Here is a 101,268-nt window from a genome sequence, read left to right on the forward strand (position 1 = left end):
AGGTATCTTTACTTTTACAAAGGTATAGCAATCGTGTACTTTTTCCACAACTGGTTATTGACATGCACAAGTTAGCATCTCCAAGACGTACACATATCTGTGATGCCTCTTCACTTAACAACAAGATAGACAAGTGTCTTATTAATAGCCTTCCTCTCAGGGGAAGACAAATATAGAGACACAAATACAGTGCTGAGTTGTTACACTGATGTTGGAAAGTTGTTAACGATTGTGAGGTAGTCAACCAGAGACCACTTCAAACTCAATCAAATATGATTTTATGCAATTGAAGGGCTACAAAAAGGCATTTACCCTGACTTGAGCTTTTTTTTTTACTCTTTGTTCACACCCTAAGCGTTACACACAGTTGACTGTGTCTATAGGGAGACATCCCATGCTTACTGTATATAGTACAGTATATTGATTGGTCAATATACACTGTTCAGTACACTGACTGGCCGGCAGAACAGATGTTTGCTAGAAGATTCCTTGATTTCCCAATTTTCCAATAGAATACCACTCAGAGGCCTTTTGGTGCTAATAGATTACTGGACTTGCCCTCTCCATTCATTTTCTGCGACAGTGCATTTGTGGCCAAGGTAAAGATAGAGCCTGTAGGTATAAAGAGCCTGTAGGTATGTAGATATAAAATAAGAGACCGTAGGTTACGTTGAAATACTCAAACAGGTAGTTAAAGACTTTCTCCTCATATGTCTTGGTGTGTGGTGTAATACTACTAAATATCCTCCCACTGGGGCTCAACAATGGCATACTTTTGTGTGAGTTGCCCTCAAGCCTATAAAAACAATACCATATATGACCATCAATGGTATTTCTGCAGAAAGGCTTTGAGCAATTTGTTTCTTTTGAATCAAAAATGTGAATACTTTGTTCATGAATTATGCATTAGTACTATTAGCAGTGGCTTATATACAGTACCTCATCCCAATGACCAGGCTTCTGGGCTCTTCCATGGCAACGATTGAAATGTCTCTGAATTGCTCTCATTTTTCTTATTATACAATTCAGAGACATTTCAACCAATAAAGAGCCCTGTGTGTTGTGACAGTTACCTGATTTCCTGCCTTGATCATGGGGAGATTCTCAATCGGTTTTGCTAACTCCTCCGTCCTGATCATGGGGAGATTCTCAATCGGTTTTGCTAACTCCTCCGTCCTGATCATGGGGAGATTCTCAATCAGTTTTGCTAACTCCTCCGTCCTGATCATGGGGAGATTCTCAATCGTTTTTTTGCTAACTCCTCCGTCCTGATCATAGTGATTTACTTTATCTTTCTCCTCAGAGGGAGGCTCCCTGTCTTCCTGGTAATGACCTGGTGCTGACTGGCTCCGTAGCCTTTATTGACTAGTTGACAGGTAACTATCACGACACACAGGGTTTTATTGATCACTCAAGTATGGAAAGTCTTTATATCAATTCCCCACCAGCCACCACCCTGGCCAAACGGCTACTAGTGTTATGTTGATGGTCAAATATACAGAATAATAGTTACTTGAGGCACTAAAACTAAATACATTTTTCACAAACACTGTGGTTTATGAATGGAGCAAAGGTTGGAATGAGTGACATCATGTTGGTGCCTGGCAGCTTTCATTGAATAGGAACCACAAATAATTGTGTTTTCTTTCCACCATTCCTGTTTGACCGCATGGTCAAACATTACAATACGATCTGTCCATTCCTTTTATTCATACAAATTGAACAGATTCTCAATCTAATGGAGGGAGCTGGTAACACGACTCTTGCCTTGGGAGATACTGCCATCTTCTGGGTAGAATAGAGAACATCATATGAGAAAATGGTATCTCTCGTGGACAGACTACACATTTGACTGATTACGTGAGATTTTAGTTCTGGATTACCCGAGAAGACTGACAATGAAACATTAAATTTTTACTGATCGGACAGTTGGATTACCATTTTTGGCCAGGTCGCAGTTGTAAATGAGAACTTGTTCTCAACTAGCCTACCTGGTTAAATAAAGGTGAAATAAAAAATAAAATAAAAATTTAAACATAAAACAGCAGTTTGTTATGTTGTATGTCATTCTAAATAATACAAATATATCACTAATTACTAAATAATGAATGGTCACTTGAAAGTAATATCCACATTAATATTTGATACATTTTTGTCACTGTGAATGATCACTGAAATACATCTTGGGTGATGAGATCATCTTGATATATCTTAATCTATGTACTCCATGCATTTTGCTAGTAATGCATTCATACAAACAGAGGTGTCACCAGAGACGGAAGAGGAAGCGAGACATCCTACTCCCAAATGATTTCTGCTTCATATACAGCCACCCCACCCCGTTAGGCAGACGAGAACTGACCTTTTTTAATGGTAAAAGGCCTGAGTGGGACATCTTAATTCTTCCACCATCTTTGGGGTCACTCACTTAAACCACTTCCTGAATGTCTTTGCATTCCATTTACTACAGGAGGCCAGGGATTGGCCGGCCTTTGTAGGCTTGTTCCTCCCCATCAGCAGAACCATTCCTGCCCCTCCTCAAACAGGAGACTCCTCCTCCGCCCTCATCGACCCCTCTCATCTGCTGCCCGTATGTGTACTATGTGCTCCGAGTTGTTCCACTGGGCGACATTCCCTCTTCTCTGCCTGTGACTGACTGCAGAGGGATGAGGCTCCCTCAGTACCAAGGCCCAATGCAGCACACCCAACATACCCCAACCCAGCCAGGCAAGATCTGGAGTTACTGAGTCAGTCTGAGCCCATCTGAAACAAGCCAAGCAGTGTGCTGCTGCTATTGTTGCTCTGCCTGAGGTAAGTCAGCACTATTTTCATCAGAGTCCAGACAGACAGTCCAGCGGTTCATTTAGTACTAGTGTATAATGTTAATTAGTTTATGTTCAGGGAACATTCTACAAGAGAACACAGAAGGGAGGATGTTATAGTATAGAATATATATATATCTCTCAGGGAGGATGTTATAGTGTAGAATATATATATATATATATCAGGGAAAATGTTACAGTATAGAATATATATCTCAGGGAGGATGTTACAGTATAGAATATATATATATCAGGGAAAATGTTACAGTATAGAATATATATCTCAGGGAGGATGTTACAGTATAGAATATATATCTCTGGGAGGATGTTACAGTATAGAATATACATCTCAGGGAGGATGTTACAGAGTGTAGAGGACATATCTCAGTCCACGTGTAACTGGTAGAACGGGAGGGTGCCGCAGGAAATCAGAGTCATATGATAGTGCAGCACTGACTGGCAAATCAGCAGGAAAACAGCAGAAACGTTACTGACACTGTCAGTGGAGACAATGGACTCCACAGTCCTGGTTCCTGCTTGCTTCTGAAAATATAAGAAGGTTGTTCCGACTGTAGAATCAGGAAATGGAATAGGCAAGTTAATAGAATCTGTATGGTTCCACGGAACAATGTTCAGCTTATTTAGTTAATGGATCCAAGACCAACATATTTATAATCATATTGCTCAGATTTATTACATTGTTTATCATTTTGTTTATCTCTCTCCATGAGTTCATGACATGCTGTGTTATGGTCCAGATTCAAAACTAAGGACAATAAAGTGCACATTATACTGCGTCAGAATATTCCTGTTTTATGTTGGTTTGTGACCAACTGACACTCTGTGGGCACTCAGTTGGCATCCCTGTATTTGTGTAACACTTCGACTTCTCTCCTCTCTTACTGCAGACTAAATAGTTGTTTGTCCAGGTCCCCGGACCATCTTGGGTTGAAGTGATCTTCACCATGTATTCCCCTCAGAGTTTACATCGCTGGGGCATCACTCATACTGAGAGCATGGAGCGACTTGCATACAGTCAAGGTAAACAAGAGCAGATAGCTTACAATTTCTTCTCAATCATGTTGTGGTACAATTGGCCACAACACTATTTTTTCAAACTGAGAATTACAGACACAGACATGGAAAAACTGGAATCCTACTAAAATGCTCCATTGAATTATGAAAACTATCAATTTCAGATAATTTATTAACTTTGGAGGGACATGCATCAAGTTTATCTAGTGACCATTTTTCATTCATTACTAAGTAAGATTATTCATATCTGTGAACTTTTAATGACAAGAAATATTCATGTCTGATCAACACTTCTATTTTCTCTTAACACTGTATAGAGCTAGGCAAGTATACTAATTGTTTTATTAATATTTAATTACTTAAATCATATTTTATTTTACTCCATTTAAATAATTGATACCATATCATTATATTATACAGTACTTCAAATTGTATGCAGAAATAACTTGATTTCTTCCAGCCCGCGGTAGAGGGTAGCAGAATCCCAAGTATCTCACGCCATTACGTAGTGCATTGTGTGCGTTTTTGACGCCTCCCATACGGACCTGAGGGATTCGGCTTCATAGGATCTTTACACTCTGCGGCGAATAAGGGATAGTCATTTGTCATTGATAACTGTGAAAGCGGCGTTCACACTTAGAATGTAGACGAAATGTGATAGGCATTATAGTGTTGGGATTGGATGGTTTAGCAATGCTATCCCAGACATTTCTGCAACAATGGTCGCCAGGTGAATTGTCCGTATGATATTTCGACGATGGCGACACCTGCAGAGCACGACCTTACATTAGCTGAAGCAGAGAGCAACAAAGAGAAGTCTCAAGTATTCGGAATCCTTAGGTTTCAGGAAGAAAAATCGACCGGTGAAAAAGCTAGCACCACCACGTCCACGACCATGAGAGCCGGGGACGGGAGATGGCAGGCCCCCATATTTGCACTAGCCAGGAAAGCATCAGAGACCTTTTCAGGAAGCAGCAGTCATGTTTTGGCGAAGGTAGCGGAACCCACATCTTTTGTAAACGAATGGAGTGCCCAAGGTAAATTGGATTTATGTGCTCGTTTTGTTGTTTGATTTTGCATAGATCAACACAGCTGTCATCCCGTTCCTGCTCCATACATGTTGCTACAGTATCAAATGCATATGTGTCGGTCATTGTTGATTGTGCGACATGCATCTATTTTTCTGCGTGAGTTTACGCATCGGCGGAAGAATCTGTTTGGAATTATTCTCTTATCAATTCAACTCATTCACTGTCAAATGGTGATTAACCAATAGCTAGTTAGAACCACACCCCGAGCTCATATCGTGATCCAGATGCGATGCTTGCTGCAGTTACTTTGGGTGATTCAGACCAGTTGCTTCCCTTGTGGCGTGGGAATAGGCCTGTAACGCACATTAATAGATCTCTCAACTACTGACGACTCTGATCTGAAGCAGAATAGCAACGTGATAGATGGCATCATTTGCCCCATGTGTCAGTTGCATATTTACAGCTAAAGGCCAGTGCAAATCTGTTTCTGAACAATGTTTTCTTCTGGTTCCATCAGAAATCGTAATGAAACACTCATCACAAATTTTGTTGATCAGAAAAGGTTATTTATTTGCCAGGATGAAACCCAATAACGTGCCTACATACAACACATATTGCAGAGAACTATGAAATGGACTATGAAATGTGAGATGATGAATTGATGACTGTTTATTGACGTAATGTAGATGGGCATTACAGATGTCAACATGTGCTGTATGTTTGTGTGCACCACTATGCAAAACATAATGGCATGGCTCTTTGTTGACATACTATAGGTAGTGTTTGAATTGACCAGTCCCAAATGTGGGTCTGTTTCCTTCCCTCTCCAGCTCTGCGGGACCCTATGGCGATGGAGAGAGCCAACCTGCTGAACATGGCCAAGCTCAGCATCAAAGGCCTGATCGAGTCGGCCCTCAGTTTTGGACGCACCCTGGACTCCGACTACCCTCCACTCCAGCAGTTCTTCGTTGTCATGGAGCACTGCCTCAAACATGGTCTCAGAGGTATTCACTTATCATCGTTACCATGGTGCAGAACTAGTTGAATCCCATTCATAATGTTGACACTATCAGCTCATGGACACATTTTTATTACATAATGATTTGTTATGTTCATTAATCAACACATACTGTATCATCCTGTTGGCAGGACGTGCCGGAATATATAAATATGCTATAATCTCCCCTTTCCCATTATTTTCTTGATTGTTAAAGATGCAACAACATACTTTCTCGACTGTGTTGTGTAACATTACCCATGAGATAAGGCTCAATGTTTATTCTTGCACCCACAGTGAAGAAGTCATTTCTTGGATACAACAAGTCTCTGTGGGGTCCTCTGGAGATGGTGGAGAAGTTGTGTCCCGAGGCAGGAGAGATCGCAGCCAGCGTCAGGGACCTACCAGGACTAAAGTATGGTACCAGAAGAGAGAGAGAGAGATGACTGTAGCTGACATTTCTATGTAGAAAAATGGAGAGATTAACTTCTTGATTAGGGCTTGATTCAATCCGTATCGCCGAAGTTCAACGATGTAGCACGCTTGAAGTTTTAAGGTAATTACGGATTAAGTCGACATGCAGCATTTACCTTGAATTCAGTCTCCACTAATGAGGGAGCCTTGGCTTTAAATGTCAATCACGCTGTAAAGCTGATCTTCAGCGATAAGGATTGAATCGAGCCTTTATTTTCGTGACATTTAGTTAGAAATAGCTAAGAACAAGACAAACAGGCCAATGCAATTGGGCATGCCCAAACATGTTGGCTTTCGTTTGTCATGTTTTTCAGTTAACTAAGGGGTTGACACATTTGAGCTCACCAGAAGAACAGTGTATTTTCTTTTCAGAAATGTATATTTTATGAACTTTGTGTTCACGTTGGTTTTGTTTACATTTGTAGGCCCTAATGACCACTACGCTTCACTGCAAGCAGAAAGTATACTACTAGTTTAAAAGCACTAGGCCTAATTGGATCCCTGTGTTCACTGATATGCTAAAGAGAAACTTGAGCCAGAAAAAGGAAGTGCCTCAATGTATTTTTGTACTTTCGCTTCATGTTTTTCATTAAGACTGAAACTCTGGTGAAGCACAATTTCAGCCCAGATTATAAAGGGAACCCCATATGGAAAGGTTAAGACATACAGTGCATTCGGAAAGTATTCAGACCCTTTGACTTTTTCCACATTGTGTTACGTTGCAGCCATTTTCTAAAATGGATTAAATATAATCCCCCCCCATCAGTCTACACACAGCAATGACAAAGCAAAAACAGGTTTTTCATTTTTTTTGCTAATTAAAAAGCAACAATAATAATGAAATATGACATTTACACAGGTATTCAGACCCTTTACTCAGTACTTCGTTGAAGCACCTTTGGCTGCGATTATGGCTGCGATTATTCTTGGGTATGACGCTACAAGCTTGGCACACCTGTATTTGAGGAGTTTCTTCCATTCTTCTCTGCAGATTCTCTCAAGCTCTGTCAGGTTGGATGTGCGGGTCACCGCACAGCTATTTTCAGGTCTCTCCAGGGATGTTCGATCGGGTTCAATTCCAGGCTCTGGTTGGGCCACTCCAGATCTCTGGCCACTTTACCATAAAGGCCTGATTGGTAGAGTGCTGCAGAGATGGTTGCCTACCATTTCCACAGAGGAACTCTGGAGCTCTGACAGTGACCATCCGCTTCTTGGTCACCTCCCTGACCACGACCCTTCGCCCCGATTGCTCAGTTTGGCCGTGTGGCCAGCTCTAGCAAGAGCTGGAATGATGGAGGCCACTGTGTTCAATGCTGCAGACATTTTTTGGTACCCTTCCCTGTATCAATCCTGTCTCGGAGCTCTGCGGACAATTCCTTCGACCTCATGACTTGGTTTTTGCTCTGACATGCACTGTCAACTGTGGGACCTTTTATATAGACAGGTGTGTGTCTTTCCAAATCATGTGGAATTAGGCTGCGGTGACCGTAATACCACCACACCAGCGGTCACGAGTTCTGAAGTTAGTCAAATTCTATGTGATCGTTTAGTCACGGTAATTAGACTTCTCCAAGCTCTGATGCTGCTGATTGTCATTAGTAGCCTACCAAACTTACTGGTACTCAGCACTCTATTGTCCCTCTAATCACTCTGACATCAATGCAAATGTCATCTAAAATCTAATCAAACACTTCATGAGAGCCCATAAGCTCGTGTTGCGCAACAATTCTATAGGCTATGCAATTGTGTGAGAACCGAGTGATGGCCTCTATTAAAAAGAGGAGGATCCCATCAGTTTTCTATAGGCTAGGCCTACTATATTTATTTCTCAACTTTCCTAATATTAAGCAAATATTAATCACATTGCTTCTCTTTACAACAGGAGTATAGACTACCTAGCTGGCATGAAAATGAACCACAGGAAAAGCATCCTCCATTTGCTATTTAAGTGCAGAGATTACATGTATTTTTCCCCCCTGCCCCTGCTTCGAGACAGGTGCATGATAGTGGTTCATTCTAAATCAAAACAAATTTCACACATATATTATTTAGTATATGCAAAGACAAGATTAAATCAAGAAATAGTGTGATCGGTGACAATATTAGCCTATCACTTGTGAATGATGCCCAGCTTAAGGCAAAAGTGCATTTTTTCCCCCTTCTACTTTTTCAAATAATAGTTGCACACCTCATGTAGCATAGCCCATAGGCCTGTATGTTTTGATAAGGGTTGTAATCACAACTAAAGTGGCCAAATAACTTCTTTAAAATGAAGCACATGAATCTGCTTTACAACAGGTGTAGAGTCTAACTGGCATACATACTGTATGCAGCGCGTGAGTTTCAAGGTCTGGGAAGATAACTTTCACCATAAAAATGCACATTAATAATAAAAGCATTACATGCATATTCACATTTGTGTTCATTTTGATAATGGTGTTTTCCCGTTAATAGAACAACATCTGCTTTTATAGCCTACTGCCGTGTGCGCATTGCTGCGCTTATTATGTGAAGAAATAGACTGATAGTTTATCAACATTTTAAGCTAAATGTTCTGATCTGTTGCATCAGCCTCATTGCATAAAACAAGTTTTTTTTTTGATTGCTAGTGGTTGTGTTCATTTGGGATCTATCGCATCCCGCAACTGTCCCAGACTATGTTTGGAATATTTATTTCTCGTACAGAATAGAATAGGTCAACTGTTGTACTATGGGGGATAGTAGATTGACATAGGCTAGTGCTTTTGCTGTTCGTTAGGCCTAAAACTAAATGTGGACAGTTCTTGCAATATATTCAATATGCACCTCAGATTTGGATAAGGACTCACGCAGTTGCGTCCTGGATGTGTCTGTCTTCACTTGAAAGACATTATCAAGTGCTTCTCAAATTGTGAATGAGAGACTGACGAAGTGTGTACAGCCTGCGCAAAAAAACAAAGCAGAGCTCATGCCTTTTCAAGTGACTTTTTTCAAATCATCATTAGTCACATCATGCAGCCTTACAATGTATTACAAATCAAAACATATAGCCCCACGTTTGTAGAACAACTAAAGTTATATTAATAACTCTAAATTTAAGCATATAGGAGTACCTATTTCTTTGTTAACGGCTCAACAAAAATTGCGCACTCCCTCAAATCGGTTGGAGAAAACATATTTGTTCAATTTTGTTCTTCATACTATAAAATAATGCCACAGATTTCTAAGCAAATCTTGTTTGCTAAATGAACATGTGTAGCCCAACGCCATTTGACAGATCAGGAACTAACATAAGGACAACTCAGAGTATGCTATTATGTTCTTCTGAAATAGACTACATTTTTTTCATTTCATGCTTCTTTAGACCTGTCTAAAATACATAATGGATTTCTTGTGAAGGTGAAGGCTATATTGCATGGATTTATTAGACTTTTTAAAATGTAGATGTTCCAAAGGTCAGTGGCTTGTAGGCTATGTGTGGAAGCCAGGAGATGCTAAATGTGTTTATGCTAATTAACAGTCAATTACCGTGAGACCGACAGTTATTTGCTTGACAATCTCCGGCTGACAAAATGTTTTAATCGCCACAGCCCTATGTCCTATCAATTGAATATATAACACAGGTGGGCTCCAATCAAGTTGTAGAAACAGCTTAAGGATGATCAATGGAAACAGAATGCACCTGAGCTCAATTTCGAATCTCATAGCAAAGGGTCAGAAGACTTAATTTTTTTGCTTAAAATTTCAACATTTTTTTTTTAAATTAAAAAAAGAAAATCTTTGTCATTTTTAAATGTTTTAAATTTCACCTTTATTTAACCAGGTGGGCAAGTTGAGAGCAAGTTCTCATTTACAACTGCGACCTGGCCAAGATAAAGCATAGCAGTGTGAACAGACAACAACACAGAGTTACACATGGAGTAAACAACATTATTCGATGAGGGGGGAAAATTATTCAATCCATTTTAGAATAAGGCTGTAACTTAACAAAATGAGAAAAGGGGAAGGGGTCTGAATAATTTGCACTGTATGTTCTATAACCTAGGAAAACAAGCATACACAATTTCCTCCATGTGCTATAAAGATGATGACTCAGCCAGGCTGTTAAACATGAAAACAACTTGCATGTCGATCATAAATCATGCACGCCACATCTAATGTCAACACATACAGTACACAGTGTTTGGCTGTAGTTTTTGTTCCGTTATTGTAGGACTCCGCTGGGCAGAGCTCGGGCCTGGCTGCGTCTAGCCCTGATGCAGAAGAGGCTGGCTGATTACCTCCGCCTTCTGATCACCAGAAAGGACCTGCTAAGGTACTGGAAGGACACCCAGTCTCAACTCACTCACACACTGGTTTTCTCACACACATTTTCATCTCCATTCAAGTCCTTGGGCCGGCAGACAGAGAGCCTCCTCAGTAGTGGTTCACCATCAGCTTCTCAGCAGACGAGACGCTAATACCTTCAGATGGGTAGAAGTGGTGTCAGTTATTTTCTATAAGAAAACTGTTAGAATAAGCAGTGATGGTATATACAGTGCCTATCTTAAGTATTCACCCCCCCTTGAAGCTTCACATTTTCTTGTTACAAAAGTGAAACTTCATTTTTAAAATATGGTCAATGATCTACACAAAACACTGTCAAAGTGGAAAAAATATCCACAGCAACATTATTAACTTGACCGCGCTTGCTTAAACAAAGGGAGTGAACTTATGCAACAACTATATTTTAGTTATTAATTTGTAAACATTGTATGTGATGATGATTTGATGTGAAATATGGCGTTTTGCACCCACAGTGATTTCTATGAGAATTCTGCTGTGATGGTAGAGGAGGAGGGTGCTGTCATCGTTGGCCTGCTGGTGGGACTCAATGTGATCGATGCCAACCTTTGTGTCAAGGGAGAAGACTTGGATACACAGGTGAGTCACCCCCCCCACCACACTTCAGTCATTGTTCTAAAATTCCCCATGACAGCCTTTAAAATAGGCAAGTGAGAGGACACCTCAATGTTATTCAGGGTCCTACCCGCGGACGCAGGATCTGCGTTCCTTTCACCTCGTGGAGAGCACTCGCCGCATCCCAACAAACTAATCAAACTAGTATCTACAACTGTCAAAGCCCAAACAAATTAGTATAATCTAAACTGTTCAGCTGTGCTTCAAGTCTATTCAGATTGTAGCAGCATAGTTTATACTCCAGTTGTCTCAGACCAATTTGAGAAGGAATATAGTGGTCAAAGTCTATGCAGAAATGTTCAACATACTGGCTGTGTGACATTTTACATTTCATAGGTTGGGGTCATTGACTTCTCCATGTACTTGAAAAATGACATTGATGACTACAGAAGTGAAGAAAGGTAAAGTAGATACTCTTGTTACTTTAATGAGATGGAATATATCCATTAAAATATATCTACTACTACACATTGTCTTGGATACGCTGAGAAAGATAAAAGTACAGTTGAAGTTGGAAGTTTACATACACTTAGGTTGGAGTCATTAACTTGTTTTTCAACCATTTCACAAATTTCTGTTAACAAACTATAGTTTTGGCAAATCGGTTAGGACATCTACTTTGTGCATGACACAAGTAATTTTTCCAACAATTGTTTACAGACAGATTATTTCACTTATAATTCACTGTATCACAATTCCAGTGGGTTAGAAGTTTACATACACTAAGTTGACTGTGCCTTTAAACAGCTTGAACAATTATGTCATGGCTTTAGAAGCTTCTGATCGGCTAATTGACATAATTTGAGTCAATTGGAGGTGTATCTGTGGATGTATTTCAAGGCCTACCTTCAAACCCAGTGCCACTGCTTGACATCATGGGAAAATCAAAAGAAATCAGCCAAGACCTCAGAAAACAAATTGTGGACCTCAACAAGTCTGGTTCATCCTTGGGAGCAATTTCCAAACGCCTGAAGGTACCACGTTCATCTGAACAAACAATGGTACGCAAGTATAAACGCCATGGGACCACGCAGCTGTCATACCACTCAGGTAGGAGATGTGTTCTGTCTCCTATAGATTAACGTACTTTTGTGCGAAAAGTGAAAATCAATCCCAGAACAACAGCAAAGGACCTTGTGAAGATGCTGGAGGAAACAGGTAAAAAAGTTTCTATATCCACAGTAAAACAAATCCTATATCGACAACCTGAAGGCCGCTCAGCAAGGAAGAAGCCACTGTTCCAAAACCGCCATAAAATAGCCAGACTACGGTTTGCAACTGCACATGGGGACAAAGATTGTACTTTTTGGAGAAATGTCCTCTGGTCTGATGAAACAAAAATGGAACAGTTTGGCCATAATGACCATCGTTACGTTTGGAGGAAAAAGAGGAGGCTTGCAAGCCGAAGAACGCCATCCCAACCGTGAAGTACGGGGGTGGCAGCATCATGTTGTGGGGGTGCTTTGCTGCAGGAGGGGCTGATGCACTTCACAAAATAGATGGTGTCATGAGGGAGGAAAATGATGTGGATATATTGAAGCAACATCAAGACATCAGGAAGTTAAAGCTTGGTCACAAATGGGTCTTCCAAATGGACAATGACCCCAAGCATTCTTCCAAAGTTGTTGCAAAATGGCTTAAGGACAACAAAGACAAGGTATAGGAGTGGCCATCACAAAGCCCTGACCTCAATCCCATAGAAAATTTGTGGGCAGAACTGAAAAAGCGTTTGCGAGCAAGGAGGCCTTACAAACCTGACTTAGTTATACCAGCTCAGTCAGGAGGAATGGGCCAAAATTCACCCAACTTATTGTGGGAAGCTTGTGGAAGGCTACCTGAAATGTTTGACCCAAGTTAAACAATTTTAAAGGCAATGCTACCAAATGATGAAAGAAATAAAAGCTGAAATAAATCGTTCTCTCTACTATTATTCTGACATTTCACATTCTTAAAATAAAGTGGTGATCCTAACTGACCTAAGATAGGGAATTTTTACTACGATTAAGTGTCAGGAATTGTGAAAAACTGAGTTTAAATGTATTTGGCTAAGGTGTATTTAAACTTCCGACTTCAACTGTATATCAAAATACTTAACACTTTCGAACATAAATGTTCTCTCTTCTGATTTATCTTCCATGATTTGTTTTCCCAATAGAAATGGTCAAATAGCAGCCATCCTGGACCAGAAGAACTACGTTGAAGAATTAAACAGGCAGCTTAAGTAAGTACTTTAATATTTTTTCTTTACCATACTGTATCATTGTGATTGTTTTTTGTTTGTTTGTGTGTGTTTGATAATCGCTCAACTGTGTTTTTTTGCTGAGGAAGCTCTTATTTAGACCAAGTTGTTGGCACTGGTTACGCAAATAAAGGTGTCTCTTCTCTTCTATAGTCTTACACTCATTGCTCAACCTCTAAAGAACTCAAGCTCACTAGTTCAACTGCAGGAAATGTAATTCTAAAAGACAATGAAAGTACTTGTGTTTTGTGAGGACCTTTTTTGAAGTCTGTTTTAAACCTGCGATACTTTGAGCAGTGTGCTTCTTCAAACACCTGTTGGGAGAGACTATGAAATGGCACTAAATTAGCACCTGTTGGGAGAGACTATGAAATGGACACTAAATTAGCACCTGTTGGGAGAGACTATGAAATGGCACTAAATTAGCACCTGTTGGGAGAGACTATGAAATGGCACTAAATTAGCACCTGTTGGGAGAGACTATGAAATGGCACTAAATTAGCACCTGTTGGGAGAGACTATGAAATGGCACTAAATTAGCACCTGTTGGGAGAGACTATGAAATGGCACTAAATTAGCACCTGTTGGGAGAGACTATGAAATGGCACTAAATTAGCACCTGTTGGGAGAGACTATGAAATGGCACTAAATTAGCACTTGTATCTTTGGCACAGCTCTTCAGTACACGGCTTACAAGGGAGGGTCGAAAACTTGGAGAAATCAAACTCTAAACTCATTGAGGAGGTATGGCAAAGTCTCTCATTAGTACAGTACTAACATTACGAATCTTTTACCATTTTATACATCTGATTTGGTATTCATTTGAACTTCTTTTCATTGTAGCTGGCGATTGCAAAAAACAACATAATCAAACTACAAGAGGAGAATCATCAGCTTAGAAATGAGAACACTATTATTCTCATGAAAGCTCAGCAGCAACTTGAGGTATGCTTTTTACAATGTCCTGTTCTCTCGCCGTGTCAGTCAACTGTAGAACCTTGTTCCTCATTTGTAGTGTTTGTGGTATTGTGGGTTTGGTCTAATCCACTAATGTCACCTCTGTGTCACTGTCTGTCAGGTGACCCAGGTGGACGTGGACGTGGAGCTGGACACCTACAAGAAGTCGAGGCAGGGCCTGGACGAGATGTACAACGAGGCCAGGAAGCAGCTCAGGGAGGAGTGTCAACTACGCCAGGTCTGTCGTCATCCAGCATTTCCTCTTGATCATTTTTCTATATGGGGCACATTTTCAGTTGAAACCCATTGAAGCCAATGTTTTTTTTCTAGGCAGAGGAAGCAGCTAATGTAGAAAGGGGAGACTCTCACCTTTACAATAGAGGAAACATTGCCAACATAAGCCAATGCAGAATTCTGAAATGGTCTTCTTTGGTTGTAATGAGCATTTAGTAGTATGGTCTGTGTGAGAAAGGTCAGTGCTTTACAGTTGAGCAGGATTTGGGGTGACGGACAGCTGTTCTCCTTGTCCCCCCGCTGTAGGATGTGGAGAATGAGTTGGTGGTGCAGGTGAGCATGAAGCAGGAAATGGATCTGGCCATGAAACTGTTGGAGAAGGACATCCACGAAAAGCAGGACACACTGATCGGCCTCCGCCACCAGCTGGACGAAGTCAAGGCCATCAACGTGGAAATGTACTCAAAAATGCAGGTGCCGTGGAACTTTTTGTGTGGCGGATTTTGCTGGTGCTTTTGTGCATATAGAGTTGCTATGTTGTTTATGTTATCAGGTTATGTTCCAGTGACTATACTGATCTGATGGCTTTGCTGTGTTGTCCACCAGACTTCCGATGACGGCATGAAACAGAAGAACGACATGATCACTCGTTTGGAGGAGAAGACCAATCAAATCACAGCAACCATGAAACAGCTGGAACAAAGGTAAGGGAGTTGACTTAAAATATCCTCTTAAATTATTTGAAGGTAATATTTAAGGCCCGGTTTCCTGGACACAGAGTAAACCTTTCCCTGGACTAAAAAGTACTTTCAATGGAGATGTATAGTCTGGGACTAGGCTTAATCTGTGTGCAGGAAACTGGCCCAGTGGCATGCAGAGTATTTTCTCTTTTTGCATGTAGGTGTATTGTTATGTATGTTTTACCATTATTACAAATCCATTTTGGAGCATTGACTTGGCTGTAGTCTTGTTGTGTTGTGTTGTGTGACCGTAGCTTTGTCGTGTCTCAGTCAACATGGACCATCTCTCCCTTTCTCTTCCATTTGTTTAACGCCATCTTCTTTGTGATATTTTTATGAGAATATTTTGCTTAACAATTTCTTATTTATTTTGGTCAAATGGAAGTTCCCTGATATTGACTTCCTATTTCTCTTTTCTTTTCCTTGTCTTTTATTGCTTCCATTTTTTTACCCTCATGTTTCATTTCATACATATTTCTACATTGATCTTTTACCCTCATACGTATAATTTCATACATATTTCTACATCGATACACTTCCTGTTTTGTCTACTTGGTCTCAATAGTGATAAAGATTTGCTAAGCCAGACGCGAACGCTCGCCATGTCATTCGTAAAATGTGCCAGCGCAGACACTGAGCACCAATACAAGCTTGTTAAAGACATCTCTTTCTGAGCATTCAAACACAACCACTAACTCTCAACAAACACTAGGCAGGGGATTTGTTCATATGCAGTATCGTAAAGTAATGGGTTGACTATTCTTAAAAAGTTTGTTGGTTTTTTAATCAGTCTAATGTTAAGACGAGCTTCTTTCACTAAATGAAGTTTTGTAGTGCATCCTGTTATTGTGGTACTGTAATAACTAATACACTCAAACATATCTGTAAGAGCAAATACTCTACTCATTATAGCCAATAAAAAGTATAATAATTGTCTTTTATCACATGAAATAATAAAGTTAGATGTTTTGAAATTGTGGTCGTGGAATGAATCTTTAAAAATAATTGCCAGCGTTAAATCAGCTCCCTGATTGTGTCCATAGAAATGTTACAAACTGTCTTCAAACTGTCTTCAGATTGGTCTGCCTGTAGATGTCTGGCCATCTTCTCTTTTAGAATGGTCTGCCTGTAGATGTCTGGACATCTTCTCTTTTAGAATGGTCTGCCTGTAGATGTCTGGCCATCTTCTCTTTTAGAATGGTCTGCCTGTAGATGTCTGGCCATCTTCTCTTTTAGAATGGTCTGCCTGTAGATGTCTGGCCATCTTCTCTTTTAGAATGGTCTGCCTGTAGATGTTTGGCCATCTTCTCTTCAGAATGGTCTGCCTGTAGATGTCTGGCCATCTTCTCTTCAGAATGGTCTGCCTGTAGATGTTTGGCCATCTTCTCTTCAGAATGGTCTGCCTGTAGATGTTTGGCCATCTTCTCTTTTAGAATGGTCTGCCTGTAGATGTTTGGCCATATTCTCTTCAGAATGGTCTGCCTGTAGATGTCTGGCCATATTCTCTTCAGAATGGCCTGCCTGTAGATGTTTGGCCATCTTCTCTTCAGAATGGTCTGCCTGTAGATGTTTGGCCTCCCCCTTTTCTTTTGCCAGTTTGTCCCATTGCATCCCAATCCCCTGCACCCCTTTTTCCTTGTGATTGGAGCCTCAGTTTTACCCAGTTGGTTTGAATTACACCAGATTACAGGAGGTTGATCGGGACCGCTGGACCGCAGAAGATGGAACGCGCAAATTCAAGCAGGACTTTGTCAACAAAGCCGACAGCCTCCAAATGCAGATAGCCCAGAGAGAGAAGCAGAGGTAAGAACGCATCCATACGGTATATTTACAGCAGCTCTTAGCACTTGATCCTTCTATATAATAAATATATTGTTTGTCTCTGTACCAAAATGAAGATTTGGGGCTCTATTCATTCTGTATCGCAGAAATTCAGCATTACAGTGTGATTTGAAATTTAAAGGCAGTGTTCCCATGCTAGCGGAGAGTGCCTTCATGGTAAACGCTACAAATGTCGACTCAGTTGGAAATGACTTTTAAATGTTTAGCGCCAATCTTTAGCGATACAGACTGAATAGAGTTATCCGGGATGTTGTTCCTGTTGTAGGTTGCAGCTGGAGACAGACCTAAAGATTGAGAAGGAGTGGCAGCAGACCTTACAAAACAACCTGGAGAGGGAACGAGACATCGTCGCCCAGCTCAGTGCTGAAGCCCAGCAAATAAATGGACTTAAAAAGGTTTGTGAGGGTTCCTCGTAGGGCTTTTTGTGACATTGTGGCATTTAAAAAATATCATGTTCAAGTTCAACATATTTTCCATTTGACGTTGTGTCACAGAGTATATTTACACACAGTGGACTGATGTATTTGACATGTTTTTCTCCAGGAGTTCCACAGGCTGCAGGATGAAAACAGCCAGCTGACTGGAATATGTGACGAACAGGAACAGGCCCTGGAGGAGCTGGGATGCAAACTTAGCGAGTACTTGTCTATTTTAAACTCCTCATTTTATGTGTTTTTATTTAACACGGTCTGTCTTTCAAAAAGGAATGCACCCTCTTACCCACATCCGTTAGAGCAATCTCAATGTACCTTTTCAGAAAGGAGTGGAAAGGAGCAACATGCTTTTATGTTGTGGAGGAGGGACTATAATCACATCCATGATCCTTTTATATGCCTCTTGGCCTTAGTTAGTGCACATACTGTTGCAAAGTTCCTTTTAGGATAAATTGAGAGACGTGAACTCTGTAAACTGATGCCTGGCTTTTCTTATTCTTAACACAGATCAAAACTTAAAATCGAGGACATAAAAGAGGCCAATAAAGCTCTTCAGGTAAGTTTCTCTTGAGGTCTACGTTGTTATTCAAGTGAAAGTTCAGTCCAATCAGACCATTTTTTTGTTCTTATGAAAACAACTGATCTACTAACATGCATGTTAACCTTGGACCATGCTGTTCCACGAGTCGCCTATCTTACAATCAAATATTCCAGGGGGGCCAGATCTGGCTGAAGGACAAAGACGCCAACATCTGTAAACTGTGTGAGAAGGAGTTCTCCATCTCTCGGAGAAAGGTTAGGTTAAACTCATTACATTTTTTGTGTGAAATTAATTGGGACAGTGCTTAACCAGCATGCAACACAAAAAGATGTGACATAGTTGCCATTCTAATTGTAAAACTATGCAAACCATAACGCATATCTTTTCCTTGTGGTGTACTTCTTGCCTAGGTTAGCTGATTTGTGTTTTCCATGCGTCTCATTTCTCTAGCACCACTGTAGAAACTGTGGGGAGATCTTCTGCAATGCCTGCTCTGACAACGAGCTGCCCCTCCCTGCCTCGCCAAAACCAGTGAGGGTCTGTGATACGTGCCACGCCCTTCTTCTCCAACGCTGTTCCTCAAATGCCACATGAGATGCCTCCTTTCAGCCCCATCCACAGCTTTTACTTAGCCCCCCCTCTGAGTTTGTGTGACTGTTATCAGGTATCAAGCATTCATGTTCTCCTAGGTGTTGTCCTTTGTGTAACATGAGATTTGAGATGTTATATCTGTGACACTTATATGACACTAAGGCTGCGTTTTAGATAGACAGCACAATTCTGATGTTTTTTCTCTCACTTTTGACCAATCATATCAGATATTTTGCCAATAATTGGGCAGAAGATCAGAATTGGGCTGCCTGTCTCCACAATAGACTAAAACCATGTGGGCAACTGAGCATATCGTTCTAAATCTGCAGTAAGAATATCAAGAGACGATGCAAAGTATGTTTCTCTACGGACAGAGGAATACAGTGGTTAAGCCTGTTGTCATAAGCCGTGGAGTCATTGGACATAATCATATTTTGGTTTTGTTGAGTCGTGTTATTTCACTTGAATGTGGATGGTCTTACCTGTTGTAATTCACACGTGCCTCTAATAAGCCAAAATACTGAATGAGTACCTTTCACAGATTTGTTTCTGCATGATAGAATGCAGGCACATTTCAGAAGTATGTTTACCAAAAGCACTAATGTTCCCAATGCTGCCTTGGTTATGAAGAAGAAGAAGAAACTACATGAAACAGCACAGCAAATGTATATGTTGTACTTTTGATTACTGACTGAAAAACACAATATTAACTTAAGTAGGTCTAATTATTTATTAACTTAACAATAACTATTATTATCATAAAAATATACTATAGCTACCTAAAGTAGCAAATGATTACGTTTGCAAACATACCCATCTTGTATTTATTTTTATAAAGTGGAAAAAATATTTCATTTCAGAGTATTTGTTATTTTTCTGCACATTTTATTTGAATATTTGTCATACAAGTTTAAAATCTTGTATCAAAGTGACAAATAATTTCAGATGTACTGTACATTAATTTGTGTTTACCAAATTATACACTTGCTGTATATTTTGTTTTGTATTCAATCAGCAAAACAGTGTGTTTCAATGTATAATTTTCCAAAACTGGAATGAATACTTTTCATTAAAAATAAATGGATATGGTACATCTCACATAATCAAAATATATCCTGTGTGCCTTATCAGTTTTCAATATATTCTCTTGTTCACTAGATGCCAGTTACTTTGCAGTGCATCAAAGTTGTCCAGGTCCTGAGGCAGCAATGCATCCCCAAACCATCACACTACCACCACCATGCTTGACCGTTGGTATGAGGTTCTTACTGTGTTCGTTTTTCGCCAGACATAATGGGACCCATTTCATCCAAAAAGTTGACTTAAGTTTGCCAAGAAGCACCTGGATGATCATCATTTTGGAGCGGCAGCCTAGTTGTTAGAGCGTTGGACTAGTAACTGGAAGGTTGCAAGTTCAAACCCCTGAGCTGACAAGGTACAAATCTGTCGTTCTGCCCCTGAACAGGCAGTTAACCCACTGTTCCTAGGCCGTTATTTAAAATAAGAATTTGTTCTTAACTGACTTGCCTAGTTAAATAAAGGTAAGATTTTAAAAAATCAAGACTCTTGGAAGAATGTTCTATGGACAGATGATTCAAAAGTTTAACTTTTGGGATGACATGGGGTCCCATTATGCAAGCATGGTGGTGGTAGTGTGATGGTTTGGGGATGCTTTGCTGCCTCGGGGCCTGGATGACTTGCCTTAATAGAAGGAACCATGAATTAAGCTCCGTATCAGATAATTCTACAGGAGAATGTCAGGCCATCTATCTGTGAGCAGAAGCGCAGTTGGGTCATGCAGCAAGACAATGATCCAAAACACAAGCAAGTTTACATGAAAATGTCTAAAAAGCCACACATTTGATGTTTTGGAATGGCCTAGTCAAAGTCCAGACCTAATCAGTTGAGATATGGCAGGACTTGAAACGAGCAGTTAATGCTTGAAAACCCACAAATGTCGCTGAGTTAAAGCAGTTCAAATCAAATTTGACTTGTCACATGCGCCAAATACAACCTTACAGTAAAGTGCTTACTAGCCCTTAACCAACAATGCAGTTTAAGAAAAATAAGTGTTAAAGTATTTACTAAAATACCATTTTCGAAAAAGAAAAATGCATGCAAGAGTTGGCCAACATTCCTCCACAACGATGTGAAAGACTGATCAATAACTGCAGGAAGCGTTTGGTTGGAGTCATTGCTGCTAAAGGTGGCACAACCAGTTATTGAGTGTAAGGGGCCATTCACACAGGGGCATTGGGTGATGCATAACTTTGTTATTTGTAAACTCGGGTTCCCTTTATCTAATATTAGGTTTTGGTTGGAGATCTGATAACATTCAATATAAAGAAATATGCAAAAATAGAGAATCTGAGAGGGGGAAATGACTTTTTCACGGCACTGTATGATATGGTCATTAGAGTGGACTCTGCTTGTAAATTCAAGGTAGATTTTCCATGAAAATATTACACAATACCCACTGCACCATTCTACGACAACGATCACCTGAATAGGGCCTGCCACACACGCATCTTGTCTGATTTGTGAAAACAGCTCTTGCAAATGTGTGGGGAATATACTTTAAGGCAGGGAGAGGTGGGGAGGGCTACGTGATCTCTAAACATGTACAGTTTTACACTTTGGACTCTTCTCTGACACGACACCCCCCCTCACTCGAACATTGACCCCCTGTGCTAGCAATGACTCAAGTATTTTCTTTTAAGCTTACTGTTTTCATTAAGCCCCACTTTAAGCTGTTTGACCACAGTTGTGAATTCTGTGAATGTAATGTTTTTAAAATTGCATAACTGCCTCCATTTTGCCGGAGCCCAGGAAGAGTAGGGGATCCATAATAAATACAAAAGACCAGCAACACTTCCTTTGACCTGGCTTTTTATTAACTCCTCTGTTTTTGTATTCTAGGGACTCTAGTGAGTAGACTGGACCCTGGTTTTACGGACACAATTTATAGTTTTTTTCTGTACAATGCTATACTTTTATGTGATGTATACAGTAGGCTACTTAAGTATAATTGCTATATAAAGTATAAGTACTTAAGTGTAATTGCTAAAATATACTTAAGTATCAAAAGTAAAAGTATACATAATTTCAAATGCCTTATATAAAGCAAAGCAGACGGCACCATTTTCTTGTATTAATTTATTTACAGAGAGCCAGGGACACACTCCAACACTCAGGCATCCTTTACAAATGAAGCATGTGTGTTTAGTGAGTCTGCCAGATCAGTGACAGTGGTGATGACCAGGGATGTTATCTTGATAAGTGTGTGAATTGGACAATTTCCCTGTCCTGCTAAGCATTCAAAATGTAAGGAATAATTTTGGATGTCAGGGAAAATGTAAAAAGTAGTGTAGTGATGTAAAAGTTGTCCAAAATATACATAGTAAAGTACAGATATCCCCCCCCCCCCCAAAAAAAGTAGTACTTTAAAGTATTTTTACTTAAGTATTTCTGGAAATATGCCCACCTTGAAAATGTAAATATTTCCTCAATTTGGTACTTGAAAAGTTCTCCTGCTGCCTTATAATGATGCATGATTTCAATTTTGATCTGTTTTTGTGAGAGATGTGGCCACTTTCCTTTGTTTCCTGCTGCTTCAATTGAAGGGTGTTGTGCTACTTACTCTGTTGCGGTAAAACCATGTGCGGTTATTATGAGGACAACAACATGTTGGCTTCAACAACAAGTTTTTGGTCGCTTTCTCGTTATAAAAACAGCAACGGTGAGAGTGAAATGGTGAGATTAATGCTATGGCTATTCATGGATGTATTATCTGTGCCTGCTTCAGCCACAATAGGCTTCAGAAAATCGACATGCATGCATCCAATTTATTTAGTCAGGCACGTCTGTTATGTTTATTCCTTATATAATGACAAACTGGGGCGTAGGTTTAACTACTTTTAATGAACATATACTTCAGCTAGAAAACTCCATGTTTAGCCATGCAAGGCATTATTTAACCATCCGCCTAGCCTGCTGGGTAATGTAGTCTAAATGTTATTAACGCATAACAACACAACGTCCACATTATTCTATGTTAGGCCCTATTTCTAAAAATATCCCTAGTGAATTGATGTTGATCATCTGTTGTTTTCTGCTTGATTGAAATTTATATTATTATTTTTGACCCTGCTGGTCATCTATGAACATTTGAACATCTTGGCCATGTTCTTTTATAATCTCCACCAGCACAGCCAGAAGAGGACTGGCCACACCTCATAGCCTGGTTCCTCTCTAGGTTTATTCCTAGGTTCTGGCCTTTCTAGGGAGAATTCCTAGCCACCGTGCTTCTACACCTGCATTGCTTGCTGTTTGGGGTTTTAGGCTGGGTTTCTGTACAGCACATTGTGACATCAGCTGATGTAAGAAGGGATTTATAAATACATTTGATTGATTGAATGGTTGACAGCACGGCCTCCTTAGATTTAAGAAAGAAGGCGTCAAGGTAATGAGTTCATGTTTTCTATTTATTTAGTCAGGTATGTCCACATTATTCAATAAATTATACAATTGTATAAAACAGGTCCTTGAAAATTGTAATTTTAAATTCTTAAAGAATGTATAATCCTAGGCCTATTTTGTTGTATAGGTAGAGTTATGGGCCAATTTGCATATATTCTTCTAAGTACATGTGGAACTGCATAAAAATAAGTTTTATTTTGGTTTCAAACCATTTTGAAATGTTGATCCCAATGTCACACATGGGCCCCATTGTTTATAGAAAGACCCATACATTGCACTGTACACAATTATCTGCACAAAACAGATGAGTTTGAACAAAAAGCTAGGTCATATGAAGTGCTGCTGGACATCTACGGTGGTCAAACAGTTTAATGTGGGGTGCTTGGACACTGTACAGGCAAAACAATCAATTGTGTGTCCATAAAACCAGGGTCTAGTCTACTCACTAGAATCCCTAGACTACAAAACAGATGAGTTTGAAGAAAAAGCTAGGTCATAGGAAGTGTTGCTAGACTTTTACTGTGGTCAAATAGGTTTTGCGTGTGGCCCCTGGACACTAAATGGTACACACATAGCACTGTACAGGAAAAACTATTGATTGTTTGTGTCCATAAAACATGGGTCCAGTCTGCACTTTTGTGCTGTCGCTTACTCTTTGTTTGCTTCCAGTGTGAAATAAAATGCCATTCTATGCCAGACTTGCACTGTTGGCTTTGCCCTATAACTGAGGTGACACATTCTGACTATTAGCAGGTGATTAGGCCAAAAGCTAACTGCTTCAGCAAAAACAATGGAAACAATGTGATCAGTAAATGGAGTGTTAACTGTCTGGTATACCTGTAAATTACCTACATTATCCTGATGATGAGAAGGCTCCAGACTTCACACATTTAAATCAGCCAGCCTTACTTGCCAAAATATGCACCAGGTCAAGTGTTTGGCGAGACAAATCAAGTATATATTTTTGAGGCAGTATCCTAGTGAGATCATGTTGCTACAGGTTAATATCCCTCCAATTATCACATGTATATTTTTCTTAAAATGACGTGGAAACAATGTTGATTCAACCAGTTTGTGCCCAGTGGGCTGACTCTATGAAGAGGATCTTGCATATAATTAGAAACTTCTGTTATACTGATTGATACATTTCATGAAAAGTATTTGATTAATTAACTTCATTGTGATATTTGTTATGAATAAAGTATGCTTTTTAACCCAATTGCATCTTTTGACTTTTGAATAAATACAGTTGAGGACGGAAGTTTCAATACTCAGTTTATCACAATTTCTGACATTTAATCCTAGTAAAAATGCCCTGTTTTAGGTCAGTTAGGATCACCACTTTATTTTATGAATGTGAAATGTCAGAATAATATGAGAGAGAATGATTTATTTCAACTTTCATTTCTTTCATCACATTCCCAGTGGGTCAGAAGTTGACATACACTCAATTAGTATTTGGTAGCATTGCCTTTAAATGGTTTAACTTGGGTCAAACGTTTCGGGTAGCCTTCTACAAGCTTCCCACAATAAGTTGGGTGAATTCTGGCCCATTCCTCCTGACAGAGCTGGTGTAACTGAGTCAGATTTATAGGCCTTCTTGCTCGCACAAGCTTTTTCTATGGGATTGAGGTCAGGGCTTTGTGATGGCCACTCAAATACCTTGACTTTGTTGTCCTTAAGCCATTTTGAAACAACTTTGGAAGTATGCTTGGGGTCATTGTCCATTTGGAAGACCCATTTGCTACCAAGCTTTAACTGATGTCTTGAGATGTTGTTTCAATATATCCACAAATTGTCCCTCCTCGTGATGCCATCTATTTTGTGAAGTGCTCCAGTCCCTCCTGCAGCAAAGCACCCCCACAACATGATGCTGCCACCCCCGTGCGTCATGGTTGGGAGGGCGTTCTTCGGCTTGCAAGCCCCCCCCTTTTTCCTCCAAACATAACGATGGTCATTATGGCCAAACAGTTCTATTTTTGTTTCATCAGACCAGAGGACATTTTTCCAAAAGATACTATCTTTGTCCCTGTGTGCAGTTGCAAACCGTAGTCTGGCTGTTTTTATGGCGGTTTTGGAGCAGTGGCTTCTTCCTTGCTGAGACGCCTTTCAGGTTATGTTGATATAGGAGTCATTTTACTGTGGATATAGATACTTTTGTACCTATTTCCTCCAGAATCTTCACAAGGTCCTTTGCTGTTGTTCTGGGATTGATTTGCACTTTTCGCACCAAAGTACATTAATCTATAGGAGACAGAACACGTCTCCTTCCTGAGCGGTATGACAGCTGCGTGGTCCCATGGTGTTTATACTTGCGTACTATTGTTTGTACAGATGAACGTGGTACCTTCAGGCATTCGGAAATTGCTCCCAAGGATGAACCAGACTTATGGAGGTCTACAATTTGTTTTCTGAGGTCTTGGCTGATATCTTTTGATTTTCCCATGATGTCAAGCAAAGAGGCACTGAATTCGAAGGTCGGCCTTGAAATACATCCACAGGTACACCTCCAATTGACTCAAATGATGTCAATTAGCCAATCAGAAGCTTCTAAAGCCATGACATAATTTTCTGGAATTTTCCAAACTGTTTAAAACAGTCAACACAGTCAACTGTATGTAAACTTCTGACCCACTGGAATTGTGATACAGTGAATTATAAGTGAAATAATCTGTCTGTAAACAATTGTTGGAAAAATGACTTGTGTCATGCACAAAGTAGTTGTCCTGACCGACTTGCCAAAACTAGAGTTTGTTAACAAGAAATGTGTGGAGTGGTTGAAAAACGAGTTTTAATGACTCCAACCTAAGTGTATGTAAACTTCCGACTTCAACTGTATATTGTTTGTTTGTAGAATAAGTGATGTTCCTCAGAGTGTAAACTGTGAATTTGGAAACTAGAAGTGCTCCTGAGTAGAATCGATGTACAGATAATTTTGTATGGTGGAATATGTATGTCCAATATGAAAATATTGGATTTAACTTGATGGTCCGACTCTAACCCTACTGTTGGGAATGGTGCTTCCGATGGTCCTGGCATGGTTTCGAGGCCTGTTCAGAAATCTTGTGTTCATGAATGTGCGGTGTCAAAGCACACTTTGATAATGAATAATGTTGACTTCATAGCTTTTATTGGTAAGGTTATCAATACGACTTGGGTTGTGGAAAGCAGAAATGCCAGGTTGAAGGTTATTGTGGAGATGGCAAAAGAGATATTGGAGTAAAATATTATTTTATTTTTTATTTAACTAGGCAAGTCAGTTAAGAACAAATTATTATTTACAATGATGGCCTACAGATGTTACTGTTAAAATGATTGTTGACATGCTGAACAATCTGAAGGGTGGAGTGTTTCAGCATGATATATATCAAGATTAATGGGGTTGGGAAAGGGGGGTTGGGGGGAGGGTGTGTTAGAAGTTAGGGATTTATTTGGTTTTGAATGTTATTTTCATGGTAGTACAGAATTGGGGAGATCATGATTGATAGTACACTCCAGCACAGTAGGTGGCAGCATGCACTTCAAATATTTTTTTGCGGACCGCCATGATACCATAGAAGCAGCAGCGTTGTGTCCGGCCGTAACTAGCGAATCTTGCTGCAAAAAAACAAACATTTCTCAATCTCATCCCTTTCTTCCCTAACATGTATAAACTACAGCTGCTTAATCTGTTTCTCAACGAAAAATTAATATCAGTTCCTTTGGAGATATCCGTGGCAGTTAAAAAAACGATAGCAGAGCACCAGGAAGAAATCTGCCGTTTGAGACGGGCGAATGAACGTTTACGAAGAATCCTGGATTTGGTTTTCAAACCAGAGATAAAGTTGCATAAATTAGCAGGTTTGTGACTATATCTCTCTATTTGACATTTAGCACAATTTTAGAGGCTTTGCGTACCACAAATTAGCCATATACTGACAGTGGTAGAATCTAAAATGTTTTGCTCAATTTCTCGCGTCTCTCCTCCGCAGGGTTGCCAGGTGTAGCTACATTTTCGAGACAAATGACGACTCAAAACCTGCCCAAAAGGCCTGAACCTAGGCAAATTTGATTTCACACCCTAAACTCGCCAAATAATGTTCCATCAATGTATGTCGTTCTAACTCGTATGACTGCTATGAGTATGGTATATGGCCAGTTACACCATGGCTAAGAGCTGTTATTTCATGACGCAACAAGGAGTCCTCGGATACAGCCATTGGCCATATACCAACAATTCCAAAGGTGCCTTATTGCTATTATATAAACTGGTTACCAAAGTACTTAGAATCGTAAAAAGTTTTTTTTTTGTCATACCTGTGGTATATGGTCTGATTTACTTTGGCTTTCAGCCAAGCAGCATTCTGGCTGAACCAGGTTTATAATTGTAAATAAATCCCCTTTGCGCATGTGCGTAACTATAGATAAATCTGACAGGAGAGTTTGAGTGATGAAAGTTGGACAGAGGATCTCAGTCTCTGAGCAAGAACCACTTGGATGAACATAAACTAATGTTAGGCTATTTTCCTGCAATTGTGCTCTTATTATGTGCCAGGTGTTGATTAAAAACCATTCTAAATGGTATCCTATAGCCCTACATCTAATTTTAGATGATCTACAGTAGCCTAGACAAGATGTAGGCCTGATGTAAATTGAATGATCTAGCAGCTTGCTTAGTTCAAATTAAGACTAATTTATTCCACGTGAATAGCGAGGGGATTTCGAGGTAAGAAGTACTTGTGTTTCCCAATAGCCTGCTGGAATAGGCTACTGAGGATGGGGTCATAATTTCAATCTCTGAATTAAATATTAATAATATGTTGCTACCATGTTGTTATTGTGTTGCTACCATGCTGGGTTGTCATGTGTTGCCGCCTTGCAATGTTGTCTTAAGTCTCTCTTTATGGAGTGTTGTCTCTCTTGTGTGCAGGAGACCATTTGCCTTTTGGTAGGCCGTCATTGTAAATAAGAATTTGTTCTTATCTTTATTTATTTATTTTATTTCACCTTTATTTAACCAGGTAGGCAAGTTGAGAACAAGTTCTCATTTACAATTGCGACCTGGCCAAGATAAAGCAAAGCAGTTCGACAGATACAACGACACAGAGTTATACATGGAGTAAAACAAACATACAGTCAATAATACAGTATAAACAAGTCTATATACAATGTGAGCAAATGAGGTGAGAAGGGAGGTAAAGGCAAAAAAAGGCCATGGTGGCAAAGTAAATACAATATAGCAAGTAAAACACTGGAATGGTAGTTTTGCAATGGAAGAATGTGCAAAGTAGAAATAAAAATAATGGGGTGCAAAGGAGCTAAATAAATAAATAAATTAAATACAGTTGGGAAAGAGGTAGTTGTTTGGGCTAAATTATAGGTGGGCTATGTACAGGTGCAGTAATCTGTAAGATGCTCTGACAGTTGGTGCTTAAAGCTAGTGAGGGAGATAAGTGTTTCCAGTTTCAGAGATTTTTGTAGTTAGTTCCAGTCATTGGCAGCAGAGAACTGGAAGGAGAGGCGGCCAAAGAAAGAATTGGTTTTGGGGGTGGCTAGAGAGATATACCTGCTGGAGCGTGTGCTACAGGTGGGAGATGCTATGGTGACCAGCGAGCTGAGATAAGGGGGGACTTTACCTAGCAGGGTCTTGTAGATGACATGGAGCCAGTGGGTTTGGCGACGAGTATGAAGCGAGGGCCAGCCAACGAGAGCGTACAGGTCGCAATGGTGGGTAGCATATGGGGCTTTGGTGACAAAACGGATTGCACTGTGATAGACTGCATCCAATTTGTTGAGTAGGGTATTGGAGGCTATTTTGTAAATGACATCGCCAAAGTCGAGGATTGGTAGGATGGTCAGTTTTACAAGGGTATGTTTGGCAGCATGATTGAAGGATGCTTTGTTGCGAAATAGGAAGCCAATTCTAGATTTAACTTTGGATTGGAGATGTTTGATATGGGTCTGGAAGGAGAGTTTACAGTCTAACCAGACACCTAAGTATTTGTAGTTGTCCACGTATTCTAAGTCAGAGCCGTCCAGAGTAGTGATGTTGGACAGGCGGGTAGGTGCAGGTAGCGATCGGTTGAAGAGCATGCATTTAGTTTTACTTGTATTTAAGAGCAATTGGAGGCCACGGAAGGAGAGTTGTATGGCATTGAAGCTTGCCTGGAGGGTTGTTAACACAGTATCCAAAGAAGGGCCGGAAGTATACAGAATGGTGTCGTCTGCGTAGAGGTGGATCAGAGACTCACCAGCAGCAAGAGCGACCTCATTGATGTATATAGAGAAGAGAGTCGGTCCAAGAATTGAACCCTGTGGCACCCCCATAGAGACTGCCAGAGGTCCGGACAGCAGACCCTCCGATTTGACACACTGAAATCTATCAGAGAAGTAGTTGGTGAACCAGGCGAGGCAATCATTTGAGAAACCAAGGCTGTCGAGTCTGCCGATGAGGATGTGGTGATTGACAGAGTCGAAAGCCTTGGCCAGATCAATGAATACGGCTGCACAGTAATGTTTCTTATCGATGGCGGTTAAGATATCGTTTAGGACCTTGAGCGTGGCTGAGGTGCACCCATGACCAGCTCTGAAACCAGATTGCATAGCAGAGAAGGTATGGTGAGATTCAAAATGGTCGGTAATCTGTTTGTTAACTTGGCTTTCGAAGACCTTAGAAAGGCATGGTAGGATAGATATAGGTCTGTAGCAGTTTGGGTCAAGAGTGTCCCCCCCTTTGAAGAGGGGGATGACCGCAGCTGCTTTCCAATCTTTGGGAATCTCAGATGACACGAAAGAGAGGTTGAACAGGCTAGTAATAGGGGTGGCAACAATTTCGGCAGATAATTTTTAGAAAGAAAGGGTCCAGATTGTCTAGCCCGGCTGATTTGTAGGGGTCCAGATTTTTCAGCTCTTTCAGAACATCAGCTGAATGGATTTGGGAGAAGGAGAAATGGGGAAGGCTTGGGCGAGTTGCTGTTGGGGGTGCAGTGCTGTTGACCGGGGTAGGAGTAGCCAGGTGGAAAGCATGGCCAGCCGTAGAAAAATGCTTATTGAAATGTTCAATTATGGTGGATTTATCAGTGGTGACAGTGTTTCCTATCTTCAGTGCAGTGGGCAGCTGGGAGGAGGTGTTCTTATTCTCCATGGACTTTACAGTGTCCCAGAACTTTTTTGAGTTAGTGTTGCAGGAAGCAAATTTCTGCTTGAAAAAGCTAGCCTTGGCTTTTCTAACTGCCTGTGTATAACGGTTTCTAGCTTCCCTGAACAGCTGCATATCACGGGGGCTGTTCGATGCTAATGCAGAACGCCATAGGATGTTTTTGTGTTGGTTAAGGGCAGTCAGGTCTGGGGAGAACCATGGGCTATATCTGTTCCTGACTTGCCTGGTTAAGTAAATATGAAGTGAATATACTTTTATTTATTTTTCTCCCTGTAGCCTAATCTGACTACTGTTACCATCAATCTAATGCGTTCTAGCAACTGATCGACAGTTGCAATAGAACTTTGATAACTTCCAATTTAATTAATTAAACGTCCATTCAAATTTGCATAGTAACATATGGCTACAACAACAATAAACTGAAGTTATAGGCTACTTATTAAATTGGTTTGTCAGCTCCACGTATGCTACACAAGTGGCACAAATTTATTTGCAATGAAGCCATTGATATCAACATATTTATTGTATCAAATGGTAGCCTACGATGGCATATAAATTAGTTTACTTGATGGCCAACAAAGGCAAATGTATCATTTCCACATTTTTAATGTCAGTTTCATTGAGGACTTAACAAATAAAAAGAACCACACAAGGGAGTCTCAACTTCCATTTCAGATTTCCACTCGTGCAGCCCCCACTCGTGCAGCTCCCACCAGCCCCCACTCGTGCAGCCCCAAGAACTAAGCATGCATAAAACATTTAGCTCTTTCATTGTTCCTTTTTATTTCTTATTATTTGTATTTTTAAACGGCATTGTTGGTTAGGGCCTTGTAAGCAAGCATTTCATTCGGCGCATGTGACTAATAAAATTTTATTTATACCCTTTTCTAGTAATGTCAACATTCAACTGCAGTTTAAACCACCTCCAAGCGAATGTACATACTGTGCTCTAGTGCGCCCAAAGTCGTTTTCCAGTGCTTTGTCTGCACTATTTCTTGATGTGCATCAGTTCTAGCGTATTAATATGTTTTACGGAAAAATGGTTGAAAATAGATGTGCATTCTAGACACGCATTCTCCTCATGCTCAAGTGACTCAGCCAATAGCTGTAGTTATCTCTCAACAGACACACACCCCTCCGGCCCTCCCCATCACTCACTCACACCTGACAGTAAACTGCAGGTCACAGTGAAATATACATTTAAAAATTGCCATGGCAGCTGCGGTGCAACTTAGCCCAAAAACCAGCAACCAGCGACCAATACATTTTCACCCATGACATCCTTTTTAAAGTACCAATTAGCGGGAAAACCAAGAATATGGCAACACTTCTCTGCTGTGGTTCTCTCTCCTCTTTTTGAAGAAGGTCAACGGTAGTAACTACATCAACTAAAATTGTGGCTCTTGTTTTAGCTCTTTAAAAGTATTTTTGTGGTAATGGAAAAAGTGTTGTGATTTTAGATTTGAAAATCAAGATTCCATGCGCTCTTAGTTGGTCTAAATTCAGAAAGTGGCCTACTTTGTCTGTCCATATAATTATTCCATTGCTGACGAAGTCTGTCATAATCTCGTGATCCAAACCCATGCTTGCTATTATTATTTATTCTCAACCAGGCGTGTTTACTAAACAACAGATCATTAGAACATAAAATTACCAATGTAAATACCTTCATCTAAATATGTGACCCTTTGCCATGAGACTTTGAAATTGAGCTCCGGTGCATCCTGTTTCCATTGATCATCCTTGAGATATTTCTACAACTTGATTGGAGACCACCTGTAGTAAATTCAATTGATTGGACATGATTTGGAAAGGCACACCTCCCTTTATAAGGTCCCACAGTTGACCGTGCATTTCAGAGGAAAAACCAAGCCATGAGGTCGAAGGACTTGCTCGTCGATCTCAGAGACCGGATTGTGTCGAGGCACAAATCTGGAGAAGGGTACAAAAAATGTCTGCAGCATTGAAAGTCCCGAAGAACACGGTGGCCTCCATTATTCTTAAATGGAATAAGTTTGGAACCACCAAGACTCTCCCTAGAGCTGGTCGCCTGGCTAAACTGAGCAATCGGGGGAGAAGGGCCATGTATGTATGTGTGTGTGTGTGTGTAATTTTGTTCCGATAACAGATTTGAATAGCAGATAAGTAGTAAAAAGTGGTTAAAAAAAACTGATTTGTGTCAAAAGTTACATAGAATAGAATGTTGGGAGTCATGATGTCACAATGGGCCCTTTAGAATGCTGAGGAAATCCCATGAAAGTGGATGGAGGACAAAAAGCTTAATAGTTCGAAAAGTATTAAAGATATCAAAAAGTTGTATACAAGCAACTCAATCCAGACCAGTCTGCATGACCATTCTGCAAGTTTGAACAGCGTTTCTATCTTAAACGGTGTAAGAGGAGTAGCGTCCTAACGAATAATACGTCTGAAGTATGTCTAAGATTTAAAGTGGGGACTCTTGCTTCACAAGCCCCATTTAATAAATCAAGGTGACAAGAAGAAAAGTGGAAACAAATGGGCTTGTATGAAATAAGACTCTTTGTCCACTAGCAGACTAGCAAAAGCGTTGTCTATCAGGCAAATTACGTTTACAGAAGAGGAATCCCAAAATATAAGGGAGATTCTCAATTGGTTGCTTGACTCCTCGCGTCTCCTCCATCCTCTCCTTGCCTCTTTTTCAAAAAGGTAAAAGGAAGTCAAGAAGAGGTGGAAACAAATGTTCTTGTATGAAATTACTCTCCTTCTCCACTCGCAGGTCATCGGGCACATTTACAGAGGATTCCCAAACTGTACAGTACCAGTCAAAAGTTTGCCACACCTACTCATTCCAGGGTTTATTTTCTACATTGTAGAATATTAGTTTAGACATCAAAACTATGAATGAACTATGGAATCCTGTAGTAACCAAAAAAAGTGTTAAACAAATCAAAATATATTTTATATTTGAGGTTCTTCAAAGTAGCCACCCTTTTCCTAGATGACAGCTTTGCATACTCTTGGCATTCTCTCAACCAGCTTCACCTGGAATGACACACTCACGTTCTGTCTTACACAGATCTTATTACTGTTAACATCTGTTCTTGTTGTCATGTTTCTTAACTTTGTATTATATGACATTTCAGATGTAGATATGACAATTTGTTTATGAGATAGGTTTGATGTAGTGAACTACTTTTTAAAAGTAACTCAAACGGTAACAAAGTAACAAAATACACTATATTCCTCTTAAGGACAGCTTTACTGTAGTTTTAATGTCTTCCAGTGTGATGTAATTGGTAGCTTGTTAAACTATATTTCAGAGTACCCCCCCCAACACTGTATACAAAGCATTCGGAAAGTATTCAGACCCCTTGACTTTTTCCAAATTTGGTCACATTACAGCCTTATTCTAAAATGGAGTAAAAAATGTTTACCTCAATCTACACACAATACTCCATAATGACAAAGCAAGAATATGTTTTTAGACATTTTTGCAAATGTATTACAAACCAAAAATATTTTACATAAGTATTCAGACCATTTACTCACTACTTTGCTGAAGCACCTTAGGCAGCCTTAACAGCCTCTAGTCTTCTTGGGTATGACGCCACGGCCATGCTTCACCGTAGGGATGTTGCCAGGTTTCCTTCAGACGTAACACTTGGCATTCAGGCCAAAGAGTTCAATCTTGGTTTCATCAGACCAGAGAATCTTGTTACTTATGGTCTGAGAGTCAAGGTGTCTTTTGGAAAACTCAAAAGTGGGCTGTCATGTGCTGAGGAGCTGCTTCCGTCTGGCCACTCTACCATAAAGGCCTGATTTGGTGGAGTGGTGCAGAGATGGTTGTCCTTCTGGATAATCAATGGAAACAGGATGCACTTGAACTCACATTGCTATGAGACTTCGAAATTATCTGAATACTTATGTAAATAAGGTGTTTAAGTTTGTTAACATTTCTAAAAACTTGTTTTTTCTTTGACATTATGGGGTATTGTTTGTAGATTTATGAGGAAAAAAATATTTAACTTAACAAAATGTGGAAAAAGTCAAGGGGTCTGAATACTTTGCCTATACTTACAGTGCATTCAGAACCTATATCGGACATCCAACGGCATAGCTAAGCTGGTAAACTTATTTTCAAACAACCTCTACTTGGCAATACTTTCTTCATTTTGGATTCGGAAGGCACTGGGTGTCTTATACACACCTGTTTTGAGTTGCAGGTGGAACTCTGATAACCAGAGAATATTCATAACAATATTTAAACCACTTTTTGTGTGAGGAGTTCCCTCGCCAATTTAGTCTCCGGACGTCTCACGTTTCCCAACGTCTTTGCAGGAAGTATTAATTTCTAAGTGACACGGCCACTTGTAGAAGATGACGACTCCGGCTATCTACTCCGATTTCAGAGCACCCTCGTCTGAGTGTGCTAGAGACTACAAATTTCACAGCAAAAACTGTTCTTCATAATCTATATTTTAGGCCATTTTGTATTCAATTTAATCTAATACGTTTCCGAAAGAGTAAGCCTATTATATTTCACTGGGATGCATCGTGTGTTCAGTCCAATAATCAGTCAAAGGTAGGTAGTAGCCCCATTTCTTGTCACTTTTCAGCGTTTTAATGTTGCTCTTTCATCCTTTCTTCCCTCCAGACCTCCAGCAATTCATTCTTCCTGAAGAGGTTAACTGTGGCCAGCAGCACTGTGAGCAGGAATGGAGTGCCAATCTGGGGCCGGTGGAATCTGATGCCGTAGAGTCTATATGGGACTCTATCAACATCATAACGGTAGAGAACCAAACAGAATCGGAAGACGAGAGCAACAGAGAGTCCCAATCAACCAGTGACTATCAGCCCCACTCTGATGTAAACCCAGACAGTGACAATGAAAAAGTGGATGGAGTGGTGAGCAGAATACCACCGTCAAGGTCAAAGAGGGGAAGAGGACGGCCAAGGAAGCACACCGGTGAGTCACCTGATCTGAAATGTGACGTGTGTGGGAAATTATTGGCGACAGCAGCTAATCTGAAAAGGCATCAGCAAAATCATCACCGTGAAGAGAGACCAAGAAAAGAAACCAGTGGATTGCCTGATCTAAAATGTGACGTGTGTGGAAAATGCTTTACGGCAGCACGTAGTCTGATGAGGCATCGGCGGAATCGGCACAGTGATGAGAGACCATACATGTGCGACACATGTGGACAATGTTTCACCCTGAACTGCTACCTGACCCGGCACATGAAGCGGCACACGGAGGAGAGACAACATTGTTGCACCGAATGTGGCAAATGTTTCTTTCACCAAGAGAACCTGGAAAATCATATGGGTGTTCATAGAGGGGGGGATTTTAAATGTGATGTGTGTGGAAGATGCTTGACGACAAAAGGTGGTCTGAAATTTCATCAGAAAAAGCACACGGAACAGAAAACGCATCGGTGTAAAGAATGTAGCAAAGCCTTTTTCTGCAGGTCAAACCTGAAAAAGCATATGAGGATTCACACGGGGGAGAAACCATTTTGGTGCAAAGAATGTGGCAAATGCTTTGGTGAGAATGGAAGCCTGTCAAAGCACATGATGACTCACACCGAGGAGAAACCTCATCGCTGTAATGAATGTGGCCGATGCTTCGGTCTGAAGGGAAACCTGACAGTTCATATGAGGACTCATAGAGGTGAGGGAGTGCAATGTCATTTGTGTGGAACTCGCTTGAAGTTAGCTTCAAGTCTGAAAAGACATCTGCGAACTCACAGAAAGAATATTCATAATGACTGAGAACGTGTAAAAATCCTTTGTGTAAAATGTGTTAGTTGAAAGATAGAATATTAAGGGGACATACCCCTCAGGTCACTGCTTGTGGTTAAAAGTACTGTCTGAAGAATCTGTTCAATGGTAAATTCCATTTATATAGTCGCCTATTAAGGCATCAATCATGAGCTAAGCACAAATGTTTTACTTTATATTGGTTACTTTTTAAAAATAAATTGGGTAGAGCCCAGAGAAAGGATGTTTATCCATTGGTCTTTGTCAGGTAGCGATGTAGCCCACATAATAGACACATTGTTTTAACTTCTATGGCACTTTTCATGACCGAAAAAAATCTGGGTAGCCTAATTGCAGTTGAGGCAGTGGTGTGGTCAATTCTAGGGATGGGCATTTGAAAGTTATGAAAATGATTGAGTACTCACATGTCTGTGTGAAACGGGGCTGAAGGCAACAACAAAAAGTCTGCAGTATGCTATCGGTTGTTCCAAATACTGGATGTTCTGACAATTGAAAATTACATTTGAACATATTTTCATTGCACTTGACATAATTTCAGGAAATTGAAATTGCTTATGGAATGCCTCGAAGTGACTGAATTTAAGTGGAATTGATCCCAACCCGAGTCATAGTAAGGTGTGTAGCACCCATGGCGATACTATATACTTATTACATTTCTGTTCAATTGTTATCATTTAATTATATGGTAGCACCACTTGAGGCAGGAGTCTAAAGACACAATGGAAACGTCATTATCCCATAACACCAGGATTGTCCTCTCCACAGGAGAGACTATGGGGACTTCCTGTTCCTCACTTATCCCATAACACCAGGATTGTCCTCTCCACAGGAGAGACTATGGGGACTTCCTGTTCCTCACTTATCCCATAACACCAGGATTGTCCTCTCCACAGGAGAGACTATGGGGACTTCCTGTTCCTCACTTATCCCATAACACCAGGATTGTCCTCTCCACAGGAGAGACTATGGGGACTTCCTGTTCCTCACTTATCCCATAACACCAGGATTGTCCTCTCCACAGGAGAGACTATGGGGACTTCCTGTTCCTCACTTATCCCATAACACCAGGATTGTCCTCTCCACAGGAGAGATAATGGGGACTTCCTGTTCCTCACTTATCCCATAACACCAGGATTGTCCTCTCCACAGGAGAGACTATGGGGACTTCCTGTTCCTCACTTATCCCATAACACCAGGATTGTCCTCTCCACAGGAGAGACTATGGGGACTTCCTGTTCCTCACTTATCCCATAACACCAGGATTGTCCTCTCCACAGGAGAGACTATGGGGACTTCCTGTTCCTCACTTATCCCATAACACCAGGATTGTCCTCTCCACAGGAGAGACTATGGGGACTTCCTGTTCCTCACTTATCCCATAACACCAGGATTGTCCTCTCCACAGGAGAGACTATGGGGACTTTCCTGACCAGCATCCAGACAGACAGATTACCTTATTGAATACTTGCCCATACTTTAACAAAAGCCTTTACCAAACCCTTAACCCTATTCATTTACAAAGTTCTCTTCCAGAAATGACATTTTTTGTTTAAACTGACTGACTGGTTTTGTATTATAGGGACTGGACCCTGGTTTTATGGACACACAAACTGATGCATTCTAACTGCAGGTGATATTGGGAGAGAATGTACATTATCCTGTGCTTGCTACATGGCCGCATGTACTATTACATCTCTACCTGGCCACCAATCGGAGCCTGGTTCCTCTCTAGGTTTCTTTCTAGTTTCCTGCCTTTTAGGGAGTTTTTCCTCACTACTTTGCTTCTGCCTCTGCATTTCTTGCTCAGTGGGGTATAAGCTAGGTAACTACTGTAACTGTAAAGCACTTTGACAACTGCTGATGTACAGTACATTTGAGTAGAATTTGAGTAGGATGGCTTACCCACCACTACCTATGCGTTTTTAGTCTTAGATTTGTTTTAAATGAGTTTTTATTTTTAGATATCTGATCTGTGCTCTTTAAAATCCTATTCTGGATGTTTTATTTTCTTTTGATATTGAACAGTGCATTGTTGAGAAAGAGCTTTTAAGTTAGCATTTCCCTGGATTGTTTTAGAATATACACCTCTTATATCCTGTGCACCAGACAAAATAAACTTTTGATTTGATATTTCCAGGAGGAAGCCAAAGAGCTTCGTCACCCAAGAGAACCATGACTAGCGTATTATGGAATCCCCGGACAACCCTAAGAACTATAAGTTTGCCATCGACACAGATGGCCATGTGGTGAAGAGGACTGTGCTGCAGCGAGGGAGACTGCAGTGAGGTAGACACTGCAGCACAGTCATCTTCACCACATGGCCATTTTTGTAGAGGGATGGCTTCTTCTTCTATGAGGTTAAATGGCGGTTGGCATCCAATTTGTTGCATTACTGCCACCTACTAGACTGGAGTACAACTCCCTTATACTTTACTTGAAAAATAACAATGTACTAAATAAATACCCTACAATCTAACACTATACTCACTAATTTCCAATGTATATCAAATTAAATTAACACCCCCCCCTACTCCACTAATTAAATGTATTTATTCCTACCTTATGCCATCACCCTGAAAGGATGGGACATCACCACTTGACACATCCTGTAACTCTTCTGCTGTCAAGTCTCGCACACCCAAATACCTCTGCAGCTGCTACCACAACCTTCATTTTCTGAGACTTCCGATCCATCCCTGATTGATAACCATTGATATAAATGCAAAAAATCTGATCTTACTGAAACTTATTTCACTTTTTGGCCTCTCCTCTATACTGGTATATCTCTACTACTCTCCCCACTCCTCCCTCTGTACTGGTATATCTCTACTACTCTCCCCACTCCTCCCTCTGTACTGGTATATCTCTACTACTCTCCCCACTCCTCCCTCTGTACTGGTATATCTCTACTACTCTCCCCACTCCTCCCTCTGTACTGGTATATCTCTACTACTCTCCCCACACTGGTATATCTCTACTACTCTCCCCACTCCTCCCTCTGTACTGGTATATCTCTACTACTCTCCCCACTCCTCCCTCTGTACTGGTATATCTCTACTACTCTCCCCACTCCTCCCTCTGTACTGGTATATCTCTACTACTCTCCCTCTCCCCCTCTGTACTGGTATATCTCTCCCCCACTCCTCCCTCTGTACTGGTATATCTCTACTACTCTCCCCACTCCTCCCTCTGTACTGGTATATCTCTACTACTCTCCCCACTCCTCCCTCTGTACTGGTATATCTCTACTACTCTCCCCACTCCTCCCTCTGTACTGGTATATCTCTACTACTCTCCCCACTCCTCCCTCTGTACTGGTATATCTCTCTGTACTATCTCTCCCTCTCCTCCTCCCTCTGTACTGGTATATCTCTACTACTCTCCCCACTCCTCCCTCTGTACTGGTATATCTCTACTACTCTCCCCACTCCTCCCTCTGTACTGGTATATCTCTACTACTCTCCCCACTCCTCCCTCTGTACTGGTATATCTCTACTACTCCCCACTCCTCCTCTGTACTCTCCCCACTCCTCCCTCTGTACTGGTATATCTCTACTACTCTCCCCACTCCTCCCTCTGTACTGGTATATCTCTACTACTCTCCCCCTCTGTACTCCTCCCTCTGTACTGGTATATCTCTACTACTCTCCCACTCCTCCCTCTGTACTGGTATATCTCTACTACTCTCCCCACTCCTCCCTCTGTACTGGTATATCTCCCCACTCCTCCCTCTGTACTACTCTCCCCTCCCCACTCCTCCCTCTGTACTGGTATATCTCTACTACTCTCCCCACTCCTCCCTCTGTACTGGTATATCTCTACTACTCTCCCCCTCTGTACTGGTATATCTCCTCCCTCTCTGTACTGGTATATCTCTACTACTCTCCCCACTCCTCCCTCTGTACTGGTATATCTCTACTACTCTCCCCACTCCTCCCTCTGTACTGGTATATCTCTACTACTCTCCCCACTCCTCCCCATTCCTCTGTACTGGTATATCTCTACTACTCTCCCCACTCCTCCTCTGTACTGGTATATCTCTACTACTCTCCCCACTCCTCCCTCTGTACTGGTATATCTCTACTACTCTCCCACTCCTCCTCTATACTGGTATATCTCTACTACTCTCCCCACTCCTCCTCTGTACTGGTATATCTCTACTACTCTCCCCACTCCTCCCTCTGTACACTGGTATATCTCTACTCTCCCCACTCCTCCCTCTGTACTGGTATATCTCCTCCTCCCCACCCTACTGGTATATCTCTACTACTCTCCCCACTCCTCCCTCTGTACTGGTATATCTCTACTACTCTCCCCACTCCTCCCTCTGTACTGGTATATCTCTACTACTCTCCCCACTCCTCCCTCTGTACTGGTATATCTCTACTACTCTCCCCACTCCTCCCTCTGTACTGGTATATCTCTACTACTCTCCCCACTCCTCCCTCTACACTGGTATATCTCTACTACTCTCCCCACTCCTCCCTCTGTACTGGTATATCTCCCTCTACTACTCCTCCCTCTCTACTCTCCCCACTCCTCCCTCTGTACTGGTATATCTCTACTACTCTCACCACTCCTCCCTCTGTACTGGTATATCTCTACTACTCTCCCCACTCCTCCCTCTGTACTGGTATATCTCTACTACTCTCCCCACTCCTCCCTCTGTACTGGTATATCTCTACTACTCTCCCCACTCCTCCCTCTGTACTGGTATATCTCTACTACTCCTCCCTCTGTACTGGTATATCTCTACTACTCTCCCCACTCCTCCCTCTGTACTGGTATATCTCTACTACTCTCCCCACTCCTCCCTCTGTACTGGTATATCTCTACTACTCTCCCCATTCCTCCCCCTTAACCCATCTAACTCTACTTTCTTCACTGCCTCAGCATATGACAACTTCTGCAGGACTCTAACCCTGGAAACCTCAACCTGTCTCTCTCACATGGGACATTTCTGATCCCCAGCACCATGGGCACCCCTACAATTAACACATACCACTACTTTCCCCAATACTACACATTCCTTTGTCTGATGCCCTTCTGCACATTTCTCACACGTTGGACCCTCCCTCCTACACACTGCTGCCACATGCCCATAAACTTGACACCTATAACATCTTAATATATTCGGCACATACGCTCATACAGGATAACTTATATATCCTAACTACACTTTGTCAGGCAAAGACTCAACTTCAAAACTTAAAATAACAGACAATGACTTTTCTGTTTCCCCACTCTCGCCACCCTGTTTGCGTCGCTCGTCGTTTGATGCGACGCATCACATATGTAACCGTTGTGAAATGGCTAGCTAAAATGCAAAAAAATAAACTGGGCAAAGATTCCCGGTGTAACAGCATTGGTTCCGTCCCTCTCCTCGCCCCTACCTGGGCTCGAACCAGGGACCCTCTGCACACATCGACAACAGGCACTGTTATCCATCGCTCCAAAAAACTCTGCAAGGGGAACAACTACTTCAAGTCTTTCAGGGCCGTCAAGGTATCTGCAATGTAGTCGGGCAGGAACGCAACCCGTATAAGTTTTACAGCCCACCGCACAGGGTATTGTCTAGACGGGATACAGCTTTGGTCAAATTGACATCAAAAGTTTATTTTTTTTTGCATTTTAGCTAACCCTAACCCTTTCCCCAACCTTAGGAAACCCTCTCCCAATTGACTACATTAAAATGCTGCCCATACTAAAATAGCATTTTTTCCACTAGAGGTTTCTATCATTCTCTATGGTCGTGATCTAGGTTGGGGACGGGTCCCCTAATTCTCCTAACCCGATAAGAATAAGTCACCTATAGGCCTGAAGTGACTAATCACATATAGGCCTGCATTGCCGTGAATAGAGTGGGTGGAGTAGAAAGTATTGCTGGTCATTTAGACCTCACTCCCCCATGAAATAACACTTCGGCACCTAGAATAGTTCTCTCTATAAGCCTATATGTATTTTTTAAACACTGTATTGCATTGGGGGCATTTATTTGACTTTGGAACATGTTTTAAAACCCAAATGTAATTCCAATGTCACTTAAATATGAACAATTATGAATCATTCATGTTTAAATAATCATTTTTTATATTTTATTAATAAATACAGGTTGACACTTCTATTACGCGCGGGGCTTTTATTTAGAACGTTTCTGAAATTCTGTGACCCGGAAGTACTTTTATTTGTGTGTTACTCTACGAGACGCTGGTTATTTTTTCGACCTAGTTAGGTCGTGGTCTGATAGCTGGTACGTGGATCTAGCCAGTAGCCACAGTTTTATGATTACGTTTTTATAAATCCGTAGGTTACTAAGGTCAGAAATAGTTGAAGATCCATATGGTCAAGAAAGGAGTGTGAATTGTTGAATTTGTTGTATAAGTAATTTTACTGCATTCTGACTGATGCAACAACATGTCAACACATGTCAATCGTCCGCTCTTCTGGATAATCAGGAGGTACACTGGGGAATATCTCCGAAAATGTAACATTTTGAACGAGCGAACACTAGGACGAGTTTCCGGTGTTTCTGTCGGTTACAAACAGCACTCAACGGGAGACGCAAACACCTGTCATGTCAACAATGTTCCGACCATTTGGAGCGCAGGAGGCGGCAGGGGCAGTGGCTCAGAGCGGACTACTCTCCTCAAGTCAGTTGCTGTTGGGTTGGGACTCGGTAGTGCGGCAGTTCTGCATTTCAGAGGGGACGAGGAGGACAACGTTTGTGAGAGGAGAGGTTTACTTTGTGATTCTATCCTAGACCGTGTCTTGCCAACAGCCCATTGTGCCTCTCCTTTTAAACCCGACAGTCCACGATTCAAGTTCAACTTCATTGCGGATGTGGTGGAAAAATCTACGCCCGCTGTCGTGTATATTGAAATCGTCGGCAGGTAAGATCACATGACCGCTTTGATGGGCTAGTTTGTTTTGATAACAAAATACAATAGTGCCAGTCCCGTTTGTGCTATCGTACCAACTCCTCCATGTCACTGATTATCATGTCATGTTTGGATTGGCAATGTTGGCAAGAGCACATACAGATCTGAGACCAAGTTGAGGATAGATAACCCCTGACCAACAATTGCTCTCCATCCAGGGACTCCGCACTGCATCTGAACCTATGACTTTCAATGTGTGTGTGTATCTAGGGGTTTTGTGAAAGGGCGTTCTAAATGTCCATAATAACCAATGAACAATAACAACCTGTAATGTTCAACTATGATACTGACAGGCACCCGTTCTCCGGTCGGGAAGTCCCCATCTCCAACGGTTCTGGTTTCATTGTCAGCAGTGATGGGCTCATAGTCACCAATGCCCATGTAGTGGCCAATAAGAGAGGAGTCCGGGTCAAGCTAACCAATGGGGAGACGTATAACGCCACTGTGCAAGACGTCGATCAGGTGGCGGACATAGCCACTATAAAAATCAATGCCCAGGTAAGAGGTTATGATTGAGGCATGACACTCACCCTACCCTCTCGGTCTGTCTCTCTCCACTCTTTATATCACCCTCTGTAGCACCCTCTCCTCTCTGTAGCACCCTCTCCGTCTCTCTCTCTTCTCTGTAGCACCCTCTCCGTCTCTCTCTCTTCTCTGTAGCATTTTCTCCTCTCTTTAGCACCTTCCCCGTCTCTCTCTTCTCTGTAGCACCCTCTCCGTCTCTCTCTCTTCTCTGTAGCACCCTCCCAGTCTCTCTCTGTTCTCTGTAGCACCCTCCCCGTCTCTCTCCTCTCTGTAGCACCCTCCCCGTCTCTCTCTGTTCTCTGTAGCACCCTCTCCGTCTCTCTCTCTTCTCTGTAGCACCCTCTCCGTCTCTCTCTCTTCTCTGTAGCACCTTCCCCGTCTCTCTCTTCTCTGTAGCACCTTCCCCGTCTCTCTCTTCTCTGTAGCACCCTCTCCGTCTCTTTTCTGTGTAGCACCCTCTCCGTCTCTCTCTCTCCTCTCCGTCTCTCTCTCTCCTCTGTAGCACCTTCCCCGTCTCTCTCTTCTCTGTAGCACCCTCTCCGTCTCTCTCTCTCCTCTCCGTCTCTCTCTCTCCTCTGTAGCACCCTCCCCGTCTCTCTCTTCTCTTTAGCACCTTCCCCGTCTCTCTCTCCTCTGTAGCACCCTCCCCGTCTCTCTCTTCTCTGTAGCACCTCCCCGTCTCTCTCTTCTCTGTAGCACCTTCCCCGTCTCTCTCTCCTCTGTAGCACCCTCTGTCTCCCTCTTCTCTATAGCACCCTCTCCGTCTCTCTCTTCTCTGTAGCACCCTCTCCGTCTCTCTCTTCTCTGTAGCACCTTCCCCGTCTCTCTCTCCTCTGTAGCACCCTCCCCGTCTCTCTCTTCTCTGTAGCACCTTCCCCGTCTCTCTCTCCTCTGTAGCACCCTCTGTCTCCCTCTTCTCTATAGCACCCTCTCCGTCTCTCTTCTCTGTAGCACCGTCTCTCTTCTCTGTAGCACCCTCTCCGTCTCTCTCTTCTCTGTAGCACCCTCTCAGTCTCCTCTCTCTGTCTGTCCCTCTCCGTCTCTCTTCTCTGTAGCACCCTCTCCGTCTCTCTCTTCTCTGTAGCACCCTCTCCGTCTCTCTCTTCTCTGTAGCACCCTCTCCGTCTCTCTCTTCTCTGTAGCACCCTCTCCGTCTCTCTCTTCTCTGTAGCACCCTCTCCGTCTCTCTTTCTCTGTAGCACCCTCCCGTCTCTCTCTCTCCTCCCTCTGTAGCACCCTCTCCGTCTCTCTCTCTTTTCTGTAGCACCCTCTCCGTCTCTCTCCTCTCTGTAGCACCCTCCCCTCTCTCTTCTCTGTAGCACCCTCTCCGTCTCTCTCTTCTCTGTAGCACCTCCTCTCCTCTCTCTCTGTCACCCTCTCCGTCTCTCTCTGTAGCACCCTCTCCCTCTCTCTTCTCTGTCTCTCCGTCTTTTCTCTGTAGCACCCTCTCCGTCTCTCTCTTCTCTGTAGCACCCTCTCCGTCTCTCTCTCTCTCTCTGTAGCACCCTCTCCGTCTCTCTCTTCTCTGTAGCACCCTCCGTCTCTCTCTCTCTGTAGCACCCTCTCCGTCTCTCTCTTCTCTGTAGCACCCTCTCCGTCTCTCTCTTCTCTGTAGCACCCTCTCCGTCTCTCTCTTCTCTGTAGCACCCTCTCCGTCTCTCTCTTCTCTGTAGCACCCTCTCCGTCTCTCTCTGTAGCACCCTCTCTCTGTAGCACCTCCCCGTCTCTCTCTTCTCTGTAGCACCCTCTCCGTCTCTCTTTCTCTGTAGCACCCTCTCCGTCTCTCTCTTCTCTGTAGCACCCTCCCGTCTCTCTCTTCTCTGTAGCACCCTCTCCGTCTCTCTCTTCTCTGTAGCACCCTCTCCGTCTCTCTTTCTCTGTAGCACCCTCTGTCTCTCTCTTTTCTCTGTAGCACCCTCTCCGTCTCTCTTTCTCTGTAGCACCCTCTCCGTCTCTCTCTTCTCTGTAGCACCCTCTCCGTCTCTCTCTTCTCTGTAGCACCCTCTCCGTCTCTCTCTCTTCTCTGTAGCACCCTCTCTCTCTCTCTTCTCTGTAGCACCCTCCCGTCTCTCTCTTCTCTGTAGCACCCTCCCGTCTCCTTCTCTCTCTCTTTTCTCTGTAGCACCCTCTCCGTCTCTCTTTCTGTAGCACCCTCTCCGTCTCTCTCTCTCTCTCTGTAGCACCCTCTCCGTCTCTCTCTTCTCTGTAGCACCCTCTCCGTCTCTCTCTCTCTCTGTAGCACCCTCTCTCCTCTGTAGCACCCTCTCTCGTCTCTCTCTCTCTGTAGCACCTCCGTCTCTCCCTCTCTCTCTTCTCTCTGTCACCCTCTCCGTCTCTCTCTTCTCTGTAGCACCCTCTCCGTCTCTCTTCTCTGTAGCACCCTCTCCGTCTCTCTCTTTTCTCTGTAGCACCCTCTCCGTCTCTCTCTTCTCTGTAGCACCCTCTCCGTCTCTCTCTTCTCTGTAGCACCCTCTCCGTCTCTTTTCTCTGTAGCACCCTCTCCGTCTCTCTCTTCTCTGTAGCACCCTCTCCGTCTCTCTCTTCTCTGTAGCACCTCTCTCCGTCTCTCTCTTCTCTGTAGCACCTCTCCGTCTCTCTCTTCTCTGTAGCACCCTCTCCGTCTCTCTTCTCTGTAGCACCTTCTCCGTCTCTTTTCTCTGTAGCACCCTCTCCGTCTCTTTTCTCTGTAGCACCCTCTCCGTCTCTCTCTTTCTGTAGCACCTTCTCCGTCTCTCTTTCTCTGTAGCACCTTCTCCGTCTCTCTCTCTGTAGCACCCTCTCCGTCTCTTTTCTCTGTAGCACCCTCTCCGTCTCTTTTCTCTCTAGCACCTTCTCCGTCTCTCTCTTCTCTGTAGCACCCTCTCCGTCTCTCTCTTCTCTGTAGCACCCTCTCCGTCTCTTTCTCTGTAGCACCTTCTCCCCTCTCTCTCTTCTCTGTAGCACCCTCTCCGTCTCTTTTCTCTGTAGCACCCTCTCCGTCTCTCTTTCTCTGTAGCACCCTCTCCGTCTCTCTTTCTCTGTAGCACCCTCTCCGTCTCTCTTTCTCTGTAGCACCCTCTCCGTCTCTCTTCTCTGTAGCACCCTCTCCGTCTCTTTCTCTGTAGCACCTCTGTAGCTCTCCCGTCTCTCTCTTTCTCTGTAGCACCCTCTCCGTCTCTCTTCTCTGTAGCACCCTCTCCGTCTCTCTTTCTCTGTAGCACCTTCTCCCGTCTCTCTCTTCTCTGTAGCACCCTCCCGTCTCTTTTCTCTGTAGCACCTCTCCGTCTCTTTTCTCTGTAGCACCCTCTCCGTCTCTTTTCTCTGTAGCACCCTCTCCGTCTCTCTTTTCTCTGTAGCACCCTCTCCGTCTCTCTCTTCTCTGTAGCACCCTCTCCGTCTCTCTTCTCTGTAGCACCTCCGTCTCTCCGTTCTTTTCTCTGTAGCACCCTCTCCGTCTCTTTTCTCTGTAGCACCCTCTCCGTCTCTCTTTCTCTGTCCCTCTCCGTCTCTCTCTCTCTCTGTAGCACCCTCTCCGTCTCTCTCTTTTCTCTGTAGCACCCTCTCCGTCTCTTTTCTCTGTAGCACCCTCTCCGTCTCTTTTCTCTCTGTAGCACCCTCTCCTCTCTCTTCTCTGTAGCACCCTCTCCGTCTCTTTTCTCTGTAGCACCCTCTCCGTCTCTCTTTCTCTGTAGCACCCTCTCCGTCTCTTTTCTCTGTAGCACCCTCTCCGTCTCTTTTCTCTCTGTAGCACCCTCTCCGTCTCTCTTTCTCTGTAGCACCCTCTCCGTCTCTCTTTCTCTGTAGCACCCTCTCCGTCTCTCTTTCTCTGTAGCACCCTCTCCGTCTCTCTTCTGTAGCACTCTGTCACCCTCTCCCGTCTCTTTTCTCTGTAGCACCCTCTCTCTCTTTTCTCTCCGTCTCTCTCTTTTCTCTGTAGCACCCTCCGTCTCTCTCCTCTCTGTAGCACCTTCTCCGTCTCTCTGTTTTCTCTGTAGCACCCTCTCCGTCTCTCTCTTTTCTCTGTAGCACCCTCTCCGTCTCTCTTTTCTCTGTAGCACCCTCTCCGTCTCTCTCTTCTCTGTAGCACCCTCTCCGTCTCTCTCTTTTCTGTAGCACCCTCTCCGTCTCTTTTCTCTGTAGCACCCTCTCCGTCTCTCTCTCTCTGTCACCCCTCTCCGTCTCTCTTCTCTGTAGCACCCTCTCCGTCTCTCTTCTCTGTAGCACCCTCTCCGTCTCTCTCCGTCTCTCTCTGTAGCACCCTCTCCGTCTCTCTCCTCTCTGTAGCACCCTCTCTCTCTTTTCTCTGTAGCACCCTCTCCGTCTCTTTTCTCTGTAGCACCCTCTCCGTCTCTCTTTTCTCTGTAGCACCCTCTCCGTCTCTCTTTTCTCTGTAGCACCCTCTCCGTCTCTCTCTTCTCTGTAGCACCCTCTCCGTCTCTCTTTCTCTGTAGCACCTTCTCCGTCTCTCTTTCTCTGTAGCACCCTCTCCGTCTCTCTCTTTTCTCTGTAGCACCCTCTCCGTCTCTTTTCTCTGTAGCACCCTCTCCGTCTCTCTTTTCTCTGTAGCACCTTCCCTCCCGTCTCTCTTCTCTGTCACCCTCTCCGTCTCTTTTCTCTGTAGCACCCTCTCTTTTCTCTGTCTCTCTCCGTCTCTCTGTAGCACCTTCTCCGTCTCTTTTCTCTGTAGCACCCTCTCCGTCTCTTTTCTCTGTAGCACCCTCTCCGTCTCTCTCTTCTCTGTAGCACCCTCCGTCCTTCTCTCTCTTCTCTCTGTAGCACCCTCTCCGTCTCTCTTCTCTGTAGCACCTTCTCCGTCTCTTTTCTCTGTAGCACCCTCTCCGTCTCTTTTCTCTGTAGCACCCTCTCCGTCTCTCTCTTTTCTCTGTAGCACCCTCTCCGTCTCTCTCTTCTCTGTAGCACCCTCTCCGTCTCTCTCTTTTCTCTGTAGCACCCTCTCCGTCTCTTTTCTCTGTCTCTCCGTCTTCTCTTCTCTGTAGCACCCTCTCCGTCTCTTTTCTCTGTAGCACCTTCTCTCTCTCTCTAGCACCCTCTCCGTCTCTCTCTTCTCTGTAGCACCCTCTCCGTCTCTCTTTCTCTGTAGCACCCTCTCCGTCTCTTTTCTCTGTAGCACCTCTCCGTCTCTTTTCTCTGTAGCACCCTCTCCGTCTCTCTTTCTCTGTAGCACCCTCTCCGTCTCTCTCTTCTCTGTAGCACCCTCTCCGTCTCTCTCTTCTCTGTAGCACCCTCTCTCCGTCTCTTTCTCTGTAGCACCCTCTCCGTCTCTCTCTTCTCTGTAGCACCCTCTCCTCTCTCTGTAGCTCTTCTCTCTGTAGCACCCTCCTCGTCTCTCTTCTCTGTAGCACCTTCTCCGTCTCTTTTCTCTGTAGCACCCTCTCCGTCTCTCTTTCTCTGTAGCACCCTCTCCGTCTCTCTCTTTTCTCTGTAGCACCCTCTCCGTCTCTCTTCTCTCTGTAGCACCCTCTCCTTTTCTCTGTCTCTCTCTTTTCTCTGTAGCACCCTCTCCGTCTCTTTTCTCTCTGTAGCACCCTCTCTCGTCTCTTCTTCTCTCTAGCACCCTCTCTCTCTGTCTCTTCTCTTTCTCTCTGTAGCACCCTCTCCGTCTCTCTCTTTTCTGTAGCTCCCGTCTCTCTCTTCTCTGTAGCACCCTCCCCGTCTCTCTCCTCTCTGTAGCACCTTCTCCGTCTCTTTTCTCTGTAGCACCCTCTCCGTCTCTTTTCTCTGTAGCACCTTCTCCGTCTCTCTCTTCTCTGTAGCACCCTCCCCGTCTCTCTCCTCTCTGTAGCACCTTCTCCGTCTCTTTTCTCTGTAGCACCCTCTCCGTCTCTTTTCTCTGTAGCACCCTCTCCGTCTCTCTCTTTTCTCTGTAGCACCCTCTCCGTCTCTCTCCTCTCTGTAGCACCCTCTCCGTCTCTCTCTTTTCTCTGTAGCACCCTCTCCGTCTCTTTTCTCTGTAGCACCCTCTCCGTCTCTTTTCTCTGTAGCACCCTCTCCGTCTCTTTTCTCTGTAGCACCCTCTCCGTCTCTCTTCTTTTCTCTGTAGCACCCTCTCCGTCTCTTTTCTCTGTAGCACCCTCTCCGTCTCTTCTTCTCTGTAGCACCCTCTCCGTCTCTCTCTTCTCTGTAGCACCCTCTCCGTCTCTCTCTTTCTCTGTAGCACCCTCTCCGTCTCTCTTTCTCTGTAGCACCCTCTCCGTCTCTCTTCTCTCTGTCTCTCTCTTCTCTGTAGCACCTTCTCCGTCTCTTTTCTCTGTAGCACCCTCTCCGTCTCTTTTCTCTGTAGCACCTCTCCGTCTCTCTCTTCTCTGTAGCACCCTCTCCGTCTCTTTTCTCTGTAGCACCTCTCCGTCTCTTTTCTCTTTTCTCCGTCTCTTTTCTCTGTAGCACCCTCTCCGTCTCTCTCTTTTCTCTGTAGCACCCTCTCCGTCTCTCTCCTCTCTGTAGCACCCTCTCCGTCTCTCTCTTTTCTCTGTAGCACCCTCTCCGTCTCTTTTCTCTGTAGCACCCTCTCCGTCTCTCTCTCTTCTCTGTAGCACCCTCTCCGTCTCTCTCTTTTCTCTGTAGCACCCTCCCCGTCTCTCTCCTCTCTGTAGCACCCTCCCCGTCTCTCTCCTCTCTGTAGCACCTTCTCCGTCTCTTTTCTCTGTAGCACCCTCTCCGTCTCTTTTCTCTGTAGCACCCTCTCCGTCTCTCTCTTCTCTGTAGCACCCTCCCCGTCTCTCTCTCTCTGTCACCTTCTCCGTCTCTTTTCTCTGTAGCACCCTCTCCGTCTCTTTTCTCTGTAGCACCCTCTCCGTCTCTCTCTTTTCTCTGTAGCACCCTCTCCGTCTCTCTCCTCTCTGTAGCACCCTCTCCGTCTCTCTCCTCTCTGTAGCACCCTCTCCGTCTCTCTCTTTTCTCTGTAGCACCCTCTCCGTCTCTCTCTCTCTGTAGCACCCTCTCTCTCTTTTCTCTGTAGCACCCTCTCCGTCTCTCTCTCTTCTCTGTAGCACCCTCTCTGTCTCTTTTCTCTGTAGCACCCTCTCCGTCTCTCTCTTCTCTGTAGCACCTTCCCCGTCTCTCTCTTCTCTGTAGCACCCTCTCCGTCTCTTTTCTCTGTAGCACGCTCTCCGTCTCTTTTCTCTGTAGCACCCTCTCCGTCTCTTTTCTCTGTAGCACCCTCTCCGTCTCTCTTTTCTCTGTAGCACCTTCCCCGTCTCTCTCTTCTCTGTAGCACCCTCTCCGTCTCTTTTCTCTGTAGCACCTTCTCCGTCTCTCTCTTTTCTGTAGCACCCTCCCCGTCTCTCTCTTCTCTGTAGCACCCTCTCCGTCTCTCTCTTCTCTGTAGCACCCTCTCCGTCTCTTTTCTCTGTAGCACCCTCTCCGTCTCTTTTCTCTGTAGCACCTTCTCCGTCTCTCTCTTCTCTGTAGCACCCTCCCCGTCTCTCTCCTCTCTGTAGCACCTTCTCCGTCTCTTTTCTCTGTAGCACCCTCTCCGTCTCTTTTCTCTGTAGCACCCTCTCCGTCTCTCTCCTCTCTGTAGCACCTTCTCCGTCTCTCTCCTCTCTGTAGCACCCTCCCCGTCTCTCTCTCTGTAGCACCTTCCCGTCTCTTTTCTCTGTAGCACCCTCTCCGTCTCTTTTTCTGTAGCACCCTCTCCGTCTCTCTCTTCTCTGTAGCACCCTCCCTCTCTCTCTCTCTGTAGCACCCTCTCCGTCTCTCTCTTCTCTGTAGCACCCTCTCCGTCTCTTTTCTCTGTAGCACCTTCTCCGTCTCTCTCTTTTCTGTAGCACCCTCTCCGTCTCTCTTCTCTGTAGCACCCTCTCCGTCTCTCTTTCTCTGTAGCACCCTCTCCGTCTCTTTTCTCTGTAGCACCCTCTCCGTCTCTTTTCTCTGTAGCACCCTCTCCGTCTCTCTCTCTTCTCTGTAGCACCCTCTCCGTCTCTCTCTTTTCTCTGTAGCACCCTCCCCGTCTCTCTCCTCTCTGTAGCACCCTCCCCGTCTCTCTCCTCTCTGTAGCACCTTCTCCGTCTCTTTTCTCTGTAGCACCCTCTCTCCGTCTCTTTCTTTTCTCTGTAGCACCTTCTCCGTCTCTCTCTTCTCTGTAGCACCCTCTCCGTCTCTCTCTCCTCTGTAGCACCCTCCCCGTCTCTCTTTCTCTGTAGCACCTTCTCCGTCTCTCTCTTCTCTGTAGCACCCTCTCCGTCTCTTTTCTCTGTCACCTTCTCCGTCTCTTTCTCTGTAGCACCCTCTCCGTCTCTCTCTTCTCTGTAGCACCCTCTCCGTCTCTCTCCTCTCTGTAGCACCCTCTCCGTCTCTCTCTCTTCTCTGTAGCACCCTCTCCGTCTCTCTCTCTTCTCTGTAGCACCCTCTCCCCGTCTCTCTCTTCTCTGTAGCACCTTCCCCGTCTCTCTCTTCTCTGTAGCACCCTCTCCGTCTCTCTCTTTTCTCTCTCCCCGTCTCTCTCTCTGTAGCACCTCTCCGTCTCTCTTCTCTGTAGCACCCTCTCCGTCTCTCTCTTCTCTGTAGCACCTTCTCCGTCTCTCTTTTCTCTGTAGCACCCTCTCTCTCTTTTCTCTGTCACCCTCTCCGTCTCTCTCTTCTCTGTAGCACCTTCCCCGTCTCTTTTCTCTGTAGCACCCTCTCCGTCTCTTTTCTCTGTAGCACCCTCTCCGTCTCTCTTTTCTCTGTAGCACCTTCCCCGTCTCTCTTCTCTGTAGCACCCTCTCCGTCTCTCTTCTCTGTAGCACCCTCTCCGTCTCTTTTCTCTGTAGCACCTTCCCCGTCTCTCTCTTCTCTGTAGCACCCTCTCCGTCTCTTTTCTCTGTAGCACCCTCTCCGTCTCTTTTCTCTGTAGCACCTTCTCCGTCTCTCTCTTCTCTGTAGCACCCTCCCCGTCTCTCTCCTCTCTGTAGCACCTTCTCCGTCTCTTTTCTCTGTAGCACCCTCTCCGTCTCTTTTCTCTGTAGCACCCTCTCCGTCTCTCTCCTCTCTGTAGCACCTTCTCCGTCTCTCTCCTCTCTGTAGCACCCTCCCCGTCTCCTCTCTGTAGCACCTTCCCCGTCTCTTTTCTCTGTAGCACCCTCTCCGTCTCTTTTCTCTGTAGCACCTTCTCCGTCTCTCTCTTTTCTGTAGCACCCTCTCCGTCTCTCTCTCCTCTGTAGCACCCTCCCCGTCTCTCTCTTCTCTGTAGCACCTTCCCCGTCTCTCTCTTCTCTGTAGCACCCTCTCCGTCTCTTTTCTCTGTAGCACCTTCTCCGTCTCTCTCTTTTCTGTAGCACCCTCTCCGTCTCTCTTCTCTGTAGCACCCTCTCCGTCTCTTTTCTCTGTAGCACCCTCTCCGTCTCTTTTCTCTGTAGCACCCTCTCCGTCTCTTTTCTCTGTAGCACCCTCTCCGTCTCTCTCTTTCTCTGTAGCACCCTCTCCGTCTCTCTCTTTTCTCTGTAGCACCCTCCCCGTCTCTCTCCTCTCTGTAGCACCTTCTCCGTCTCTTTTCTCTGTAGCACCCTCTCCGTCTCTTTTCTCTGTAGCACCTTCTCCGTCTCTCTCTTCTCTGTAGCACCCTCCCCGTCTCTCTCCTCTCTGTAGCACCTTCTCCGTCTCTTTTCTCTGTAGCACCCTCTCCGTCTCTCTCTTTTCTCTGTAGCACCCTCTCCGTCTCTCTCTTTTCTCTGTAGCACCCTCTCCGTCTCTCTCCTCTCTGTAGCACCCTCTCCGTCTCTCTCTTTTCTCTGTAGCACCTTCTCCGTCTCTCTCTTCTCTGTAGCACCCTCCCCGTCTCTCTCCTCTCTGTAGCACCCTCTCCGTCTCTTTTCTCTGTAGCACCCTCTCCGTCTCTTTTCTCTGTAGCACCCTCTCCGTCTCTTTTCTCTGTAGCACCTTCTCCGTCTCTTTTCTCTGTAGCACCCTCTCCGTCTCTCTCTCTCTGTAGCACCCTCTCCGTCTCTCTCTTTTCTCTGTAGCACCCTCTCCGTCTCTCTTTTTCTCTGTAGCACCCTCTCCGTCTCTCTCTTTTCTCTGTAGCACCCTCTCCGTCTCTCTCTTTTCTCTGTAGCACCCTCTCTGTCTCTCTCTTTTCTCTGTCCCTCTCTCTTTCTCTCTGTAGCACCCTCTCCGTCTCTTTTCTCTGTAGCACCCTCTCCGTCTCTCTCTTTCTCTCTGTAGCACCCTCTCCGTCTCTCTCTTTTCTCTGTAGCACCCTCTCTGTCTCTCTTTTTCTCTGTAGCACCCTCTCCGTCTCTCTCTTTTCTCTGTAGCACCCTCTCCGTCTCTTTTCTCTGTAGCACCCTCTCCGTCTCTCTCTCTCTCTCTGTAGCACTCTCCTCTCCGTCTCTCTCTTTTCTCTGTCTCACCTCTCTCTCGTCTCTCTCTTCTCTGTAGCACCCTCTCCGTCTCTCTCTTCTCTGTAGCACCTTCTCCGTCTCTCTCTTCTCTGTAGCACCCTCTCCGTCTCTCTTTTTCTGTAGCACCCTCTCCGTCTCTCTCTTTTCTCTGTAGCACCCTCTCCGTCTCTTTTCTCTGTAGCACCCTCTCCGTCTCTTTCTCTCTGTAGCACCCTCTCCGTCTCTCTCTCTTCTCTGTAGCACCCTCTCCGTCTCTTTTCTCTGTAGCACCCTCTCCGTCTCTCTCTCTTCTCTGTCTCACCCTCTCCGTCTCTCTCTTTCTCTCTCTCTCTCTCCTCTCCGTCTCTCTCTTCTCTGTAGCACCCTCCCCGTCTCTCTCTTCTCTGTAGCACCTTCCCCGTCTCTCTCTTCTCTGTAGCACCCTCTCCGTCTCTCTCTTCTCTGTAGCACCCTCTCCGTCTCTCTCTTCTCTGTAGCACCCTCTCCGTCTCTCTCTCTTCTCTGTAGCACCCTCTCCGTCTCTCTCTTCTCTGTAGCACCTTCCCCGTCTCTCTCTTCTCTGTAGCACCCTCTCCGTCTCTCTTCTCTGTAGCACCCTCTCCGTCTCTTTTCTCTGTAGCACCCTCTCCGTCTCTCTTTTCTCTGTAGCACCTTCCCCGTCTCTCTTCTCTGTAGCACCCTCTCCGTCTCTCTTCTCTGTAGCACCCTCTCCGTCTCTTTTCTCTGTAGCACCTTCCCCGTCTCTCTCTTCTCTGTAGCACCCTCTCCGTCTCTTTTCTCTGTAGCACCCTCTCCGTCTCTTTTCTCTGTAGCACCTTCTCCGTCTCTCTCTTCTCTGTAGCACCCTCCCCGTCTCTCTCCTCTCTGTAGCACCTTCTCCGTCTCTTTTCTCTGTAGCACCCTCTCCGTCTCTTTTCTCTGTAGCACCCTCTCCGTCTCTCTCCTCTCTGTAGCACCTTCTCCGTCTCTCTCCTCTCTGTAGCACCCTCCCCGTCTCTCTCCTCTCTGTAGCACCTTCCCCGTCTCTTTTCTCTGTAGCACCCTCTCCGTCTCTTTTCTCTGTAGCACCTTCTCCGTCTCTCTCTTTTCTGTAGCACCCTCTCCGTCTCTCTCTTCTCTGTAGCACCCTCCCCGTCTCTCTCTTCTCTGTAGCACCTTCCCCGTCTCTCTCTTCTCTGTAGCACCCTCTCCGTCTCTCTCTTTTCTGTAGCACCCTCTCCGTCTCTTTTCTCTGTAGCACCCTCTCCGTCTCTCTTCTCTGTAGCACCCTCTCCGTCTCTTTTCTCTTTAGCACCCTCTCCGTCTCTTTTCTCTGTAGCACCCTCTCCGTCTCTGTTCTCTGTAGCACCCTCTCCGTCTCTCTCTCTTCTCTGTAGCACCCTCTCCGTCTCTCTCTTCTCTGTAGCACCCTCCCCGTCTCTCTCCTCTCTGTAGCACCCTCCCCGTCTCTCTCCTCTCTGTAGCACCTTCTCCGTCTCTTTTCTCTGTAGCACCCTCTCCGTCTCTTTTCTCTGTAGCACCTTCTCCGTCTCTCTCTTCTCTGTAGCACCCTCCCCGTCTCTCTCCTCTCTGTAGCACCTTCTCCGTCTCTTTTCTCTGTAGCACCCTCTCCGTCTCTCTCTTTTCTCTGTAGCACCTTCTCCATCTCTCTCTTCTCTGTAGCACCCTCCCCGTCTCTCTCCTCTCTGTAGCACCTTCTCCGTCTCTTTTCTCTGTAGCACCCTCTCCGTCTCTTTTCTCTGTAGCACCTTCCCCGTCTCTCTCTTCTCTGTAGCACCCTCTCCGTCTCTTTTCTCTGTAGCACCTTCTCCGTCTCTCTCTTTTCTGTAGCACCCTCTCCGTCTCTCTTCTCTGTAGCACCCTCTCCGTCTCTCTCTTTTCTGTAGCACCCTCCCCGTCTCTCTCCTCTCTGTAGCACCCTCTCCGTCTCTCTCTCTTCTCTGTAGCACCCTCTCCGTCTCTCTCTTCTCTGTAGCACCTTCCCCGTCTCTCTCTTCTCTGTAGCACCCTCTCCGTCTCTTTTCTCTGTAGCACCCTCTCCGTCTCTCTTTTCTCTGTAGCACCTTCCCCGTCTCTCTTCTCTGTAGCACCCTCTCCGTCTCTCTTCTCTGTAGCACCCTCTCCGTCTCTTTTCTCTGTAGCACCTTCCCCGTCTCTCTCTTCTCTGTAGCACCCTCTCCGTCTCTTTTCTCTGTAGCACCCTCTCCGTCTCTTTTCTCTGTAGCACCTTCTCCGTCTCTCTCTTCTCTGTAGCACCCTCCCCGTCTCTCTCCTCTCTGTAGCACCTTCTCCGTCTCTTTTCTCTGTAGCACCCTCTCCGTCTCTTTTCTCTGTAGCACCCTCTCCGTCTCTCTCCTCTCTGTAGCACCTTCTCCGTCTCTCTCCTCTCTGTAGCACCCTCCCCGTCTCTCTCCTCTCTGTAGCACCTTCCCCGTCTCTTTTCTCTGTAGCACCCTCTCCGTCTCTTTTCTCTGTAGCACCTTCTCCGTCTCTCTCTTTTCTGTAGCACCCTCTCCGTCTCTCTCTCTCTCTGTAGCACCCTCCCCGTCTCTCTCTTCTCTGTAGCACCTTCCCCGTCTCTCTCTTCTCTGTAGCACCCTCTCCGTCTCTTTTCTCTGTAGCACCTTCTCCGTCTCTCTTTTCTGTAGCACCCTCTCCGTCTCTCTTCTCTGTAGCACCCTCTCCGTCTCTTTTCTCTGTAGCACCCTCTCCGTCTCTTTTCTCTGTAGCACCCTCTCCGTCTCTTTTCTCTGTAGCACCCTCTCCGTCTCTCTCTCTTCTCTGTAGCACCCTCTCCGTCTCTCTCTTTTCTCTGTAGCACCCTCCCCGTCTCTCTCCTCTCTGTAGCACCCTCCCCGTCTCTCTCCTCTCTGTAGCACCTTCTCCGTCTCTTTTCTCTGTAGCACCCTCTCCGTCTCTTTTCTCTGTAGCACCTTCTCCGTCTCTCTCTTCTCTGTAGCACCCTCCCCGTCTCTCTCCTCTCTGTAGCACCTTCTCCGTCTCTTTTCTCTGTAGCACCCTCTCCGTCTCTTTTCTCTGTAGCACCCTCTCCGTCTCTCTCTTTTCTCTGTAGCACCCTCTCCGTCTCTCTCCTCTCTGTAGCACCCTCTCCGTCTCTCTCTTTTCTCTGTAGCACCTTCTCCGTCTCTCTCTTCTCTGTAGCCCCCCGTCTCTCTCCTCTCTGTAGCACCCTCTCCGTCTCTTTTCTCTGTAGCACCCTCTCCGTCTCTTTTCTCTGTAGCACCCTCTCCGTCTCTTTTCTCTGTAGCACCCTCTCCGTCTCTTTTCTCTGTAGCACCCTCTCCGTCTCTTTTCTCTGTAGCACCCTCTCCGTCTCTCTCTTTTCTCTGTAGCACCCTCTCCGTCTCTCTCTTTTCTCTGTAGCACCCTCTCCGTCTCTCTCTTTTCTCTGTAGCACCCTCTCCGTCTCTTTCTCTCTGTAGCACCCTCTCCGTCTCTTTTCTCTGTAGCACCCTCTCCGTCTCTCTCTCTCTCTCTCCGTCTCTCTCTCTCCTCTCCGTCTCTCTCTCTCCGTCTCTCTTTTCTGTAGCACCCTCTCCGTCTCTTTTCTCTGTAGCACCCTCTCCGTCTCTTTTCTCTGTAGCACCCTCTCCGTCTCTTTTCTCTGTAGCACCCTCTCCGTCTCTCTCTCTTCTCTGTAGCACCCTCTCCGTCTCTCTCTTTTCTCTGTAGCACCCTCCCCGTCTCTCTCCTCTCTGTAGCACCCTCCCCGTCTCTCTCCTCTCTGTAGCACCTTCTCCGTCTCTTTTCTCTGTAGCACCCTCTCCGTCTCTTTTCTCTGTAGCACCTTCTCCGTCTCTCTCTTCTCTGTAGCACCCTCCCCGTCTCTCTCCTCTCTGTAGCACCTTCTCCGTCTCTTTTCTCTGTAGCACCCTCTCCGTCTCTTTTCTCTGTAGCACCCTCTCCGTCTCTCTCTTTTCTCTGTAGCACCCTCTCCGTCTCTCTCCTCTCTGTAGCACCCTCTCCGTCTCTCTCTTTTCTCTGTAGCACCTTCTCCGTCTCTCTCTTCTCTGTAGCACCCTCCCCGTCTCTCTCCTCTCTGTAGCACCCTCTCCGTCTCTTTTCTCTGTAGCACCCTCTCCGTCTCTTTTCTCTGTAGCACCCTCTCCGTCTCTTTTCTCTGTAGCACCCTCTCCGTCTCTTTTCTCTGTAGCACCCTCTCCGTCTCTCTCTTTTCTCTGTAGCACCCTCTCCGTCTCTCTCTTTTCTCTGTAGCACCCTCTCCGTCTCTCTCTTTTCTCTGTAGCACCCTCTCCGTCTCTCTCTCTTCTCTGTAGCACCCTCTCCGTCTCTTTTCTCTGTAGCACCCTCTCCGTCTCTCTCTCTCCTCTCCGTCTCTCTCTCTCCTCTCCGTCTCTCTCTCTCCTCTCCGTCTCTCTTTTCTCTGTAGCACCCTCTCCGTCTCTTTTCTCTGTAGCACCCTCTCCGTCTCTTTTCTCTGTAGCACCCTCTCCGTCTCTCTCTTTTCTCTGTAGCACCCTCTCCGTCTCTCTCTTTGCTCTGTAGCACCCTCTCCGTCTCTCTCTCTCCTCTCCGTCTCTCTCTCTCCTCTCCGTCTCTCTCTCTCCTCTCCGTCTCTCTCTCTCCTCTCCGTCTCTCTCTCTCTCTGTAGCACCCTCCCCGTCTCTCTCTTCTCTGTAGCACCCTCTCCGTCTCTCTCTTTTCTCTGTAGCACCCTCTCCGTCTCTCTCTTTTCTCTGTAGCACCCTCTCCGTCTCTCTCTTTTCTCTGTAGCACCCTCTCCGTCTCTTTCTTTTCTCTGTAGCATCCTCTCCGTCTCTCTCTTCTCTGTAGCACCCTCTCCGTCTCTTTTCTCTGTAGCACCCTCTCCGTCTCTCTCTCTCCTCTCCGTCTCTCTCTCTCCTCTCCGTCTCTCTCTCTCCTCTCCGTCTCTCTCTCTCCTCTCCGTCTCTCTCTCTCCTCTCCGTCTCTCTCTCCTCTGTAGCACCCTCCCCGTCTCTCTCTTCTCTGTAGCACCTTCCCCGTCTCTCTCTTCTCTGTAGCACCCTCTCCGTCTCTCTCTTCTCTGTAGCACCCTCCCCGTCTCTCTCTTCTCTGTAGCACCCTCTCCGTCTCTCTCTCTCCTCTCCGTCTCTCTCTCCTCTGTAGCACCCTCTCCGTCTCTTTTCTCTGTAGCACCCTCTCCGTCTCTCTCTTCTCTGTAGCACCCTCTCCGTCTCTTTTCTCTGTAGCACCCTCTCCGTCTCTTTTCTCTGTAGCACCCTCTCCGTCTCTTTTTCTCTGTAGCACCCTCTCCGTCTCTCTCTTCTCTGTAGCACCCTCTCCGTCTCTCTCTCTCCTCTCCGTCTCTCTCTCCTCTGTAGCACCCTCTCCGTCTCTTTTCTCTGTAGCACCCTCTCCGTCTCTCTCTTCTCTGTAGCACCCTCTCCGTCTCTCTCTTCTCTGTAGCACCCTCTCCGTCTCTTTTCTCTGTAGCACCCTCTCCGTCTCTTTTCTCTGTAGCACCCTCTCCGTCTCTTTTCTCTGTAGCACCCTCTCCGTCTCTCTCTTTTCTGTAGCACCCTCCCCGTCTCTTTTCTCTGTAGCACCCTCTCCGTCTCTCTCTTTTCTGTAGCACCCTCCATCTCTCTCCTCTCTGTAGCATCCTCCCCGTCTCTCTCCTCTCTGTAGCACCCTCCCCGTCTCTTTTCTCTGTAGCACCCTCTCCGTCTCTCTCTCTTCTGTAGCACCCTCCCCGTCTCTTTTCTCTGTAGCACCCTCCCCGTCTCTCTCTCCTCTCTGTAGCACCCTCTCCGTCTCTCTCTCCTCTCTGTAGCACCCTCCCCGTCTCTCTCCTCTCTGTAGCACCCTCTCCGTCTCTCTCTTCTCAGTAGCACCCTCTCCGTCTCTCTCCTCTCTGTAGCACCCTCCCCGTCTCTCTCCTCTCTGTAGCACCCTCCCCGTCTCTCTCCTCTCTGTAGCACCCTCCCCGTCTCTTTTCTCTGTAGCACCCTCTCCGTCTCTCTCCTCTCTGTAGCATCCTCCCCGTCTCTCTCCTCTCTGTAGCACCCTCCCCGTCTCTTTTCTCTGTAGCACCCTCTCCGTCTCTCTCTTTTCTGTAGCACCCTCCCCGTCTCTTTTCTCTGTAGCACCCTCCCCGTCTCTCTCCTCTCTGTAGCACCTTCCCCGTCTCTCTTCTCTGTAGCACCCTCTCCGTCTCTCTTCTCTGTAGCACCCTCTCCGTCTCTCTCTTTTCTGTAGCACCCTCCCCGTCTCTTTTCTCTGTAGCACCCTCTCCGTCTCTCTCCTCTCTGTAGCATCCTCCCCGTCTCTCTCCTCTCTGTAGCACCCTCCCCGTCTCTTTTCTCTGTAGCACCCTCTCCGTCTCTCTCTTTTCTGTAGCACCCTCCCCGTCTCTCTCCTCTCTGTAGCACCCTCTCCGTCTCTCTCTTCTCTGTAGCACCCTCTCCGTCTCTCTCTTCTCTGTAGCACCCTCTCCGTCTCTCTCTTCTCTGTAGCACCCTCCCCGTCTCTTTTCTCTGTAGCACCCTCCCCGTCTCTCTCCTCTGTAGCACCCTCCCCGTCTCTCTCCTCTGTAGCACCCTCCCCGTCTCTCTCTCTCTCCTCTGTAGCACCTTCCCCGTCTCTCTCTCTCTCCTCTGTAGCACCTTCCCCGTCTCTCTCTCCTCTGTAGCACCTTCCCCGTCTCTCTCTTCTCTGTAGCACCCTCCCCGTCTCTCTCTTCTCTGTAGCACCTTCCCCGTCTCTCTCTTCTCTGTAGCACCCTCTCCGTCTCTCTCTCTCCTCTCCGTCTCTCTCTCTCCTCTGTAGCACCCTCCCCGTCTCTCTCTTCTCTGTAGCACCTTCCCCGTCTCTCTCTTCTCTGTAGCACCCTCTCCGTCTCTTTTCTCTGTAGCACCTTCTCCGTCTCTCTCTCCTCTGTAGCACCCTCCCCGTCTCTCTCTTCTCTGTAGCACCTTCCCCGTCTCTCTCTTCTCTGTAGCACCCTCTCCGTCTCTTTTCTCTGTAGCACCTTCCCCGTCTCTCTCTTCTCTGTAGCACCCTCTCCGTCTCTCTCTTCTCTGTAGCACCCTCCCCTTCTCTCTCCTCTCTGTAGCACCGTCTCAGTCTCCCTCTTCTCTATAGCACCCTCTCCGTCTCCCTCTTCTCTATAGCACCCTCTCCGTCTCTCTCTTCTCTGTAGCACCCTCTCCGTCTCTCTCTTCTCTGTAGCACCCGCTCCGTCTCTCTTCTCTGTAGCACCCTCTCCGTCTCTCTCTTCTCTGTAGCACCTTCCCCGTCTCTTTTCTCTGTAGCACCTTCTCCGTCTCTCTCTTCTCTGTAGCACCCTCCCCGTCTCTCTCTTCTCTGTAGCACCCTCCCCGTCTCTCTCCTCTCTGTAGCACCCTCCCCGTCTCTTTTCTCTGTAGCACCCTCTCCGTCTCTCTCTTTTCTGTAGCACCCTCTCCGTCTCTCTCTCCTCTCTGTAGCACCCTCTCCGTCTCTCTCTCCTCTCTGTAGCACCCTCTCCGTCTCTCTCTCCTCTCTGTAGCACCCTCTCCGTCTCTCTCTCCTCTCTGTAGCACCCTCTCCGTCTCTCTCTCCTCTCTGTAGCACGCTCTCCGTCTCTCTTCTCTGTAGCACCCTCTCCGTCTCTCCTCTCTGTAGCACCCTCTCCGTCTCTCTCTCCTCTCTGTAGCACCCTCTCCGTCTCTCTCTCCTCTCTGTAGCACCCTCTCCATTTCTCTCCTCTCTGTAGCAACCTCTCCGTCTCTCTTCTCTGTAGCACCCTCTCAGTCTCTCTCTCCTCTCTGTAGCAACCTCTCCGTCTCTCTCTCCTCTCTGTAGCAACCTCTCCGTCTCTCTCTCCTCTCTGTAGCAACCTCTCCGTCTCTCTCTCCTCTCTGTAGCAACCTCTCCGTCTCTCTCTCCTCTCTGTAGCAACCTCTCCGTCTCTCTCTCCTCTCTGTAGCACCCTCTCCGTCTCTCTCTCCTCTCTGTAGCACCCTCTCTGTCTCTCTCTCCTCTCTGTAGCACCCTCTCCGTCTCTCTCTCTTCTCTGTAGCACCCTCTGTCTCTCTCTCCTCTCTGTAGCACCCTCTCAGTCTCTCTCTCCTCTCTGTAGCAACCTCTCCGTCTCTCTCTCCTCTCTGTAGCAACCTCTCCGTCTCTCTCTCCTCTCTGTAGCACCCTCTCCGTCTCTCTCTTCTCTGTAGCACCCTCTCCGTCTCTCTCTCCTCTCTGTAGCACCCTCTCCGTCTCTCTCTTCTCTGTAGCACCCTCTCCGTCTCTCTCTCCTCTCTGTAGCACCCTCTCCGTCTCTCTCTCCTCTCTGTAGCACCCTCTCCGTCTCTCTCTTCTCTGTAGCACCCTCTCCGTCTCTCTCTTCTCTGTAGCACCCTCTCCGTCTCTCTCTCCTCTCTGTAGCACCCTCTCCGTCTCTCTCTCCTCTCTGTAGCACCCTCTCCGTCTCTCTCTCCTCTCTGTAGCACCCTCTCCGTCTCTGTAGCACCCTCTCCGTCTCTCTCTTCTGTAGCACCCTCTCCGTCTCTCTCCTCTGTAGCACCCTCTCCTCTCTGTAGTATCCTCCGTATCCCTCTCCTCTTTGTATCACGCTCTCCGTCTGTCGTCTCTGTAGCCCCCTCTCCCTACCTTCGAACTGTCTCTCCTCTGTATCACCATCTCCATCTCTATAGCACCCTTTCCGTCTCTGTCCTTTCTGCAGCCCCCTCTCCCTACCCTCTAACTGTGTCTCTCTCCTCTCTGTAGCACCCTCTCCCTACCCTCTCTCTGGGGCTGTCGTCGGATGTGCGTCAGGGCGAGTTTGTGGTTGCCATGGGCAGCCCGTTTGCCCTGAGGAACACCATCACGTCAGGTATCGTCTCTTCAGTCCAACGGGGCAGCAAGGAGCTGGGTCTGTCCAAACCCAACATGGACTATATCCAGACAGACGCTGCCATCGATGTGAGTACCCTGGTCTGTTTACAGTAACCCTAGCCTGCTAGTAAAGCATTGACAGTAACCCTAGCCTGCTAGTAAAGCATTGACAGTAACCCTAGCCTGCTAGTAAAGCATTGACTCTAACCCTAGCCTGCTAGTAAAGCATTGACTCTAACCCTAGCCTGCTAGTAAAGCATTGACTCTAACCCTAGCCTGCTAGTAAAGCATTGACTCTAACCCTAGCCAGCTAGTAAAGCATTGACTCTAACCCTAGCCTGCTAGTAAAGCATTGACTCTAACCCTAGCCTGCTAGTAAAGCATTGACTCTAACCCTAGCCTGCTAGTAAAGCATTGACTCTAACCCTAGCCTGCTAGTAAAGCATAGACTCTAACCCTAGCCTGCTAGTAAAGCATTCACTCTAACCCTAGCCTGCTAGTAAAGCATTGACTCTAACCCTAGCCTGCTAGTAAAGCATTGACTCTAACCCTAGCCTGCTAGTAAAGCATTGACTCTAACCCTAGCCTGCTAGTAAAGCATTGACTCTAACCCTAGCCTGCTAGTAAAGCATTGACTCTAACCTAGCCTGCTAGTAAAGCATTGACTCTAACCCTAGCCTGCTAGTAAAGCATTGACTCTAACCCTAGCCTGCTAGTAAAGCATTGACTCTAACCCTAGCCTGCTAGTAAAGCATTGACTCTAACCCTAGCCTGCTAGTAAAGCATTGACTCTAACCCTAGCCTGCTAGTAAAGCATTGACTCTAACCCTAGCCTGCTAGTAAAGCATTGACTCTAACCCTAGCCTGCTAGTAAAGCATTGACTCTAACCCTAGCCTGCTGGTAAAGCATTGACTCTAACCCTAGCCTGCTGGTAAAGCATTGACTCTAACCCTAGCCTGCTGGTAAAGCATTGACTCTAACCCTAGCCTGCTGGTAAAGCATTGACTCTCTAACCCTAGCCTGTTGGTAAAGCATTGACTCTAACCCTAGCCTGTTGGTAAAGCATTGACTCTCACCCTAACCTGCTTGTAAAGCTTTGTGGTCCACTGCCGTCGACTTAACTCCACTGGTCTGGTCATGGATGTGAGCTCCACACCGCATGGCCGCAGCCACCCTAATCTGGTGGTCCCAGCGCGCACGACCCACGTGGAGTTCCAGGTCTCCGGTAGCCTCTGGAACTGCCGATCTGCGGCCAACAAGGCAGAGTTCATCTCAGCCTATGCCTCCCTCCAGTCCCTCGACTTCTTGGCTCTGACGGAAACATGGATCACCACAGACAACACCGCTACTCCTACTGCTCTCTCTTCGTCCGCCCACGTGCTCTCGCACACCCCGAGAGCTTCTGGTCAGCGGGGTGGTGGCACCGGGATCCTCATCTCTCCCAAGTGGTCATTCTCTCTTTCTCCCCTTACCCATCTGTCTATCGCCTCCTTTGAATTCCATGCTGTCACAGTTACCAGCCCTTTCAAGCTTAACATCCTTATCATTTATCGCCCTCCAGGTTCCCTCGGAGAGTTCATCAATGAGCTTGATGCCTTGATAAGCTCCTTTCCTGAGGACGGCTCACCTCTCACAGTTCTGGGCGACTTTAACCTCCCCACGTCTACCTTTGACTCATTCCTCTCTGCCTCCTTCTTTCCACTCCTCTCCTCTTTTGACCTCACCCTCTCACCTTCCCCCCCTACTCACAAGGCAGGCAATACGCTCAACTTCATCTTTACTAGATGCTGTTCCTCCACTAACCTCATTGCAACTCCCCTCCAAGTCTCCGACCACTACCTTGTATCTTTTTCCCTCTCGCTCTCATCCAACACTTCCCACACTGCCCCTACTCGGATGGTATCGCGCCGTCCCAACCTTCGCTCTCTCTCCCCCGCTACTCTCTCCTCTTCCATCCTATCATCTCTTCCCTCTGCTCAAACCTTCTCCAACCTATCTCCTGATTCTGCCTCCTCAACCCTCCTCTCCTCCCTTTCACCATCCTTTGACTCTATGTCCCCTATCCTCCAGGCCGGCTCGGTCCTCCCCTCCCGCTCCGTGGCTCGACGACTCATTGCGAGCTCACAGAACAGGGCTCCGGGCAGCCGAGCGGAAATGGAGGAAAACTCGCCTCCCTGCGGACCTGGCATCCTTTCACTCCCTCCTCTCTACATTTTCCTCCTCTGTCTCTGCTGCTAAAGCCACTTTCTACCACTCTAAATTCCAAGCATCTGCCTCTAACCCTAGGAAGCTCTTTGCCACCTTCTCCTCCCTCTTGAATCCTCCTCCCCCTCCCCCTCCTCCCTCTCTGCAGATGACTTCGTCAACCATTTTGAAAAGAAGGTCGACGACATCCGATCCTCGTTTGCTAAGTCAAACGACACCGCTGGTTCTGCTCACACTGCCCTACCCTGTGCTCTGACCTCTTTCTCCCCTCTCTCCAGATGACATCTCGCGTCTTGTGACGGCCGGCCGCCCAACAACCTGCCCGCTTGACCCTATCCCCTCCTCTCTTCTCCAGACCATCTCCGGTGACCTTCTCCCTTACCTCACCTCGCTCATCAACTCATCCCTGACCGCTGGCTACGTCCCTCCCGTCTTCAAGAGAGCGAGAGTTGCACCCCTTCTGAAAAAACCTACACTCGATCCCTCCGATGTCAACAACTACAGACCAGTATCCCTTCTTTCTTTTCTCTCCAAAACTCTTGAACGTGCCGTCCTTGGCCAGCTCTCCCGCTATCTCTCTCAGAATGACCTTCTTGATCCAAATCAGTCAGGTTTCAAGACTAGTCATTCAACTGAGACTGCTCTTCTCTGTATCACGGAGGCGCTCCGCACTGCTAAAGCTAACTCTCTCTCCTCTGCTCTCATCCTTCTAGACCTATCGGCTGCCTTCGATACTGTGAACCATCAGATCCTCCTCTCCACCCTCTCCGAGTTGGGCATCTCCGGCGCGGCCCACGCTTGGATTGCGTCCTACCTGACAGGTCGCTCCTACCAGGTGGCGTGGCGAGAATCCGTCTCCTCACCACGTGCTCTCACCACTGGTGTCCCCCAGGGCTCTGTTCTAGGCCCTCTCCTATTCTCGCTATACACCAAGTCACTTGGCTCTGTCATAACCTCACATGGTCTCTCCTATCATTGCTATGCAGACGACACACAATTAATCTTCTCCTTTCCCCCTTCTGACGACCAGGTGGCGAATCGCATCTCTGCATGTCTGGCAGACATATCAGTGTGGATGACGGATCATCACCTCAAGCTGAACCTCGGCAAGACGGAGCTGCTCTTCCTCCCGGGGAAGGACTGCCCGTTCCATGATCTCGCCATCACGGTTGACAACTCCATTGTGTCCTCGTCCCAGAGCGCTAAGAACCTTGGCGTGATCCTGGACAACACCCTGTCGTTCTCAAATAACATCAAGGCGGTGGCCCGTTCCTGTAGGTTCATGCTCTACAACATCCGCAGAGTACGACCCTGCCTCACACAGGAAGCGGCGCAGGTCCTAATCCAGGCACTTGTCATCTCCCGTCTGGATTACTGCAACTCGCTGTTGGCTGGGCTCCCTGCCTGTGCCATTAAACCCCTACAACTCATCCAGAACGCCGCAGCCCGTCTGGTGTTCAACCTTCCCAAGTTCTCTCACGTCACCCCGCTCCTCCGCTCTCTCCACTGGCTTCCAGTTGAAGCTCGCATCCGCTACAAGACCATGGTGCTTGCCTACGGAGCTGTGAGGGGAACGGCACCTCACTACCTCCAGGCTCTGATCAGGCCCTACACCCAAACAAGGGCACTGCGTTCATCCACCTCTGGCCTGCTCGCCTCCCTACCACTGAGGAAGTACAGTTCCCGCTCAGCCCAGTCAAAACTGTTCGCTGCTCTGGCCCCCAATGGTGGAACAAACTCCCTCACGACGCCAGGACAGCGGAGTCAATCACCACCTTCCGGAGACACCTGAAACCCCACCTCTTTAAGGAATACCTAGGATAGGATAAAGTAATCTTTCTCCCCCCTTAAAAGACCTAGATGCACTATTGTAAAGTGGCTGTTCCACTGGATGTCATAAGGTGAAAGCACCAATTTGTAAGTCGCTCTGGATAAGAGCGTCTGCTAAATGACTTAAATGTAAATGTAAATGTAACTAATTGCCAGTAGTAATTTAGTAGACACTCTTATCCAGATAAATGTACAATCGGTGCGTCCAGCTTGTAAGGAACGAGTTGTGTGAACAACCACACATCACAAGCCCCTATCTGCAAAATCAGAGCTAGTAAGAGTAAAGCATTATGTTCTCCAAATGTATGACATGATCAATAATGCCTCTGGATTGTTCTGTCTTGCAGTTTGGGAATTCTGGAGGGCCTCTGATTAATCTGGATGGTGAGGTGATCGGCATCAACACCATGAAGGTGACGGCAGGGATCTCCTTCGCGATCCCGTCGGACCACGTCAAACACTTCCTGAACCAAGCCTCCGACAAGAAGAGTGAGTTACTTTACCGTGCTGACAAAGTGCCATAGCCTGGTCCCAGATCTGTTTGTGCTGTCCTGCCAATTCCTATGTTGGCTCTTATGGTCATTGTGTGACAATAGGACTAGGTCAGACACCACCAACAGGTCTGAGACCAGGCTAATAAGACCATAGACCCACTACCTTGAAGTTATTTGCACTTCTTGGAAGTTTAAGGTTTTTGTGATTGTCTCTCCTAGAGTCTCGATTGGGGGTGTTGGACACCAAGCGGAGATACATCGGGGTCATGATGCTGACCCTGACTCCAAGGTAAAGGTCATATGACAGCTATTGTGCTGCACCTGAGTGAACAGGAAAGCTATCACCTACCTGGGGTAGGATGAATGACAGTGGAGGATTTAGCCATAGTTGGATGTCTATTCTGTTGCAGTATCATTGCCGAGTTGAAGCTGAGGGATCCTTCCTTCCCTGATGTCACTTACGGGATCATGATCCACCGGGTCATCATGGGATCTCCAGCCAACAGGTGAGCACCGTGTAATGTTCATATAAGGTCTCCATATTCAATTCAACTGTGATGTGTACATTGTTTATTCTTTCTTTGTGCGTCAGTGAAATACACTTAAGAATGAATGAATGTGGAATGCACTCTAAAGGTGTATTTCAATAAAAAAATTCCAGGGCAGGTATGAAGCTAGGTGACAGTGTCGTTATAACCCTCCACAGGGCAGGTATGAAGCCAGGTGACATAGTGCTGGAGATCAATGGCACCAAGGTGAACACGTCAGAGGAGATTTACAATGCCGTGAGGACCAGCGACAGCATCACCATGGTGATCAGAAGGGGTCAGGACCTACTCAGACTACACATGACCCCAGAGTTCACAGAGTGATGTCATCAAACATTGCCAGTTAGTGGAGCTGCATGATATAGAGGTAGTGTACGAAGAAGAGGACAGTTGGTGCACTGAAGAGGACGGGGATACTGAATGATCCCACCCACAACATGCTATCACATCACTGTCTGTGTGGTTCTACACATTAAATAAACCACAGGACAGAAGTCATGTAAGATATAAGATGGCCTATTAACAGATAGCAGCCGACTTTAAAGCCGAGTCCAGTCTGACTGATATACAAATCACCTTGTATCATAAATAACTACTCCAATATTATTTGTAGATCCATCAGTCACAATTTACACGATACATGGCAGTTTTGATGCTCTGGAACACTGCCTACCATGGGTTTACAGTGGTGAGATAAGATGGGCTATGATTAACACAGTATTAGATACTGTAACTGAAGGCTGAAGGAAGTGACAGTTGGTTGTGACTGATTGGGTTCAAACCAAGACACTGTCCTCAACAGACCACCATGTGATTTATAATGAAACAGATACTTCTACTAACATATTGAGCTATAAGGCTCTGCACTGAAGTATTTACAGTTATGACATCAATATACAGTACATCCATCATCAATTGACTTGTATTGTTTTGGTATTTAATTACAACCTCATTGAAGATCTGATAGAACCAACAAGGGGTGTGATTCAATCCGATCTGTGGTAGATCCGCGTTATAGCGTGCTTGACATTTTAAAGGTCATTTAAATACAGCCAACATATGAAATGTTTAACATTAATGCTATCTCTGCAAATGCGGTGAAATAGTCTTTAAAAGTTGCATTGTCTACAAGTGGTTTCAGATTAAATCCCAGCCAAGGTTGTAATTAGGGTTTTCACTATAATACACTGTATCAGTTGTGTGCACAATATTTTTACTGAAAGTCACTACAATAAACTATTTTAAAATGTTGATATTTCTAAGTCAGATACAGTCCTACCAATCTCAGCATCCCAGAACAGAAAACCTCACATATGTTAGTCTGAGAGATTACTGTACAACACACTTTACTTGTTTGTTTTTGGTAAAGCAGGTAGTAGGTTAGCATATAGTGTGGTTTTAAAGGTTGAGATTGGCTTATGAGAAGTAGGTATTGGGCTTAAGCCAAAAAAGTAAATGAACATGAGCACCACAATGCCTAACTTCAGTGATGCTCTACCAAGGGGTTCCAGCAGACAGCTTTGACCTACTACCTACTGTTGGTCTATTGTATTTCAAACAACATATAGACAGGTTACTTAGGATTCAAAACTACTGTAGTAGGTCCAAGCTGTGTGCTGGATAACCTTATTAGAGCATTGTTGAAGTAGGCATTGTGGTGCTCATGTGATTTTCCTTTTTCGACCACAGACAAATGCCTGCCTGAAAATGTTTAATTTCCATGTTTTTTTTTACACAAAGTAATTATACAACATTTCCACATGCAAAAGATGTCTTTTTTTGTCATTTCCACATCAAATTATGTTCTAAAAATTGAAGTGTTGGAGTTGAAAATGTGGACTCAATTGTAAACAAATTTGTCAGAGATGGAGAAGTATGCACTCTGGAAAGATATGGATATGCAGCCACAAACTCAAAAATAACAAATGCAAATACATATTACCTTACAGTCAATGTCTCTAGTCTCATCCTCAGATGCAGTTGGAACTGAGTTGATAACCTATAGCAATGAAAAGTGTGAGCTAAAGGTCTGTTACCGGTGGCTATTTTAGGTTGTACCGGTATGTCAGATTAGCGAAATTGCCAATTTCTCAGCCTCTGAGTACCACAGAAACACTTTGAATGAATAGCAGACATGTTCATAACAAGTGGCTATGGATGAAAATCAAAATATCTGTTCAAAAACATTTTAAAACCAAATTTAACTACATGTTAAAATATGATTATTTTCTTAGCTAAATATAGCTAGGTTTCCCCGCTTGTTGGTTAACTAGCAAGCCATTGTTAGCGCTCCTTTGGCTGGTACAACTTTATTTTAGCTAGCTAGCTGATCAAAACACAACCACATTCATTGGCTCAAATCAGAAACAGCTCACCGATAACAACCCATTTTCTCATGTCGGAAAATTATCTGGATGCATTTTATTAAATAAAGGGTGGCTACAATGAAGAATCTCAAATATATTTTGGTTTGTTTAACACTGTTTTTGGTTACTACATGATTCCATATGTGTTCATAGTGTTGATGTCTTCACTATTATTCTACATTGTAGAAAAAATAAAAACCCCTGGAAGGAGTAGGTGTGTCCAAAATGGACTGGTACTGTATATATCTATTTTTTTTATACCACTGAGACCGGCAAATATTCTAAGTAGGTACTTTTCATGAACGTAAAAACATTCAAATTCTATCTTCAAGACTTCAAGGTTTAGTTAACTCCGTTTAGAACACCCCCCTCAGTCTACTCACTCTTGAGCCCATGACTCTTGAGTTACCATAGAAACCATCACCATGGCCTAAAACCAAAAAAGAAATAAATCCAGAAATTAAAAACATTGATTCAACCATTGTCATCTGCGTGTTTTCTGAAATACAGGCAGATTATGGTATTAGAGGAGATGATTGAAAGTATTTACCCATTTTAGATGCTCCACTAGCAGTTGAGTTTAAGAAGAGCTCAATATATCAATGTTCTGCAGAACAAAAAAAACCTCATAATTATTTATGTAATGGTTCTCATTGAAAGGGGTTATCATAACGGGGCAATAGTTCAAACTTCTTATGGCTGCAGGGGCAGTATCGAGTAGCTTGGATGAAAGGTGCCCAGAGTAAACGGCCTGCTCCTCACCGTCGAAACCGGATGCAGTTAATTGCCCTCTTAATTGGAGGTCCAATTCATAAACGTTATCCACCCCAGCCCTCGATTTTACAACCGATTTTGCTCGAGGGAGCAAGTGAAGAACTTTAATCACTTGTGGGGTTGATATGACCCACAATTCAATGCAAACTTTAGTCACGTGTCAAACTCCGGCGTACCGGAAGTCTCAAATGTAATCAACATGACTGCGTTTTTGGCATGTCAGACAAAATTACAAAACTAGCTTTCTAAATATATATATATACATTTAAAATGTAGCTAGTTTCATAAACATATTTTTGTGAATTCTGATATTTATTGGAATAAATGCCCAAACTATAAAACTAGCTAGCTACCTGACAGTTACGTTAGTTTTAACTAGCTATGTTCGCTTGCTAGGTACCTTTTTAAATACGTTTTTAAGATCAATATTTCCACCAAGGAGGTTGCCTCTCCAATCATCACTCTCACTCGCTTAGGCAAGGGACATAAGGTATACTCGGATTTGACGATGTAAAACGTAATTCGAGGGTTTAGGACCCAGGGCTGTAGTTTGTACTGCTGCCTATATATGATCAAAATAGTCTAGGTGGGGTTCTCTCATTGTCTCCTCTTTACAAGGATTTTGAAACAAAATACACATTTACCCTGGGCAGATGCCTACCTACAGTTTCGATAAAATCAATGAAATAAAGATAGCTAGGAGACCAGAGTTGCCTAACCTTTTTCACCTGCAATGGTCTGAAAGCGCAATATTTTGGGCCTATTCTATGGGGAGATTGTCTAGCCAAGCCAGCCCTATCAAGTCGGTGCAGACGAAGAAAATGTGAGGAAGCAATAGACTTTAGACTCTTGGAATGATACACCCTCTGGTTAAAGTTTATTTTGGAGGCGTGCAGCTGTTAAACTTATTCATATCTTACCGTGAAATCAGCACAGGTCTACTCTAGTAAGTAATGGAGATTCCAGTATTCACTGTTGATGCATTTACCAACTTACCTTTCAAAGGAAATCCTGCAGCAGTTTGTCTGCTTTTACATGTAAGTACACTTTTTTCTACTTGGGCAAATAATTACATGATTAAATGTCATTGCATATGTTCTAGTATTGCTGAATAATCAACATGAGTATTTGCTTTAAGTTATCTTACCACAGGTATACTTAAATATTACCAATGTAATCATGCAAAAAAAATACTGTTGACTGTTCTCAACCAAAGGAATTGCAGGATGATATGTACCAGAACATTGCTGCTGAGATGAACCTGTCAGAGACTGCCTTCATCATACGGCTGAATTCAAAAGATGACTTCAATTCCGGTATCTTTTTTTGGACATTCTGAAATAGAGTTGTAACTTACAAATGTATTCGATATCAAAAGGTATGCCACTTTTACCATTTTCTGTGCAGAAGTTTGCAAATCTGCCATCTGGTGGCAATCTATTTTATTGCAATTAACTAAGAGGGGGTGACTGCTGCCAATGAGAGTAGATGGGGATTGAGGAAAGAACATGTAAATCAGCTCACCACAACTTCCTAAACTGACTGACGTGGGAACTTATATGTGTTGTATTGAAGGAGCACGCTTTCGTTTGCGTTGGTTCACCCCCACCACTGAGGTTCCTCTGTGTGGCCATGCCACCCTGGCTTCAGCTGCAGTACTGTTTTACAAAAAAAGTAAGAATGACAGTGACGACATTAAACAATAAGGCACGGGGGGTGGTATGTCAACGTGGAGTGCCTGGACACAGCCCTTAGCCGTGGTATATTGGCCATATACCACAAACCCACAAGGTGCCTTATTGCTATTATAAACTGGTTACAAACATAATTACAACAGTACAAATAAATGTTTTGTCATACCCGTGGTATACGGTCTCATATACCACTGCTTTCAGCCAATCGGCATTCAGGGCTCGAACCATCCAGTTTATAGTACAGTGTCTCACATGTAAGTACACACTTTCTGTATAGACTGCAATTCAATTAACTGTTTCTATCCCACAACCCCTTCCTTCAGAAAATGTCAACTCAACAGTGGTATTTGAGACATTGAGTGGAGAGCTGTATGTGCGACAACAAGGGGAATCTATAGTGATGGATTTCCCCCTGAACAAACCTACTCCTGTGGTAGGTGATGGAATCAATGTGGTACATTCATGTTCAGCATGTTATATATACTGAGTATACCAAACATTAGGAACACCTACCTAATATTGTAGGCCGTCATTGTGAATAAGAATTTGTTCTTAACTGACTTGCCTAGTTAAATAGAAAAAATTTAGTTGCACCCCCTTTTGCCCTCAGAACAGCCTTAATTCGTTGGGGTATGGACAAGGTGGAAAGCGTTCCACAGGGATGCTGCTCCATGTTGACTCCAATGCTTCCCACAGTTGTGTCAAGTTGCCTGGATGTCCTTTGGGTGGTGGACCATTCTTGATACACACGAGAAACTGTTGAGCGTGAAAAACCCAGCAGTGCTGCAGTTCTTGACACAAACCGGTGCACCTGGCACCTACTACCATACCCCGTTCAAAGGCACTTAACTTTTGTCTTGCCCATTCACACTATGAATGGCACACAGACACAATCGTTGTCTCAAGGCTTATCTATCCTTTTTAAACCTGTCTCCTCCCCTTCATCTACACTGATTGAAGTGGATTTAACAGGTGACCCCAATAAGGGATCATAGCTTTCACCTGGTCAGTCTGTCATGGAAAGAGCAGGTGTGCTTAATGTTTTGTGCACTCAGTGCACATGCTATTATAAATATTTCATAAAAGCCTTTGCATATCAATGTAACTTTTTAAATGATCTAATTTAAGCTTAATATCCGCAGGGTCTTAATGAATTTAAAGACATAGTTAAAGTAAGTGCGTCATCCTTCTTACCACTGTTTCTATAATTTATGGTGAAGAATAAGACTTGATGTGACAGCCTGAATGTGTATGTGCAGGCTGCTGTGGGAGACCAGCCAGTTCAAGAAGTGTGCCTCTGTGCCATCACCAAAATGCTAATGGTGCGCCTTGCTGACAGTTGTGACAGGTAACATTCAAATGTATAATAAAAACACTCATTATCCCTGGCCTGTTGGGAAATGGAGAGGATGGAAGGGCAACTTAACCTGAAAGGGATTGAAACAGTGAGTCTTGGGTTATAGGTCAGTGCTCACATCCCTGCAGCCAGACCCAGCAGTTCTGCTTCGTGTAGACACTGGCGGGAGGGTTAGGGGTCTGCTTGTCACCAGTATTGGAGACCCTGGCTGTCAGCCTGGCTATGACTTCTACTCCAGAAACTTCTTCCCCTGGTTCGGGGTTCCTGAGGACCCTGTGACTGGTAAGAACAGAGGACATTGGCCAGTCTTATTCTTATTCTTTAATTCAAATATATATATATATTTTCATTTATTTTTTTAGGCTCTGCGCATACTGTCCTTGCAGGCTACTGGTCAGAGAAACTTGGCAAGAAAAAGATGCTGGGTGGGTAATCTAAACAGTATTGCAACATGGAGGTCAAATTCCATTGCACAGAACAATACATTTACAGATATTGGTGGACATGTACATCTTGAGTCCAGTAAAATCCAATCAATAATCACATAATTTGAAGAACTGCCACTAACATACTATATTTCCCCCCTGTGTGACAGCCTATCAGTGCTCTAGCCGTGGTGGCGAGCTGGAGCTTGAACTACAGGATGATGGCAGGCTTAATATCGCTGGCCAGGCAGTAACCGTCCTGCAGGGGATTCTCACTGTGTAGAGACTATGCTGTTTACTCAGAACTAGCCAAATGTACAACAGGAGCATAGCAATTAAATGTAAAAAACTCTGACTGTGTCTACAAATTATTTGGGTTTTGAGAGATTATTCCATTGTGTCAAGTTGTTAGTCAACATTCAGCATCCTCACTATTTGTACAGTGACACTAAAATTTTAAATGTCTCTATACTCCAGACTTTTGGATATGAGATCAAGTTTTGAATATGAGGTGACTACCGAATGTCACCTTTAAATTGGGGGTATTTTCATACATATCGGTTTTACCATTAAGGAAGTTCACTTTATTTAAACCAAAAGCTGTATTTTGGGTGTAAATGACATGTTATAAAAGGGTCCAAACATTGTTTGTTTGTTTGTTGCAATTTCACTTGGTTTTGAGAAACGTCCCCCGCCAGCGATATACTTTCTCATGCTCATTCTGCAGTGTAGGGGTTTAGATAAAACATGAACAAAAGCAACAACAAAAAACACACACCCAAATACATCTTTTAAGAAACGGAAGCACTCTCAGTATAGTGATGCAGGTCTTTAGATGTTATACAGATGAAATTGTGCCATACCAAACTGTATCTGCAAAGTTATATTCCATTTTGTTTCCCCTTTCCAGCTGTGATATCTATGTGTAGCCCGCCTATGCAAACACAAAGCAAGTATGACTCAAGTCGTACAAAATGGAATATGATGTTGCAGATAAAATTCGCAACGACACAGTTTCATGTGTTCAACATCTAAAGACCTGCATCACTATACTGAGAGCATTGCCATTTCTAACATTATGTTTTTGGACGACTATGAGGAAGTGTATCTCAAAACCAAGTGAAATTGCAAAAAAACAAATCTGGATTCTTCTATAACATGCCATTTACATCCAAAATACAGATTTGTCTCAAATAATAAAGTGAACTTCTCCTTTAAGAAATAAAAGCACTTTAAGTATCCCCACACTTGAAGTCAGAATTCAAATTTGAGCTACGTTGTTCAAATACATATGGTGAGGACTGTATTTCAACAGTCTGGGATTTGACTGACAAACAGGGAAATAGACACGTACAATAAAACCCCCAAATATTTATTCACATTAAAAAAAATACACCATTTGTGTGAATATAAAAAGTAAAAGCTTGACAATCAGTACTGTCTCATAAACATGACTAATTACCAATCTTAATCTAACAGAGTGAGATGTGAGTGAGGAAAGGTCTGAGCAAAGTTTGAGTAATTCATTCATTTGTTTTGCTGCAGAGTATTGCTACATAGCCCTAATGATTGTGCAGATTCAGTGTTAATGGTACCTGTACTTCAACTTTCCAATGGTCACATTCTGTTGTAATAGAAATCTTTAAGGCAACAACAAAACATTCCAACCCATAGTTAAAACGATAACAAAACATTCCAACCCATAGTTAAAACGATAACAAAACATACCAACCCATAGTTAAAACGATAACAAAACATACCAACCCATAGTTAAAACGATAACAAAACATTCCAACCCATAGTTAAAACGATAACAAAACATACCAACCCATAGTTAAAACGATAACAAAACATACCAACCCATAGTTAAAACGATAACAAAACATACCAACCCAAAGTTAAAACGATAACAAAACATACCAACCCATAGTTAAAACGATAACAAAACATACCAACCCATAGCGAAATGATAACAAAACATACCAACCCAAAGTTAAAACGATAACAAAACATACCAACCCATAGTTAAAACGATAACAAAACATACCAACCCATAGTTAAAACGATAACAAAACATTCCAACCCATAGTTAAAACGATAACAAAACATACCAACCCATAGTTAAAACGATAACAAAACATTCCAACCCATAGTTAAAACGATAACAAAACATACCAACCCATAGTTAAAACGATAACAAAACATACCAACCCAAAGTTAAAACGATAACAAAACATACCAACCCATAGTTAAAACGATAACAAAACATTCCAACCCATAGTTAAAACGATAACAAAACATTCCAACCCATAGTTAAAACGATAACAAAACATTCCAACCCATAGTTTAAACGATAACAAAACATTCCAGCCCATAGTTTAAAAAACGATAACAAAACATTCCAACCCATAGATGCAATGGCTTCGTGTTAAAACACTCATCTCCAAAAAATACTGCAGCATACTTTCAACTATTTCAAGTACTTTTTAAAGTAATCAATATTTAGAAATGGATCCATTGCTTGATCAGTCTGAAGGCTGATTTCCAGATGGTGAGCAGAGGAAAGGCTCTGTTCAACCTCAGATGTCCTGTTACAGGTGCATGGTGAGCAGAGGAAAGGCTCTGTTCAACCTCAGATATCCTGTTACAGGTGCATGGTGAGCAGAAAACATTCCAACCCATAGAAAGGCTCTGTTCAACCTCAGATGTCCTGTTACAGGTGCATGGTGAGCAGAGGAAAGGCTCTGTTCAACCTCAGATGTCCTGTTACAGGTGCATGGTGAGCAGAGGAAAGGCTCTGTTCAACCTCAGATGTCCTGTTACAGGTGCATGGTGAGCAGAGGAAAGGCTCTGTTCAACCTCAGATGTCCTGTTACAGGTGCATGGTGAGCAGAGGAAAGGCTCTGTTCAACCTCAGATGTCCTGTTACAGGTGCATGGTGAGCAGAGGAAAGGCTCTGTTCAACCTCAGATGTCCTGTTACAGGTGCATGGTGAGCAGAGGAAAGGCACTGTTCAACCTCAGATATCCTGTTACAGGTGCATGGTGAGCAGAGGAAAGGCTCTGTGTAAAGGATATCATGCTCTCCTGGCTGGACAGTGTAAAGGATATCATGCTCTCCTGGCTGGACAGTGTAAAGGATATCATGCTCTCCTGGCTGGACAGTGTAAAGGATATCATGCTCTCCTGGCTGGACAGAGGAAAGGCTGTAAAGGCTGGACATGCTCTCATGGCTGGACAGTGTAAACGGATATCATGCTCTCCTGGCTGGACAACTGTAAAGGATATCATGCTCTCCTGGCTGGACAGTGTAAAGGATATCATGCTCTCCTGGCTGGACAGTGTAAAGGATATCATGCTCTCCTGGCTGGACAGTGTAAAGGATATCATGCTCTCCTGGCTGGACAGTGTAAAGGATATCATGCTCTCCTGGCTGGTTAAAGGATATCATGCTCATCCTGGCTGGACAGTGTAAAGGATATCATGCTCTCCTGGCTGGACAGTGTAAAGGATATCATGCTCTCCTGGCTGGACAGTGTAAAGGATATCATGCTCTCCTGGCTGGACAGTGTAAAGGATATCATGCTCTCCTGGCTGGACAGTGTAAAGGATATCATGCTCTCCTGGCTGGACAGTGTAAAGGATATCATGCTCTCCTGGCTGGACAGTGTAAAGGATATCATGCTCTCCTGGCTGGACAGTGTAAAGGATATCATGCTCTCCTGGCTGGACAGTGTAAAGGATATCATGCTCTCCTGGCTGGACAGTGTAAAGGATATCATGCTCTCCTGGCTGGACAGTGTAAAGGATATCATGCTCTCCTGGCTGGACAGTGTAAAGGATATCATGCTCTCCTGGCTGGACAGTGTAAAGGATATCATGCTGGCTGGACAGTGTAAAGGATATACAAAAGGATATCATGCTCTCCTGGCTGGACAGTGTAAAGGATATCATGCTCTCCTGGCTGGACAGTGTAAAGGATATCATGCTCTCCTGGCTGGACAGTGCTGCTCTCCTGGCTGGACAGTGTAAAGGATATCATGCTCTCCTGGCTGGACAGTGTAAAGGATATCATGCTCTCCTGGCTGGACAGTGTAAAGGATATCATGCTCTCCTGGCTGGACAGTGTAAAGGATATCATGCTCTCCTGGCTGGACAGTGTAAAGGATATCATGCTCTCCTGGCTGGACAGTGTAAAGGATATCATGCTCTCCTGGCTGGACAGTGTAAAGGATATCATGCTCTCCTGGCTGGACAGTGTAAAGGATATCATGCTCTCCTGGCTGGACAGTGTAAAGGATATCATTCTCTCCTGGCTGGACAGTCATGTACAAATTCAGATATCATGCTCTCCTGGCTGGACAGTGTAAAGGATATCATGCTCTCCTGGCTGGACAGTGTAAAGGATATCATGCATGGCTGGCTGGTCCAGTGTAACTCCTGGCGAGGGAATCATGCTCTCCTGGCTGGACAGTGTAAAGGATATCATGCTCTCCTGGCTGGACAGTGTAAAGGATATCATGCTCTCCTGGCTGGACAGTGTAAAGGATATCATGCTCTCCTGGCTGGACAGTGTAAAGGATATCATGCTCTCCTGGCTGGGCAGTGTAAAGGATATCATGCTCTCCTGGCTGGACAGTGTAAAGGATATCATGCTCTCCTGGCTGGACAGTGTAAAGGATATCATGCTCTCCTGGCTGGACAGTGTAAAGGATATCATGCTCTCCTGGTTGAGGTGGCTGAGGAGTTTCTCCAGGGAGACGTAGCAGTGCAGGATGGTGTCTGAGACCACCACGAGGAGCTTTTGTGATGGCCACGTTCAGCCTCCTCTAGTCTTTCAGCAGCTCAGACCAGGTCACACACAGGTCAAAGGTCATGACCCATACAATATGTCCAATTCAGATACAAATATCTCATGTTGAAATTTGCTCAAAGTCTGTTATAACTATCCAATCCAAAAGTTATGCACTTTGACCAAGTAAAGGTTCATATTTCAAGAGACATGGTTGGTTTAAGGTCCACTCACGTTGCCTTCTGGGTGACTCCTGGCGAGGGAAATGGTGATGACTCTGTTGTACTTCTCCACAGTGTTGACCTCCACAGTGCTGAAGGCTTTGGCAGTTAGCAGGCTTAAGATGGCCTTCAGCTGCTGTCTGTAGGGAGCAATGACCCCAATATCACTGGCCCTGCAACCAGCCTAGTAGAACAGGATAGTATAGGGCTAAATTCTCTGCTGTATTGGTATCCTTGCTACCACACTGTAACAGATCTCGTTCATCTCAACATCTGCTGTGCTGCTAGTGGCAATGGCATTTCGCTGACTCTACCTTTAAGTGTGGTTTGTTTGACCTGTGTATTGTGTAGCTAGTGTTGTTGGACCTTTGTACAGTATGTTATTGGAACTGTGTCTGCATGCTGCAGCTGTCTGGCCGGTTCCTGTCCTGGAGACGTTTGACAAGGGGGGAATCAGCAACCAAACAGAAGCTGCTCTGATGCACGGTTTAGTCAGCCTGCTACTGAAGGTGAGAGCTTCAATGAAAGTCAAATGAAATACACAAAATAACACATTTAAAAAGAATCTGTCTGATTCACAGCAATGATAGAGATTGTATGTGCTGTGTATCAGAACAGCATATCTGTCTGATTTACATAGATTCACAGCAATGATAGAGATTGTATGTGCTGTGTATCAGAACAGCATATCTGTCTGATTTATTTACATAGATTCACAGCAATGATAGAGATTGTATGTGCTGTGTATCAGAACAGCATATCTGTCTGATTTACATAGATTCACAGCAATGATAGAGATTGTATGTGCTGTGTATCAGAACAGCATATCTGTCTGATTTACATAGATTCACAGCAATGATAGAGATTGTATGTGCTGTGTATCAGAACAGCATATCTGTCTGATTTACATAGATTCACAGCAATGATAGAGATTGTATGTGCTGTGTATCAGAACAGCATATCTGTCTGATTTACATAGATTCACAGCAATGATAGAGATTGTATGTGCTGTGTATCAGAACAGCATATCTGTCTGATTTACATAGATTCACAGCAATGATAGAGATTGTATGTGCTGTGTATCAGAACAGCATATCTGTCTGATTTACATAGATTCACAGCAATGATAGAGATTGTATGTACTGTGTATCAGAACAGCATATCTGTCTGATTTACATAGATTCACAGCAATGATAGAGATTGTATGTGCTGTGTATCAGAACAGCATATCTGTCTGATTTACATAGATTCACAGCAATGATAGAGATTGTATGTACTGTGTATCAGAACAGCATATCTGTCTGATTTACATAGATTCACAGCAATGATAGAGATTGTATGTGCTGTGTATCAGAACAGCATATCTGTCTGATTTACATAGATTCACAGCAATGATAGAGATTGTATGTGCTGTGTATCAGAACAGCATATCTGTCTGATTTACATAGATTCACAGCAATGATAGAGATTGTATGTGCTGTGTATCAGAACAGCATATCTGTCTGATTTACATAGATTCACAGCAATGATAGAGATTGTATGTGCTGTGTATCAGAACAGCATATCTGTCTGATTTACATAGATTCACAGCAATGATAGAGATTGTATGTGCTGTGTATCAGAACAGCATATCTGTCTGATTTACATAGATTCACAGCAATGATAGAGATTGTATGTACTGTGTATCAGAACAGCATATCTGTCTGATTTACATAGATTCACAGCAATGATAGAGATTGTATGTGCTGTGTATCAGAACAGCATATCTGTCTGATTTACATAGATTCACAGCAATGATAGAGATTGTATGTACTGTGTATCAGAACAGCATATCTGTCTGATTTACATAGATTCACAGCAATGATAGAGATTGTATGTACTGTGTATCAGAACAGCATATCTGTCTGATTTACATAGATTCACAGCAATGATAGAGATTGTATGTACTGTGTATCAGAACAGCATATCTGTCTGATTTACATAGATTCACAGCAATGATAGAGATTGTATGTACTGTGTATCAGAACAGCATATCTGTCTGATTTACATAGATTCACAGCAATGATAGAGATTGTATGTACTGTGTATCAGAACAGCATATCTGTCTTGAAGAAAGTATGTAGTAATCTGGTCACTGGTTCAACATCCATTCCTTTGTGTTCCACTACCGTTTTGGTTCAAAATGCCCCGGTTTGTGATTAATACTGATACATGTAGAGGTATTACTACACTAACTAATCGCTCTTAGTTGTTTCCGGAAATTGACCCACTATGCTGTTTACTAAGAGAGAGAGAGAAAAGAGAGAGAGAGCTGCCTGGACCCAGGCCAGCTCTCCCAGATGGATCAGCCCCAGCTCCCTCTGGACAGAGCCCTGGGAGGGCAGGGTTAGCATGCCTCCGTACATCAGTGTTACTCAGGGACATGATCTTATAGGGTGGGACACCAAGAAATTAGTTTAAAAACATAGGGTGTGATGGATGAAATCAGCAACCTTTGAGTGCATAGAAAAGGAGATATGATATTTGAAAAAAAAAATGACGTTGAAATATTTGATGAAATAGTTGACATGATGTTGTTATGGAGAATAACCCACCTGTTCTTCTTGTACTGGACGTTCAGCTTGACTACAGCCTCACTGTGATTCTCAAGACGCATGAATAGACTCTTGTCCATCCCCATCGACCTGAAGATGTGGAACTGATGATGATGTGGAACATTAGAAACTGAGAGGAAACTAAACTCCAAGACTCCACACTCATGCCACTTAGGAGGCTGGTGGGAGGAGCTATAGGAGGACAGACTTATTGTAATGGCTGGAATGGAATCAATGGAATGGTACCTAACACATCAAACACGTGGAAACAATGTATTTGATTCCATTACATTGATTCCATTCCAGCCATTACAACGAGCCCGTCCTCCTACAGCTCCCCCTACCAGCCTCCTCTGGTGTCTACTCACCTGCCCTCTGTGTTCTGTACAATGGCATTAAAATAAAATGGTTATATAAAGGTGAGAACTAAAGTGAGAAAATGAGGGAGAGTGGAAAATGGGTTACCAATCAGAGGACACACCTTTCAGGATGTAGGCGACTGTGTCCTTAGCTTCCTTGGGCTACACACTGCCTAGGTTGTCTTTAAAGCTAGGAGGCCAGAAATCCACTATCTGCTCCCTCAGTCTTTCATTGTAAACACAGGGGGAGGTGAACCCATGAGTTATTACCTACCATTAAACAGAAGTACAATGTTCAAGAGAAAAACACTTTTCATCATTCTTTCCATTTCAGGCAGTAGTACTGAACAGACCTTGGAGGAAAGCTTTCCATCAGCTTGGAGAGGTTGACCAGATGTGTGCTCAGCCCAATTGCCCCTTCGTCCTGGTCCAGTCAGAACACAACATCACAGGAACACTTTGAAAGTTCCCTATGGAGAGGAGTCCATGAAACTTATATGACATTTTTCTAGCACATTTTTACTCCTGAACTTATTTAGGCTTGCCATAAGAAAGGGGTTGAATACTTATATACTTATTGAAAAAGGGGGCTTTACAAGCCAAAGAACACCATCCCAACATGAAGCACGGGGGTGGCAGCATCATGTTGTGGGGGTGCTTTGCTGCAGGAGGGACTGGTGCACTTCACAAAATAGATGGCATCATGAGCAAGGAAAATTATGTGGATATTTTGAAGCAACATCTGAAAACATCCATCAGGAAGTTAAAGCTTGGTCGCAAATGGATCTTCCAAATGGACAATGACCCCAAGCATACTTCCAAAGTTGTGGCAAAATGGCTTAAGGACAACAAAATCAAGGTATTGGAGTGGCCATCACAAATCCCTGACCTCAATCTTATAGAAAATATATAGGCAGAACTGAAAAAGCGTGTACGAGCAAGGAGGCCTAGAAACCTGACTCAGTTACACCAGCTCTGTCAGGAGGAATGGACCAAAATTCACCCAACTTATTGTGGGACGCGTGTAGAAGGCTACCCGACACGTTTTACCCAAGTTTAACAATTTAAAGGCAATGCTACCAAATACTAATTGAGTGAGTGTATGTAAACTTCTGACCCACTGGGAATTGGATGAAAGAAATAAAAGCTGAAATAAATCATTTTCTCTACTATTATTCTGACATTTCATATTCTTAAAATAAAGTGGTGATCCTAACTGACCTAAGACAGGGCATTTTTACTAGGATTAAATGTCAGGAATTGTGAAACTGAGTTTAAATGTATTTGTGTCTGTAAACACCTGCGATAGTACTGTGTCTGTATTGACCTACTGTACCTCAAACAACATGTACTCACATTGGATGAGTAAATCCATCTTTGGTTCAGGGTTACCTTCAGTGTCAGGTCTGGGGGAGAGCAGAGATGCAGTGGCGAGGCAGGTTTATATACATCATTGTTGGTAACCCTTGGAAAACACAAAGGTTATCTATGCACTTTTAAGCATGACAAATAAACTCTACGCCAAAGAATACATTTTCCTACATTATTTGGAATAATTTTTATGAGAACCCTAACTAAGTTCTGGGTCCTGTTCCAGACAACAGTCAGCCTATTAAGTGTGGCTGACAGAGGCTATACTGTTGAGCAGACATACTATACACTTCTCCAGAATAGCCAGTAGGTGGCACCATTGCTTTGAGTAAATCCCTCCTTGGTTCAGGGTTACCTTCAGTATCAGTATACCCTTGTTTCCCTTGGGTGCCCAATGGTTCTCTACGCACTTTCAAGCATGACAAGGAAACTATATGCAACCATAGCATGACTCTGCATATAGTATCTACAATTCTTGTTTTGTATTTGATTGTTGGACTGAAAGAAGTGCTGATGACAAGCCAACAATCTTTTGACATCATTAATCTACTACATAACCTATCATATCATATACTGCATGCTGTACTTTCAGCCATTTCTGTAATGAATGCCAACAATAGTTACAAATGCAAGAAATCTATCCTAATTCAACTCTGAGGGGACTTGAAATCAACTGTTGTGAGATCACCTCCCACACATTTCCCTTTCATTTATTAGTTGTGAGATCACCTCCCACACATTTCCCTTTCATTTATTAGTTGTGAGATCACCTCCCACACATTTCCCTTTCAGTTATTGGTTGTGAGATCACCTCCCACACATTTCCCTTTCATTTATTAGTTGTGAGATCACCTCCCACACATTTCCCTTTCATTTATTAGTTGTGAGAACCCCTCCCACACATTTCCCTTTCATTTATTAGTTGTGAGATCCCCTCCCACACATTTCCCTTTCAGTTATTGGTTGTGAGATCACCTCCCACACATTTCCCTTTCATTTATTAGTTGTGAGATCACCTCCCACACATTGCCCTTTCATTTATTAGTTGTGAGATCACCTCCCACACATTTCCCTTTCATTTATTAGTTGTGAGATCACCTCCCACACATTTCCCTTTCATTTATTAGTTGTGAGATCACCTTTCCCTTTCATTTATTAGTTGTGAGATCACATTTCCCTTTCATTTATTAGTTGTGAGATCACCTCCCACACATTTCCCTTTCATTTATTAGTTGTGAGATCACCTCCCTTTCACATTTCCCTTTTCATTTATTAGTTGTGAGATCACCTCCCACACATTTCCCTTTCATTTATTAGTTGTGAGATCACCTCCCACACATTTCCCTTTCATTTATTAGTTGTGAGATCACCTCCCACACATTTCCCTTTCAGTTATTAGTTGTGAGATCACCTCCCACACATTTCCCTTTCATTTATTAGTTGTGAGATCACCTCCCACACATTTCCCTTTCATTTATTAGTTGTGAGATCACCTCCCACACATTTCCCTTTCATTTATTAGTTGTGAGATCACCTCCCACACATTTCCCTTTCATTTATTAGTTGTGAGATCACCTCCCACACATTTCCCTTTCAGTTATTGGTTGTGAGATCACCTCCCACACATTTCCCTTTCATTTATTAGTTGTGAGATCACCTCCCACACATTTCCCTTTCAGTTATTAGTTGTGAGATCACCTCCCACACATTTCCCTTTCAGTTATTAGTTGTGAGATCACCTCCCACACATTTCCCTTTCAGTTATTAGTTGTGAGATCACCTCCCACACATTTCCTTTCATTTATTAGTTGAGATCACCTCCCACACATTTCCCTTTCAGTTATTAGTTATTGTGAGATCACCTCCCACATTTATTAGTTGTGAGATCACCTTTCCCTTTCATTTATTAGTTGTGAGATCACCTCCCACATTTCATTTCCCTTTCATTTATTAGTTGTGAGATCACCTCCCACACATTTCCCTTTCATTTATTAGTTGTGAGATCACCTCCCACAATTTCCTTTCATTTATTAGTTGTGAGATCATTTTCCCTTTCATTTATTAGTTGTGAGATCACCTCCCACACATTTCCCTTTCATTTATTAGTTGTGAGATCACCTTTCCCATTTATTAGTTGTGAGATCACATTGCCCTTTCATTTATTAGTTGTGAGATCACCTCCCACACATTGCCCTTTCATTTATTAGTTGTGAGATCACCTCCCACACATTTCCCTTTCATTTATTAGTTGTGAGATCACCTCCCACACATTTCCCTTTCATTTATATTTCTTCATTATATTGTTCTGTTTTATCTCATTACTCTACCCCAAGTGTTTTAATCCAATATAGATCTGCTCACGCAGAACTATGGCTGTTTACAGTGAGAGAAAAAACTGCCTCCTTTCAGAATTGCTTTTTGGCCCCTGGGCAAAAAAAAATCGAATCATTTGGTAATAACTCTGGGAGTGGGAAATGAACCATATTGTTCTGTTAGTGCCCTAGCGTTTACTATTGACTATTGGAAATGAAATATATTTCAGCCTTGTTATTGAGCTAAGAATACATACAAAACAAATCAAAGACTGGTAGTAGCAGGGAGAGAGCGGCTACAGACAGAGAGTGAAAAGACTGGTAGTAGCAGGGAGAGAGAGCGGCTACAGACAGAGAGTGAAAAGACTGGTAGTAGCAGGGAGAGAGAGGAGATACAGACAGAGAGTGAAAAGACTGGTAGTAGCAGGGAGAGAGAGGAGATACAGACAGAGAGTGAAAAGACTGGTAGTAGCAGGGAGAGAGAGCGGCTACAGACAGAGAGTGAAAAGACTGGTAGTAGCAGGGAGAGAGCGGCTACAGACAGAGAGTGAAAAGACTGGGAGATGCAGAGAGAGAGGAGATACAGACAGAGGGAGAAAAGACTGGGAGTTGCAGGGAGAGAGAGGAGATACAGACAGAGGGAGAAAAGACTGGAAGATGCAAGGAGAGAGCTGATACAGACAGAAGGAGAAAAGACTGGGAGTTGCAGGGAGAGAGCAGATACAGACAGAGGGAGAAAAGACTGGTAGTAGCAGGGAGAGAGCGGCTACAGACAGAGAGTGAAAAGACTGGGAGATGCAGGGAGAGAGGAGATACAGACAGAGGGAGAAAAGACTGGGAGTTGCAGATACAGACAGAGAGTGAAAAGACTGGGAGTTGCAGGGAGAGAGGAGATACAGACAGAGAGTGAAAAGACTGGGAGTTGCAGGGAGAGAGTAGATACAGACAGAGGGAGAAAAGACTGGGAGTTGCAGGGAGAGAGTAGATACAGACAGAGGGAGAAAAGACTGGGAGTTGCAGGGAGAGAGGAGATACAGACAGAAGGAGAAAAGACTGGGAGTTGCAGGGAGAGAGGAGATACAGACAGAGGGAGAAAAGACTGGGAGTTGCAGGGAGAGAGGAGATACAGACAGAGAGTGAAAAGACTGGGAGATGCAGGGAGAGAGCAGATACAGACAGAGGGAGAAAAGACTGGGAGTTGCAGGGAGAGAGGAGATACAGACAGAGGGAGAAAAGACTGGGAGTTGCAGGGAGAGAGGAGATACAGACAGAGGGAGAAAAGACTGGGAGTTGCAGGGAGAGAGGAGATACAGACAGAGGGAGAAAAGACTGGGAGATGCAGGGAGAGAGCAGATACAGACAGGGGGAGAAAAGACTGGGAGATGCAGGGAGAGAGCAGATACAGACAGAGGTAGGAGGAGTGAAAACACAAAAAGAGATAGGAATAGAGGGAGCGAGGTGACATTGATCCTACGACAGTGACAGATTAAATCATTTTACCAGAACCTTATCTCCTAATATAAGTTTCTGTGGGTCTGTGTCCTGGGAAAAGGAGCAGATAGGTTGGAAAATGATGAATAGTCCTAAATCTTCCAAAATATACCCCAAGGCAGGGTGCTCTGTGGTACATTTTTAGGGATGGTTAAATTGGTTCAAGGTTTCTGTGGGTTTAGCAGCTGAGCTCCAAGCTAATGATGTTCTGCTAAAAAGGAAGGAAAACAATGACACACACACACGCACACACACACAGGAACCACTTATTACATCATTATAATAAACTTCAATGGCTCTCTCTCGCTCTCCCTCTGTGGTTTTGGAGGAGAAAGGTATTCATTCGAGTGTTGTATTCATTCATGTGTGAGTGTGGCTCTGGATTGGTGAGATATTTAGTTCACACATACACACAAATGCAATATAATCGGTTGAAGTTGCACGAACACTCTACCATCTTGCTCAGGTGAAAATAAGGCTAGTTCTGTAACGGCGTTCTTCGTTTGTAAAAACACAAAATACTAAGACCAAGGCGTGACAGAACCCCCCCCTAAGGGAGGGTCCGGGTGGGCGTCTGTCCATGGTGGCGGCTCCGGCTCGGGACGTGGACCCCACTTCCTTAATGTCCTAGTTCCTCCCCTTCGCGTCCTGGGATAATTCACCCTCGCCGCCGACCATGGCCTAATAGTCCTAACCCAGAACCCCACTGAACTGAGGGGCAGCTCGTGACTGAGGGGCAGCTCGTGACTGAGGGGCAGCTCGGGACAGAAGCAGCTCGGGACTGAGGGGAAGCTCGGGACTGAGAGGCAGCTCGGGACTGAGAGGCAGCCCGGGACTGAGGGGAAGCCCAGTACTGAGATGAAGCTCAGGCAGGTAGTAGGCTCCGGTAGATCCTGGCTGGCTGGCGGATCTGGAAGATTCTGGTTGACTAGCAGATCTGGAAGATTCTGGTTGACTGGCAGATCTGGAAGAGACTGGTTGACTGGCAGATCTGGAAGAGACTGGTTGACTGGCAGATCTGGAAGAGACTGGTTGACTGGCAGATCTGGAAGATTCTGGTTGACTGGCAGATCTGGAAGATTCTGGTTGACTGGCAGATCTGGAAGAGACTGGTTGACTGGCAGATCTGGAAGAATCTGGTTGACTGGCAGATCTAGAAGATCATGGCTGACTGGCGGATCTAGCTGCTCTATGCAGACTGACAGCTCTGACTGCTCCATGCAGGCTGACAGCTCTGACTGCTCCATGCAGGCTGACAGCACCCTGCAGACTGTCAGCTCCTTGCAGACTGACAGCTCTGACTGCTCCATGCAGGCTGACAGCACCCTGCAGACTGTCAGCTCCTTGCAGACTGACAGCTCCTTGCAGACTGACAGCTCCTTGCAGACTGACAGCTCCCTGCAGACTGACAGCTCTTTGCAGACTGACAGCTCTGGCTGCGTCATGCAGACTGACAGCTCTGACTGCTCCATGCAGGCTGACAGCACCCTGCAGACTGGCAGCTCTTTGCAGACTGACAGCTCTGGCTGCTTCATGCAGACTGACATGCGGATCCTGGCTGACTGCACTTCTGGCGGATCCTGGCAGACTGGCGACGCTGGGCAGACTGGCGGCGCTGGGCAGACTGGCAGCGCTGGGCAGACTGGCGGTGCTGGGCAGACTGGCAGCGCTGGGCAGACTGGCGGCACTGGGCAGACTGGGAGCACTGGCGGCGCTGGGCAGACTGGAGACTCCGGCAGCGCAGGAGAGGAGACAGGCTCTGGCTGCGCTGAACAGGCGAGGCGCACTGGAGGCCTGGTGCGTGGTGCTGGAACTGGTGCTACAGGATCGAGGACACGCACAGGAAGCCTGGTGCGGGGAGCTGCCACCGGAGGACTGGAGTGTGGAGGTGGCACAGGATGGGCTAGACCGTGAAAGCGTACTGGAGATCTTGAGAGCAGTGTTGGCACAGGACGTGCAAGGCTAGGGATGTGCACAGGAGGCCTGGTGCGTGAGGCTGGCACCAACTTCACCAGCCGACTAACACGCACCTCAGGTTGAGTATGGAGCGCTAACTCAGGTGCTATCAAATCCCCGACACGATCCGTCGGACGAATATCGTATCTATAGCACCAAGCTAGCAACTCCCTCATTACTCTCCACTCCACTTTCCCCATTAACTCCTTCACAGTCTCTGCTTCGCTCCCCTCTAACACCGGCTCTGGTTCTGGTCTCCTCCTTGGCTCCTCACGATAAACAAGGAGAGTTGGCTCAGGTCTATCTCCTGACTCAGCCACTCTCCCTCTGAGCCACCCCCCAATAATTTTTTGGGGGTGACTTTCGGGTTCCGCTCTGCGCCGCCGTGTCTGTTTCTTCGACTCCATTCTCCTATAGCCCTCTTCGCATTGCTCCAGCGAATCCCAGGCGGGCTCCGGCATTCTCTCTGGGTCGGCCGCCCACCTGTCTATTTCTTCCCACGTCGTATAGTCCCGGCCTCTGCTATCCATAACGTCCTCATAACAGCGTCTCTCAGCTCTCGTAAGTGCCTCCTTTCGCTCCTGCTGTCGCTGCCTGTAACCACGCCACTCGGTCCGTGTGTGGTGGGTGATTCTGTAACGGCGTTCTTCGTTTGTATAAAGAGAGGACCGAAATGCAGCGTGGTGGTTACTCATGTCTTTAATGGAAAAAGTGACGATACATGAAATAACTATAGAAGACAAAACAACAAACGGAACGTGAAACCTATTACAGCCTATCTGGTGCACACTACACAGAGACCGGAACATTCACCCACAAAATACAAAGTGAAACTCAGGCTACCTAAATACGGTTCCCAATCCGAGACAACGAGAATCACCTGACTCTGATTGAGAACCGCCTCAGGCAGCCAAGCCTAACTAGACACACCCCTAATCATTAGCAATCCCAAATCCTATAAAACCCCAATACGAACACAACACATAACCCATGTCACACCCTGGCCTAAACAAATAATTAAAGAAAACACAAAATACTAAGACCAAGGCGTGACAAGTTCAGTTTAAATCCTAATGCAAAATGCAGACTTCGTTGTTGTTGCAAGATGCAGAGAAATACTACTGGTTTCGACTGTTTCAAAGGAAAGATGTGCCTATTTTGGGTGAAAGTCTGAGAGGAACAGATGAGGCTGGCATGGCTTTGTGTGCCACACTGCCACTTAAAACCCTCTGGTCCTTGAGGGCTGACAGTAGATAGACAGAGAAAGAGAGAGAATTCATGGAAACGTTTTATTTTTTTTATTTTGTACAGATGTAGGATCTTAATTTGATCACTTTTGTTACTGAGGATTTTCGTACACAGCAGTGCGTGCATGCATGCGTGTGTGTGTGTGTGTGTGTGTGTGTGTGTGTGTGTGTGTGTGTGTGTGTGTGTCTGTGTCTGTGTGTGTGTGTCTGTGTCTGTGTCTGCTGTGTCTGCTTGTGTACTGATCCAAACACATTCTCATCTAATGAGCGAGTTGGAATGGCAGTGAAAGGAACACACAGTGGTTGAGAAAGTATTCACCCCCTTGGCATGTTTCCTATTTTGTTGCCTTACAACCTGGAATTAAAATGGATTTTCTGGGAGGTTGTATCATTTAATTTATACAACATGCCTACCACTTTGAAGATGCAAAATATTTTTTTGTGTGAAACACAAGAAACAAGACAAAAAAGGTGAAAACTTGATCGTGCATAACTTCTCACCCCTCCAAAACTCAATACTTTGTAGAGCCATCTTTTGCAAAAAATTACAGCTGCAAGTCTCTTGGGGTATGTCTCTATAAGCTTGGCACATCTACCCACTGGGATTTTTGCCCATTCTTCAAGGCAAAACTGTTCCAGCTCCTTCAAGTTGGATGGGTTCTGCTGGTGTTGTCAGCGTCTGCGCTACTGGTGTTGAAGTCAGGTGCAGGAGAGCAGAGAGTTGTGATCAGGCGCACTCTTTATTTGGGCAGAAGCACAACAAACGGACGCAACTGCGTCAAACCTCCAGCAAAAATGCAAAAAGAAAACCGCGCAAAATACAGTCACAAAACTAACGTTAATCATCAAACCTCCAATGGGTTCAACAAGAATACCCAGGGTGGAAACAACCAGCCTGGCGCGTCACACTGAACATGAAACAAAACAATTCCACACAAGAACATGGGGGAACAGAGGAATATATATATATGTAGTGTGATTAGGGAATGTAAACCAGGTGTGAGGGGAACAAGACAAAACTAATGGAAAAATGAAAAATCGAGCGGCAATTGCTAGAAGGCCGGTGAAGTCGACCGCCGAACGCCGCCCAAATAAGGAGGGGAGCTGACTACGGCGGAAGTCGTGACAGGTGTACAGCAATCTTTAAGTCATACCACAGATTCTCAATTTGATTGAGGTATGGGCTTTGACTAGGCCATTCCAATACATTTAAATGTTTCCCCTTATACCACTTGAGTGTTGCTTTAGCAGTATGCTTCGGGTCATTGTACTGCTGGAAGGTGAACCTCCGTCCCAGTCTCAAATCTCTGGAAGACTGAACAGGTTTTCCTCAAGAATCTCTCTGTATTTAGCGCCATCCATCATTCCTTCAATTCTGACCAGTTTCCCAGTCCCTGCCGATGAAAAACATTGCCACAGCATGATGCTGCCACCACCATGCTTCACTGTGGGGATGGTATCGTATCCTTGGGGTGATGAGAGGAGTTGGGTTTGCGCCAGACATAGCGTTTTACTTGATGGCAAAAAAGCTCAATTTTAGACCAGAGTACCTTCTTCCATATGTTTGGGGAGTCTCCTACTCTGTGAGTTTTGGTGGGTGGCCCTCTCTTGGCAGGTTTGTTGTGGTGTCATATTCTTTCCATTTTCTAATAATAGATTTAATGGTGCTCCGTGGGAAGTTCAAAATTTCTGATATTTTTTTATAGCCCAACCCTGATCTGTACTTCTCCACAACTTTGTCCCTGACCTGTTTGGAGACCTCATTGGTCTTCATGGTGCCGCTTGCTTGGTGGTGCCCCTTGCTTAGTGGTGTTGCAGACTCTGGGGCCTTTCAGAACAGGTGTATATATACTGAGATCATGTGACAGATTATGTGACACTTAGATTGCACACAGGTGGACTTTATTTAACTAATTATGTGACTTCTGAAGGTAATTGGTTGCACCAGATCTTATTTAGGGGCTTCATAGCAAAGGGGTGAATACATATGCACGCACAACTTTTCCATTTTGCAATGTAATTTTTTTCTTTTCACTTCACCAATTTTGACTATTTTGTGTATGTCCATTACATGAAATCCAAATAAAAATCTATTTAAATTACAGGTTTTAATGCAACAAAATAGGAGAAACACCAAGGGAGATGAATACTTTTGCAAGGCACTGTAGTTCTAATCTACAGCCACTTTAGCTGAGATGGGGGGGTAATTAATATTAGTCTCTCTCTCACTGTCCATCACGGGAATGACTTGTTTCCCTTGTATTAGAATCATCCTCACTACACTCTTATAAAAAATAACCTAAAAGGGTTCTTCGGCTGTCCCCATTGGAGAAGAAGAACCTTTGTTGGCTCCAAGTAGAACCATTTTTGTTCCATGTAGAACCCTTTTCATAGAGGGTTCTATATGGAACCCAAAATGGTCCTACCTGGAACCAAAAATAGTTTTTACCTGGAACCAAAAAGGGTTCTCCTTTGGGGACAGCTGAAGAACCCTTTCAAAAAACATGTATAAACCCCCATTACTGAGTCAACAAGATTAAGGATTAGCATAAAACAAAAGAATCCACATAAAGCCGAAGCCCGTTCCATACTCCTATGTCATCACAGGATACTGATGAGTTTAACCATGAAGATAGAATAATGTTGACGTTGTTCTACACAACTTTTCCTGGTTGTTGCACACCTGTTCTGGATGACCTCTAAAAAACGGAATGATCTGTTACTGCTCTTTCCTCAATGCCATCCTGGATGAAATAGGCTGAGTGATCAATGGGTGAGTGAATTCTTTGCTTTATGCACTACAATTTGCAAACACTCCGACGAGACCATCATGTCAACACCACCAGGAACTTGGTCTCTCTCTGCAGCTGCATTTGTACCACTCTCAAACACAAGTGGATCTACACTTGATGGCACACGTCCAACATTTCAAACTACTGAATTACTTTCTTTCTGTGTCAAAAGACTAGTTTTATTGACAATGGTGCTGGCTCCGCCAAGTCCTCACGCATTGGGCAACTGAGAGGTATTGTTATGCTTTTACTGTTGATCTCTAGTAATGTGCGACCAAACCTTGGGCTGGTGGATCCCATGCAATCTCTACTGACTCACTATGGTTTTAAAAACAGAGCAGGTTTTGGCCTCTTACAGGTTAATGTCAGAAGTACATTTTCAAAAATATAATATGGGCCAATAAGACAAACGCAGATATGATTTTATCAGAAACTTGGCTAAAGAAATGTGTCAAATAACTTGATTTCTACACGGTTTTTAGAATGGATTAGATGAGTAAAGGAGGAGGGGTTGCAATTGATGTGAGTTTAACACCTCGGAAATTCTCGATGACCAAAGCCTAACATTTTGAAATGCTTCCAGTTGAAGTGAACGTATATAAGAACTCCCACAGCTGCTACAGACCGCCCTTGGGAGGCGCACGTAGCTCTTTCTGATGTCCTGCACAAGCCAAATGACTGAATTCATTCTTTCAGGAGACTTGAACGTGCTTACGCCTGTATCGGACTCTTTTAAATAACTGTGTGACTCAAAATGAATGAAAACGCCTACAAGACTAAATCCCAGAGCACCTAACAAATCAACACTATTTATAAGGGCACAAGGAGAGACCCAAATGCAGACACAGGAGGCAGATGGTTGAGCTCCGATATTTATTATAACAAAAGGGGTAGGCAAAAGACAGGTCAGGGACAGGCGAGAGTTCCTAAACCAGGTCAAACTCGAGACAGTACCAGGCGATAGGCAGGCTCGAGGTCAGGACAGGCTCGAGGTCAGGTCAGGCAGGCAGATTCTGCAGCAGGCCAGGCAAGGATCAAAAACCAGGAGGGCTAGGAAAAAAACAGAGACTGGGAAAAATAGGAGCTTGGAAAACCGCTGGTTGACTTGGCAAAACAAGACGAACTGGCACAGAGAGACAGGAAACACAGGGATAAATACACCGGGGACTAATGGGGAAAACAGGTGACACCTGGAGGTGGGTGGAGACAATCACAAAGACAGGTAATACAGATCAGGGCGTGACACTACTGGACATTCCGAATACCCCTTACAAATACACATTGACTGGGATTTTCCTTAATTATGTCAGTGATCACTATGCAATTGCTTGTGTTAGAAATAGAAAAATGACCAAAGCCAAACCCCGCTATAGACAGTTTGATGAGCAAGTGTTATCACATGATCTGTACCATAATATTGACAGAGTAAGCCTGATTCCTGATGTTTACACTGCCTGGGACTATTTTTATATGAAATATGCGTCCATTTGTGATAAGAATGCCGATGTTAAGAAATTTAGAATCAGTGGAAGGGACAATCCCTGTTTTTCAGATAACTTGGCAGAATACATTTGAAAGAGAAATGTACACGTTCCTATTGACTAGCCCTCCTTCAGAGTGCTAAAAACAAATGTACAGGATTGATCAGGAAGTCCAAATCAGATTTCTATCTAAACGCAGTCACAGAGAACCTAAACAACCCTACCAAGGTCTGAAAGTTAATCAAATCAGTGTCAGGTTCTAATGGTGAATTCTAATGAAGTGAAGGATAAAGCAGATATTGTAGGGGTTTTTAACAAGCACTTCATATCTGCTGGTTCAGTTTTTGATAATTGGTGGGGCCCAGGTCTCTAATGTAAACTCTGTTACAGTCAACTATGATGGCCCTCATGTGAGCCATTTTAACTTTGAGCCTGTTTCTTATACTGAGGTCTATAAAGCACTAAAGGCAATAGACACTAAAACAACATGGGCCCCTACCTCTTAAAGATAGCAGCTGGTATTATTATTGAACCTGTGGCTCACATTTTCAACTTGAGTCTCTTGACCAATTCCATACCCAGCATTTGGAAATCAGTTTATCAGCCCATTGCTAAAGGGTGGATATCCCTCAAATGCTAATAACTATGGTCCTATTTTCAAACTCTGTATCCTGGCCAAAGTCTATGAATCCCTAGTGAACTCACAGTTTAAAAATGCCTTAATTGAAAAGAACATGCTGAGCGGGGTTCAGTCTGGCTTTAGATCGGAGCACAGCACCACAACTGCAGCTATGGCAGTGGCAAAATGACATCATTAATGCACTTGATAAAAAGCAATGTTGTGCTGCTATGTTTGTTGATTTATCAAAGGCATTTGATTCAGCTGACCATGAATTGTTGCTAGCTAGACTCAGTAACGTTGGTCTCAGTGAAGGGGCAGTAAATTGGTTTAGGAACTATCTTTCTGACAGAACACGATGTGTATATGCTGACAATCACAAGTCTAGCTTTCTTGAGATTAATAGAGGTGTGCCCCAGGGTTCCATTTTAGCTCCTGTTTTGTTCTCAATTTGTATTCATGATTTGGGACGTGGGATGCAACCAGCAGAGTTGTATCTGTATGCAGATGATACAGTCATATATTCATGTGCTCCTTCTCTGGTTCAGGCTGTTGAAGAGCTCCAGACTGCTTTTCAGTCACCGTAAGCCTCCCTTTATGGTCTCAAACTGGTCTTGAATGTACAAAAAACTAAATTCATGACCTTTACCAGAGCTCACACTCAGACAGAGAAGGTTAGCATTGTCACATCTGGTGGCTTATCCATTGAAAAAGTGTCATCCTACAAATACCTAGGTATATTGTTGGATGACAAGTTTTCCTTTAAAGTTCATGTGCATAATCTTTTGAGGAAGCTTAAATTGAAATTGGGTTTTTATTTTTGTAATAATCTTCCTGCTTACGGCTAGAAAGAAGCTTGTTCAGGCCACTTTCTCTCTGTAATTGATTATGGTGGCTTGTTGTATATGCATGCAGCCTCCTCTGTATTACGGAGAATGGGACTCTGTTAATCATGCATTCTTGCGCTTTTATTACAAATGCCAAGTCACTCACCCACCATTGCACATTGTACCAAATGGTAGATTGGACCTCACTTTATATGCGCAGAAAGCTATATTTATATGTGTTCATCTACAAAGCCCTTTTGGGTAAACTCCCTTTGTAGTCTGGTCTCCACCACCAGCAGTTCCCATACCTGGTCTGCTAGGTGGTTGCTACTTAAAGTCCCCAGGACATTTACAGTATTAGGTAAGACTGCCTTCTCCTCTTGTGCACCAGAGGTATGGAATAGTCTACAAGCCATGCTCCATCTAGATATGTTAGTGCCACTGAATGAATTTACATGTTTAATGGGAGAGACTGTTACAGAGGAATATAAATGTGTTTTTTTTAGGCTGGATCATGTTTTGAATTGTATTGTATTGTTGCATGTTTTAATTCTGTAATGTTTTGATTGTTGCTGCCTTCTTGGCCAGGTCTCCCTTGAAAAAGAGACCGAGGCCTCCCGGGTGGCGCAGTGGTTAAGGGCGCTGTACTATATTAATATCAAACAAATCAGGTAAAAGTGTAATTTTTCACAGTAGTTATCAATCAATGTAATCTTGTTCATTATGATCTATATGGCAGAACTGCTCCTAGATCAGCACTCCTACTCTGAGATGCTTGATACATATGGACCCTGGTCCTAGTGCCAGGGAGATTAGACAGAGGGACAGGGAAGGCTGGAACCAAAAGGTCCTGTGTGTGGGGGCGGACATTTGACGTTAGACCTTTGGAATGACAAGGTGACAGGCGACAGGTGACAGGTGACAGGTGACAGGTGACAGGTTACAGGTTACAGGTGGGGTCTGTGGGTGAAACTCTGACAGGTGCAAAAGCCCTGTCTCACAACACACACACACACACACACACACACACACACACACACACACACACACACACACACACACACACACACACACACACACACACACACACACACACACACACACACACACACACACACACCATCCCACCATCTGCAACAGGCACCTTTTTAGGCACTACTGAGTCATTCAGGTCTGGTCCAGTGACAGTTAGCTTGTTATCAGCCCTCTGAGATCTGTAATACGGCTCCTGCTCCTGCAGTGACAGTAGAGAGGGAAGGCCACAGTCGAGTGCCTTCTTCTCTTTCCCCAGGGCTCTCTTTAGACACACAGCACAGGCCAACACACGCACCACACACTACAAATACATATACACACACACACACACACACACAATACAGTAAACTAATCACCTCTCTGAAATTGATTTCTTAAGAATTTCTCAGTTTGTTTTCACCTTTCCATCGAAAATCAATTGCTTCAGTGAACTGGAAGTAAATCGCTGGAACTGGAACAGTCAGAATAACTGTTGAGAGATGTGGTCTTTCTGTGTTTTGTATGTAAGACAATGGTCCGTATTATTTTGGAGCGCATAAAAGATCCTAACATGTTGGCAATGACGTGACAGATCTTTATTTAGCTCTCTCTCTCCCTGATTTTTCTGTCGAGTTCTATCTATATCCCTCCGCCTCCCTCATCCCTCCCTCTATCTCTCCTTCTGTTCCTTGCTCTTCTCTCCCTGTGAGTCATTCATTCACAGCATCCATTACACCGGCCCTGCGCTTTGCTATTAGATTGACCCCCATTTTTCACTCACACATGCATACACACCTACACACACACACACACACACACACACACACACACACACACACACACACACACACACACACACACACACACACACACACACACACACACACACACACACACACACACACACACACACACACACACACACTTCAAGCATTTTGCTACACCCACAATAACATCTGCTAAATATGTGTATGTGTCAAATAAAATTAGATTTTATAAGCCTGGCCTGTTACATGGTATCATTACGAAGCCTGGCCTGTTACATGGTATCATTACGAAGCCTGGCCAGTTACATGGTATCATTACGAAGCCTGGCCTGTTACATGGTATCATTACGAAGCCTGGCCTGTTACATGGTATCATTACGAAGCCTGGCCTGTTACATGGTATCATTACGAAGCCTGGCCTGTTACATGGTATCATTACGAAGCCTAGCCAGTTACATGGTATCATTACAAAGCCTGGCCTGTTACATGGTATCATTACGAAGCCTGTCCTGTTACATGGTATCATTACGAAGCCTGGCCTGTTACATGGTATCATTACAAAGCCTGGCCTGTTACATGGTATCATTACGAAGCCTGGCCTGTTACATGGTATCATTACGAAGCCTGGCCTGTTACATGGTATCATTACGAAGCCTGGCCTGCTTCACTCTCCTGCATCAACACACACACACACACACACACACACAGACAGAAACACAGATACTGTATACACACACACAGACAGTAAGTCAGATACACACACACACACACACACACACACACACACACACACACACACACACACACACACACACACACACACACACACACAGACAGACAGACAGACAGAAACACAGATACTGTATACACACACACAGACAGTAAGTCAGATACACACACACACACACACACACACACACACACACACACACACACACACACACACACACAGACAGAAACACAGATACTGTATACACACACACAGACAGTAAGTCAGATACACACACACACACACACACACACACACACACACACACACACACACACACACACACACACACACAGACAGACAGAAACACAGATACTGTATACACACACACAGACAGTAAGTCAGATACACACACACACACACACACACACACACACACACACACACACACACACACACACACACACACACACACACACACACAGACAGACAGACAGACAGAAACACAGATACTGTATACACACACACAGACAGTAAGTCAGATACACACACACACACACACACACACACACACACACACACACACACACACACACACACACACACACACACACACACACAGACAGACAGAAACACAGATACTGTATACACACACACAGACAGTAAGTCAGATACACACACACACACACACACACACACACACACACACACACACACACACACACACACACACACACACACACAGACAGAAACACAGATACTGTATACACACACACAGACAGTAAGTCAGATACACACACACACACACACAGAAATACATACTCATTCACCACACACATACAACCATGAACATAGAAACTATGTCGTCCCTCACATGCACTCTGTCACATGGCTTCCCTTGATGGTGGGCCAGAAAACAATCACCAAGGTCCACAAGATTTCACTTATGCGTGCAATGTCTGTTTTTGCTCAGTGTTTTCTTTCCTTCTCACAATGCTATGATGGGATCTTTTATGTCCTTCAGGCAAATATGTTATTATCCTTTCAGACCGTCTCAGTTTTAAAGTATAAATCAGTTTATGGACTTTAAAAAAAGTATTATTATTGAATTATTTTAGGTGGTAGATCTGCTTTAATATTGCAGCTATCTTGTAGCTTCCATCAATGTAATTGTCTGCATCATTTCCAATCCTCCATATATTTTTTCCAATCCTCCACGACCCTCAACCCATATATTGCCATATATTTTTAACTGCGCTGTTTCACAAAAGTTTGGAACCTTTCTTATTCTCAGTTTCTACAGATTGTAAATTAAAGATAAACATTTTTGCTACAATTATTATTATATTAATGATTGATTTACTATGACTTTTCAAATCACCCAGTAGTGCTATCTGCAGTTAGCTCCAGGTAAATGTTGCAATTTCTCAGCCATTCCTGGACCTCTGACTAAAACAATCTACATACAGTATGGACACTACCAAAACAAATACTCTAATGATTCTGTCTCTTCGCAGCCAAATCTGCAGAGCTGAGACTGTTGTATTCCCCATATATATAACATTCTATTGGTTGCAACATTTACATTTACATTTAAGTCATTTAGCAGACGCTCTTATCCAGTTACAACTTAGCGACTTACAAATTGGTGCATTCACCTTATGACATCCAGTGGAACAGTAGTGCATCTAAATCTTTTAAGGGGGGGGGGGGGGGGGGTGAGAGGGATTACTTCATCCTATCCTAGGTTGCAAGAATTGAATCTGATTTAAATTATTTATCACAAAACCATTTGATGTTGCCAATTATTTTTATGATTACTTCATTGGCAAGGTGAGCAAACGTAGGCAGGAAATGCCAACAACGAACAGTGAGCAATTGTATTCATGCATAAAAAAATACAAATAATGAAAGAAAAGCATTGCAAGTTTGAATTTTGTAAAGTTAGTGTGGGATAGGTGGAAAAATTATCGTTATCGATCAATAATGACAAACCTCCTGACATTTACAAGTTAGATTGAAAGCTACTGATGGGATAAGTCGATTTTCCATCTTGTTTCCTGTAATCCTGTAAACAATAGATATAAAATTCCTTCTAACCTCCGCAACAGATGTGGGATATATACACACACACTCAACCCCTTTACCTCG

The 101,268-nt window shown here is 44.5% G+C and overlaps 4 protein-coding genes and 1 long non-coding RNA gene across 7 annotated transcripts; all 5 read left to right on the plus strand.

Moving 5' to 3' along the window:
- The first annotated feature begins 2,644 nt into the window (after window positions 1-2,644).
- LOC115144434 (RUN and FYVE domain-containing protein 2-like) lies at window positions 2,645-21,746 on the plus strand. 2 transcript variants are annotated; one of them, XM_029685481.2, is made up of 19 exons: window positions 2,645-2,811; window positions 3,731-3,863; window positions 5,719-5,892; window positions 6,183-6,300; window positions 10,552-10,653; window positions 11,138-11,261; window positions 11,634-11,698; window positions 13,453-13,518; window positions 14,211-14,280; window positions 14,380-14,481; window positions 14,615-14,731; window positions 15,034-15,201; window positions 15,334-15,431; window positions 17,151-17,270; window positions 17,575-17,704; window positions 17,853-17,947; window positions 18,251-18,299; window positions 18,458-18,538; window positions 18,735-21,746. In XM_029685481.2, the coding sequence occupies exons 2-19, from the start codon at window positions 3,788-3,790 to the stop codon at window positions 18,876-18,878; spliced, it is 1,899 nt and encodes a 632-aa protein (XP_029541341.1). In that variant the 5' UTR covers window positions 2,645-2,811; window positions 3,731-3,787; the 3' UTR covers window positions 18,879-21,746. The 2 variants fall into 2 exon arrangements, with proteins under 2 accessions (XP_029541341.1, XP_029541340.1); XM_029685480.2 differs by lacking the exons at window positions 2,645-2,811; window positions 3,731-3,863 and adding an exon at window positions 4,390-4,894.
- A 5,150-nt stretch (window positions 21,747-26,896) lies between these two features.
- Window positions 26,897-36,475, plus strand: LOC115144435 (zinc finger protein 664-like). The gene is made up of 2 exons (XM_029685484.2): window positions 26,897-27,194; window positions 35,126-36,475. Exons 1-2 carry the CDS (start codon window positions 26,999-27,001, stop codon window positions 36,241-36,243), a joined length of 1,314 nt encoding a protein of 437 aa, XP_029541344.1. The 5' UTR covers window positions 26,897-26,998; the 3' UTR covers window positions 36,244-36,475.
- A 5,961-nt stretch (window positions 36,476-42,436) lies between these two features.
- Window positions 42,437-70,794, plus strand: LOC115119225 (serine protease HTRA2, mitochondrial-like). Its single transcript, XM_065002654.1, has 7 exons — window positions 42,437-43,142; window positions 43,484-43,688; window positions 62,765-62,959; window positions 67,256-67,397; window positions 67,622-67,691; window positions 67,813-67,908; window positions 68,109-70,794. The coding sequence occupies exons 1-7, from the start codon at window positions 42,667-42,669 to the stop codon at window positions 68,272-68,274; spliced, it is 1,350 nt and encodes a 449-aa protein (XP_064858726.1). The 5' UTR covers window positions 42,437-42,666; the 3' UTR covers window positions 68,275-70,794.
- Window positions 70,795-71,319: 525 nt separating this feature from the next.
- LOC115119224 (phenazine biosynthesis-like domain-containing protein 2) lies at window positions 71,320-74,921 on the plus strand. 2 transcript variants are annotated; one of them, XM_029647979.2, is made up of 9 exons: window positions 71,325-72,127; window positions 72,307-72,406; window positions 72,666-72,764; window positions 73,108-73,217; window positions 73,927-73,956; window positions 74,044-74,132; window positions 74,248-74,423; window positions 74,504-74,566; window positions 74,737-74,921. In XM_029647979.2, the coding sequence occupies exons 1-9, from the start codon at window positions 72,044-72,046 to the stop codon at window positions 74,847-74,849; spliced, it is 864 nt and encodes a 287-aa protein (XP_029503839.1). In that variant the 5' UTR covers window positions 71,325-72,043; the 3' UTR covers window positions 74,850-74,921. The 2 variants fall into 2 exon arrangements, with proteins under 2 accessions (XP_029503840.1, XP_029503839.1); XM_029647980.2 differs by lacking the exon at window positions 72,666-72,764 and having other exon boundaries at window positions 71,320-72,127.
- A 4,327-nt stretch (window positions 74,922-79,248) lies between these two features.
- On the plus strand, window positions 79,249-83,691 carry LOC135561168 (uncharacterized). Its single transcript, XR_010459266.1, has 2 exons — window positions 79,249-80,087; window positions 82,866-83,691. It is a non-coding gene; the product is annotated as an uncharacterized LOC135561168 (long non-coding RNA).
- Window positions 83,692-101,268: the final 17,577 nt, after the last annotated feature.

This window comes from Oncorhynchus nerka, linkage group LG16, assembly GCF_034236695.1.
Source record: "Oncorhynchus nerka isolate Pitt River linkage group LG16, Oner_Uvic_2.0, whole genome shotgun sequence".
Classification (NCBI taxonomy): domain Eukaryota; kingdom Metazoa; phylum Chordata; class Actinopteri; order Salmoniformes; family Salmonidae; genus Oncorhynchus; species Oncorhynchus nerka.

Excerpts from the sequence above, each read along its gene's own strand:
- LOC115144434 (XM_029685480.2), top strand. The coding sequence starts at position 4,615 with ATGGCGACACCTGCAGAGCACGACCTTACATTAGCTGAAGCAGAGAGC. Across the intron at positions 10,654-11,137 it reads ACCAGAAAGGACCTGCTAAG|TGATTTCTATGAGAATTCTG; the intron begins GTACTGGAAGGA and ends TTGCACCCACAG. Across the intron at positions 11,262-11,633 it reads GAGAAGACTTGGATACACAG|GTTGGGGTCATTGACTTCTC; the intron begins GTGAGTCACCCC and ends TACATTTCATAG.
- LOC115119224 (XM_029647979.2), top strand. The coding sequence starts at position 72,044 with ATGGAGATTCCAGTATTCACTGTTGATGCATTTACCAACTTACCTTTC. Across the intron at positions 73,218-73,926 it reads TGAACAAACCTACTCCTGTG|GGTCTTAATGAATTTAAAGA; the intron begins GTAGGTGATGGA and ends TAATATCCGCAG. Across the intron at positions 74,133-74,247 it reads CTTGCTGACAGTTGTGACAG|GTCAGTGCTCACATCCCTGC; the intron begins GTAACATTCAAA and ends CTTGGGTTATAG.
- LOC115119225 (XM_065002654.1), top strand. The coding sequence starts at position 42,667 with ATGTCAACACATGTCAATCGTCCGCTCTTCTGGATAATCAGGAGGTAC. Across the intron at positions 43,143-43,483 it reads TATATTGAAATCGTCGGCAG|GCACCCGTTCTCCGGTCGGG; the intron begins GTAAGATCACAT and ends TGATACTGACAG. Across the intron at positions 67,909-68,108 it reads ATGGGATCTCCAGCCAACAG|GGCAGGTATGAAGCCAGGTG; the intron begins GTGAGCACCGTG and ends AACCCTCCACAG.
- LOC115144435 (XM_029685484.2), top strand. The coding sequence starts at position 26,999 with ATGTATAAACTACAGCTGCTTAATCTGTTTCTCAACGAAAAATTAATA. Across the intron at positions 27,195-35,125 it reads AAAGTTGCATAAATTAGCAG|ACCTCCAGCAATTCATTCTT; the intron begins GTTTGTGACTAT and ends TCTTCCCTCCAG.